General features: G+C 40.5%; 1 protein-coding gene and 1 pseudogene across 1 annotated transcript; both read right to left on the bottom strand.

Moving 5' to 3' along the window:
• Positions 1–25,022: 25,022 nt before the first annotated feature.
• Positions 25,023–25,680, bottom strand: LOC117508912 (annotated as a pseudogene).
• A 30,319-nt stretch (positions 25,681–55,999) lies between these two features.
• On the bottom strand, positions 56,000–103,814 carry LOC117508168 (SPRY domain-containing SOCS box protein 4-like). The gene is made up of 2 exons (XM_034167837.1): positions 102,780–103,814; positions 56,000–56,660 (listed from the first exon to the last, which is right to left on the bottom strand). The coding sequence occupies exons 1-2, from the start codon at positions 103,486–103,488 to the stop codon at positions 56,533–56,535; spliced, it is 837 nt and encodes a 278-aa protein (XP_034023728.1). The 5' UTR covers positions 103,489–103,814; the 3' UTR covers positions 56,000–56,532.
• Between the last annotated feature and the right edge of the window lie 29,257 nt (positions 103,815–133,071).

Here is a 133,071-nt window from a genome sequence, read left to right as displayed (position 1 = left end):
ACAGCTCACAGAGAGCAACACGGCAATGATAAATCATTGCAAAACAAGTTTAGTTTCATTGAATGTCAAATTTAGACAATCAGAGAGGGGTAGAAAAGGAAATCAATTTATTTGATAGTCTCTGTTCTGGAATCACGATCCTTTAGAAAAGCCAATGAATAAGAAAAATAACACAAGTGATCAACCCATGCACAGTATATGGTTGCAACTATTTATACCAGCCACATACAAAATAAAAAATTAGTACATACACAATTCAGTTTGTGAATGGTAAATTAAAATAATAATATAGTGGTGTGTGTGTGTGTGTGTGTGTGTGTGTGTGTGTGTGTGTGTGTGTGTGTGTGTGTGTGTGTGTGTGTGTGTGTGTGTGTGTGTGTGTGTGTGTGTGTGAGACTGAGAGAGAGAGAGAGAATGGAAATCAAATGTTAATGATAAGAAATGAGTTCTGTGACCTTGGCTGCTTTGTTTAATTCTGTCTCGATGTATTTTGGATTTCCAGTTCACTGTATCAATTAGCAGCTATCCATGAGGTACACATGTTGTCACTGTGCATTCTTACTTTCTAAGTTCCAGTTCATGTGCGGGAAAGAACATATTCATTGTTCTTGTGCATACACACTGTTGAGAAACAAGGTCCCAAGTTCTGGATCAATCCCAACACAAACTGAGTTGGACATGGAACAGTATAGGGTCCTTTGGTATCTGTTTACAGTTTTGAACCCTTGATCTAATTGCCAGGGTCAAATTAAATGAATGCATCATGCACATTCCTCCTCAGAAAAGTGTCCTCATTTGTACTTTCATCATGACAAAAAAGAGAAAAGGGCAGGTGCAGTTTTAAGCCTGTAAATCTTTGGTCTGTTTATGGATGTGTTGACTTTTGGGATTAAAGACCAGTCTGGTGCATGCTTTATGCAGATGACATGGTGTTCTTCAGCACAGGAGGAGATGGAGAAGAGAAGAAGCTAAAAGAATTGGCAAGATCTTTCACAAACAGGAATGAAAAATACAAATAAGATAGAATGTATAAGTTGAGTGCACATCAGCATTCAGATGTCTGCTTGCAGGGACAGTTACTGAAAGAATGTTTAAATATTCAAAGTGGATGCAGAAAGGACCCAGAGAGTGCAGTCTGGGTGTAACAACTCAAAGAGCCAATTGGGACTGTTGTGTGACCAAAGAGGCAGGATGGTTTGTTTGTCTAAATGTAGCCCTGCGGCAGACTGGCGTCCTGTCCTGGGTGTACCCCGCCTCACACTCTGACTGCTGGGATAGGCTCCAGCCTCCCACGATCCTTAATTGGAGTAAGCAGTTGAAGATGAGTGAGTGAGTGTGCCCAAAGAATTACAATTAATTAGAGTTGCACAACCCACCACTCAGTGTGGGCCTGAGATATGGGCTGTGAAACAAAATTGGTGAAATTAGAAAGCTTGAATGAAGGAATGAGAGGTACAACAAAAACAGGGCAAAGTATCAAAGCAGGTACAGGAAAGTAGGATCAAGGAGGTTTATACATCGTGACATGAGATCAGACAATGAGGATGTCAATCAAAGAGTCATGAGAAGGTGGATGATAGTGTAAAGGAAGACCTGGAGGAAAAGGAGTTAAGTGGTGAGGAAGGTTGTGTGGACAAAGTCCTTCAGACACATCAGCCCCAGGAACAGGTGTAAAACGATGTAGAGAATGAAGTAGAAATTGATCTGCTTGGATAACTGAATGACATTTTGTGACTCTTGTACTTGATGTTTCTTCTTTGAAATGGTGTCCATGAACATGAAGACAATCAGGGCCATGGCACGGTCAAACATTTGACCCCAGCAACCTTGACCTTGACCCAAATGATTGATCTGGCTGACCATGCCAGGGCAATTCTGGAACACACCTCAATGTGTGCCAGATTTGTCCCAAATCAAGTTGAAAAATCGTGTGCCCTATGCGAAAATTTATTTGTTGAGAAGAAATTTGGGAGCAACCTTCACTGTCATATCAAATTTCAGAGAAATCAGGAAATGGATATGTGAGGCAAATTTAACCTCACCTAGGCAATTCCAGAACCCACCTGCATACATGTGTGTCACATTTGGTGCAAACCAGAGTGAAAAACAAAATTTTGACTTTTGACTCCAATGATTAACGTTTGCAAATCAAACCATTTAAGGGCAATTCTGGGGTCAACGTACATGTACACAGCAAGTTCAAAGCAAATATCCCAAATGACTCAAAAGTAGTGGAACAAACAGGCATTTCTCAAATTATAGAACTGTCACGATTGGGATTTTGTTATGTTCTGTGTGTTAATTTTGTTGTTTATTTTCTGCTTGGGGTTTGTGTTGCTGCTTTCTCTTGTTTGTCTCTTGCCTGGTGCTGAGCGGTTCCCTCTGTCTTTCCACACCCACGCTCTGGATCTTTCCCTAAGACCTGTTCCTCATCTTATGCTCATTATCTCTTGTATTTAAGCCTCTCTCTGTTCCCTTTCTTCTCTGCCACATCATTGTGCTTTGTCGCCTTCACTTCTAGCCTTTCTTCAGAGTCCTTGTTTTGATTGCCCTGCCGTGTTTTTGATCTACCTACCTGTTTTCTTGACATCGCTTTTGGCCTGATGTTTTTGTTACTGTTGCTGATCTTTAATTGCTACCTTCTGTACCAAAACCTGCTTGTGACCACAGTAAAGCCTTTTGAAGTTCAAACTCCGGTGTCTGTGCTCAGCGTTTGTGTCCAGCCATTTAGTGTCTGATACGTATGATGTTACGGTTTCATTTAAAGCACATGAATTTCATGATGAAAGTACCTTTATTAACTTTATTGCTGCAACAGTGACTGTAAATCCGGTCAGACTGCGAGAATGATTGAACGACACAAAACCTAATGTCTATTATCATGAACACCTGCACAATTTAAACAGTTAAAGGTCAGTACCCCTCATGTCTTTAAACAGATGCCAAAGGCTGCCTGTCACATTCACATCCTGACCGGACGTCAAAAGTGTTGCCATGTGGACGCTTTGGGATAAGAACCCTTTGAAATTACAAAGGTCTAGAACAACACAACAGAACACGCATTCGTGTTCGGACAAAGTGCTGCGATTGGCGATCAGTGTCATCACTGCAGTGTGAAATCACAGTCGAGTTACTCGAATGCACAGCGACACATTAACCACAACAAACCCATGACTTTGAATAGAAAGCAACCTAACAGAAGAATTTTAAATGAAGGAGTATCACATAAATTCTGGGGCAGCGCTGTAAATCACACTTCATTAGGCAGTGCGAGTGTTAGCAAGGTGCAGAGTTGCCTGGAGTGATGCTGAGTTGAAAAGACGGAGAGGTGAAAGCATTTGGTGGTTATCTCATAATCAGAAAACCCGCTCAAGCATTTCTTCACCTTAAAATGAAAGGGCATTAAACTCTGGCCATCATCATTACGAGTTCAATCTGCGTGGAGCGTTTTTCACCCACAATCGAGGAGGCCCCGGACATGTGCAGACAGCAAAGTCTGTCACTGATAAATCGAAGGGTTTGTTTTAAAGTCAGAAGCACCAGAAAAGCTTTTTCGCTCCTTTGGCAGCCATTGTGTGGGCGTGGCTTGAGAGGATCTACTATATGTGTTTACTGTATCTGTATGTTCATGTTTAATATCATCTGTGACACCTGGTCTTGTGATGTCACCTCGCTTCTTGCACCCCACCCCCCCACCCCCATTTCCCTCTAACCTTTGGTGGATTTTGCATCGGCCTGAGCCCTAACGTTGTCCTGACACTTGTTTTAGATGAGGCAGATGGAAAAATTAAAATGGAAATCTTGTACAATGTGTAAAATGTTTTTAGCTTTTCTTTTGGTTCTGGACTTTTTGGTCTGTTTTCTTTTGGAGTGGTCACTACAGCACTTTCTGTAAATCGGCCAATTAAAATCTTGTTTTGGAATCGAGCCGTGACTCTTGTTTTTGTGTCTGATGTTGAATTTGTGTGTGATTTTAAAGGCATATCGGTCACTCTGGAGACAAGAGTGCAAAATATTTTATCAATCGCAACTTTATTTTTGATTGTTTTGAAAGTTTACAGTTGCACAGAAATCACATGTGCATCATCAAGAGCAGCGAAAACCTCAGCATTGAAAATTTGAGAAACAGACAAACCTGCTGTTCCTTTGCATCATGCATGTGATGATAAGAATTAGCAAGGGGTGGTGGCCAAGAGGTTAATACGCACTGGTTTCAGTTTGGAAGGTTCCCAGTTCAAACCCCGCCCCTGCCACATTTCTCCATGTAATGTGGAGTTGTGTCAGGAAGGGCAAACGGCATAAAACTTGTGCCAAATCAATATGCATATCCACCTTCGATCTGCTGTGGTGACCCCTAGTGGGGGAAAACAAAACAAAGGCAGCAATGGAAGGGACTTATTATGTGATGATGAGAATATTTTCTGCAACAAACACAAGATGTGCAGGCAGCAGACAGGTGTACGGTTTGTTACCATGGTTGTGGAATTAAAGATGACATTTAATTGGAATTATTTTGCAAAATATAAATAACTATAATCAAACAAAATTACTGTGAAAAATGTGTAATCACATTTACACTGTTAAGGATTATTTTATTACATTTTGATTATTAAAAGATGGTACTTGAAAAATTATGAAAACTTTTCCAGTAATCATGCAAATAAATGAGTGGGAAAAGGAGTGAGGGACTCCTTTTTAGGAGCAAGAGCAGTTCCCTGCCAAAAGGAACCAATTAAATTTGGGGCTGCATATGATTCCCCGCCGTCTGACCTTCTTCAACATTGTAAGACAGGGCATTTGACATGTTCATAAATGTCTCAGGAAATATCATGAATCTTTATGAAAAACATGAGGAATATTAATCGTGATATCTAAGAATGTGTAGGATTTTGTAGTGAGTTGACCTGAATAAAATAACTGACCGTAAAAAAGACGGTGAGAAAGTTTTATCATAGATGAACAGAGGGATGTCTGAATACTTTTCTTCTTTAAATAAGTAAATAAATAAAAATAAGCTTTCCACCACACAAAACTATGTAATGAGATAGTTCTGCATTTATAATTCAGTTTTAGTTGTTGTTTATACAGTGAGGAAAATAAGTATTTGAACACCCTGCGGTTTTGCAAGTTCTCCCACTTAGAAAACATGGAGGGGTCTGAAATTTTCATCTTAGGTGCATGTCCACTGTGAGAGACATAATCTAAAAAAATAAATAAATAAATAAAATAAAATCTGGAAATCACAATGTATGATTTTTTTTTTTAATTTATTTGTATGTTACTGCTGCAAATAAGTTTTTGATCCCCTACCAACCAGCAAGAATTCTGGCTCTCACAGACCTGTTAATTTTTCTTTAAGAAGCCCTCTTATTCTGCACTCTTTACCTGTATTAATTACACCTGTTTGAACTTGTTACCTGTATAAAAAACACATGTTCACACACTCAATCAATCACACTCCACCATAGCCAAGACCAAAGAGCTGTCTAAGGACACCAGGGGCAAAACTGTAGACCTGCACAAGGCTGGGATGGACTACAGGACAACAGGCAAGCAGCTTGGTAGAAGACAACTGTTATGATTATTTATTAGAAAGTGGAAGAAACACAAGATGACTGTCAATCTCCCTCAGTCTGGGATTCCATGCAAGATCTCACTTTGTGGGGTAAGGATGATTCTAAGAAAGCTCAGAACTACACAGGAGGACCTGGTCAGTGACCTGAAGAGAGCTGGGACCACAGTCACAAAGATTACATTAGTAACACATGATGCTGTCATGGTTTAAAATCCTGCAGGGCAGCAAGGTCCCCCTGCTCAAGCCAGTACATGTCCAGGCCCGTTTGAAGTTCACCATTGACCATCTGGATGATGGTCAATGGGATGATGGGAGAAGGTCACGTGGTCAGATGAGACCAGAATAGGGTTTTTTTTGGAATCAACTCCACTTACCATGTTTAGAGGATGAGAACAACCCCAAGAAAACCATCCCAACTGTGATGCATGGGGTGGAAACATCATACTCTGGGGGTGCTCTTCTGCAAAGGGGACAGGACGACTGCACCGTAAATCTAAAGAAGATCTTATGGAAGAGTGCACCAAAATCCCTGCTGCAGTGTGTGAAAACCTGGTGAAAAACTACAGGAAATGTTTGACCTCTGTAATTGCAAACAAAGGCTCCTGTACCAAATATTAACAGTGATTTTCACAGGTGTTCAAATACTTATTTGCAGCAGTAACATACAAACAAATTATAAAAAAAAAAAAAAAAAAAAATCATACATTGTGATTCCGGATTTTTTTTTTTTTTTTTTTTTAGATTATGTCTCTCACAGTGGACATGCACCTAAGATGAAAATTTCAGACCCCTCCATGATTTCTAAGTGGGAAACTTGCAAAACTGCAGGGTGTTCAAATACTTATTTTCCTCACTGTATATATATATATATATATATATATATATATATATATATATATATATATATATATATATATATATATATATGTATAAAACATTTGGGCTGCATCGCATTCATGTGTCTTTTGACCAAAACAAATGCACTTAGAAAAACACATAACATTTTTTAATATGAAAAATGTTATGTTTCATTTTATAATCATGGGATTTTACTATTTGTTTCCTGTACACAGACTTGTTACCACGTCCAGAATAATGCAACTGTACTTATTTATACATAACTAAGAGTTCAGAGCTGAGACATAATTAATAAAATGTCTCCACCTAGTGGTGGTAGCTGCACTGTATTATTCTTGTTGCGAGGTTATTTTCACATTTTACATGAAGAATAAATACATTTAAAAAATACACCTTTGATTTAATTACTCCATTAAAAATCTCAAGAAGTACAGTAAAAGTACAACATATATAATGGACCACGGCTTCTGTTACCTTTATTGATTGGTTATTGAAATATATCAATAAAAGGTGATGAAGTGACATGTAAATGTTAAGTCAGTTTATTGAATGTTTATTTCACAATTCGTCTTTGTGGTTGAAAGTCGCAGATGATGACAGATTATAAACAAATACCAAATATTCAATTCAATTCCAATTACTTATGGCATCTGAATGTGAACAGCTGCTGATAAAAGTGACTGAATAATGTGATAGTCTTTGTTAAACTTGTTTGCAGTGCAAACACATCTTGAAATGGAGGCAAAATTACAAAAATAAATTGACTGCCCAAATACTTACGGGCTTGACTGGAAATATTTGAATAAATTGAGTTTGATTCTTTGGTCTGTCCTTGACAAAGAGTAGAAGAAGCATTTAAAGAGACACAAAATGAACTCAAGCAAACCTGCTGAGAAACTTCAGTGGAATCTGAAATCATTACTGCAGCACTTCATCATACGTTTTTAGACGAGAGCAGGATTCATGGCAGTTATCTGCTGGAGGTGAATTACAGCTTTTGAAAGATTATATTCTGCAACACATGCCAGACATAAAAAAAATGTCAATGTAAAAAAAAAAAAAAAAAAAAAGGATTATCTATCTAGCTAGCTAGATAGCTAGATAGCTAGATGGATGCACGATAGCTAGCTAGCTAGCTATCGTGCATCCAGAAAGTATTCACAGTGCTTCACTGGTGACCCTGAACCATCCCTTAGTTATGGTGCTATAGACGTAGACTGCTGGGGGGTTCCCATGATGTTTGGGTTTTTCCGTAATTATTGTATGGCCTTGCCTTGCAATGTGAAGCACCTTGGGGCGACTGTTTGTTGTGATTTGGTGCTATATAAATAAAATTGATTTGATTTGATTTGATTGTTAAATTATTTCCTTTTGCATTTATAATAAACATTTGTATTTAGTGTTTGTTTTTCTGTTTGAAATAAGATATAAATAATCTACCAGACTTCAAAAAATATACAAGTTTCCATGTTATTTTATTTGTCTAAAAATAAATGTCTGAGGTTCCTTATGTTAAACAAGAAATTATCTAATCTGAAATAACAGATGATTTTAATACAGATGAAAGGTTTCTAAAGAACCATTTATTGATTTATTTACCTGTTTTAATTACAAGTGTTCTAAACTTTTTTTTTAACAGTAATCAGAAATTTTGAGGTAACAATGATTTCCAATGATTTTTCTTCAGAAAACTGCTCTATAAATGAGCAGTCCTGTCACACGTTAATGTTTTGTACAGATCAGTGGTTTCTGCACCAATCGGATCGGTCCAATCCATTTTGTAGAGATCAGTGGTTTCTGCCACGAGTCTTCCGTGTTTTGGCCCGACGCGTCGTTCCTATTGGACAATGCAAAGGTACATCACAGCTTAGAGTGTCGAAAGTTGGCGCACCTCATCTCGACAGAACACCGGCTTTGTGGTATGCAGATCACTTCACCGAGCATCTATACATTCAAATAATAATTAAAAAAATACTGTCATCACTCTTCACTCTTAGTCAGTCTCTTACAACGGTGCAGCGTAAATACACAAGCTTTCCGGGGGGGGGGGGGGGATCCCGCCCCCTGTGATTTTTTTTTTTTCTGGTGCCGGAAGCAAAATGGAAGCAAAAGCACACAAGCGGAAAAAGGTTTTTGTGTCTCCAAAGTGTGTGTGTGAGTGAGAGAGAGAGAGAGAGAGAGTGAGGTAATGTGTAAGCACTGCTAGGATTCACACAGCAGCAAATTAAGGAGCTGAAGTCTGTAGCTGTTGCATTTAAAGATTAACAAAAGTAAAGCACAGTTAATTAAGATAAAAGAAACGATTCCAACCTTGTATCAGTAGAAGAGCGGAAAGAAGTCCAGGTGCCGAGGACTCAATCCATTCACAGGGGCAGGAATGGCCGCCTGCTCTTCCTGCAATCTGATTGGCCACCCTGTATGCTTCTCCATTGTCATTGGCTGTTGGTCATGTCAATCATTGTGCTCGATGTAAGTCTCCGTTGTGTGATCAAACAGAAACAAAACTGAAACCTAGAATAAGACTGCGCCGTGTATGAAACACTACAGAACTTTTATTTTGACACAAATTCAGGAAGTGGCTCTGCAGCTGCGCCGATTAAATGCTGTAGCTTCACCGATCATGGACTTTCCTCGTGTTGACAGCAGCGCGTGGTTCAAGAACACTGTATATTTCCATAAGCTCTATAAATATCGGAGGGCCGGCCCACGCACGTCTAAACGTGCAGCGGCCCACCGGGCAAATGCCCAAAATCACAGATTACCAGTCCGAGCCTGGGTGCAGATATGATGTGCAGAGCGGTGCCAACTCAGACAAGCGTTGGGGTAGGCTGCCTGTGGTCGTCTTCTTTGGTGATGACGTCCAGCTACCACCAGTAATGGACAGCCCAGTGTATTGCTGTACATCAAAATCACCTGCTGCTATTCATGGAGCTCTAGTGTGGCAGAGTTTTACACATGCCATTATTCTTGATAAGATTGTAAGACAATCTGACACAGAATCAGAATTCAGATATGTTCTATGCTCATTAAGAGAATACAAACTTAATAGTGACCATGGTCAATGGCTATAACAGTTCCAGTGGCAGTCACTAAAGACAAAATATGGTCAAAGTTTATTAAACCATATTGATGACAAAGGTGTTTTTTCTTTCCCACACATGACAAAGAATGGTTGCACAACAAAAAGAAACTCCTTGAATGTAATCAACATAACCCCATTAAATCAAATCAAATCAATTTTATTTATATAGCGCCAAATCACAACAACAGTTGCCCTAAGGCGCTTTATATTGCAAGGCAAAAGCCATACAATAATCACTGAAAAACGGTCAAAACGACCCCCTATGAGCAAGCACTTGGTGACAGTGGGAAGGAAAAACTCCCTTTTAACAGGAAGAAACCTCCAGCAGAACCAGGCTCAGGGAGGGGCAGTCTTCTGCTGGGACTGGTTGGGGCTGAGGGGAGAGAATCAGGAAAAAGACATGCTGTGGAAGACAGCAGAGATCAATCACTAATGATTAAATGCAGAGTGGTGCATACAGAGCAAAAAGAGAAAGAAACACTCAGTGCATCATGGGAACCCCCCAGCAGTCTAAGTCTATAGCAGCATAACTAAGGGATGGTTCAGGGTCACCTGAACCATCCCTAACGATAAGCTTTAGCAAAAAGGAAAGTTTTAAGCCTAATCTTAAAAGTAGAGAGGGTGTCTGTCTCCCTGATCCAAATTGGGAGCTGGTTCCACAGGAGAGGAGCCTGAAAGCTGAAGGCTCTGCCTCCCATTCTACTCTTAAAAACCCTAGGAACTACAAGTAAGCCTGCATTCTGAGAGCGAAGCGCTCTATTGGGGTCTAACCATTTTTCCCCACTCGACGACACACCCGCCGAGGATCAAACTCTGGTTATTGGCGACTCTGTTTTGCGAAATGTGAAGTTAGCGACACCAGCAACCATAGTCAATTGTCTTCCGGGGGCCAGAGCAGGCGACATTGAAGGAAATTTGAAACTGCTGGCTAAGGCTAAGCGTAAATTTGGTAAGATTGTAATTCACGTCGGCAGTAATGACACCCGGTTACGCCAATCGGAGGTCACTAAAATTAACATTAATCGGTGTGTAACTTTGCAAAAACAATGTCGGACTCTGTAGTTTTCTCTGGGCGGGAGTGACATGTTTAGCCGCATGTTCTCCTTGAATTGCTGGCTGTCTGAGTGGTGTCCAAAAAATGAGGTGGGCTTCACAGATAATTGGCAAAGCTTCTGGGGAAAACCTGGTCTTGTTAGGAGAGACAGCATCCATCCCACTTTGGATGGAGCAGCTCTCATTTCTAGAAATCTGGCCAATTTTCTTAAATCCTCCAAACCGTGACTATCCAGGGTTGGGACCAGGAAGCAGAGTTGTAGTCTTACACACCTCTCTGCAGCTTCTCTCCCCCTGCCATCCCCTCATTACCCCATCCCCGTAGAGACGGTGCCTGCTCCCAGACCACCAATAACCATCAAAAATCTATTTAAGCATAAAAATTCAAAAAGAAAAAATAATATAGCACCTTCAACTGCACCACAGACTAAAACAGTTACATGTGGTCTATTAAACATTAGGTCTCTCTCTTCTAAGTCCCTGTTGGTAAATGATATAATAATTGATCAACATATTGATTTATTCTGCCTTACAGAAACCTGGTTACAGCAGGATGAATATGTTAGTTTAAATGAGTCAACACCCCTGAGTCACACTAACTGTCAGAATGCTCGTAGCACGGGCTGGGGCGGAGGATTAGCAGCAATCTTCCATTCCATCTTATTAATTAATGAAAAACCCAGACAGAGCTTTAATTCATTTGAAAGCTTGACTCTTAGTCTTGTCCATCCAAATTGGAAGTCCCAAAAACCAGTTTTATTTGTTATTATCTATCGTCCACCTGGTCGTTACTGTGAGTTTCTCTGTGAATTTTCAGACCTTTTGTCTGACTTAGTGCTTAGCTCAGATAAGATAATTATAGTGGGCGATTTTAACATCCACACAGATGCTGAGAATGACAGCCTTAACACTGCATTTAATCTATTATTAGACTCTATTGGCTTTGCTCAAAAGGTAAATGAGTCCACCCACCACTTTAATCATATCTTAGATCTTGTTCTGACTTATGGTATGGAAATAGAAGACTTAACAGTATTCCCTGAAAACTCCCTTCTGTCTGATCATTTCTTAATAACATTTACATTTACTCTGATGGACTACCCAGCAGTGGGGAATAAGTTTCATTACACTAGAAGTCTTTCAGAAAGCGCTGTAACTAGGTTTAAGGATATGATTCCTTCTTTATGTTCTCTAATGCCATATACCAACACAGTGCAGAGTAGCTACCTAAACTCTGTAAGTGAGATAGAGTATCTCGTCAATAGTTTTACATCCTCATTGAAGACAACTTTGGATGCTGTAGCTCCTCTAAAAAAGAGAGCTTTAAATCAGAAGTGCCTGACTCCGTGGTATAACTCACAAACTCGTAGCTTAAAGCAGATAACCCGTAAGTTGGAGAGGAAATGGCGTCTCACTAATTTCGAAGATCTTCACTTAGCCTGGAAAAAGAGTCTGTTGCTCTATAAAAAAGCCCTCCGTAAAGCTAGGACATCTTTCTACTCATCACTAATTGAAGAAAATAAGAACAACCCCAGGTTTCTTTTCAGCACTGTAGCCAGGCTGACAAAGAGTCAGAGCTCTATTAAGCTGAGTATTCCATTAACTTTAACTAGTAATGACTTCATGACTTTCTTTGCTAATAAAATTTTAACTATTAGAGAAAAAATTACTCATAACCATCCCAAAGACGTATCGTTATCTTTGGCTGCTTTCAGTGATGCCAGTATTTGGTTAGACTCTTTCTCTCCGATTGTTCTGTCTGAGTTATTTTCATTAGTTACTTCATCCAAACCATCAACATGTTTATTAGACCCCATTCCTACCAGGCTGCTCAAGGAAGCCCTACCATTATTTAATGCTTCGATCTTAAATATGATCAATCTATCTTTGTTAGTTGGTTATGTACCACAGGCTTTTAAGGTGGCAGTAATTAAACCATTACTTAAAAAGCCATCACTTGACCCAGCTATCTTAGCTAATTATAGGCCAATCTCCAACCTTCCTTTTCTCTCAAAAATTCTTGAAAGGGTAGTTGTAAAACAGCTAACTGATCATCTGCAGAGGAATGGTCTATTTGAAGAGTTTCAGTCAGGTTTTAGAATTCATCATAGTACAGAAACAGCATTAGTGAAGGTTACAAATGATCTTCTTATGGCCTCGGACAGTGGACTCATCTCTGTGCTTGTTCTGTTAGACCTCAGTGCTGCTTTTGATACTGTTGACCATAAAATTTTATTACAGAGATTAGAGCATGCCATAGGTATTAAAGGCACTGCGCTGCGGTGGTTTGAATCATATTTGTCTAATAGATTATAATTTGTTCATGTAAATGGGGAATCTTCTTCACAGACTAAAGTTAATTATGGAGTTCCACAAGGTTCTGTGCTAGGACCAATTTTATTCACTTTATACATGCTTCCCTTAGGCAGTATTATTAGACGGTATTGCTTAAATTTTCATTGTTACGCAGATGATACCCAGCTTTATCTATCCATGAAGCCAGAGGACACACACCAATTAGCTAAACTGCAGGATTGTCTTACAGACATAAAGACATGGATGACCTCTAATTTCCTGCTTTTAAACTCAGATAAAACTGATGTTATTGTACTTGGCCCCACAAATCTTAGAAACATGGTGTCTAACCAGATCCTTACTCTGGATGGCATTACCCTGACCTCTAGTAATACTGTGAGAAATCTTGGAGTAATTTTTGATCAGGATATGTCATTCAAAGCGCATATTAAACAAATATGTAGGACTGCTTTTTTGCATTTACGCAATATCTCTAAAATCAGAAAGGTCTTGTCTCAGAGTGATGCTGAAAAACTAATTCATGCATTTATTTCCGCTAGGCTGGACTATTGTAATTCATTATTATCAGGTTGTCCTAAAAGTTCCCTAAAAAGCCTTCAGTTAATTCAAAATGCTGCAGCTAGAGTACTGACGGGGACTAGAAGGAGAGAGCATATCTCACCCATATTGGCCTCTCTTCATTGGCTTCCTGTTAATTCTAGAATAGAATTTAAAATTCTTCTTCTTACTTATAAGGTTTTGAATAATCAGGTCCCATCTTATCTTAGGGACCTCGTAGTACCATATCACCCCAATAGAGCGCTTCGCTCTCAGACTGCAGGCTTACTTGTAGTTCCTAGGGTTTGTAAGAGTAGAATGGGAGGCAGAGCCTTCAGCTTTCAGGCTCCTCTCCTGTGGAACCAGCTCCCAATTCAGATCAGGGAGACAGACACCCTCTCTACTTTTAAGATTAGGCTTAAAACTTTCCTTTTTGCTAAAGCTTATAGTTAGGGCTGGATCAGGTGACCCTGAACCATCCCTTAGTTATGCTGCTATAGACGTAGACTGCTGGGGGGTTCCCATGATGCACTGTTTCTTTCTCTTTTTGCTCTGTATGCACCACTCTGCATTTAATCATTAGTGATCGATCTCTGCTCCCCTCCACAGCATGTCTTTTTCCTGGTTCTCTCCCTCAGCCCCAACCAGTCCCAGCAGAAGACTGCCCCTCCCTGAGCCTGGTTCTGCTGGAGGTTTCTTCCTGTTAAAAGGGAGTTTTTCCTTCCCACTGTAGCCAAGTGCTTGCTCACAGGGGGTCGTTTTGACCGTTGGGGTTTTACATAATTATTGTATGGCCTTGCCTTACAATATAAAGCGCCTTGGGGCAACTGTTTGTTGTGACTTGGCGCTATATAAAAAAAAATTGATTGATTGATTGATATGGTACTAAGAGGTCCCTAAGATAAGATGGGACCTGATTATTCAAAACCTTATAAGTAAGAAGAAGAATTTTAAATTCTATTCTAGAATTAACAGGACGCCAATGAAGAGAGGCCAATATGGGTGAAATATGCTCTCTCCTTCTAGTCCCCGTCAGTACTCTAGCTGCAGCATTTTGAATTAACTGAAGGCTTTTCAGGGAACTTTTAGGCCAACCTGATAATAACGAATTACAATAGTCCAGCCTAGAGGAAATAAATGCATGAATTAGTTTTTCAGCATCACTCTGAGACAAGACAAGTCATTTTAGAGATATTGCGCAAATGTAAAAAAGCAGTCCTACATATTTGCTTAATATGCGCATTGAAGGACATATCCTGATCAAAAATGACTTCAAGATTTCTCACAGTATTACTAGAGGTCAGGGTAATGCCATCCAGAGTAAGTATCTGGTTAGACACCATGTTTCTAAGATTTGTGGGGTCAAGTACAATAACTTCAGTTTTATCTGAAATGATGTTTTACCAAATTAGTTTCCATTTCAAATGGTCGCCATGCTCACACATGTCCAACAGATAAGGCAGGGGGACTCCAGCCTGTTGTGTACCTCTGCAGTGCTGCAAAGGTTGCTCTCACCATGAACCTCTCACTTCAATATGGTTTGTACAACGGAGCCACCGGAACTGTCATTGACATTATTTACAGTGATGGAGCAAGGCCCCCAGATTCCTTGCCATATGGTTAAGTTTCCAAAGTACTCTGGCCCACCATTTCTTGAAGGTCAACCACAATTAGTTCCCATCATACCAACTGAAAGACGATTGGAATGTCCCTGTCACAACTGTAAAAGGAAACAAATCCCTTTATCTTGCTTGGGCAGGGACAATCCATCATTGCCAAGGCCTTACAATAGGCACTGGTGAGACAATTCGTTATATTGTTATAGACCCAGAAACAACTGCATTTGATTTAAGGAATCCTGGGGCATTGTTTGTTGCCCTTTCAAGGGCAAAATCATCTGGCACTGACACCACTGATCCAGATTTTGCCTTCCACCTGCACATTATTGTGAACCAGGGTAGGCTCTGCCACATTGTAAAGTCCCCAAGCAAAATTGCTCGAGACCAAGAAATAGCTAGGATCTTCAACATACAACTGCACACAAGGGAACAATATCTAATCAGCCAAAGTCATATATAAACCTCATTACATCACTCCTCCATTCACAAACCAACAAACATAATTCGATATCTTGCATTTTTTGTACATCTACCCTGAGATGGAAGGCAAAATCAGGGCTCCTGGTTTCAGTACCAGGAGCTTTATGACTCTTGGTTACACATTTCTGCAACAATTTTTATTTTTCATTATTATACAGGAAAAAAAAAGTCTTAAGAAACCATATGACCCTTGAGTTAGGTGCTTTTCCCAGAAAAAAAGTCTGAAGGACCTAAATGACATAGTTAAATGGTGAGGAGCTTTTCCAGACATGTGAGAGTCAAATAAAGAAAAATGCTTAAAAAGGCAGGGGATCTGGGGGGCAGAGCCCCCCTCCCCCCAGAAGCCTAAAAGTTTTTTTTTTTCTATTTTTATTTATATTGCGCCAAATCACAACAGAGTTGCCTCAAAGTGCTTCACACAGGCGAGGTCTAACCTTACCAACTCCCAGAGCAACAGTGGTAAGGAAAAACTCCCTCTGAGGAAGAAACCTCAAGCAGACCAGACTCAAAGGGGTGACCCTCTGCTTGGGCCATGCTATAAACATAAATTACAGAACAATTCATGGACAAATATACAAGAAATGCTATTGGCGCACAGGACAGGAGGATCACCAACACGAATACAACTCCCATCTCTGGATGGAGCTGCACCTTAAACAGAGAGAAAAAACAGAATCAGGCATCAGAAAGCCAAAAAATAGTGTATAATTTGCCAGCATTAAAATCTGATCTCACTGGGACAGGAAGCCAGTGAAGGGATGCCAAAATGGGTGTAATGTGGTTGTACTTTCTGCTTCGTGTCAAAAGTCTGGCTGCAGCATTTTGAACCAATTGGAGACCCCTAATGCTAGACTGCGGTAAACCAGAAAATAGAACATTGCAGTAGTCCAATCTAGAAGGGATAAATGCATGGATCAGGGTCTCAGCATCAGCCATAGACAGGATGGGACAAATCTTCGTGATATTTCGCAGGTGGAAGAAAGCAGTCCTAGTAATATTTCTAATGTGGAGGCCAAAGGACAATGAAGGATCAAAAATTACCCCAAGGTTCCTCACTTTTTCAGTGTGATGTATGACACCCGAGCCGAGGCTGAGCATTAACTGGTCAAATTGATGCCGATCTCTCACTGGACCAAGAACTATCATTTCAGTCTTCAGTGTTTAAAAGTAGGACATTTCTAGACATCCAACTTCCCACTGCTGCAAGGCAATCTTCTAAGGATTTTATGTGAACGAGATTACCAGCAGTTATCGGCATGTATAACTGAGTGTCATCTGCATAGCAGTGAAAGGTAATCCCAAAACGCCGCAATATGTGCCCAAGGGGTGCTATATAAAGGGAGAAAAGCAGGGGGCCTAAGACAGACCCCTGTGGAACCCCAAATTTCATGTCACTAAGGTCAGAGGTAGTGTTACTGTACAAAACACAGTGAGAACGATTGGTCAAGTATGACATCAGCCATGCAAGGGCACTCCCAGTAATCCCAAAATGATTTTCCAGCCTATCAAGTAGAATATGATGATCCACTGTATCAAATGCAGCACTGAGATCTAACAGCAAACAGAACCATTTTTTTTATGTTTTTGCCATGCTAATGCTCCCCTTAAGATTTTACTCAAAGTAAAGTCTGAAGGACCTAAATGGCATATTTAGATGATGATGAGCTTTTCCAGGCATGTGAGAGGCAAATAAAGAAAAATGCTTAAAAAGGCAGGGGGTCTGTGGGGGCGGAGGCCCCCCCCCCCAGAAGCTGAAAGGTTTTTGCCATGCTAATGCTCCCCTGAAGCATTACTCAAAATAAAGTCTGAAGAACCTAAATGACATTTTGACATGCTGACAAGCTTTGCTCGTTCATGTCCGTGACATATGGATATTATTACAGGAACACAGTAAATATTGTGAGGTTTGAATAATGTGAGCATTTATGTCCATAATGGCAGGGGTTGGTTGTGGGGTATGTACAGGGGGTTAGACTACATCATTTGGTCAATGATGTGCATTTTCTTGTTCGTAATAACTGTTTCCATATTTGTAAGGAGGTAATAACACCGCAACGTTTAATTTTGCAGAATAGTACCAAGGCATTGTTCCCGGAATGTCCGGCCTTTGGAGTGTTGTGAACGCGTCGTAACACCTTGTCCAGGTGTGTGAGACACCCTCAGCCAGGTGTCCGTTCTGTCCACTGAGTCCGCCTGGCAAACATCGGTGTCGGTAAAACAAAACACCAGGAGCAAAACACACCAGTTGTTTTGCTGTTGGCTGCACAAAAAAAGTGCTTTTTTTTTTCATTTATTTAATTTATTTCTTTAACCCCGCATATCTGAGGATCTGAAGATCAAGTGGATTCATTTTATTTTTGATAGTAAAGTACCCACAACAACTCCTAAAAGTGTGTGTGTGGTGGGGGTTGTTTATTTATTTATTCATCCATTCATTTTTTGTGAGAAACCTGTTTAAAAGGAGTGTAATATGTGAGCTTTAAAACTGCTCCTTTCAGAGGAGATGACACTGAGATGATTAACCATTTGAACAGATTGGATGAGATTAGAACAGACTTAAGTCTGAAAGTGGAACTATGTTCTCTTAAACCATGACATCACGTTTCACTGAGGTACTAGTTTTTGTGACGTGTATTGAAATGTAATGTTTATGCAGCCGGTCTGCTCTGTGTCAGCCTGATCCCGTCAGATCTCAGAAGCTAAGCAGTGCGGGATCTGGTTAGTACTTGGATGGGAGACCTCTTTAGAACACCAGCGGCTGTGTGTGTTTCTCCAGGTAACACTGGAGTTGCGTCAGGAAGGGCATCCGGCGTAAAACTTGTGCCAACTACCAATGCGGATCTGGTTGTATCTGCTGTGTCGACCCCGAACACAAAACGGGAGCAGCCGAATGAACAAAAACAACACTGAAATGTAATGTTTATTCATCTGTGTGTCTCAGTGTTCAAACTCGACGTTAGATATGTGAACGAGGTTTTGTTTTGTAAACGTCATTCGTGTGTCAATGTCATGACCTGTTGTCAGGTGCTTAATCAGGCCAGTGGCCACTGATAAGATGCACCTTTACAGCATCAATTTATAGGGAACCTCAGGTCAGGGTGCAGTAACACATGAACTGAAACTGCCTGTTTGTTTAGTTTTACAGCACTGTAGCAAAAAGTAAGTCCCTTCGGCTGCTCCCTTGTTTGCACTCGGGGTCGCCACAGCAAATCCAAGATGGATCTGCATGTTGAATTGGCACAGGTTTTACGCCGGATGCCCTTCCTGACGCAACTCCACATTACATGGAGAAATGTGGCAGGGGTGGGATTTGAACCTGGAGCCTTCTGAACTGAAACCAAGCGCATTAACCACTTGGCCACCACCCACAGACTTGTGGTTTGATATTTTGTCTGTGTGCAAATCATCTTAATGTAAGGCACAGCTCAGCCCTGTTCATACCTTATTTATTTTATTTTTATTTGGAGGCCACACTTATCTGGTGGAACTAAGATGTCCAGTTTTTTTTTTTTTTGTTTGTTTGTTTGTTTTTTGTTGTTTTTTTTTTAGAGAGTCAGGGCCTCACAAACACCTTCCTACACAGAGCAGGAGACTGAAGCCAATACTGGCTTTCAGGGTTGTCCCAGCATGCATTGTATGTGGTGTGGTTAGTAGTGCCTGTTTTCACATGAAAATGCATTTAAAACAAAGACTTGGGGGATGGGAAAAATATATCACTATAATCTTGATGTCAGTGTCCTCTATGAATTTAATTAAGTCCAACTTGCAAATTATACTGAAGAGAAAACTGTTTAATCACAAAGTATGAATTGTTTTGTGTACATCTTAATATTCTACAAGAATGAATGAATGAATGAATTTATTCAGCACACACAGTCCAAAACAACAACAAAAAACTTACAACGAAGAAAGAAAATGGATTAACAATGCATCCATGTACCTGAAAGGTTACAGGCAGAAGCAAAGCTTATTAACGCCTACCCCTTTAAAGAAAAATAAAATTATCTGGTCCAAAAACCCATCTATTCCCACTCCCATTTTCAACCACTTCAATCTCTTCCTTTTAAAGGACACAATCCCAGTGCTACCAAACAAATTTACATTTACAATTGGCAACACACAAAACTCATCCTTCTTCAACAGATACATATCTTGAAAACATCATGTCTTTATATTGATCTTTAAACTGATTGACATCATTTGAGTTCATCTGTCAGGTTATTCAATATTCTAGGGCCACACATGGCGTCCGAACGCCAGCAATTTTAAAATGATACAAGCCCCGTAAATTATATTTTCCCTCTCTCTCAGTAAAAAAAATCTTGTTTATTTTATTTTATTTTTCACTTTTCACTAACAAAATCATATCGTGAAGTTTTAATATTTGAGATTTAATGAACAGTGGGTTGGTGTGGTCTCGATAACCTGCATTATGAATTGTTCTTAATGCTCTTTTTTGAAGAATGAATAATGGTTACACTGTAGTTTTATAATTGTTGCCCCAAACTTCAGCACAGTAAGTCAGGTAGGGTGCAACCAATGAACAATACAAAGTATGTAGTGCTCTGCAATCGAGAACATGCTTTGCTTTATTTAATATTGCAATACTCTTTGATACCTTCTTTTGAACATGTCGAATATGAGCTTTCCATTACATTTTTTTCATCAATAATGACACCTAAAAACGTATTTTCTTTGACACACTCTACGTTTACCCTTGTATATTTAACGGAATTTGTATGTCTTTATTGTAATTCCCAAATAACATTATTTTAGTTTTGACAAATTTAGTGATAATTTATTAATATCAAACCATCTCTTTAACTTTATCATTTCAGTTCCTAAATCAGATAATAATTGTTGCAGATTTTCTCCTGAGCAAAACAGGTTTGTGTCATCTACAAAGAGAACTTCTTTAAACAGATCTGAAACTTTACATAACTCATTGATGTATAAAATAAACAATTTTGGTCCCAACACAGAACCCTGTGGAAGCCCAAAAATGATGTCCAGACATGAAGAACAGTAGTCCTCGAGTTTAACAAACTGCTTCCGGTTTTGTAAGTAACTTTTAATCCAACTCAGAGCCACCCCTCTGATCCCATACAGTTCCATATTTTGAAATAATATATTGTGATCAGTTATGTCAAAAGCCTTTCTTAGGTCAATAAATAAACCTAATACTTTGGTCCACATGTTTATTGATCTCTTCTATTGAATCGAGCAATGCCAGTGCAGTGGACCTTTTCACTCTAAAACCATATTGCCTTTCATCAAGCAAGTTGTGTCGTTCTATAAATTTATCCAGTCTGCTGTTGTAAAGTTTTTCCAAGATCTTAGAAAATTGTGACAATAGAGACACAGGCCTGTAGTTAGTAAAAAGATGCTTGCTACCAAATTGAAATAAAGGTAGCACTTTTGCCACTTTCATACCATTAGGAACAATTCCAGTTTGAAATGATTTGTTAAAAATAAATGAAAATTCAGTAATGTATATCTTATATATTATATTCCAATTCTAAGGTGGAACTATGCTAGTATACTAAGGTATATCTAAATATCTAAAAAGGAAGAGTAAAATAACCAGGGATGGTAGGTTGAAAAGCTTTTTTATCCCATGGGAACTCTCCCTATCCACCCAAGAAAAAAGGATATATATAATAATAAATAATAAGACATAAGAAAGATAAGACATCATATGACAATGGTTTTGCAATTTCAGTAATTATTTGCTTTACTAAGGACATATGTACCTCATTATGAGCCGTTGACTTTTTACTTTTACGTACATGTACTAACTACACTAATAATTTCCCTTTCATCTACTGGGCTAAGAAACATTGTGTGCGGATTCCTGGCGATTAATTGTTGATTTTCCCATGGGCTGTGTGGAATGTCAGCTGCCAGATCTGGCCCAACATTAGCAAAAAATTTATTGAAACTATTCACTACTTGGCTCATGTTATATTCATCTTTGTTGTTACAAGTAAACCATGTTGGGTAGTTATTTGATTTGTGTTTATTTGCTATAATACTAGTCAGTATTTTCCATGTTTCCTTTATGTTGTTTTTATTATCATTTAGTATTTTTTCAAAGTATGATTTTTTTACAGTTCCACGTAATAGTTGTTAATTTTTATAGTCCTTATATTTAATCTCTGCCTCTCTTGATTTACTTTTAATGAATTCTCTGTATAGCATATTTTTCTTCTTACAAGCCTTTTGAAGACCTTTTGTTATGTTGTTGTGTTAACTTTATATTTATTATTTTTATTATACTGTATAATTGGAGTTCTTCAATCAAATTACTGATTGAACAAGTAGGGTTAATAAATGGAATTGTTTTGACTGTGTTGAATGTTCACATGTTACTCCGTAACGTGATAACTAAGCATGACTAATGGTGCAAACTATTTCTTTTTAAACCCTATCAACTAAACCAAAAATTTGTATCACTTTTTAGCAAAATTGGAGCAACATTAAATTTTGACCTCTGTACAAACTGAAACTGTTTTGTCAACATTTTTGCTGTTTTTTTTTACCCCATAACTCCATAACATTCAGTCATAGATGGTCCAAAAGATACCTTTTTGGAATCTTTATGATCAGACAAACAATATGGCACATTTTTCAATGTGATTGAAACATTTTTTCATTTTGACCCGTGTCATTCTTCATTCATACTTGTAGGTCATGAGAGGTTGGTTCCAAGATGCCTCCACATCTGAAAATAAACTTCAGTTAATTCACGCGTATGTGTGCCAAATTTCATCAAAAATGTGCACAGTTATTTTTCTTATCTGCTGCACTACCCTTTTTTACCGAACATATAATGTGCAGCTCAACCCTTCAGTATGTACTATGGTTATGGTTAGATACTGTGGAATAATCTTACCACATGCATTATGGAAATTAGGGGCAGGTTGTGTTAACTGCAGGTTAAAATGAGTGTCAGTTTCTCTTTTTCCAAGGTCAACGTTGCCATTTTGTATTGTCTGTTGCATAAAAAAAAAACAGCCACCCAGTAACATTTACTGTATTTCTTCAGGTGTGTGATGCTCTTTTTCATACACAGTACTTTGTAGATGTTTAGCAGCAAAGGGGCTGCTGAATTTGTGTCAGAGTGTATGATCTGACAGCCTTCCAGTCTAAACCAGCCTTGACTAATCTGCATGTTTCCAGAACGTTCTTGCCGACTGCATGTTGAATATCAGTGTTGTCATTTTGCCGTCTGTATTTCACACTGGATGGCAAACTAAAGCAGTAGTTCTGTTCTATTCTAGTCACACTAGGTGGCGACAGGGTCATCCTGTGAGAAAGATCTGAAATTTCCGTGGAATTCATAACACCAGTATTTAATTTGTCATCATTCAGGTTTCTTTATCTGCACAAGACAATATTCATCCCAAAAATATTTACATTATTTATATTAAACTGAAAAAAGGAACATTATACAGAACATTGAAAAGATGTAAAATAACAAAATCACAGGCAGAGGTCTGAAGTTATATACATACATACATATACAAAGTTATATACAAATTGATTTTAAAATTGGTTGGTTAAGTCCAAAATGGTCACATGATCCCAGGGTTGTTGTGGTCACTGGTGTCCCAGGAAGTCAGTCATGGGCCGTGGCAGTGGGAGCCTGTCGATACAATGGTCAAGTCAAGAGTTAAGAACACTGATAATCAGTGCTCAGCAGATTTAGTCTTTTAAATGTTTTAGGGATGAGAACCAAAAGCTCTGTATGTCCATGAAACACATGAAGGATCAAAAAGATGCATTAATCCATTAATTAGTGGAATGAAGGGACAATACAGACACAACGGCAAAGTACAACCAATACGTCTGTTTTCACTTCTCTGGGAGTAAGCAACAGAACAATACTCAAAGTAGGAGTTGAGAAAGGAGCAAAAAGAATGTGAAAAGTCAAGACTAAGTACACAAAAAGTAATAAATAAAGAAATAAATAAAATAAAACAACATCAATAAAAATGAATCCGCTAGGAGTATTCAAAAGGAAGCTCTGGGAATCAAATAGCTGTCTTTGTGATGTTCAAACACCAAAGTGTTTGAACATCACACACAGTGTCTGTATTAAATGTGTGCAAAAAGACAACATTAATGTCAGATTGTAATTATTTTCCTGAATGCACATCTTCACATGGAGTGCCACCACTGTGTGACATTTCATTGGAATATAAATGTTTAAGGGGAACGGCGTTTACAAGACTCGTGGACAGTTGGACATACGTGGTCATTCATCTACACTCGCTCCATTTATGGTTTGCAGGTTCTTATAACTGCAAAGATTGTGCTACTACTCCAAATCATTATGAACACAACTACAACATCATGGAGCAGGTGGCACTTTAAGCCAGGAGTTGGACTACCAATATACAGAGTGGGGTTCTATTCCAGGTGTGTGCTTCAGGATACTCGTCTGTGTCCTCGAACAAGGTGCTTCATTGTTCGAGTCCACTTAAGTGTATAGGGGACCTGTCTTGACTGGGGAAGTAAACTGCAATGGACTGGAGTCCCATCAAGTGGTAGTGTTAGGCCATTATTTCAGGAAGGTGGCGATATCTATCTGTGGTACAAATTTGGTGAGAATCCGTGAAGTAGGTTTTTTTTATGTAATTCTTCAGAGCCTATATGAAGTGAAATCTTGATCCAGAATCTGGATCGGGATCACCTCCAAAATTTAATGCAGTCTTCCATGGCCTAATATCTATCTGTAGTGAAAATTTTGTCAAAATCTGTGCCATAGTTTTGACGTAATCCTGCTAACAGACATACAGACAAATAAATAAACGCCAATGATTTTATTACATCCTTGACGGACGTAACAACTTAAGGACCTTGCTCAAGGGCACCTTAGTGATTTTCCTGTGTGTATTCTTGTGACCAGAGGATCATAAATTCAATTCCTCAATTGTAGTTTCATGTTATGTGCTTCAGCTGCAGCTAGTAATCAGTGAGTATACGTAGGTGGCTGCATGCTTATCAAAAATTGAACAGAATGGTGTCAGATCAGTGCCAAAAACACACTTGCGTAAAAAATGTGATCAGGCATATTATATTATTTCACACGCGTAGATATTAACTATGCATGTGAAAATGATCTCTGCACACACGAGGAAACCTCCTCAAGTGAGGGAAAAGGACCTGCGAGAGAGGATCAGTGCTCAAAGTTGATTTCTGCTCACACGCAGGGAATTTCTACTCTCTCCCTCGAAACGTATGGCACTATTGGGGTTGGGTTTTGGCATTATGGGGGAGGGAACCAGGTTGGCACTGCCTCTGCTGTGACTGGCTGTTTCTGAAGAGCAAGGTTTGATTGACAGACTTCAATGAGCCAGTATTTGTGCTTGCTAATAAACAGCTGTGTCAACCTAAAAATTCAAAAACCAATAGTAAAATTTGCACACTAGACGTAATTGTTGGACATTAGGTCATCGCATACAATGTTAACTTCAAGGGTGTGTGTGTCTGCGTATTACATACTATCCAATCCATTGACGTAGCGGAGAGTAACTTGCCAGTTCCCCCGCACAGTACTGAGAATAGGGAACAGCTTCTTTCCCTGACGTCCCCTGAAAAGTACTCCCAGGTATTGTCCGTTGATCATGAAGTTCCTTCATCCATGTTCAGGATGACTGTGATAGTCTCTAGTAGCACAAAAGAGTCATTTGCTTCCAGAAAACTGGGGTACTTTTTGGCGAAGAGCCACGGTGGTTGATGGCATCGTGATAGAGTTGGTGCCGCCCAAGATCCCAACCCCAGGAGTTTGCAAAATACCCCACCAGAGCTGAATATCCGTCACACTGGAGAGGAGCTTCATGTGTGGCCGCACCAACAACAGCATGAGTTCCTCATTGTCGTACTGGCCAGTGAATGTCCCAGACGTGCAAGCCCTTTGTGTAGCCCACCTTACCATGTATGCAATCGGTGCTCTGTGCCGCAGGGCGTCGGTGGAAGGTGAGCTCATCCTCCTGAACAGAGATGTTATGGGACCGGTCACGGCGATTCCAGGTGTGGAAAAGCTGGCTCTTGTGGGTGACTGGTGGCATATTCAGCAAGACAGCTAAGCTGTGCGGCCAACAGAACTCTGTCCTGTATGAAGATTTCTTGTGTTTAAAATTCTTCTGGCCCATGTTTCTCGAGGTGCTAAGGAATGGCAGAGAGGGAAACGGATGGACAAAGACTCCTGAAATAAAGAAAATCCACAAAAAGACCATATAAAATACCAATCACTCTTGCTCAGATATTAGTTTAGTGAGCAGATACAGCAGTAAATGCTGGAAACAAGCTAGCATGTAACAATCATTGTTAGATACAGTGCTGTGAAGTTAGTGGACCCTAGAGTTTTTAAGCCCCAGTAACACGGCACTAATGAAGGACACGTTTAACCTTCATTCAGCTTCATTCCTGCAGCTTCCGCTTCATCAGAATGTTCAAACTGTTGACAAATTTGAACAAATACCACCAACAATTTCAGTTTGTCCATATTTTGTTTTGCTTTTGTTCTTGACAGTTTCGTTTCGTTTGCTTAGTTTTCGTAATGCTAGCGTTTTGTTTGACTTTTGCCCAATTTCGTTCAACCTTTCAAGTCCCACATATTGAGCGAAAGTTGACGAACACAATGATATCTGAAAGAATTAACAACTAAAGATTTGACGAGCTGAATGAAACATCCTTGTATCGCTAATGAATTGTTCACTTTTGGGACGAACAAATATTGTTCTTATACAGAAACAATAACGTTAACATTTTATCACCTACTTTAACTACTTATGCACGTTTCAAACATTTTTTGGCTGGCCTGTGTGCTCATCTTCGGGAGTAGCCTTCATCTGACATGGACAGTTCCTCATGGACTCGTCAAAGGTACTCATCAGGACAAGTACTATCACAGATAAAGTGTACAACAACATACAGATGTGCAGCTAGAACTCAGAATGTGAAGACAAACAAAACTTGTTGTGAAGACAAACAAAAACTCTCACCTGCTAAGACAAACATAATCTCACACCTGCAAGTACTGCAGAAATGAGGACAAGGCTGGCTACGCTTGATTTTATACAGGCTTTCCGTCATCATGATCATGAATGTTTAGTTTTGATTTTGTTTAAAGTGTCAAAGTCAATGTTCACTTTGTTTTCTTTCATTAGTTTTGGTTTTGTTTCTTTTGTTCAACCCTTCACTGAAATCTTCGCAGACACTGTCAACAAATTTCGTTTTAAGTTCTGTTTCATTTCACTTGATTCACAGGCTTTTTCAGTGTTGGGAAAAGTACAGGGTCTTTTGTCCATCTTTTCTCAATGACTTTTGACTTTTTATCCTTCATCCAAGTGTCACCGTTGCTGTGTGACCAAGGCATTCATTATGTTTTAAATTTTTTAAGACATCAAAAACAAAACAAAAAATCTGGCTTTTTCAAGGTATCAAGGTGTCTTTATTAGCCCCTCGGGGCTAATTTGTTGTGCAGCCAGCAGTAGAACACATTCATACATACATAAATATAACATGATCTTAAATATGGCATGAAAACTCACCAAACAGTAAACATAATAACACAACATAAAATAATAAGAAAACCTAGTTAAAAACCACTCATATGATAGTGATTAAAAATCTATTGTTTTATATTCTAATATTTATTTATCTAATAATTAGTGCATCTAATTGTTCTTGCTTGCCTCTACTGGTGGTTGGCTCTCACTGCGGTATTGTATCACTTCCTGTTCCGGAGCACAGCGGTGTTTTTCTGTATCTGTTAGCTGTTTAATCTGCGCAGTTAGATCAATCAATCAATCAATCAATCAACTTTTTTCTTATATAGCGCCAAATCACAACAAACAGTTGCCCCAAGGCGCTCTATATTGTAAGGCAAGGCCATACAATAATTATGAAAAACCCCAACGGTCAAAACGACCCCCTATGAGCAAGCACTTGGCTACAGTGGGAAGGAAAAACTCCCTTTTAACAGGAAGAAACCTCCAGCAGAACCAGGCTCAGGGAGGGGCAGTCTTCTGCTGAGACTGGTTGGGGCTGAGGGAAAGAACCAGGAAAAAGACATGCTGTGAAGGAGGGCAGAGATCGATCACTAATGATTAAATGCAGAGTGATGCATACGGAGCAAAAAGAGAAAGAAACAGTGCATCATGGGAACCCACCCACAGTCTACGTCTAAAGCAGCATAACCAAGGGATGGTCCAGGGTCACCTGATCCAGCCCTAACTATAAGCCTTAGCGAAAAGGAAAGTTTTAAGCCTAATCTTAAAAGTAGAGAGGGTATCTGTCTCCCTGATCTGAATTGGGAGCTGGTTCCACAGGAGAGGAGCCTGAAAGCTGAAGGCTCTGCCTCTCATTCTACTCTTACAAACCCTAGGAACTACAAGTAAGCCTGCAGTCTGAGAGCGAAGCGCTCTATTGGGGTGATATGGTACTACGAGGTCCCTAAGATAAGATGGGACCTGATTATTCAAAACCTTATAAGTAAGAAGAAGAATTTTAAATTCTATTCTAGAATTAACAGGAAGCCAATGAAGAGAGGCCAATATGGGTGAGATATGCGCTCTCCTTCTAGTCCCCGTCAGTACTCTAGCTGCAGCATTTTGAATTAACTGAAGGCTTTTTAGGGAACTTTTAGGACAACCTGATAATAATGAATTACAATAGTCCAGCCTAGAGGAAATAAATGCATGAATTAGTTTTTCAGCATCACTCTGAGACAAGACCTTTCTGATTTTAGAGATATTGCGTAAATGCAACAAAGCAGTCCTACATATTTGTTTAATATGCGCTTTGAATGACATATCCTGATCAAAAATGACTCCAAGATTTCTCACAGTATTACTAGAGGTCAGGGTAATGCCATCCAGAGTAAGGATCTGGTTAGACACCATGTTTCTAAGATTTGTGGGGCCAAGTACAATAACTTCAGTTTTATCTGAGTTTAAAAGCAGGAAATTAGAGGTCATCCATGTCTTTATGTCTGTAAGACAATCCTGCAGTTTAGCTAATTGGTGTGTGTCCTCTGGCTTCATGGATAGATAAAGCTGGGTATCATCTGCGTAACAATGAAAATTTAAGCAATACCGTCTAATAATACTGCCTAAGGGAAGCATGTATAAAGTGAATAAAATTGGTCCTAGCACAGAACCTTGTGGAACTCCATAATTAACTTTAGTCTGTGAAGAAGATTCCCCATTTACATGAACAAATTGTAATCTATTAGACAAATATGATTCAAACCACCGCAGCGCAGTGCCTTTAATACCTATGGCATGCTCTAATCTCTGTAATAAAATTTTATGGTCAACAGTATCAAAAGCAGCACTGAGGTCTAACAGAACAAGCACAGAGATGAGTCCACTGTCTGAGGCCATAAGAAGATCATTTGTAACCTTCACTAATGCTGTTTCTGTACTATGATGAATTCTAAAACCTGACTGAAACTCTTCAAATAGACCATTCCTCTGCAGATGATCAGTTAGCTGTTTTACAACTACCCTTTCAAGAATTTTTGAGAGAAAAGGAAGGTTGGAGATTGGCCTATAATTAGCTAAGATAGCTGGGTCAAGTGATGGCTTTTTAAGTAATGGTTTAATTACTGCCACCTTAAAAGCCTGTGGTACATAGCCAACTAACAAAGATAGATTGATCATATTTAAGATCGAAGCATTAAATAATGGTAGGGCTTCCTTGAGCAGCCTGGTAGGAATGGGGTCTAATAAACATGTTGATGGTTTGGATGAAGTAACTAATGAGAATAACTCAGACAGAACAATCGGAGAGAAAGAGTCTAACCAAATACCGGCATCACTGAAAGCAGCCAAAGATAACGATACGTCTTTGGGATGGTTATGAGTAATTTTTTCTCTAATAGTTAAAATTTTGTTAGCAAAGAAAGTCATGAAGTCATTACTAGTTAAAGTTAATGGAATACTCAGCTCAATAGAGCTCTGACTCTTTGTCAGCCTGGCTACAGTGCTGAAAAGAAACCTGGGGTTGTTCTTATTTTCTTCAATTAGTGATGAGTAGAAAGATGTCCTAGCTTTGCGGAGGGCTTTTTTATAGAGCAACAGACTCTTTTTCCAGGCTAAGTGAAGATCTTCTAAATTAGTGAGACGCCATTTCCTCTCCAACTTACGGGTTATCTGCTTTAAGCTACGAGTTTGTGAGTTATACCACGGAGTCAGACACTTCTGATTTAAAGCTCTCTTTTTCAGAGGAGCTACAGCATCCAAAGTTGTCTTCAATGAGGATGTAAAACTATTGACGAGATACTCTATCTCCCTTACAGAGTTTAGGTAGCTACTCTGCACTGTGTTGGTATATGGCATTAGAGAACATAAAGAAGGAATCATATCCTTAAACCTAGTTACAGCGCTTTCTGAAAGACTTCTAGTGTAATGAAACTTATTCCCCACTGCTGGGTAGTCCATCAGAGTAAATGTAAATGTTATTAAGAAATGATCAGACAGAAGGGAGTTTTCAGGGAATACTGTTAAGTCTTCTATTTCCATACCATAAGTCAGAACAAGATCTAAGATATGATTAAAGTGGTGGGTGGACTCATTTACTTTTTGAGCAAAGCCAATAGAGTCTAATAATAGATTAAATGCAGTGTTGAGGCTGTCATTCTCAGCATCTGTGTGGATGTTAAAATCGCCCACTATAATTATCTTATCTGAGCTAAGCACTAAGTCAGACAAAAGGTCTGAAAATTCACAGAGAAACTCACAGTAACGACCAGGTGGACGATAGATAATAACAAATAAAACTGGTTTTTGGAACTTCCAATTTGGATGGACAAGACTAAGAGACAAGCTTTCAAATGAATTAAAGCTCTGTCTGGGTTTTGGATTAATTAATAAGCTGGAATGGAAGATTGCTGCTAATCCTCCACCCCGGCCCGTGCTACGAGCATTCTGACAGTTAGTGTGACTCGGGGGTGTTGACTCATTTAAACTAACATATTCATCCTGCTGTAACCAGGTTTCTGTTAGGCAGAATAAATCAATATGTTGATCAATTATTATATCATTTACCAACAGGGACTTAGAAGAGAGAGACCTAATGTTTAATAGACCACATTTAACTGTTTTAGTCTGTGGTGCAGTTGAAGGTGCTATATTATTTTTTCTTTTTGAATTTTTATGCTTAAATAGATTTTTGCTGGTTATTGGTAGTCTGGGAGCAGGCACCGTCTCTACGGGGATGGGGTAATGAGGGGATGGCAGGGGGAGAGAAGCTGCAGAGAGGTGTGTAAGACTACAACTCTGCTTCCTGGTCCCAACCCTGGATAGTCACGGTTTGGAGGATTTAAGAAAATTGGCCAGATTTCTAGAAATGAGAGCTGCTCCATCCAAAGTGGGATGGATGCCGTCTCTCCTAACAAGACCAGGTTTTCCCCAGAAGCTTTGCCAATTATCTATGAAGCCCACCTCATTTTTTGGACACCACTCAGACAGCCAGCAATTCAAGGAGAACATGCGGCTAAACATGTCACTCCCGGTCCGATTTGGGAGGGGCCCAGAGAAAACTACAGAGTCCGACATTGTTTTTGCAAAGTTACACACCGATTTAATGTTAATTTTAGTGACCTCCGATTGGCGTAACCGGGTGTCATTACTGCCGACGTGAATTACAATCTTACCAAATTTACGCTTAGCCTTAGCCAGCAGTTTCAAATTTCCTTCAATGTCACCTGCTCTGGCCCCCGGAAGACAATTGACTATGGTTGCTGGTGTCGCTAACTTCACATTTCTCAAAACAGAGTCGCCAATAACCAGAGTTTGATCCTCGGCGGGTGTGTTGTCGAGTGGGGAAAAACGGTTAGAGATGTGAACGGGTTGGCGGTGTACACGGGGCTTCTGTTTAGGGCTACGCTTCCTCCTCACAGTCACCCAGTCGGCCTGCTTTCCCGGCTGCTCGGGATCTGCCAGGGGGGAACTAACGGCGGCTAAGCTACCTTGGTCCGCACCGACTACAGGGGCCTTGCTAGCTGTAGAATTTTCCACGGTGCGGAGCCGAGTCTCCAATTCGCCCAGCCTGGCCTCCAAAGCTACGAATAAGCTACACTTATTACAAGTACCATTACTGCTAAAGGAGGCCGAGGAATAACTAAACATTTCACACCCAGAGCAGAAAAGTGCGGGAGAGACAGGAGAAGCCGCCATGCTAAATTGGCTAAGAGCTAGTAGCTACGCTAAGCTAGCGGATTCCTAAAAACACGCAAAGTGAATAATGTGTAAATAATTTAGAGGTGATTCAGCAGAAGGAGTGCTTTAGTTAAGGCACGTAAAGATTACACTGGGAAACAAATCGTAATCTAGATAACTAGATCAATCTAACTGCGCAGATTAAACAGCTAACAGATACAGCAAAACACCGCTGTGCTCCGGAACAGGAAGTGATACAATACCGCAGTGAGAGCCAACCACCAGTAGAGGCCTCTAATTTCCTGCTTTTAAACTCAGATAAAACTGAAGTTATTGTACTTGGCCCCACAAATCTTAGAAACATGGTGTCTAACCAGATCCTTACTCTGGATGGCATTACCCTGACCTCTAGTAATACTGTGAGAAATCTTGGAGTCATTTTTGATCAGGATATGTCATTCAAAGCGCATATTAAACAAATATGTAGGACTACTTTTTTGCATTTACGCAATATCTCTAAAATCAGAAAGGTCTTGTCTCAGAGTGATGCTGAAAAACTAATTCATGCATTTATTTCCTCTAGGCTGGACTATTGTAATTCATTATTATCAGGTTGTCCTAAAAGTTCCCTAAAAAGCCTTCAGTTAATTCAAAATGCTGCAGCTAGAGTACTGACGGGGACTAGAAGGAGAGAGCATATCTCACCCATATTGGCCTCTCTTCATTGGCTTCCTGTTAATTCTAGAATAGAATTTAAAATTCTTCTTCTTACTTATAAGGTTTTGAATAATCAGGTCCCATCTTATCTTAGGGACCTCGTAGTACCATATCTCCCCAATAGAGCGCTTCGCTCTCTGACTGCAGGCTTACTTGTAGTTCCTAGGGTTTGTAAGAGTAGAATGGGAGGCAGAGCCTTCAGCTTTCAGGCTCCTCTCCTGTGGAACCAGCTCCCAATTCAGATCAGGGAGACAGACACCCTCTCTACTTTTAAGATTAGGCTTAAAACTTTCCTTTTTGCTAAAGCTTATAGTTAAGGCTGGATCAGGTGACCCTGAACCATCCCTTAGTTATGCTGCTATAGACGTAGACTGCTGGGGGGTTCCCATGATGCACTGTTTCTTTCTCTTTTTGCTCTGTATGCACCACTCTGCATTTAATCATTAGTGATCGATCTCTGCTCCCCTCCACAGCATGTCTTTTTCCTGGTTCTCTCCCTCAGCCCCAACCAGTCCCAGCAGAAGACTGCCCCTCCCTGAGCCTGGTTCTGCTGGAGGTTTCTTCCTGTTAAAAGGGAGTTTTGCCTTCCCACTGTAGCCAAGTGCTTGCTCACAGGGGGTCGTTTTGACCGTTGGGGTTTTACATCATTATTGTATGGCCTTGCCTTACAATATAAAGCGCCTTGGGGCAACTGTTTGTTGTGATTTGGCGCTATATAAAAAAAATTGATTGATTGATTGATATTAAAATTTCTAAAATTATGCCCTTACAATTCATAGTGAAATGTAATGTCTACATCATTAATTCATTTTTTAACCAGGAAAATCCCTTTGTGATTAAGCTTTTTTTGTAAAGGGAGACCTGGCCAAGATAGGCAGCAGCAAATACAAAAGCACAGTTACACAATTACACGGACACAAATAAAAGACAAATAAAAAGATTTAAAAAAAAACATTAAAATTACAAGCATATTATTAAAAAACAAATGCATGTTGTGGAGCTGGCCTAAAGTACTCTCAAATTGGATTTGAATTTGAATTGAACGCCCGCTAGTGGATGAACAATCAACTGCTCATAACTCCTTCATGCTTTACCTGATTGACTAGAAACTTCACATGTATAATGAGGGTCAGCCCCTTACCACACCTTGCCCCTCTGTTTGTACACTGAGCGCCCCTTAGTGGATGAACTATCAACATGTCATAACTCCTCCTTGCATTGTTTGATTTGCTTGAAATTTGAACTGTGTGATGAGTGGTTGCCCCTGTACTCACATGCCCACATCTGGTCACAATGGGACGCGCTGGCCTCGGTAGGTGGTTGCGTGGAACGAGGGCCCGTATACGACTGCTTGCAGTCCTAGTTTGAATTGAATTTTGAATTTATTATACACCCATGCATAAAAGAAATTCACTCATATACAAACAGCCAAACTCATAACAAAAAAATCAAAGGTGAAAAGAAATATAAGAAAATAAACAAAATACATGGTGCCTAAAGGCATAGGCAGAAGCAACACTTATTAAGACCTACACCGCTGTATGAAGTCAAATCAAACCAGGCATATATGCCTGATCATAGACATTTATATCCAAACGCAATCTGAGCAACAACAGCACATAGCTACAGATAAAAGAAGTCAAATACATCTCCAGACAGCTCACAAAACAAACTAAAATACACACACACACACACACACAGACAAAAACAAAGGTTCCAGTATAACCGCACCTTCATATAACACAACTCAACTACATTCATCTAATACATATCTAGAAAATACCATTTCTTTGTATAAATATTTGAACCGGTTGATATCTGGACATCGCTTAAGTTTCTCCGGTAAATTACTGCATTTTTTTTTGGGGGGGGGGGCACAAATGGAGACACAAAAGCACCTCCTAGTCGTCCTAGCGCCAGCAATTTGAAAATAATACGAACCCCTTACGTTCCTTCTCTCTGCGTAAAATATTCTTGAATTCTGAAAAGTAATTGTTTTTATTGGATTTAAAAGCGCTCAGTGAAATTTAACTTCCACTCCAAATTGCAACGTAAGCAAAGCGTGCAGAGTGGACAAAAGCCATTTTACATCCAGTCTTCTTCAGACAAATCAGGGGACAGATACATGAACTGAATATATCTTGGACATTATTTACATCAATTATGAAGAAATTCAAACGGTATGGCACTCTATGGTAAATCTGTGTGGAGCAGACAGTTCTCAAAAACTAAGGGAGCAAGAATAAGATGACTGAGGAAAGCCACCAAGACACACAGACAACCCAGAAGTAGTTACAGACTTCTGTGGCTGCAAGTGGAGAAATCATGCATAGTGCAAGTTTTTAATTTTGCATAATCAGTTATACAGCTTCATGATGTCCAGGAATGCTCTGAAACTTGCAATGACTCACAACTAATTACCATGGGAAAACAGAGAGGAATTTTGAAATTTGAAATCATGCAGGATGGCGCAGTAGCATTTTGTGTCATTGCTGAGGGAGAGTCCTGGCACTATGAGACTGTACTACAGTGCAGTCTCATTTGAATATTGCATGATAATGCAGGATTTGACCTCTTATGGGGACAACCACTCCCATTGCGCAACATATACACAGCAAAACTTCACACAGGAAAATGGTGTACTGTTTTGTTTTGTCTGCAGTCACCCAAGCAGTCGCGAAAAGTCCAGTTTGCTTTGGGTCCTAGTGGAGAAGGGAAGACAAGGCAAATGTGGGAGGTCATGTCCGTAAGTGTTAGCTTACACAGCTAACCAGAGTAGCTGCAGTCTCTCGCCTGCACAACCGCCTCGACACGTTTGAGCTCCGGGTCATAAACAAACTGAAACACATGTCCACTTTGCACCGCATCATCACTTTTTCTTTACATTTTCACTTTGTTTGTCTGTAATTTGCCCAAAAACTCAGAGAAAGTGCTATGTTTCTGTCCCAGGAAGTAGAGAAAATTACATCATATGCGTCATATTTTACACCTTTAGTGCCCGCCCTCAAACGAGACTGAGCTGCCCAATTGATATGGTTTAAAAACGTGAAAGTACTTATACATATACACACACAAACACAAAGAATTTCTGGATTGATTATAATAAAAAATAAATAAATAAATAAAAAACAAGTTGGGGTTCAGGCCCAGGTTTACACAAAAGAAACAGCAATGGCCCAAGGACTGAACCCTGGGGCACCCCACATGTAATCGCCAAGAATTCAGAATTTGTCCCACCAATGTGGACACACTGATACCTATTGTGTTAAGTAGCTCGTTACCCAAACGTGCCAATCCCCTGATACCATACTTCTGTAATTTGTCCAATAGCAAAGTATGATCTACAGTATCAAATGCTTTCTGTAAATAAAAAAATCCTACAATATTGCCTATTCTCAATCACAAATTTGTTCAACAAAACCCATTGCAGCCACGACTTTTTCTAAAACCATATTGCTGCTCACCAAGGATATGATGTTTTTCTAAGAAATCATTTAACCTCATTACAAATACCTTTTCCAAAATTTTAGAAAAATGTTGTAAGAGGGAGATTGGCCTATAATTTGAAAAACACATTTGTTACCAGATTTTAACAATGCTATCACTAGCTATTTTCATTTTGAAAGGAAATTTCCCAGTCATTAATGACAAATTACAGATATGCATTAAAGGCTTAAAAATATAATCAATAATATTTTTAACCAAAAACATATCAAAATTGTCACTATCAGTTGATTTAATTCCTTTAGGGCCCCTTCACACATAACACGAAAGACGCAGAAACCGGAAGAAAATCCACAAACCAAACATGAAATGGGGAACCACGAACCATCGTGTGAGTGCACGAACACAGTGCGAGCAGCTGGAACATGTCGCACCCCATTGCGCCGCTGATGTGGAGAAAAATAAAATTATAAACAGCTGTATAATTACTGAATATCACTGGGTTGATATAAATAATAAATAAAAGGGGACGCAATACAGAACCCTGCAGTTAAATAACCCTGATTAATAAAAAAAATGGCACTCATGGGATTCGAACCTACAATTTACAAAAGCTCTGATTACCAAACAGAAACTTTACCACTGCACTGCAATCACAGTCTTATAACAAGAGCGTAAAATGGCTAAAATCAACAAGGAGATAAATGTATTTTTTTTTAAAGAGAAAAAGGCACCATAATAACTGACAAAACTGCATTTGTTATGGCATAATTTGGTGATACGTGACTAAAAGTGGCGTATTTGTGGCGCTGTTGGCTTGTCATGTTGTCATAATCCTGTGGTGTGCGTGTTCTGCCAGACATGTGTGACATTCAGATTGCCTGCTGCGTGATCTGACATTCTGTTTGACATGCAGCAGTTTGCTGAGGTGCATTGTGCGGCCGCTGCAGCCTGGCTGTGTGCGCTCAGACATGGCTGTCCGGCCGCCATGTGATCATGTCTGTAAATACATATCAGCATGTCATGCAAGTGTGCTCTCCCCCCGCACACCACATGTGTTGGCAGGAGCAGGGGGGAACACGCATGCCATGTGGGGGCACCGTGACGCACATGTGCGATACACATTCACGCTACATGTGTTGCTTCTTGCAACGCCACACTCATAGGGGCACTTAGAAAAATTTCACATCCAGCTCAAAAGTGATCGTCTGCTCACTGCTTTCGTGCTGACAGCACGAATGGCCACACATTTTCTAAGTGTCAAGGGAGCAGTGTTGGATGTTCGTGTGTGTCACCTGGAATTTGGCCGACACCTGCCACAAGAGGGATCGAATGGGTTCCCACAGGGCACTCTCTGTTTTTCAGCCACTGGTGTACGCGGATAATTGTAGCGACAGGTGTACAAGGCATTAGAGGCAGCTCTGATTTTTCATGAATGGCATGCAATTCCTCCTTCGTGTGCTAGTTTGCTTCAAACGTGTTTATGTGTGAAGGGGCCCTTAAGTTTATGAACTATGTCAATAAACTCTTTTTCATCCGTTCCTTCAATGAAAATTGAATCCAGAACTGTTTTGTTGTGCTTTAATCCAAAGAGCACATTTTAGAAGATGCAACTGAATTTGCTAAATTTTTACCCACGTTAACAAAATAACGATTAAAATGATCTGCTATAGCTTTCTTTTCTTTAACAATTGTGTCAGTATTTGTGTAAAAATAAGCAAGATATTCTTTAACAACTTTTTTCTTATGATTTCATTTAAAATCTTCCAAGTACTCGTTATATTCATTTTATTTTTTCCCAATAAATCACTATAGTACTGTCTTTTACAAGATCGCATAATGTTAGTTTGTTTTTATGTCTTATATCTTCACTCAGCTTCATTTGTTCCATTTTAGAAACTGCTTGTACAAACGTTTTTTTTCTTTTTACATGCATTCTGAAGTCCCTTAATGATCCAAGGTTTGTCAATACGAGGTCTGTTAGAAAAGTATCTGACCTCATTATTTTTTTCAAAAACCATATGGATTTGAATCACGTGTGATTGTATCAGACAAGCTTGAACCCTTGTGCGCATGCGTGAGTTTTGTCATGCCTGTCAGTTGCTTCATTCGCCTGTGAGCAGGCTTTGAGTGAGGTGTGGTCTACCCCTCTCGTCTATTTTTTATTACGAATAAATGTCTGAACGATTTGGATCTTTGCTGCATCAATTTTTTTCCAGAAACTGTAAGAGACCTCCAGGTGGACACCGTTCGAAAAATTAATATGGCTTTCAGGGACGGTTTTATGGGGATTAAACAGATTACGGAGTGTTACTGCCCCTTTAAGGACGGTCCACAACTGCTGAGAGCGCAGCGTGCTCCCAGCGCTGATGGACAGGCTGACACCCTGCACAAACAACCAGATCATTTCCAACGTGAAAGCTTTGTTGATCCGGGACCTCGTCTGATTTTCACAATAAGGCAGAAGATGTGGACATCAGCACTTTTTCTGGCACATTCCACCGTTACAGGAGTTTTTTTTTCATGGAAAAAGAAGCCGAGGGATGCGCCAGGGAGCCGTTCATTACGTGGGACAAAACCACCTCGGTGTTGGTCTCACAGGACGGCTTAAAGGTGGATTTCAGACGGATTCCGGTTGCTTTCCAGTCGTGTGAATATCCGATTGTGATTGTGCATGAGCTGGACATGCCAGAACATGTCCTGTGAGGCTTCATCACGGCGTTTCTTTTCGCCATGCAGCTCTGCTGCGACGCGCGGAATTGCTTCACCTTTGTTCCTCTTTCCATGACAAAAACTCCTGTAACAGTGAAATGTGCCGTTCATTTCTAAACTGGACGCTGTCTTAATCCGGTATGTCCTCTGACTAACACAGGAATTGTGAAAAGACGTGGACATCAGCACTTTTTCCGGCACATTAAGACAGACGTGAGGAGGAGTTCGGCACGTTGTGGTGCAGCCGCTCGGTGCAAAGAAACGCCGTGATGAAGCCTCACAGGACATGTTGGGGCTTGTCCAGCTCAAGCTCAATTTCTCGGATATTCACACGACAGAAAAGCAACCAGAATCCGTCTGAAAGCCGTCCTGAGAGACCAACACCGAGGTGGTTTTGTGCCGCGTCAAGAGCCGCACGGTGGCGCGTCCCTCGGCTTCTTTTTCCATGAAAAAAAAACCTCCTGTAACGGTGGAATGTGCCGGTAAAAGTGCTGATGTCCACGTCTTTCACAATTCCTGTGCTAGTGAGAGGACATACTGGATCAAGACAGCATCCAGTTTAAAAATGAACGGCACATTTCACTGTTACAGAGTTTTTGTCATGTAAAGAGGAACAAAGGCGGAGGAATTCCGCGTGTCGCGGCGGAGCTGCATGGCGAAAAGAAACGCCGTGATGAAGCCTCACAGGACATGTTCTGGCATGTCCAGCTCATGCACAATCACAATCGGATATTCACATGACTGGAAAGCAACCAGAATCCGTCTGAAATCCAACGTTAAGCCGTCCTGTGAGACCAACACCGAGGTGGTTTTGTCCCACGTAATGAACGGCTCCGTGGCGCGTCCCTCGGCTTCTTTTTCCATAAAAAAAAAACTCCTGTAACGGTGGAATGTGCCGGAAAAAGTGCTGATGTCCACATCTTCTGCCTTTTTGTGAAAATCAGACGAGGTCCCGGATCAACAAAGCTTTCATGTTGGAAATGATATGGTTGTTTGTGCGGGGTGTCAGCCTGTCCATCGGCGCTGGGAGCGTGCTGCGCTCTCAGCAGTTGTGGGCCGTCCTTAAAGGGGCAGTAACACCCCGTAATCTGTTTAATCCCCATAAAATCGTCCCTGAAAGCCATATTAATTTTTCGAACGGTGTCCACCTGGAGGTCTCACAGTTTCTGGAAAAAAATTGATGCAGCAAAGATCCAAATCGTTCAGACATTTATTTGCAATAAAAAATAGACGAGAGGGGTAGACCACACCTCACTCAAAGCCTGCTCACAGGCGAATGAAGCAACCGACAGGCATGAAAAAACTCATGCATGCGCACAAGGGTTCAAGCTTGTCTGACGCAATCACACGTGATTCAAATCCATATGGTTTTTGAAAAAAATAATAAGTTCGGATACTTTTCTAACAGACCTCATATTTTGCCTATTTCCAACTTTTGACACAAAATTTAAATGTGTATCATATAACATGGAAATACGTAATAAAAATGAATTTCATAAGATTGATCAACATCCTCAATGTCACTCCAGTTTTGATGTAATAAATCCATTCTAAGATTTTCGATAGTTTCCTTTGTTATTTTCCTTGTGAAGTCTGTAATGTTACTATGGTCAATTTTATCAACTAATAAATTGAAAGCAACAAAAACAGGAAATGCACAAATTTCTGTTTGTGCATTTGGTTGCACAAACAGAAATTTTCAGGAAAAAGTAACTACTGTTCATGAGTAAGTTGAATTTGAGAATTGTTTTAGCAGCCTTTAGCCTGATTATGCTGCGCTGGTTGTGGAGTTTAGTCCTAATGTCAGCATCCCAGTACCACTAATAGTGGACTATGCTGAAGGCAGCTGCAATAATCAAATTTTAAATTTTCTTGGTAATAATGAACCCTAAGTAGCATCAATAACATGTTTAATTCTAATGTGGAAACTTCTGAAATATATATCTATATACATAAAGGGCTATGTCTGTCTGTCTGGGATAAACTCCCAAACTATAATATGTAACCCTATAAACTATATATACACTGAGGAAAATAAGTATTTGAACACCCTGCGATTTTGCAAGTTCTCCCACTTAGAAATCATGGAGGGGTCTGAAATTTTCATCTTAAGTGCATGTCCACTGTGAGAGACATAATCTAAAAAAATAATCCAGAAATCACAATGTATGATTTTTTTTTTTTATAATTTATTTGTATATTACTGCTGCAAATAAGTATTTGAACACCTGTGAAAATCAATGTTAATATTTAGTACAGTAGCCTTTGTTTGCAATTACTGAGGTCAAATGTTTCCTGTAGTTTTTCACCAGGTTTGCACAAACTGCAGCAGGGATTTTGGTCCACTCCTCCAGATCTTCTCCAAATCTTTCAGGTTTGGAGTTTCAGCTCCCTCCAAAGATTTTCTATTGAGTTCAGGTCTGGAGACTGGCCAGGCCACTCCAGGACCTTGAAATGCTTCTTATGGAGCCTCTCCTTAGTTGACCTGGCTGTGTGTTTGGGGTCATTGTCATGCTGGAAGACCCAGCCATGACCCATCTTCAATGCTCTTACTGAGGGAAGGAGGTTGTTTGCCAAAATCTCGCAATACATGACCCCATCCATCCTCCCTTCAATACGGTGCAGTCATCCTGTCCCCTTTGCAGAAGAGCACCCCCAGAGTATGATGTTTCCACCTCCATGCTTCAAGGTTGGGATGGTTTTCTTGGGGTTGTTCTCATCCTCTGAACATGGTAAGTGGCACTGATTCCAAAAAGATCTATTCTGATCTCATCTGACCACATGACTTTCTCCCATGCCTCCTCTGGATCATCCAGATGATCACTGGTGAACTTCAAATGGGCCTGGACATGTGCTGGCTTGAGCAGGGGGACCTTGCTGCTCTGCAGGATTTTAAACCATGACAGCATCATGTGTTACTAATGTAATCTTTGTGACTGTGGTCCCAGCTCTCTTAAGGTCATTGACCAGGTCCTCCTATGTAGTTCTGAGCTTTCTCAGAATCATCCTTACACCACAAAGTGAGATCTTGCATGGAATCCCAGACCGAGGGAGATTGACAGTCATCTTGTGTTTCTTCCACTTTCTAATAAATAATCATAACAGTTGTTGTCTTCTACCAAGCTGCTTGCCTGTTGTCCTGTAGTCCATCCCAGCCTTGTGCAGGTCTACAGTTTTGTCCCTGGTGTCCTTAGACAGCTCTTTGGTCTTGGCTATGGTGAACAGGTTGGAGTGTGATTGATTGTGTGAACAGGTGTCTTTTATACAGGTAACAAGTTCAAACAGGTGCAATTAATACAGGTAAAAAGTGCAGAATAAGAGGGCTTCTTAAAGAAAAATTAACAGGTCTGTGAGAGGCAGAATTCTTGTTAGTTGGTAGGTGTTCAAATACTTAGCTGCTCCATCCAAAGTGGGATGGATGCTGTCTCTCCTAACAAGACCAGGTTTTCCCTAGAAGCTTTGCCAATTATCTATGAAGCCCACCTCATTTTTTGGACACCACTCAGACAGCCAGCAATTCAAGGAGAACATGCGGCTAAACATGTCACTTCCGGTCCGACTGGGGTGGGGCCCAGAGAAAACTACAGAGTCCGACATTGTTTTTGCAAAGTTACACACTGATTCAATGTTAATTTTAGTGACCTCCGAATGCCGTAACCGGGTGTCATTACTGCTGACGTGAACTACAATCTTACCAAATTTATGCTTAGCCTTAGCCAGCAGTTTCAAATTTTCTTCAATGTCACCTGCTCTGGCCCCCGGAAGACAATTGACTATGGTTGCTGGTGTCGCTAACTTCACATTTCTCAAAACAGAGTCGCCAATAACCAGAGTTTGATCCTCGGCGGGTGTGTCGCCAAGTGGGGAAAAACGGTTAGAGATGTGAACGGGTTGGTGGTGTACAGGGGGCTTCTGTTTAGAACTATGCTTCTTCCTCACAGTCACCCAGCTGGCCTGCTTTCCCGGCTGCTCGGGATCTGCTGGGGGACAGCTAATGGCGGCTAAGCTAGTTGGTCCGCACCAACTACAGGGGCCTGGCTAGCTGTAGGATTTTCCAAGGTGCGGAGCTGAATCTCCAATTTGCCCAGCCTGGCCTCCAAAGCTACGAATAAGCTACACTTATTACAAGTACCATTACTGCTAAAGGAGGCCGAGGAATAACTAAACATTTCACACCCAGTGCAGAAAAGTGTGGGAGAGACAGGAGAAGCCACCATGCTAAACCGGCTAAGAGCGAGTAGATGCACTAAGCTAGCGGATTCCTAAAAACACTCAAAGTGAATAATGTGTAAATAATTTAGAGGTGATTCAGCAGAGGGAGTGCGTTAGTTAAGGCACATGAAGATAACACTGTGAAACAAATCGTTATCTAGTTATCTAGATCAATCTAACTACGCAGATTAAACAGCTAACAGATACAGCAGAACACCGCTGTGCTCCGGAACAGGAAGTGATACAATACTGCAGTGAGAGCCAACCACCAGTAGAGGCAAGCAAGCAACAATACGACACAATAATTAAGCATTTGTTTCTCCTCATTGAATAAACTTATTAGAAAATAAAATACTTCTGTAGTTCATGCAGTTTGTCTTTATAAATACATTTGCTGAAGATCTAAAGGTTTAATCCTCTGGGGCCGACGCCGTCGTATACGACGGCTGAGACCAAGCTTTACTGCATTACAAATAACTTTTTAATGATATGAGATAGAAACTTACTTTTTTTGCTGAAAAGTTAACTCCGCGGACTTTCGAGCCACCGTCCGCCATCTTTGTACTCCTCATAGAAGCTGTGTGATGATGTGAGTGTCCAATTGGAATTGGTTCACCGTCAGATGGTTTTCCAAAATCCAATTGTAGGGCAGATTCACCTCATGTGACACACCAAAGATGGTTTTTAGGAGTGATGTGTTACTATTGGCCCGTTTGAATAACCCCCTGGCTGCTCCAATGCGCCCTGTGCCATTACGCACAGCGAAAGTGAAAGTGAGCAGACGGAGAGACTCTTATACAATCTCATGTGCTAAAACAGTGTGTGAGTATCATGATTGCTCGACTAGTTTTCCTGTGAATGTTACTGGATAAGCCTGTGGCAAGCTCTCTCACTCTGATGTAAAGCACTGTTTACCATATCAATGGAGCAAGGGGGGAGGGGCCACTCCTCAAACTGAATGAGCCTTGAGGTGTGAATGTTGCTTTCAGAGCAGGAGAGAACAAACACACAGTCAACTTCATAGTAGAAGTTTGTGATGTGGCCTTTGTGTAATAACAGACAGAAATTGCTTTGAGATGAAGACAAACAAAACGCATAGACCATTTTGTATATATTGTTCAAAATGTGCATTTGTGTTTATTGTTTGAACCTTTTTGTTGTACATTCTTCCACACAATAGCCCAAATTACCTTTATAAAGTGTCAGAACAGTTGTTTATTATAGTTTGCTGTGTGTTTTGAAAAATGTGTGTTGAAAATTATTTTCCGCTTTACTTTTTCCTTTCTTATTTCTGATTGTAAACTTTTATTATACTTATAAAACACAACTATAGCATATATTTTCAAAGTACAGGTTGTCCTGAAAAAAGAGACATAAAACTTGATTGTGGGATGCAGGGAGAGCTGTTAACAGCAATAATAAAACATTTATGCCAGGAGAGTGAACTGTCCAAAAAATGCCCTCGGACCCCAGAGGGTTATCCACTGAATCTGAAACATGACAGTAGATGCGTGAAATGACATGGAATAAGTCTTTTTGCCAAAGGATATTCCATGTGACGTCAGTGACCCTATGGCCTTGGCCGAGGTTTGCGCTCTCCGAGTACTTCGAGTTTTGTTATAAATTTGATTGCAACACAAAGTCTGCATGAAGGACTTCAAATGTGTTTGTCTTTTAACCAAGTATTTCCACTTAGTTTGGGGAGTCCACCTCTTATAGTTCTACTGGACAAACTTCAGCCCATTAACTATTATAAGACATCAGCATTACAAAAACAAATGTTGGGCAATTGTTTTGATTAAAATGATTGGCATTTGGCTTATGTCTAAAACAGGTTAACCCGGGCAGCGCCGGGTACCCCAGCTAGTACAGTAGTGTTCAGAATAATAGTAGTGCTATGTGACAAAAAAGATTAATCCAGGTTTTGAGTATATTTCTTATTGTTACATGGGAAACAAGGTACCAGTAGATTCAGTAGATTCTCACAAATCCAACAAGACCAAGCATTCATGATATGCACACTCTTAAGGCTATGAAATTGGGTTATTAGTAAAAAAAAAAAAGAAAAAGAAAAGGGGGTGTTCACAATAATAGTAGTGTGGCATTCAGTCAGTGAGTTTGTCAATTTTGTGGAACAAACAGGTGTGAATCAGGTGTCCCCTATTTAAGGATGAAGCCAGCACCTGTTGAACATGCTTTTCTCTTTGAAAGCCTGAGGAAAATGGGACGTTCAAGACATTGTTCAGAAGAACAGCTAGTTTGATTAAAAAGTTGATTGGAGAGGGGAAAAGTTATATGCAGGTGCAAAAAATTATAGGCTGTTCATCTACAATGATCTCCAATGCTTTAAAATTGACAAAAAAAAAAAAGAGATGCGTAGAAGAAAACGGAAAACAACCATCAAAATGGATAGAACAATAACCAGAATGGCAAAGGCTCACCCATTGATCAGCTCCAGGATGATCAAGACAGTCTGGAGCAGTGGCGGCTGGCCCATAGGGGGCGCTCGGGCGCTGCCCTCCTAGATGTGGAGGGGAAAAGTCATAATATATATATTTAAAAAGTATTATCAATGTCAGTTTTACTTAATAGTATGTGCCTACATGTAATATGAATGATTAAAACAACACTTCCTCCAACTGACTCTCATTCAACAGTGCATTTCCACCGACAGAAGCAGAGAACGTATCATTCCTCGTCTTGGGCGGTCATTCAAAGCGCCCTTGAAGTGCAGCGAAATAACCAATTGTATGTAGTTGCTAGGGAAAATTAATAAATATTTGGCAACTCAACATTGCCAAAATTAATGGCTTTGGGGCACTGGAATTTTAGCCCTTGCTACAAAAATGCGGGAACGTTAGATTACAGTCAGTGATATACGTGACGCAGCAGCTGCTGCTGTCAGTCAGTCAGGAAGAGATGATGGTGATGACGTTTGGGTTATATTTATTTATTTTTATTTTGTCTCTGTGTGTTTTGCTGGAGTAAGTTGAAGAACTCTTCGGAGGTTTAAAACGGGACAAAACTAATCAAATCAATCAATCAATCAATTTTATTTATATAGCGCCAAATCACAACAAACAGTTGCCCCAAGGCACTTTATATTGTAAGGCAAGCCCATACAATAATTACATAAAAACCCCAATGGTCAAAACAACCCCCTGTGAGCAAGCACTTGGCGACAGTGGGAAGGAAAAACTCCCTTTTAACAGGAAGAAACCTCCAGCAGAACCAGGCTCAGGGAGGGGCAGTCTTCTGCTGGGACTGGTTGGGGCTGAGGGAGAGAACCAGGAAAAAGACATGCTGTGGAGGGGAGCAGAGATCAATCACTAATGATTAAATGCAGAGTGGTACATACAGAGCAAAAAGAGAAAGAAACACTCAGTGCATCATGGGAACCCCCCAGCAGTCTCTATTGGGGTGATATGGTACTATGAGGTCCCTAAGATAAGATGGGACCTGATTATTCAAAACCTTATAAGTAAGAAGAAGAATTTTAAATTCTATTCTAGAATTAACAGGAAGCCAATGAAGCCAATGAATGGGTGAGATATGCTCTCTCCTTCTAGTCCCCGTTAGTACTCTAGCTGCAGCATTTTGAATTAACTGAAGGCTTTTCAGGGAACTTTTAGGACAACCTGATAATAATGAATTACAATAGTCAAGCCTAGAGGAAATAAATGCATGAATTAGTTTTTCAGCATCACTCTGAGACAAGACCTTTCTAATTTTAGAGATATTGCGTAAATGCAAAAAAGCAGTCCTACATATTTATTTAATATGCGCTTTGAATATATAGGCTTAAAACTTTCCTTTTTGCTAAAGCTTATAGTTAGGGCTGGATCGGGTGACCCTGAACCATCCCTTAGTTATGCTGCTATAGACTTAGACTGCTGGGGGGTTCCCATGATGCACTTCTCTTTTTGCTCTGTATGCACCACTCTGCATTTAATCATTAGTGATTGATCTCTGCTCCCCTCCACAGCATGTCTTTTTCCTGGTTCTCTCCCTCAGCCCCAACCAGTCCCAGCAGAAGACTGCCCCTCCCTGAGCCTGGTTCTGCTAGAGGTTTCTTCCTGTTAAAAGGGAGTTTTTCCTTCCCACTGTCGCCAAGTGCTTGCTCACAGGGGGTCGTTTTGACCATTGGGGTTTTTCCGTAATTATTGTATGGCCTTGCCTTACAATATAAAGCGCCTTGGGGCAACTGTTTGTTGTGATTTGGCGCTATATAAATAAAATTGATTGAAATTGATTGATATCCTGATCAAAAATGACTCCAAGATTTCTCACAGTATTACTAGAGGTCAGGGTAATGCCATCCAGAGTAAGGATCTGGTTAGACACCATGATTCTAAGATTTGTGGGGCCAAGTACAATAACTTCAGTTTTATCTGAGTTTAAAAGCAGGAAATTAGAGGTCATCCATGTCTTTATGTCTGTAAGACAATCCTGCAGTTTAGCTAATTGGTGTGTCCCCTCTGGCTTCATGGATAGATAAAGCTGGGTATCATCTGCATAACAATGAAAATTTAAGCAATGCCGTCTAATAATACTGCCTAAGGGAAGCATGTATAAAGTGAATAAAATTGGTCCTAGCACAGAACCTTGTGGAACTCCATAATTAACCTTAGTCTGTGAAGAAGATTCCCCATTTACATGAACAAATTGTAATCTATTAGATAAATATGATTCAAACCACCGCAGCGCAGTGCCTTTAATACCTATGGCATGCTCTAATCTCTGTAATAAAATGTTATGGTCAACAGTATCAAAAGCAGCACTGAGGTCTAACAGAACAAGCACAGAGATGAGTCCACTGTCTGAGGCCATAAGATCATTTGTAACCTTCACTAATGCTGTTTCTGTACTATGATGAATTCTAAAACCTGACTGAAACTCTTCAAATAGACCATTCCTCTGCAGATGATCAGTTAGCTGTTTTACAACTACCCTTTCAAGAATTTTTGAGAGAAAAGGAAGGTTGGAGATTGGCCTATAATTAGCTAAGATAGCTGGGTCAAGTGATGGCTTTTTAAGTAATGGTTTAATTACTGCCACCTTAAAAGCCTGTGGTACATAGCCAAGTAATAAAGATAGATTGATCATATTTAAGATCGAAGCATTAAATAATGGTAGGGCTTCCTTGAGCAGCCTGGTAGGAATGGGGTCTAATAGACATGTTGATGGTTTGGATGAAGTAACTAATGAAAATAACTCAACAATCAGAGAGAAAGAGTCTAACCAAATACCGGCATCACTGAAAGCAGCCAAACATAACGATACGTCTTTGGGATGGTTATGAGTAATTTTTTCTCTAATAGTTAAAATTTTATTAGCAAAGAAAGTCATGAAGTCATTACTAGTTAAAGTTAAAGGAATACTCGGCTCAATAGAGCTCTGACTCTTTGTCAGCCTGGCTACAGTGCTGAAAAGAAACCTGGCGTTGTTCTTATTTTCTTCAATTAGTGATGAGTAGTAAGATGTCCTAGCTTTACGGAGGGCTTTTTTATAGAGCAACAGACTCTTTTTCCAGGCTAAGTGAAGATCTTCTAAATTAGTGAGACGCCATTTCCTCTCCAACTTATGGGTTATCTGCTTTAAGCTGCGAGTTTGTGAGTTATACCACGGAGTCAGGCACTTCTGATTTAAAGCTCTCTTTTTCAGAGGAGCTACAACATCCAAAGTTGTCTTCAATGAGGATGTAAAACTACTGACGAGATACTCTATCTCACTTACAGAGTTTAGGTAGCTACTCTGCACTGTGTTGGTATATGGCATTAGAGAACATAAAGAAGGAATCATATCCTTAAACCTAGTTACAGCGCTTTCTGAAAGACTTCTAGTGTAATGAAACTTATTCCCCACTGCTGGGTAGTCCATCAGAGTAAATGTAAATGTTATTAAGAAATGATCAGACAGAAGGGAGTTTTCAGGGAATACTGTTAAGTCTTCAATTTCCATACCATAAGTCAGAACAAGATCTAAGATATGATTAAAGTGGTGGGTGGACTCATTTACATTTTGAGCAAAGCCAACTGAGTCTAATAATAGATTAAATGCAGTGTTGAGGCTGTCATTCTCAGCATCTGTGTGGATGTTAAAATCGCCCACTATAATTATCTTATCTGAGCTAAGCACTAAGTCAGACAAAAGGTCTGAAAATTCACAGAGAAACTCACAGTAACGACCAGGTGGACGATAGATAACAACAAATAAAACTGGTTTTTGGGACTTCCAATTTGGATGGACAAGACTAAGAGTCAAGCTTTCAAATGAATTAAAGCTCTGTCTGGGTTTTTGATTAATTAATAAGCTGGAATGGAAGATTGCTGCTAATCCTCCTCCTCGGCCCGTGCTACGAGTGTTCTGGCAGTTAGTGTGACTCGGGGGTGTTGACTCATTTAAACTAACATATTCATCCTGCTGTAACCAGGTTTCTGTAAGGCAGAATAAATCAATATGTTGATTAATTATTATATCATTTACCAACAGGGACTTAGAAGAGAGAGACCTAATGTTTAATAGACCACATTTAACTGTTTTAGTCTGTGGTGCAGTTGAAGGTGCTATATATTTTTTCTTTTTGAATTTTTATCAATCAATCAATCAATCAATTTTTTTATATAGCGCCAAATCACAACAAACAGTTGCCCCAAGGCGCTTTATATTGTAAGGCAAGGCCATACAATAATTATGTAAAACCCCAACGGTCAAAATGACCCCCTGTGAGCAAGCACTTGGCTACAGTGGGAAGGAAAAACTCCCTTTTAACAGGAAGAAACCTCCAGCAGAACCAGGCTCAGGGAGGGGCAGTCTTCTGCTGGGACTGGTTGGGGCTGAGGGAGAGAACCAGGAAAAAGACATGCTGTGGAGGGCAGCAGAGATCGATCACTAATGATTAAATGCAGAGTGGTGCATACAGAGCAAAAAGAGAAAGAAACAGTGCATCATGGGAACCCCCCAGCAGTCTACGTTTATAGCAGCATAACTAAGGGATGGTTCAGGGTCACCTGATCCAGCCCTAACTATAAGCTTTAGCAAAAAGGAAAGTTTTAAGCCTAATCTTAAAAGTAGAGAGGGTGTCTGTCTCCCAGATCTGAATTGGGAGCTAGTTCCACAGGAGAGGAGCCTGAAAGCTGAAGGCTCTGCCTCCCATTCTACTCTTACAAACCCTAGGAACTACAAGTAAGCCTGCAGTCTGAGAGCGAAGCGCTCTATTGGGGTGATATGGTACTACGAGGTCCCTAAGATAAGATGGGACCTGATTATTCAAAACCGTATAAGTAAGAAGAAGAATTTTAAATTCTGTTCTAGAATTAACAGGAAGCCAATGAAGAGAGGCCAATATGGGTGAGATATGCTCTCTCCCTCTAGTCCCTGTCAGTACTCTAGCTGCAGCATTTTGAATTAACTGAAGGCTTTTCAGGGAACTTTTAGGACACCCTGATAATAATGAATTACAATAGTCCAGCCTAGAAGAAATAAATGCATGAATTAGTTTTTCAGCATCACTCTGAGACAAGACCTTTCTAATTTTAGAGATATTGCGCAAATGCAAAAAAGCAGTCCTACATATTTGCTTAATATGCGCATTGAAGGACATATCCTGATCAGAAATGACTCCAAGATTTCTCACAGTATTACTGGAGGTCAGGGTAATGCCATCCAGAGTAAGGATCTGGTTAGACATCATGTTTCTAAGATTTGTGGGGCCAAGTACAATAACTTCAGTTTTATCTGAATTTAAAAGCAGGAAATTAGAGGTCATCCATGTCTTTATGTCTGAAAGACATTCCTGCAGTTTAACTAATTGGTGTGTGTCCTCTGGCTTCATGGATAGATATAGCTGGGTATCATCTGCATAACAATGAAAATTTAAGCAATGCTTTCTAATAATACTGCCTAAGAGAAGCATGTATAAAGTGAATAAAATCAGTCCTAGCACAGAACCTTGTGGAACTCCATAATTAACCTTAGTCCGTAAAGAAGACTCCCCATTTACATGAACAAATTGTAATCTATTAGATAAATATGATTCAAACCACTGCAGCGCAGTGCCTTTAATACCTATGGCATGCTCTAATCTCTGTAATAAAATTTTATGGTCAACAGTATCAAAAGCTGCACTGAGGTCTAACAGGACAAGCAGAGATGAGTCCACTGTCCGAGGCCATAAGAAGATCATTTGTAACCTTCACTAATGCTGTTTCTGTACTATTGTATGATGAATTCTGAAACCTGACTGAAACTCTTCAAATAGACCATTCCTCTGCAGATGATCAGTTAGCTGTTTTACAACTACCCTTTCAAGAATTTGTGAGAGAAAAGGAAGGTTGGGGATTGGCCTATAATTAGCTAAGATAGCTGGATCAAGTGATGGCTTTTTAAGTAATGGTTTAATTACTGCCACCTTAAAGGCCTGTGGTACATAGCCAACTAATAAAGATAGTTGATCATATTTAAGATCGAAGCATTAATTAACGGTAGGGCTTCCTTGAGCAGCCTGGTAGGAATGGGGTCTAATAGACATGTCTTCAGTTAATTCAGAATGCTGCAGCTAGAGTAGTGACCGCGACTAGGAGAGAGCATATCTCACCCATATTGGCCTCTCTTCATTGGCTTCCTGTTAATTCTAGAATTTAAAATTATTCTTCTTCTTCTTCCTGTTAAAAGGGAGTTTTTCCTTCCCACTGTGGCCAAGTGCTTGCTCATAGGGGGTCGTTTTGACCGTTGGGGTTTTTCATAATTATTGTATGGCCTTGCCTTGCAATGTGGAGCGCCTTGGGGCAACTGTTTGTTGTGATTTGGCGCTATATAAGAAAAAAGTTGATTGATTGATTGATTCTTACTTATAAGGTTTTCAATAATCAGGTCCCATCTTATCTTAGGGACCTCATAGTACCATATCACCCCAATAGAGTGCTTTGCTCTCAGACTGCAGGCTTACTTGTAGTTCCTAGGGTTTGTAAGAGTAGAATGGGAGGCAGAGCCTTCAGCTTTCAGGCTCCTCTCCTCTGGAACCAGCTCCCAATTTAGATCAGGGAGACAGACACCCTCTCTACTTTTAAGATTAGGCTTAAAACTTTCCTTTTTGCTAAAGCTTATAGTTAGGGCTGGATCAGGTGACCCTGAACCATCCCTTAGTTATGCTGCTAAACATCATACTCTGGGGGTGCTCTTCTGCAAAGGAGACAGGACGACTGCACCGTATTGAAGGGAGAATGGATGGGGTCATGTATTGCGAGATTTTGGCAAACAACCTCCTTCCCTCAGTAAGAGCATTGAAGATGGGTCATGGCTGGGTCTTCCAGTATGACAATGACCTCAAACACACAGCCAGGGCAACTAAGGAGGGGCTCCCTAAGAAGCATTTTAAGGTCCTGGAGTGGCCTGGCCAGTCTCCAGACCTGAACTCAATAGAAAATCTTTGGAGGGAGCCGAAACTCCAAACCTGAAAGATCTAGAGATCTGTATGGAGGAGTGGACCAAAATCCCTGCTGCAGTGTGTGAAAACTTGGTGGAAAAACTACAGGAAATGTTTGACGTCTGTAAATGTAAACAAAGGCTACAGTACCAAATATTAACATTGATTTTCACAGGTGTTGAAATACTTATTTGCAGCAGTAACATACAAATAAATTACAAAAAAAAAAAAAAAAATCGTACATTGTGATTTCCAGATTTTTTTTTTTTTTTTTTTTTTAAGATATCTCTCACAGTGGACATGCATCTAAGATGAAAATTTCAGATCCCTCCATGATTTCTAAGTGGAAGAACTTGCAAAATCACAGGGTGTTCAAATACTTATTTTCCTCACTGTAATTATGTCTCACGAGCAGTTCACTGACTAATTAACATGCTGACTGATCATTTGGCAGTAATTCAGGCTGAAGTTAGTAGATTTAATCAATGGTGAATCCACACAACATAATGGCTGAAGTCCACAAAGTTTATCCAGACTGATTAGCTGACCTGTGTGTGGTCAGCCAAATGCAAACTTAACCACATGATCCACATGAGTGACCTTTATACCAAATTTGAGGAGCTTGTGTACATCACTTGTTTTGCACACAACTGAATGACAAAGTGTGTCTCAACTTAACTGGTAGTGTACATCAGATTTGCAGTGAGCGTGACCTGGACAGAATACTGAAGCCACCGTTTTGCCGTACTAACCCTAACCCATGTCAGCGTCTCAACGTGCATGTGCCTCGTGCACCTAATCATGATCACGAACAAGATTAGGAATTTCTACCCAACAGAGATCAGAAAAAGGAAAGCAACATTTTCAAGTGTGTTCAGAAAACAGTTTTATTGTAGAAATAAATAAATACATAAATCCCAAGCCATCAGCATAAAAACAAACTTTTCTCTTTTTTTCCATCATGAAATAAGAAAATTAAGACATTTTGATGGATGCACTGGGTGTCCTGGAGTATTATGTCTCAAAGAACACAGAAAGCGAGATCACGTTTAAGAGTTTATTTTCATTCACATTTCAAAGATTCTGATGGTTGTACATTCTTCTGATAGCTGTGATAACTTTACCTGCCCAAAAGCCAAAGATAATCCATATAAAAATACTGGACACTAAAATCACTCTGAGAAGAACAGAATTTTGAAAAAAGCAAATATATAATAAAACCCCAATTTTATGAAAACAAAAAATACAGAAAAGTACCATTAAAAAAACAAACAAATCTAGATCATGCACAACCTGTTGTGTTGTGAATGATAGAAAAAGCAAACCCAGAGGTGCCAAACTTCACTGATGCCTTATCCTAATGATGGAATGTAGACAACATTTTTGAGAATATACTAAGCATACAGTATATTCTTCAGTAAAAAGTTTTAGTTTTTGAAATAAGGCCAGTGTTTATCATCAGTAAGTATTCAAAAATCATTACAATACAGAAATAAGTTAAATTTTGCAGGAAAAAAGTTTTGAAATTATGAATATACATTCACTGCTTGTACTTTTTTTCTTAATCAGAAAACCTGGACTGACTGACAAAGAGAGAGAGAGAGAAAAAAAAGAAATAAAAGCCATATAAAATAATCATAGTCCCAATACTTTATTCATCCAGATTATAAAATCCTCAAGTCAAGTCAGAATTATGGGACTCTGAAGATTAACATTAAACCTTAAACATAAGAAAATGTAAAATGTGAACAAAGCCTTGTTTTGTATCATATGATCCCTTTTTAAAAGATCTTACTGTGAGCAAGAATACTTTCATTTTCAAATCTGCTCCTTGAAAGTTAAAATCTAGATAAAAATATAAATAATAATAAAAACATGTATCATTCAAGCTTCTGGAGCCTCGGAGTGCTGCTGGCAGTGAACACCCCTAAATTTACCTACACCCCACCCTACAAAAATTCATGATTTGGATTTATTTCAATCACTAACCAGTGGAACAAATTAACTGTTGGTCTTTCAGCTGCCACAATTTTCTTTCAGGGGCACCACAGTGGAATCAGAGCTCCACATTGGGAACTGGCACAAGTTTTACGCCAGACGCACTTCAGTTTTACTCAGATACACACAGCACTATCTATAAAAGTGTCAGCAATGTGAAAAATCAGTATGTATTCCAGACATGTTCAACACACTTGTACTCATGTACACTCCTGCCACTCTAAAATTCAGCCAGTGAGATTAAAGAAGCTTCACAGTGGTAAACCACATGCACCACTGCGGACAGCTCCAGAACTGCTATATTTCCTTGTTTAAACACCTGGTCTTGAATAGGGGCCTGCCTCATTTAATGGCAGGGTTAAAACTTCATCTGGAAAAAAATAAAATAAAATAAATAAATAAATAAATAAATGCCTGCCTGCCTTAAATAAGCTTCGGACATTATGTGCATTACAAAGATTACATTTGGTTGAGTCACTTTTTTTCCGCTGTCCGCTGCAAAGTGGGACCTTAAAATCCTAAAGCCTGATTTATGCTTCTACAACTTCGTAACTCTGTGGCCACGCAATGACGTTGACGTGCGCACAACCCATTAATTTGAACGTCAATGTAGTTTTTCAGCTCAGTGTTGTAAAGTTGGTCATATTTGTGGATTTTTCTGCCAAACTTTCCTCTGTTTGATCCATGATCGAAATGTAACTGATGTACGTACTGCAAAAACTTTAAAAATATGATGGGAGATGAAGGAGTGAAATCAGAAAAGTGACCAATCACAGCCCTTGTGGTCGGCGCCATTTGGAAGGTGCACATCAGGCTACGTGGAGGGTTCGCAGACATGCAAAGGGCTTCGATCTAAAGCAGTTGTTTTTGGTTCGCTACACCCAGGGATATGTGTGTGAAATTAAACACCATATTACAGCGCAGGCAGCAAGCAGAATTTTGTTAATAATCACCTGCCTTGACTAAAGGCCTGACTCGTTTAGGCGCCGGGTCTGAACATGATTTGAAAAAAAATAAGCGCTGGGGCTTTTAATATGTTTATGTTCTAATATGTTTCGTTGCAGCAAAAGTCTCATGACTGCAGTGACTCTGCACTCATCTCTGTGTGACCATTACGACTTAAAATAATTTAAATCCTCTCCCTCCCAACTCTTCTGTACTTTGCTGCACAGTGAAACCGTCTGATAAGACCGATGATTAAGTTGTGCACATATCATTCATCACAGAACCTACTGTGGACAAACTGTCCACAGTAGGTGGACAAAATTACCTACCAATTCCCATTTAAGTCAAAATGGCAGCCTTGCTACTGTCAAGACATGAAGTTTGTAAAATGTGTTAAAAAAAAAAAAACAACAAAAAAAGATTATAATTTTGCCTGGGCTGAAGGGGATTAAGTATGGCTGAGTGGGGGTTGGCTAGAGATACTGAAATCACAGAAAATCTTTGGTGTGGGTGGATGGGTTATTTTTTGCAGCAGGCTCGGCTGACGTCAGAGCTGATTCATGCATCTCAACTGCACCGTAAAGACACATCAGTATATGATCTTTATCAATGTGCGCATTAAATCCCATTCTGCTGAGTTAATCCCCACCACCCCGGTAAATAATGCATTCCCGTGGCTATGAGATTACGTCATGCAGTTTTGACTAAGCAGCCACAAACATGAATAAATATTCATATCATAACTGTGTGAGATATTGTACATTTTGTGTTGAAAGTAAGTCCCTTCAGCTGCTCTTGTTTTTACTTTGGGTCGCCACAGTAAGGATCTGCATGTGAGGATCTGCATGTTGATTTGGCACAAGTTTTACAATGGATGTCCTTCCTGACGCAACTCCACATTACATAGAGAGATGTGGCAGCGGTGGGGTTTGAACCAGGAACCTTCCCCACTGAAACTAAGCACACAAACCACTTGCAAGTGTGTTAAAATTGTAATGATTACAGCAAAGGAGAGCTCCACAGAGACTCCAGAGGAACAAAATTGAGCAGGGTAGACTGTTGCTCAAACTGTACGGTGTTTAAGGCCTCACCAGCACTGATGACACATTTGGAATACATAGATGTATTTGGAATATGTTATAATGTATTATTACCTTAATTCTGAAACCGAACATCTGTTCAAGGTGGAAAAAGGCAGAGGAAACAATATGCTGAACAACAAAACAAAAATCTACTAAATGATGAAAACCAAATCCCTGGCAGCACCTTCTTCAACATCTGTGGTCAGTGTCATGGTCATCAACAGATGTCTGCTGGTTCAGTTGTTTTGGAAACTTGTTACCACAGTGACAAACATGCCTCCTGCTGTCGCAGCATGCTCACCGTCACTGGTACTGGAGGTAGTTCTTCAGAGTCTGTGGCAGGGGAAGTGTGTTGATGTGATGGATGCGTTCTTTACCCAACGCCAGCCGAGCTACACGCCGGCACAAATCCATGAGGGGGAGGGGCTCCGCTGTAAACAACAAAAAAGATAATTAACACAGAACCAATGCTGACAACTTTGCATCCACGATAACAGTTCAGATAACTGTAAAGGTGATTTATTGTATTTTATGGCACAAATTCCACCTGTTAAAAATGCCTCTTGAAGAAGGAAATGTAATGTAATAATAATGTAAAAATGTAATAAAAAGTACAGTACAAGAATGTACAAAGAAAAAAATTAAAGAACTGATATACAGAAAAAAATCTTATCCTTGTCATTTATTATTTTATTGTTAGTTTATTTTATGTAGCAATTTGGATTCCTTGGAAAATTCTATATAAATAGTCATATTAACAACAATTGTTGATTGATTTTTTTTTTCAGTGTACAAGTCATAGGACCTTCACAACTAGTAAAGGGGGGGGGGGGGCACCCTGACTTCTACTCAGGAAAATACAATACACTTGAAGACATAAAAAAAAAAAAATTAAATCTGATACTTGTCATGGCTTTTATGCACCTGTTTAAAATAAAAACTCCACAGTCTGAATTATTCCAGCTGCTTGAAGTGTGATGTATGAACTTAGACAAGCAGGTCATCCACAAATTACTGTTTTGCAGCAGCAGCACCCATGAGACAAAAAGGCAAATAATGTTTCCATTTTCACTACTGCCAAAGTTATTTTGTGACTGACAAAACTAACTTGCAGTTAAAATATCCAGTTCACCAATATTGCTTGTAGTCTCTTGCAAAAGAAGCAGTGCCAAAGCAAAGCATTATTAACCGAAACATCCTGCATCGTGGAATAAAGTTATCCTCATGAAAGTGCAACTTTAATCTTTTCATTCCTGCTTAATGTAAAGTGACTGATGCGAGCGACTGAGATGTCATCTCTCAGACAGAATTAGTCATCTGCAGATTTGTCTTTCAGTTTTATAGCAAATAACACAAAGGTGCCAAGACACACCCAAAACCCAGACTCCTGTAGTCTGGATGTCTCTCAGTCTTACAGTTTGAACTAAGCCTTCCATCTAGATCCTACTTGTAGAAATTTCCAGTCAGACTGTATGATGAGTAACGTTTGTGCAACTACTTGCAATTCTCAACATCGTGTTGAATTCCTTTGCAGTTATCTATGAAGTGACCTTTGGAACAGCAGACAAGAGAAATAATGAAATCCAGTTAGAAAAGAGTTGGCATGGTGTAAAGAATAAAGAGTGTAAATGGTTTGGCTGCCACATTAATCAAAAGCACTACTGGATGTGTGACTGTTTTAAAGCCCAACAACTGAAGCAACAAGGCAGGCGGAGGAGAAAACAGACTGACAGTAACATGAAAAAGGGAGAAACACTCACAAAAAGGAGAAGAGTCAAACCAGAGTATATTTGTTGAGACTTTTGTCCTCCACATGAATTCAAGTAAGAATGGGGTCGGCTGAACATTCTTGCTTCAGTGGGTCCTGTTGTTTGCTCCCGGTGTACACGTATGTGGAAGGACTTCAGATATGCACACCTGCTGCTACGACCACATCCCTCCTCAACAAAGCGCCTCTCAAACTTTTTGTTGTAAACGAGAAGACTTGAGGCTCCCGGTGTATGTAGGACTTCTGAAGTACGATGGAACCTAAAGAGGGGCGTACATCATGTTGGCCCCCACAGCATAGCCACTGAAGAAATGCAGTTGCCATGGAAACCAGCTTTCAGAAATGACGTATGTGCGAGGCACGTGTGTGCATTTAAAACCAGGCAGCATTTCAGCCGTGTTGCTGCATAATCTGTCCCCATCATTTCTGTTTCATGGAAGTCCCTTCAGCAGCTCCCTTGTTTCGCACTCGGGGTCGCCACAGCAAATCCAAGGTGTATCTGCATGTTGAATTGGCACAAGTTTTACACCGGATGCCCTTCCTGATGCAACTCCATATTGCATGGAGAAATGCTGCAGGGGTGAGGTTCGAACCGGGAACCTTTCGCACTGAAACCAAGTGCACTAACCACCACCCCTTTCTGTTTCATAATGACTTTTATTCCACAGTCTTGGATCTTTTGTGGCTGCATCCAGTTTGGCTGTTCATGTGTACACTTGCCAAACACGTAACCACCTCAGCAGCTACAGGCGTCCCACCAAAAGTGCTTCTCTCAATAAAAACTAACCTCAACAGCATGACAAAATAAAAATATGCACGTCAAAACAATGAAACCCCTCCCTGGATTGCCACCTTATCACGATGGAGGGTTTGTGTGCTCCAGTTTTCTTGAGAGTTAATTCTCCTGGTCGGGCCATCCTTGGAAAATACAAATAAATGGCAATTCAACAGACTCTACATGATTGACACAATAAAGGACAGAGTCACCTTGGCCAGATTGGGGGAAACTGGGGCTTCTTCCTAGAGCCAGGTTGGGGGGGGGGGGGGGGGGGTTGAGCCTACAGGGGAGCACATGGTGGTTGTGTCTACATTTGTGGGGCTAATAAACAACATTGTGTCACCTCCATGTGGGCTCAACTCTTGCCAGGACAGTGTAAAGGGTGTGGTGCACTGTTTTACGGGCAGTGGACAGGAGCAAATGCCCACACGGACTGGCACTCTTATGATACCTGACTCTTTGAACATCACCTCTTTGCTGGGGAAAGAGCCTGAGATTGTGCAGAAGGTTGAGCAATAACTAGAAATATTTGGGCTCCATGCACAGCATGGACTCTGGAACCAAGCACCTAGAGAAAGGCTGGACTCTTTCTCTGGAGTGTCCAGGGTGAGAGGAACCGGGCAAGATGGCAAGATGTAGGGATACTCACAAGTCCCTGCCTGAATGCCATTATTTTGGAGTTTTCCCTGGTGATCTAGAGGGCTGCCTCAATGTGACTTCATGTTAAAGAAAGGAATCAGACTGTTTGTGTATGTGCACTAAACAGCAGTTCAGAATATCCAGCCTTCTTGGAGACTCTTCGTGGGGTCCTGGAAAGGGTTGCTGCTGGAGACTCCTGAGTTCTACTGGGGAAATTCATGCTTATGTGAGCTATGATTAAGTCAGATTGGGGACGTTGCTCCCAATCACTCCCCTCCAAGTTTCAGAGTGCTGTATTGTTGCTGGACTTGACACACTTGGCACCAAAGCAACCAAGGTCAAAGGTCGATGATTGAGTTTGTAATTGGGTCAGACTTGCACACTCTGGTGAAGAAGGGGTAGAGTTGTCAACTGATCACCACCTGGTGATGAGTTGGGTCACATGGCAGGGTAAGACAGATACTGAAGTCCTAAATGCATTGTAAGGGTTTTCTGTGAACATTTGTTGGAAGATCACTGAATAGGTCTTGGACATCATTCACATCAGTCTTAATACAAACAGTATGGTACTGTATGATCAATCTGTAAAGAAGAGGCAGTTCTCAAAAACAGAGTGACCATTTCAAGAAGGAGAAGAGTAAAGAAACTTGCCAAGACACCCAGACAACAAATTGTGCATCATGCAACTTTTAACTGTTACATCACCAGTTATACAGCTTTGTGGTGGAGTGGCACCAAAAAAGATTTTATTAAAAAAAAAAAAAAAAAAAATTCTGCATGTTAGAAGGCAAGTGAGAGATGTAACCCTCCATTTGATCAGTTTTGTTGTATGATGTCCTTCTCTGCCTCACTCCAATATGAAGATGTGACAGCTGATTAAACAGTCATTGTGGCAGACTGAACAGATGATGAACTCTACATCAAGAACCTGTTTCTCTCAAGCACGGTGAGATATCAGCAGCATTGATACAACACCCTTTTATCAAAGAGTGAGAGGCTATTCACTTCTTGATGTGATTGTGAAAAGGTGCATCTATCTACGTATCTCTCTCTCTCTCACACACACAGACACAGACACAGACACACACACACACACACACACACACACACACACACACACACACACACACACACACACACACACACCACACACACACACACACACACACAACACACACACAAATTCCAACACTTAGTTCCAGTACTTTGAACACTTAAGGGAAGGTGATGGTGTAGTGGTTAAGGCATTGGGCTCGAGACCATAAGATCCTTGGTTCAAATCCCAGCCTGACTGGAAAAATCACTAACGCCCCTTGGGCAAGGTCTTTAATCCCTTAAGGCGGGCTTACACTGTGTGAGTTTTGGCCCTTTTTCAGCCGATTTTTCATTCTTGCGAGAATTTTTGGATCACGCCGAGGTTCAGCTTAATCATGCGTCCTGCATTGTGCAGTCTACATGGAGTAACGAGCTGTGTTTAACATCTCATGACCACCTGAACATATATGCGCGCGCGCGCACACACACACACACACACACACACACACACACACACACACACACACACACACACACACACACACACACACACACACACACAACAGGATTTACGACAGATAAGGGAGTAAGTTGCTACACGTTGCACAGCTGTATGACTCCGTATGAAACAGAGTTTATTTATACAACAGTGTAAGTAGCAACACCTGTTATGAATGTTTATGTTTTCTTTTTTTACCGTCCTCTCATGAATCATGTTGCTGTCTGCTGGGTGTGCGCGCGTGCATATACGTTCCATCTCCCCCACCTGATTTCACTCACTGTGCGCACTGATAGGCATGAAATAATAAATTTTTTTAAAGAAAAAAAAAAGCTTCCGACGTGTGGTTTTTGAATGTACAATGTGAGCAGTCAGATCGCATCAGAGCATCGGGCCGTACAGTGTGAGAACATGAATCGTGTGCTCTGAACTTTTAACCCCTGCGGTTTTGTCGCACAGTTTGAGCTGGAACCAAGTACGACGACTGAAAATATCGTACAGTGTCTGCCCAGCCTTAGTTGCTCCCGATGTGTAGTGAGTGCCTTGTAAGGCAGCACCCTCACAATGGGGTGAATGTGAGGCATTATTTATAAAGCGCTTTGAGCGTCTGATGCAGATGGAAAAGCGCTATATATATGCAGTCCATTTAATTAGCTTAAGTTACAACACACAATTCAATACAAAATTATTCTTGTCTGGAAAACAATTGTTTGCTTTTGAGTTTGACTGTTCAAATACTTTGGCACAGTCCTCTTATGAACGCACCAAATATGATGACAAAAATCTACTGAGGGCACTTTGAGCTGTACTAGTCACTTTACAGGGCCTTTTCCACTACACAAAACTAGCACTACTTGGCTCAACTCTACTTCGTTTGGTTCTAGGTGCGTCTTTTTCTATTACAAATAGAACCTCCTCAACGTGGGCGGGGTCACCAGAGCAAACTGCTGTGACATTGATTTATACGAGACACAAACATAAACAATGGCGCACTCCGTGTGTTTGCTGCTCTGTGAGTTTTTAACAGAAAGTTGCAGGCGGCGAGACAAAACATGCTTGAAAAGTACAGAAGACTTTGGGAAGTCACACAAGAATTTGAAGCCGAAGAGGATACAAGCAGCTGAGACACGATGTATGACAGTAAGCTAATCGTTAGCTTCCTAGGTAGCTCGTAAAAAGTCCAGCCTACAATGTTGGAATAACTGCAGGCTGTCGCTATTAAGTATTAAAATTCAAAATAAAGCGTTAATTTAGACTAATTATTGACAGCACCTATAATGCCTTCAGCCACACTTTGCTCCATTTTGTTTTCAGGTCAGTGACTTGGTCTGTAAATAAAGACTTGTTTCTGAGAGCAATAACTGAGTTAGATGTAAATACGTTTTATACCCAAGTAACTTGCTTTAGTAACTTATTGTTAAATCTGAAATGTGCCTTTACTGACGCTCAAGCACAAAATGATGGTTCTGTTTTAATGACCGTGAATTAATGTCATCACTGAACTCGAACAGGCTTTAAATCTATTAAAAACGTTTGATTCATGTTTTTCACCCAGATTTTAACCCTAATGGAAAAGCAAAAACAAGTAGAGTTGAGCCAAGTAGTGCTAGTTCTGTGTTGTGGAAAAGGGCCTTATGTGAATATGTTCCAGAGGATCTGAAAGCTGAGTCAGTGTTAAGCTGTTCTTAAAGTGAAAACTATTTTCTCTGGTATATGCCAAATGGGCTGTTATGAAAGATTTCACCAATTTATTCCTACTTCACTCGTGCCTGTGCACAAACACCTCCTGCAGGCAGAAAGCTTTTTTGATAACTGTATTTGAACAGAGGCTTTCTTTCCACAGAGATTTTTGGTGGATTTTCAAAAACCTGAAGCAAAACCTGCAGAAGATACTTATGCATTAACATCAATTAAGAGTTAAATTATGCAAACACATTTTTCTGAATTAAATTTAGTCATCTACTGAGAAATATATATCTGGAAGGGCAAAAGGAGGGAGATTAGAAATTCTGAATATGAATCCTAGATGAGGAAATTGCCACATGTCGTACATTCATGAAAAGCAAAAATAAATAAATAAATATATATATATATATATATATATATATATATATATATACATACGAGGTCTGTATATATATATATATATGTATATATATATATATGTATATATATACATACGAGGTCTGTATATATATATATATATATATATATATATATATATATATATATATATATATATATATATATATATACACATATATATATATATATATATATATATATATATATATATATATATATATATATATATATATACATACGAGGTCTGTGATGAAAAAAGCGGTCCTTTTTATTTTTTTCACAAAATAAATGGATTTGATTCATATGTTTTTACGTCAGACATGCTTGAACCCTCGTGCGCATGCGTGAGTTTTTTCACGCGTCGGTGACGTCATTCACCTGTGGGCAGGCCTTGAGTGAGGAGTGCTCCACCCCGCCCGTCGGAATCTCTTTGTCTGAATAGCCGCTGCGGACGGCACGCGTTGCTTTATCAACATTTTTTCTGGACCTGTGAGGGATATCCGAGTGGACACTATTGGAGAAATTAAGCTGGTTTTCGGTGAAAAGTTTAACGGCTGATGAGAGATTATGGGGTGTTTCCGTTGCTGTAAGGACTACCCACGGAGCGGGACGTCGCGCAGTGTTTCCAGGCGCCGTCGTCGGCCTGTTTCGACCTGAAAACATCCTAATTTAAGGCTTAATTCACCCAGGACGTCGTGAGAGAACAGAGAAGACTCAGAAGAGGCCGGCATGAGGACTTTATGCGGACATTCCACTGTTTAAGGACATTTTGTAATGAAAGACGTGCGTGCAAATTCATCGAGTCGTTTCCGTGACGACTCGGTGAATCTGTGTGCGCCGCGACAGGAAAAACACCACCGTGTTGAAAACCATTTGTAAAATTCAGGCGGCTTTTGATGGGTTTCAACAAGTGAGTAACTGAGAAATTGTTTAACAGCTTGGGCATGTTCCAACTTGCCCGTTAAGGTTTCCAACACGGAGGTGTTTTTCCTGTCGCGACCCCCCGCGGTCGGGTCCAGCCCGACATGCGACTCTGCCCGCACGTTCTTTCATTACAAAATGTCCGTTAACAATGGAATGTCCGAATAATATCCTCATGCCGACTTCTTCTGCAAGTTCTCTGTTCTCTGACGACTTCCTGGATCAACAGAGCCTGAAATGTGGAAGTTTTCAACTTGAAACGGCGAGACGCTGCCGCCTCAAAGCGCAGATCGCCGTCAGGTGCCGTGGGCCATTCTTAAAGCGACACTACCAGACCAAAATCTCTCATCAACCGTTAAAATTTTTACCGAAAAGCAGCTGAATTTATCGAATGGTGTCCACTCAGTTGTGCCTTACAGTTTAGAAAAAATTTTGATCAAACAAAGCAGCAGTATCTGAGCCATTCCTAAACAATGAAAAAATCGACGAGAGGGTGGGCCACTCCTCACTCAAAGACTGCCCACAGGCGAATGACGTAACCGACAGGCGTGCAGATAAATTCGAATATTATCTCTGGCACATTTACAACTACTAGTAAAACAAATTTAATAGCTTCTAATAATATTAAAAATAACAACAGACCCAACCAATAAGACCATACTTTTTTCTTTCAACAGTCTGTCCCTGCTGGAAGCTCTACAGCGCTCCGAGCACAGACAGAGGAACCCCAAGACCCAAACAATGAGACCACACTTTTTTCTTTCAACATTCGGCCCCTGCTGGAAGCTCTTGTTTATTATAGCCCTCCCAGTACAGAGGCACTCTGAGAGCATCCGTAAAACCAGCCCTGTATCAATTATAAAGGTCCGGTCATGCGGAGGTCTTGAAAAATAAAGTCATATTGACTTATGGTTTTGATTTATAAATAACATTAATACCGATAGAATAACTCCATTAATGTCAATTCTGTCATTTGTACAAAGTTAAAATATACACTGAAAAAAGTGAAACAGTACACTTCATTCAAAGTACTTATTTACATTGGTCTTATGGAAAATTGTGGTTTCCAGTTTAAATCTGCTGGAATCACTTTACAAAATCATAAACATACATTGTGAGAAACTAAAAAAAATTAGCTGTAACAAATTACAATTTTTTTAAGTTGATCCAAAGTAGCATTTTTTTCAGTGTAACATATATCTTTTAATGTTGAATAATGCACTAATTCTGGGGTTTTGTAACAAAGAGACAGATCGCAAAGGATTCTGGGTAAAGGTGCCTGCTAAACACTGATTGGTTCAGTCATTCATTATGTAAACCAACACGTTAATGTGATGTCTGTTGTGTGTTGGTGTTTAAATGTGCTTTTGTAAAATATTCAATTTTTTATTTGTAAAAACAGGCATTTTTACAGAGCTCTGGAAGTGTCATGTCAAATTTTTTGCATTCTTTTTTTTCATTTTTTTGTATATTCTCTCTTTACAACATTCATTTGATGTTGTAAAACATACTTTACACTGTGCGAGATGATTCCTCATGCAGGAATTTTTTGGACCAAGTTTCAGGTTAATCGTGCGTCCTGCATCGTGTAGTGTTCATGGAGTATCAAGTTGCGGTCAACATCTGACGACCACCTCCTGATCGCTGATCGTATGGTCGAATGAGAATCAAACCTGTTTGATATATTATTGTGGTCGGCCGTCGTGAGGTTATCCTGCTGCTGAAAGCTACAAGCAGCATCCAACCGTTCGCACTGTACCTGCGCAAACACTGCAGAGCTGTCTTGTAATAATGTTATTATTATTATTATGCAGTTGTTTTGTTTTTAAACTTCATTTGTAAAAAAAAGCCATTTGCAATGCAAAAATTTGATTTGACAATCATCTTTCTTTAATATTTATTTCATTCATTTAAAAGAAAAAAACCCCCAGAAAAAACAGAAATAAAGCATCACAATCACCAGAATGAAAAGGAGCAGAGAGAAGAACAAGTCTTACATCTGACATAACCGGGGTCAAAATAAATAGAACACTGCCATGAACACTACTCATGCCAGTAGCTGCTAGATGGCAGTAGAGGCTTTCAAAACAAATTCTAGATAATCCTGTCTGTTCACATTTAAAATGCGTGGAATTTAACAAACACAACTAAAAAAATCAACATCTATAACGCAGAGAATATATACAAGAGAGTTTTAGGCACTAGAGTTAATGCTGTTGTCCTTGGAGCCTGAACAGAGTGTCTGAAATGCATTTATCCTGTCGTGATGTACTGAGATTACATCATCCTACCCATAATGCACTGCGGGGCAGAGCATGTGCTCACAAAACCTTAAAAATTAACACATTACTTTAAAACTAAAACATATATCTGATAATTTTACTTTATACAACTTCAGACATGACAGTAATTTTAAATAACTTGTCCAAAATTAGTTTGGTTAAAATTTGAACCATAAGTTAAAGATGTATGCCTCTGGATGACTTGGGTCATATTACCAGCATATCAGTATGGTGTTAAAGGAAATGATTTTTTTTCTTTTTGGGGCTGTTTTTCCTTTGTCTGCAGAGGATTGAGATGCTTTTTATACAAGCAGTTCTCTTCTGTTTGCAAAGGTTGTAACTGTGCATCTAGTACAAAACTTTTAGCAGGTGGGTGCTGAACTAATTTTAAAAGTGCTTGTTGCTGTTCAGCTTTGTTTATTGGTTTAAAAGTTATTGGACAAAAATTCATCGGAAGATAATTAGTCTGATGATGGTCTTTAAAGTTATCTTAAAAGATAATCCGATAATGAAAACGTTATCTTCGATAATTATCTGTTATATTATCAGAACTGTGCCCACCACTGTGTATGTATGTATGTATGTATATATATATATATATATATATATATATATATATATACACACATACTTTTTTTTATAAAACTAAAACTGTATGCCTTTGGAATCTTTCTGTGCATCCCCTATTCTTGAACACTTTAAGTCCTGGGAAAACTGTATCCAGTACCATTTGCAGGCAGAAATAAGGTATTAGGTGGCAGCATTACCTTCTCTAAATGAGCTCTAAATGCTACATTTCCTGGCAGATGAAGAAATTTCATGTGTCCACATGTACATACATTTTCAGCCTCAAGTGAAAAGGTGATGACAAGAAAGGGATTCTGAATAAAACAGAAGCTGCTTCTCTCCAAGGCCGAAATTGTCAATTTCTGAAATTTGCAGTCAGTTTTAATATGAGCTCAACATGACAATAAACACCCCTCTGACCCTGAATTTGTGTGATTGCTGGAAAATTTCCAGCTTCCTCTTGAAAGGCTGGATAGCTGCTACAAAATCACACAGAGATGTTCCTGCCCTATCATTTTAACCTGAGGTCACTTAGGTGCAGTGTGATGTCATGTCAACCAGAAAGGCCATAATATCTACTTTTCTCTCACCTTAAAACTGAGCAAACTGTCTGGCCTTATGACCCTTCTGTGGTGCCGAGAGCATTACTACTGTATTTCGCAAAAGCTGCTCAAACCTCTGCCTTTCTGCAGCCATCTAACAGTGCGGAGCAGCAGCAGCTCACTCAAGTCTGAAATGTTGAAGCAGGCGATGCTGACGTGATGGGCGATGCCTCCGAGGAGACAGATTAAGCTTCATGACTGTATTCATAAGCTCTTCATACTCAGAGTGGAGCACAGAAGGCACTGATGGATCATACAGTGATATGAGACAGGTCTGGGTTGTCCCATATTCTTCGAGTGACTGCGCCTTTGTCTCTTCCCATCATGGCGAGAGCGCCGTGGTGGTGAAGGTCAATAAATTTCAGGGTCATCTCTCTGCGTTGACATTTCTCTTATCCCATTATAAATCTTGGCATCTGGTTGTGTTTTAAGTCTGTGACACTAAAGGTCCACTGAAACTTTCATCTCCACATGATAAAAAATCAGACACTCACCAAAATGTGCATTCTAAAGTGCAACATTAAGGCAGTGACTGCACATCTAGTGATCATAAATTTCAACACTGCTTGCAGCTGTGTAGCTCAAGAGATTTAACTTTTTCTTCTTTTGCAGTTCATGTCTTTTTCCAACTACTGGACAAGAGGAACCAAGCAGTCAAATGACTCACTGATTTCAAATGCAGCTCTTTTCAACCAAACGTGCAGTGCTGTGACATGTCAATCATCTGTGTCCAATCAGATTTCAGGGGAGTCCAGTGCTACTCTGGCCTCCACTCTAGCTCCAGGAAGTGCTCAAACATTTGACATTTCCTGTTTCACTGTATACTCAAAATTTGGCACATTCCTGTTTTAGCGTGAACGTGCCCTGAGATCTCGTCTGTCAATCCAGGAACGTGTCAATCCACTGTTTGACATTTCCTGTTTCACTGTGGACTCAAATTTGGCACTTCCTGTTTGGGACTTCACGTGTACCATGAGCAAGCTTCACGCTGCTGCACGTTGCTTTGCATATTATATTTTAGCTTATAACATACCTATGCAGTGACTGCTTGCCACCACAGAAGAATTTTAAATGTCAAATTCAATTCAAATGTATGCTTTAGGACTTGTTATATTATCTTTTATTTTTTATTTTTTAAACACATCACAGCTGGTTGGTGGGCATCTCTTTTCTTTCTGCCAATTTCTTTCTCCTCTTGGTTTGACTTGAGAACTTGTTTGCAATTATTCATCATAGTGTTGGCCAATATGATCTTTTTCAATAGATTTAACATCTGACTAGAATATTAATAGTCATTAGAATGTGAATGTGTTCAGTGACTTTTCTCACCCATCCACATAACACAGTGTTCTGGTGGAAATTGGTGGATGGAAAAAAGACGAGACAATTGTTTCCTCACTTCAACAAGCCAGACGGGTGTTGATTTTGTCTCAAACGGGTTCAAAAACTCACTGACTTCAAACCCAGCTTCGTCAACAGGGCCCGGACCATCACAAACACAGAAGTCCAGACGCAAAAACTTCAGAGAGACCACGTCTTCTAATCAGAATCAGACAACCACCCATGAATGGGAGCGGTACAGAACACCTCAGCGCATTCGGTAAACTCACAACAGGAAACACTAACCAATAAGAATACCTAAGAATGAACTAATAAGCTGCCACAGCAGCGACTTCTGCACCGGAGCGTCGATGCACCTGGGGCGTAAAGGACCCCAGTAAGGAAAGGCGAAGTCGCCCCAGGGAGGATGGTTAGCCTTGTGGGTCTGTCCAGGTCGAGGTGACTGACTTGACGCGATCCACCGAAATGGTTTCGGCTTTACTGCACATGTTGACCACAAAGTTGTTTTTTTATTTTAAAAGTCTCCATTCTATTTTCATTATGAAACGTCATTCATTATATTAATTGTAGTGTTCTTACCACTGATTACAACAGAGAAAATAAATTCCAAATTCCATAGTGAAAAGCATATGGAGCAGGGAGCTGATGTCTCAAACCACAAGTGTCCAATTACTTCATTAGAGCTGGGTCGCTTTGATTTCTGACCAATCACGGCTCGTGTAAGTAGTTTGTCCCCTTCGGTTTAACTCAAGATATCTCCTCATGGAATTCTTTGGTTTACACCAGTTTTGTTAAAAAAAAAAAATAAAAAAAAAATGGAATGACAGAATATTAATTATGATGGAAAACAGTCATAAAATGGATGACCGCACCGTATTGAAGGGAGGCTGGATGTGGTTATGTATCATAAGATTTTGGAAAACAACCTCCTTCCCTCAGTAAGAACATTGAAGATGGGTCGTGACCCAAAACACACAGCCAGGGGCAACTAAGGAGTGGCTCTGTAAGAAGCATTTCATGGTCCTGGAGTGGCCGAGCCAGTCTCCACCCTGAACCCAATAGAAAATCGTTAAGGGAGCTGAAAAACCAAAACCTGAAAGATTTGGAGAAGATATGTATGAAGGAGTGGACCCAAATCCCTGCTGCAGTGTGCAAACTTCGTCAAGACTACAGGAATCTTCTGACCTCTGTAATTGCAGACAAAGGTTTCTGTACCAATATTAAGGTCTGTTTTTCTACTGTATCAAATACTTATTTCATGCAATAAAATGCAAATTAATTATTGAAAAATCATACAATGTGAATTTTCAGATTTTTTTTTAGATCGTATCTCTCACAAGTTGAAGAGTACCTACGATAGAAAATTACAGACCTCTCCATTCTTTGTAGGTGGGAAAACCTGGACAAAATGGACAGTGTATCAAATACTTATTTGCCTCACGGTACTTGTCTGTTATGCTTCCTGCGCTACAAAGAGACAGAGAGCTACAAAACAAACAGTCTGCCTGCCAGAGGTTTGGAAACTTTCTGCCCAATGTGCCTGTAGGCATGGGAGGGACGTACAGCTAGATTAGATTAGACAGAACATTACTGATCCCTTGGGAAGACTCCCTCAGGGAAATTGAGGTTCCAGCATCATTGTATAGCAGCACACAGGGTATAAAAACAAAGTAAAAAAAGAAAAACAGTTTGCAAATATAAATACCAAACATACTGATCAATACTGGTTTACTGGCTACTACTGTTCCTCTCATTCCTGTCCTCTGTCTTCCTGTTACTCCTCCTCCCCCTGAGTGAGGAGTTGTACAGTCTGCTGGGCTGAGGGACAAAGGTGTTTTTCAGTCTGTTGGTTCTGCACTTGAGGAAGTAGTCTGGAGTAGTCTGTTGCTGAAGAGGCTCCTCTGGTTGCTGATGACTGCGTGCAGAGGGTGACTGGCATCATCCATAATGTCCAGGAGTTTGTCCAGTGTTCTATTCTCTCCCACCATCACCAGAGAGTCCAGCTTCATGCCAACCACAGAGGCAGCCGCCTGATCAGTTTGTCCAGCCTGACATGTCCGTCTTGGATTGCTGCTAAGTAAAGTCAGACCTTTTTTTCAGTAAAGGCTCTCTCACTGTCTGCATGATCCTCAGGTGCCGCTTAAACTCAGTAACTCCTGTTTCACATCAGACAGCTGCACTGTTGAAAGCAAAGTGTTATTTACATACATTAAAGAAACAATCAGCGTGATGTTTTTTCAGATTCTTAAGTCTGCTGCTGTGTAGTATGGAGCTAAATCAAGGCCGAAAGTGTTGTAATCTGAAAAAAAAAAGATTTAAAAAAATTTTGAACACTGAAAATTCAATGTTTGTTCTTGAATTTTAGAATCATTTAAAAAGTATTATCAAAATAAAAATACGAGGTCTGTTAGAAAAGTTTGACCTGTTTATTTTTTCAAAAACCATATGGATTTGATCACTGTGAATTCTGCGCGTTGCGGTGGAGCTGCATGGCGCAAAGCAACGCCGTGATGAAGCCTTCCAGGACATGTTCGGGCATGTCCAGCTCATGCACAATCACAATCGATAATCACGACTGAAAAGCACCGGAAATCCATCTGAAATCCACCTGAAAGCCGTCCTGTGAGACCAACACAGAGGTGGTTTTGTGCCGCATAATGAACGGCTCCGTAGCGCATCCCTCCGCTTTTCTTTCCATGAAAAAAACTCCTGTAACAGTGGAATGTGCCGAAAGAGTGCTGATGTCCACGACTTCTGCCTCTTTGTGAAAGTCAGACGACGTCCCGGATCAACAAAGCCTTCACGTTGGAAATGATCTGGTTGTTTCAGTGGGGTCTGAGCCTGTCGATCGGCGCTGGGAGCGCGCCACGCTCTCAGCAGTTGTGGGCCGTCCTTAAAGCGGCAGTAACACTCCTTAATCTGTATAATCCCCATAAAATCGTCCCTGCAAACCATATTAATTTTACGAACAGTGTCCACCTGGAGGTCTCTCAGTTTCTGGAAAAAAATTGATGCAGCAAAGCTCCAAATCGTTCAGACATTTATTCGCAATAATAATAAAAAAAAAAAAAAGACGACGAGAGGGGTGGACCAGTGCTCACACAAAGCCTGCTCACAGGCGAATGACGCAACCGACAGGCGTGAAAAAACTCACGCATGCGCACGAAGGTTCAAGCTTGTCTGATGCAATCACACGTGATTCAAATCCATATGGTTTTTGAAAAAAATAAAAAAGGTCGGATACTTTTCTAACAGACCTCGTAAGTAAGATATATATTTTTCAGTTTAAATACATTTTTGATTCATATTTCTTTTTTTCACCTTCAGATCTTTTTTCACTTTTAGATCTTATTTTTTCAGTTTCAAACTTTTGGACCGGTTCTGGCGTGGGAGGCCGTGGTTTCAATTGAGAGAGGCATGGAATTCTGAGTAACAGCAGAGCAATCAGTCCTCACATGATGTTGCTTTCAGGAAACATGGGTACTTGTATAGATAATGACTCTGCTCCTGTCTCCATCTTTGATTACTACGCGGCTGGTGCGTGAAAGAAAATAGAGAGAATGAAAGCTTATTACGAGGCTTTAAACCCTCGAGAAAAAGCTGTTTGTGACAGATGTGTAGCAGTTGGTTCAGTGGATCCGTATGTTGTACCGGATAGTTAATTTAATAATGATGCAACCGAGCTGACCGCCCGTAAATCCAAATCCAAAGCCGCCCGGCAGAGCGCTCCAGCTACCGGCGGTGTGAAGAAGCCCTACCATTACAGGCCCGGAACCATGGCGCTGAGAAAGATCCGCCGCTACCAGAAATCCATCGATCAGCCTCGCCGGCCTCCTGCAGAGCATCACAGCGGAGCTCTGAAAGCGGAGGTCAGTCTTGAAGTCCTGAGCGATTTCTCTCACCAGGTGCTGGAAGGGCAGCTTGTGGATCAGCAGCTCGGTTGATTTCTGGTAGCGGCAGATCTCTCAGTGCCACAGTGCCGGACCTGTAACGGCGAGGCTTCTTCACACCGCCGATAGCTGGAGCGCTCTTCCGGGCGGCTTTGGATTTACGAGCGGTCTGTTTGGTTCTGTCCATATTAAAGCTTTCTTCAGATCTGCTGATCCAGGTCTCTGTGTGTGTCACTTAGAAAGCTCGTAACACTCCACTGCAGCCTGTAAAATGAGCGACCTGCCTCATTTTCACGCAGCGATGCTGCGCCTGCGTTCACGGTCTTATGTGGATTTGGGACACCGTTTTTTTTAGGTATAGGTGTACAATTTACAATCTTGCATATTTTCCAGTTTTTAAACATCAAAAATGACCAAGAGTGGTCCAGAATTACTTGTAATAGACATCTTTAGCATCACTTTATTTACAGGTATCCAGACAAGGTGTTGTCATTATCTCTCAAAGTACCCATGTTTCCTGAAAGCAACATCATGTGATGACTGACTGCTCTGCTGTCACGCTCAATTCCACGCCCCTCTCAATCGAAGCCACGCCCTCCCACACCAGAACGGGGCCAAAAGTTTGAAACTGAAAAAATAAGATCTGAAAGTGAAAAAAAGTTCTGAAGGTGAAAAAAGAAATGAATGATGAAAATAAATTTGATCAAAATAATTAGAGCTGAATCAAAAATGTATTTAAACTAAAAAAAAAAAATATATATCTTATTTTTATTTTGATAATACTTTTTAAATTATTCTAAAATTCAAGAACATTGAATTTTCAGTTTCAAAATGTATTTTTTCCAGTCTTTTATTTTCAGATTACAAAACTTTAATTTTCAGTTTCAAAATTTATTTTTTCAATCTTTATTTTCAGATTACAAAACTTTTGGCCTTGATTTAGCTCCATAGTGTAGCAGCTGCAGCAGGAATGCAAATAGAAGGCAGGCCACATTGGCCTGCCTTCTATTTGTTTGGAAAAGCTTGTGGTTTTTCTATAAATATCAAACAAATAAACTGGCTATATTTACAGTTGTGTTCAAAATCAACTTCAACTTTTTTTCTTATATAGCGCCAAATCACAACAAACAGTTGCCCCAAGGCGCTCCACATTGCAAGGCAAGGCCATACAATAATTATGAAAAACCCCAAAGGTCAAAACGACCCCCTATGAGCAAGCACTTGGCCACAGTGGGAAGGAAAAACTCCCTTTTAACAGGAAGAAACCTCCAGCAGAACCAGGCTCAGGGAGGGGCAGTCTTCTGCTGAGACTGGTTGGGGCTGAGGGAAAGAACCAGGAAAAAGAGATCGATCACTAATAATTAAATGCAGAGTGATGCATACGGAGCAAAAAGAGAAAGAAACAGTGCATCATGGGAACCCCCCCACAGTCTACGTCCAAAGCAACATAACCAAGGGATGGTCCAGGGTCACCCGATCCAGCCCTAACTATAAGCCTTAGCGAAAAGGAAAGTTTTAAGCCTAATCTTAAAAGTAGAGAGGGTATCTGTCTCCCTGATCTGAATTGGGAGCTGGTTCCACAGGAGAGGAGCCTGAAAGCTGAAGGCTCTGCCTCCCATTCTACTCTTACAAACCCTAGGAACTACAAGTAAGCCCGCAGTCTGAGAGCGAAGCGCTCTAATGGGGTAATATGGTACTACGAGGTCCCTAAGATAAGATGGGACCTGATTATTCAAAACCTTATAAGTAAGAAGAAGAATTTTAAATTCTATTCTAGCATTAACAGGAAGCCAATGAAGGGAGGCCAACACGGGTGAGATATGCTCTCTCCTGCTAGTCCCCGTCAGTACTCTAGCTGCAGCATTCTGAACCAACTGAAGGCTTTTTAGGGAACTTTTAGGACAACCTGATAATAATGAATTACAATAGTCCAGCCTAGAGGAAATAAATGCATGAATTAGTTTTTCAGCATCACTCTGAGACAAGACCTTTCTGATTTTAGAGATATTGCGTAAATGCAAAAAGGCAGTCCTACATATTTGTTTAATATGCGCTTTGAATGACATATCCTGATCAAAAATAACTCCAAGATTTCTCACAGTATTACTAGAGATCAGGGAAATGCCATCCAGAGTAACGATCTGGTTAGACACCATGCTTCTAAGATTTGTGGGGCCAAGTACAATAACTTCAGTTTTATCTGAGTTTAAAAGCAGGAAATTAGAGGTCATCCATGTCTTTATGTCTGTAAGACAATCCTGCAGTTTAGCTAATTGGTGTGTATCCTCTGGCTTCATGGATAGATAAAGCTGGGTATCATCTGCGTAACAATGAAAATTTAAGCAATATCGTCTAATAATACTGCCCAAGGGAAGCATGTATAAAGTGAATAAAATTGGTCCTAGCACAGAACCTTGTGGAACTCCATAATTAACTTTAGTCTGTGAAGAAGATTCCCCATTTACATGAACAAACTGTAATCTATTAGACAAATATGATTCAAACCACCGCAGCGCATGCCTTTAATACCTATGACATGCTCTAATCTCTGTAATAAATTTATGGTCAACAGTATCAAAGCAGCACTGAGTCCCAACAGACAAGCACAGAGATAAGTCCACTGTCCGAAGCCATAAGAAGATCATTTGTAACTTCACTAATGCTGTTTCTGTACTATGATGAATTCTAAAACCTGACTGAAACTCTTCAAATAGACCCATTCCTTGCAGGTGATCAGTTAGCTGTTTTACAACTACCCTCTCAAGAATCTTTGAGAGAGAAAGGAAGGTTGGAGATTGGCCTATAATTAGCTAAGATAGCTGGGTCAAGTGATGGCTTTTTAAGTAATGGTTTAATTACTGCCACCATTAAAGGCCTGTGGTACATAACCAACTAACAAAGATAGATTGATCATATTTAAGATTGAAGCATTAAATAATGGTAGGACTTCCTTGAGCAGCCTGGCAGGAATGGGGTCTAATAAGCATGTTGATGGTTTGGATGAAGTAACTATGAAAATAACTCAGACAGAACAATCGAGAGAAGAGTCTAACCCATACCGGCATCACTGAAAGCAGCAAAGATAACGATACATCTTTGGATGGTTATGAGTAATTTTTTTTCTAATAGTCAAAATTTTGTTAGCAAAGAAAGTCATGAAGTCATTACTAGTTAAATGTTATGGAATACTCAGCTCAATAGAGATCTGACTCTTGTTCAGCCTGGCTACAGTGCTGAAAAGAAACCTGGGGTTGTTCTTATTTTCTTCAATTAGTGATGAGTAAAAGATGTCCTAGCTCACGAAGGGCTGTCTTATCGAGCAACAAACTGCTTTTTCCAGGCTAAGTGAAGATCTTCTAAATTAGGTGAGACGCCATTTCCTCTCCAACTTACGGGTTATCTGCTTTAAGCTACGAGTTTGTGAGTTATACCACGGAAGTCGAACACTTCTGATTTAAAGCTCTCTTTTTCAGAGGAGCTACAGCATCCAAAGTTGTCTTCAATGAGGATGTAAAACTACTGACGAGATACTCCTATCTCACTTACAGAGTTTAGGTAGCTACTCTGCACTGGGTTGGTATATGGCATTAGAGAACATAAAGAAGGAATCATATCCTTAAACCTAGTTACAGCGCTTTCTGAAAGACTTCTAGTGTAATGAAACTTATTCCCACTGCAGGGTAGTCCCATCAGGGTAAATGTAAATGTTATTAAAAAATGATCAGACAAAAGGGAGTTTTCAGGGGAATACTGTTAAGGTCTTCTATTTCCATACCATAAGTCAGAACAAGATCTAAAATATGATTAAAGTGGTGGGTGGACTCATTTACTTTTTGAGCAAAGCCGATAGAGTCTATAATAGATTAAATGCAGTGTTGAGGCTGTCATTCTCAGCATCTGTGTGGATGTTAAAATCGCCCACTATAATTATCTTATCTGAGCTAAGCACTAAGTCAGACAAAAGGTCTGAAAATTCACAGAGAAACTCACAGTAACGACCAGGTGGACGATAGATAATAACAAATAAAACTGTTTTTTGGGACGTCCAATTTGGATGGACAAGACTAAGAGACAAGCTTTCAAATGAATTAAAGCTCTGTCTAGGTTTTTGATTAATTAATAAGCTGGAATGGAAGATTGCTGCTAATCCTCCGCCCCGGCCCGTGCTACGAGCATTCTGACAGTTAGTGTGACTCGGGGGTGTTGACTCATTTAAACTAACATATTCATCCTGCTGTAACCAAGTTTCTGTTAGGCAGAATAAATCAATACGTTGATCAATTATTATATCATTTACCAACAGGGACTTAGAAGAAAGAGACCTAATGTTTAATAGACCACATTTAACTGTTTTAGTCTGTGGTGCAATTGAAGGTGCTATATTATTTTTTCTTTTGAAATCTCAAAATCTTTATAAACAGGTTTAATTCAGGGTAGGGGTGGTGGATAAATGGTTAGTGTGTTTGGTTTCAGTGCATAAGGTTGCTGGTTCAAACCCCACGTCTGCCTAGTTCTCCATGTAATGTGGAGTCAGGGAAAGGCATCTGGCATAAAACGTCTGCTAAGTCAACAAGCAGATCCACCTCAGATTTGCTGTGGCAACCCCGAATGAAAACAAGTCTTCATCTGCTGCATAATCCACATCAGGTTCTATAGTCACGAAATTCACAAACGTCAGGAACATGACTAATTCCTGAACACTGCAGCTGGAGACTGACTCGCAGTCAAAGCTGCTGGGTTCTTCTGTACTTATATAATTTATATACATTAAAAAACAACAAGGTGTGCTGTCAGGTGACAGTTTGTTCAGCCAAACAAGCCATTAGGAAAAGTTTGCATACACACGTGTGTGCACAATGAAATCCAAACTGAATGTGCACAAGTATGAGTCACGTCTAAAAAGGGTCACATAAGATGCAGTGAGTAATAAAAGGCTTTTAACAAAGGAAAATGATGTGGACAGACTGAAAAGAGGAGCAGCTGAAACACCGCCGTGTAGGTTGGCTCTCACTGCAGTATTGTATCACTTCCTGTTCCGGAGCACAGCGGTGTTTTGCTGTATCTGTTAGCCGTTTAATCTGCGCAGTTAGATTGATCTAGTTACCTAGATAACGATTTGTTTCACAGTGTAATCTTCACGTGCCTTAACTAAAGCACTCCCTCTGCTGAATCACCTAAATTATTTACACGTTATTCACTTTGCGTGTTTTTAGGAATCCGCTAGCTTAGCGCAGCTACTAGCTCTTAGCCGGTTTAGCATGGCAGCTTCTCCTGTCTCTCCCGCACTTTTCTGCTCTGGGTGTGAAATGTTTAGTTATTCCTCAGCCTCCTTTAGTAGTAATGGTACTTGTAATAAGTGTAGCTTATTCGTAGCTTTGGAGGCCAGGCTGGGCGAATTGGAGACTCGGCTCCGCACCGTGGAAAATTCTACAGCTAGCCAGGCCCCTGTAGTCGGTGCGGACCAAGGTAGCTTAGCCGCCGTTAGTTTCCCTCTGGCAGATCCCGAGCAGCCGGGAAAGCAGGCCGACTGGGTGACTGTGAGGAAGAAGCGTAGCCCTAAACAGAAGCCCCATGTACACCGCCAACCCGTTCACATTTCTAACCGTTTTTCCCCACTCGGCGACACACCCAGCGAGGATCAAACTCTGGTTATTGGCGACTCTGTTTTGAGAAATGTGAAGTTAGCGACACCAGCAACCATAGTCAATTATCTTCCGGGGGCCAGAGCAGGCGACATTGAAGGAAATTTGAAACTGCTGGCTAAGGCCAAGTGTAAATTTGGTAAGATTGTAATTCACGTCGGCAGTAATGACACCCGGTTACGCCAATCGGAGGTCACTAAAATTAACATTGAATCGGTGTGTAACTTTGTAAAAACAATGTCGGACTCTGTAGTTTTCTCTGGGCCCCTCCCCAGTCGGACCGGGAGTGACATGTTTAGCCGCATGTTCTCCTTGAATTGCTGACTGTCTGAGTGGTGTTCAAAAAATGAGGTGGGCTTCATAGATAATTGGCAAAGCTTCTGGGGAAAACCTGGTCTTGTTAGGAGAGACGGCATCCATCCCACTTTGGATGGAGCAGCTCTCATTTCTAGAAATCTGGCCAATTTTCTTAAATCCTCCAAACCGTGACTATCCAGGGTTGGGACCAGGAAGCAGAGTTGTAGTCTTACACACCTCTCTGCAGCTTCTCTCCCCCTGCCATCCCCTCATTACCCCATCCCTGTAGAGACGGTGCCTGCTCCCAGACTACCAATAACCAGCAAAAATCTATTTAAGCATAAAAATTCAAAAATAAAAAATATAGCACCTTCAACTGCACCACAGACTAAAACAGTTAAATGTGGTCTGTTAAACATTAGGTCTCTCTCTTCTAAGTCCCTGTTAGTAAATTATATAATAATTGATCAACATATTGATTTATTCTGCCTTACAGAAACCTGGTTACAGCAGGATGAACATGTTAGTTTAAATGAGTCAACACCCCCGAGTCACACTAACTGCCAGAACACTTGTAGCATGGGCCGAGGCGGAGGATTAGCAGCAATCTTCCATTCCAGCTTATTAATTAATCAAAAACCCAGACAGAGCTTTAATTCATTTGAAAGCTTGACTCTTAGTCTTGTCCATCCAAATTGGAAGTCCCAAAAACCAGTTTTATTTGTTGTTATCTATCGTCCTCCTGGTCGTTACTGTGAGTTTCTCTGTGAATTTTCAGAACTTTTGTCTAACTTAGTGCTTAGCTCAGATAAGATAATTATAGTGGGCGATTTTAACATCCACACAGATGCTGAGAATGACAGCCTCAACACTGCATTTAATCTATTATTAGACTCAATTGGCTTTGCTCAAAATGTAAATGAGTCCACCCACCACTTTAATCATATCTTAGATCTTGTTTTGACTTATGGTATGGAAATTGAAGACTTAACAGTATTCCCTGAAAACTCCCTTCTGTCTGATCATTTCTTAATAACATTTACTCTGATGGACTACCCAGCAGTGGGGAATAAGTTTCATTACACTAGAAGTCTTTCAGAAAGCGCTGTAACTAGGTTTAAGGATATGTTTCCTTCTTATGTTCCCTAATGCCATATACCAACACAGTGCAGAGTAGCTACCTAAACTCTGTAAGTGAGATAGAGTATCTCGTCAGTAGTTTTACATCCTCATTGAAGACAACTTTGGATGCTGTAGCTCCTCTGAAAAAGAGAGCTTTAAATCAGAAGTGCCTGACTCTGTGGTATAACTCACAAACTCGCAGCTTAAAGCAGATAACCCGTAAGTTGGAGAGGAAATGGCGTCTCACTAATTTAGAAGATCTTCACTTAGCCTGGAAAAAGAATCTGTTGCTCTATTAAAAAGCCCTCCATAAAGCTAGGACATCTTACTACTCATCACTAATTGAAGAAAATAAGAACAACCCCAGGTTTCTTTTCAGCACTGTAGCCAGGCTGACAGAGTCAGAGCTCTATTGAGCCGAGTATTCCTTTAACTTTAGCTAGTAATGACTTCATGACTTTCTTTGCTAATAAAATTTTAACTATTAGAGAAAAAATTACTCATAACCATCCCAAAGACATATCGTTATCTTTGGCTGCTTTCAGTGATGCCGGTATTTGGTTAGACTCTTTCTCTCCAATTGTTCTGAGTTATTTTCATTAGTTACTTCATCCAAACCATCAACATGTCTACTGGACCCCATTCCTACCAGGCTGCTCAAGGAAGCCCTACCATTATTTAATGCTTCGATCTTAAATATGATCAATCTATCTTTATTAGTTGGCTATGTACCACAGGCTTTTAAGGTGGCAGTAATTAAACCATTACTTAAAAAGCCATCACTTGACCCAGCTATCTTAGCTAATTATAGGCCAATCTCCAACCTTCCTTTTCTCTCAAAAATTCTTGAAAGGGTAGTTGTAAAACAGCTAACTGATCATCTGCAGAGGAATGGTCTATTTGAAGAGTTTCAGTCAGGTTTTAGAATTCATCATAGTACAGAAACAGCATTAGTGAAGGTTACAAATGATCTTCTTATGGCCTCAGACAGTGGACTCATCTCTGTGCTTGTTCTGTTAGACCTCAGTGCTGCTTTTGATACTGTTGACCATAAAATTTTATTACAGAGATTAGAGCATGCCATAGGTATTAAAGGCACTGTGCTGCGGTGGTTTGAATCATATTTATCTAATAGATTACAATTTGTTCATGTAAATGAGGAATCTTCTTTACAGACAGACTAAGGTTAATTATGGAGTTCCACAAGGTTCTGTGCTAGGACCAATTTTATTCACTTTATACATGCTTCCCTTAGGCAGTATTATTAGACGGCATTGCTTAAATTTTCATTGTTACGCAGATGATACCCAGCTTTATCTATCCATGAAGCCAGAGGACACACACCAAATAGCTAAACTGCAGGATTGTCTTACAGACATAAAGACATGGATGACCTCTAATTTCCTGCTTTTAAACTCAGATAAAACTGAAGTTATTGTACTTGGCCCCACAAATCTTAGAAACATGGTGTCTAACCAGATCCTTACTCTGGATGGCATTACCCTGACCTCTAGCAATACTGTGAGAAATCTTGGAGTCATTTTTGATCAGGATATGTCATTCAAAGCGCATATTAAACAAATATGTAAGACTGCTTTTTTGCATTTACGCAATATCTCTAAAATTAGAAAGGTCTTGTCTCAGAGTGATGCTGAAAAACTAATTCATGCATTTATTTCCTCTACGCTGGACTATTGTAATTCATTATTATCAGGTTGTCCTAAAAGTTCCCTGAAAAGCCTTCAGTTAATTCAAAATGCTGCAGCTAGAGTACTGACGGGGACTAGAAGGAGAGAGCATATCTCACCCATATTGGCCTCTCTTCATTGGCTTCCTGTTAATTCTAGAATAGAATTTAAAATTCTTCTTCTTACTTATAAGGTTTTGAATAATCAGGTCCCTTCTTATCTTAGGGACCTCATAGTACCATATCACCCCAATAGAGCGCTTCGCTCTCAGACTGCAGGCTTACTTGTAGTTCCTAGGGTTTGTAAGAGTAGAATGGGAAGCAGAGCCTTCAGCTTTCAGGCCCCTCTCCTGTGGAACCAGCTCCCAATTCAGATCAGGGAGACAGACACCCTCTCTACTTTTAAGATTAGGCTTAAAACTTTCCTTTTTGCTAAAGCTTATAGTTAGGGCTGGATCAGGTGACCCTGAACCATCCCTTAGTTATGCTGCTATAGACTTAGACTGCTGGGGGGTTCCCATAATGCACTGAGTGTTTCTTTCTCTTTTTGCTCTGTATGCACCACTCTGCATTTAATCATTAGTGATTGATCTCTGCTCCCCTCCACAGCATGTCTTTTTCCTGGTTCTCTCCCTCAGCCCCAACCAGTCCCAGCAGAAGACTGCCCCTCCCTGAGCCTGGTTCTGCTGGAGGTTTCTTCCTGTTAAAAGGGAGTTTTTCCTTCCCACTGTCGCCAAGTGCTTGCTCACAGGGGGTCGTTTTGACCTTTGGGATTTTTACGTAATTATTGTATGGCCTTGCCTTACAATATAAAGTGCCTTGGGGCAACTGTTTGTTGTGATTTGGCGCTATATAAATAAAATTGAATTGAATTAAATACATGCATGCAAGACTCCTGCGAGTGATGCACATGCGTGCTCAATGCACCATGTTGTGTGTTTTAGGTGTGAGGCGTCATCTGAGAATTCTGGAGGTGATTATACAGATCAGTTTGGGCTTGTGAGAGTTTTTAATTGCCCCCCCCGTCACCCCGCTGCTCAGAGGGGAACAGAAGGTGTCATCATAGATCTCATGTAAGCTCACAGGGAGAGCTTTATGCAAGAGAAAATTTTGAAATGTTCAAAATTTCTGCCATGCATGAATTTTGTGCCGCTGTTCGTGGACATTGCACAACCTATTTGCAAACAGTGCGTGTCAATGCGTGCCAGCACGGGGCTCAAATGTATGCAAGTGTCAAGATGACTTAAAACTAATCTCAGGCAATGACTATAATGCGTGACAGGAATGAAGGATCCAGGAAGACTGAGTCAGTGTGTCCAAGACAGAAAAAAGAGAAAAGGAACAGCATCTGTGGACTAGATGTAGGCTTAGTGACGTCTATGAACAACACGTTTTAATTTAACAATGCATCAGTGTCCCTCTGTGCCCTGTGCACAAATGGTTAGTTTATAATGTTGGTAAATTTGTTTTCTGTAGGATTTAAAATGAAGAGATCTGTACACAAAAAGTCCAACACCAATTTGTGAGCTATAATTTGATATTAATATTGTGCAGTTTTCTAAAAGCACAACCAGTTTTGTAGATCATGAGTGTGTTGGATTAAACGTCTTGATACATTCTTCTAACCATTCACGCCTGAAAACCCTCAGCACTTCAAATGTAATTCCAAAGTAGGAAAATAAGTAAGATGAATATGGAGCAAAGCTGCTTTTTCCGTCCATCAATTCCATCTCTGTACATGCTCCCGCATTTGTCTTTTTGTGTTGTCAGATTGTTTGACAGGTTTACACAACACTCAAGTTGAGTGCTGCTGTGGATGTGTTTGATGCCTCGACAGACTGCAGACTGGCAGGCACACATACCTACTTAACACTTATCTGAGAATAAAGTGGAGGGAGGGGAAGTAAAGTCTGAGACGACGCGTCGCTTTGTCTGTCCTCACCGAGGTGTGACGGCCAATATGCATCCGTGAGAGAAAGCTGTGCCACAGTTCACCCACAGCCCATCAAAGTAAAATACTTTTATACACTTGTGTGCTACATGCACACTGAGCCATTAGAAGACAGATGACCCAGTTACGAGGTCTGTCAATAAAGTATAGGTCCTTTTTATTTTTTTCAAAAACTATATGGATTTCATTCATATGTTTTTACGTCAGACATGCTTGAACCCTCGTGCGCATGCGTGAGTTTTTCCACGCCTGTCGGTGACGTCATTCGCCTGTGAGCACTCCTTGTGGGAGGAGTCGTCCAGCCCCTCGTCAGAATTCCTTTGTCTGGGAAGTTGCTGAGAGACTGGCGCTTTGTTTGATCAAAATTTCTTCTAAACCTGTGAGGCACATCGAAGTGGACACGGTTCGAAAAATTAAGCTGGTTTTCGGTGAAAATTTTAATGGCTGATGAGAGATTTTGAGGTGATACCGTCGCTTTAAGGACTTCCCACGGTGCGAGACGTCGCGCAGCGCTCCCAGGTGCCGTCGTCAGCCTGTTTCAAGCTGAAAACCTCCACATTTCAGGCTCTATTGATCCAGGACGTCGTGAGAGAACAGAGAAATTTCAGAAGAGGTCGGTTTCAGCATTTTATCCGGATATTCCACTGTTAATGGAGATTTTTTTTAATGAAAGACGTGCGGACGGGTCCGCGCGTCGGGACGCAGCCGGCGCGGTGCGGCGGCACAGGAAAAACACCTCCGTGTTGATAACCATTTGTAAAATCCAGGCGGCTTTTGATGGCTTTCAGTGGAGTGAGTATATGAGAAATTGTTTAATAGCTGGACATGTTCCAACTTGTCCTTAAGGCTTCCAACGGAGGTGTTTTTCCTGTGGCGGAGCGTCGCAGCGGCTGCGAGCCGACGCTGCAATCCGTCCGCACGTCTTTCATTAAAAAAAAAAAATCTCCTTTAACAGTGGAATATCCGGATAAAATGCTGAAACCGACTTCTTCTGAAACTTCTGTTCTCTCACGACGTCCTGGATCAATAGAGCCTGAAATGTGGAGGTTTTCAGCTTGAAACAGGCTGACGACGGCGCCTGAGAGCGCTGCGCGACGTCTCGCACCGTGGGAAGTCCTTAAAGTGACAGTATCACCTCAAAATCTCTCAGCCGTTAAAATTTTCACCGAAAACCAACTTAGTTTTTCGAACCGTGTTCACTTCGATGTGTCTCATAGGTTTAGAAAAAATTTTGATCAAACAAAGCGCCAGTCTCTCAGCAACTTCTCAGACAAAGGAATTCCGACGAGGGGCTGGACGACTCCTCCCACAAGGAGTGCTCACAGGCGAATGACGTCACCGACAGGCGTGGAAAAACTCACGCATGCGCACGAGGGTTCAAGCATGTCTGACGTAAAAACATATGAATGAAATCCATATAGTTTTTGAAAAAAATAAAAAGGACCTATACTTTATTGACAGACCTCGTATGTTACACTTAGAAATGAGGATCAAAATGATTCCAATTTGCTGGCATTTCAGTTCCAATTTACTGGTCTTTTAACTCTGTCCTGTCTCACCACATTTCCTTCATTATATGTACTATAGCTAGATAACAGACAGAGGCCCAATAACCAGCTTCCAGCTCAGCCCATGTAATAGATTACAATAAATGGAATATGGATGCCCGACCTAGTTTAATGTCAGCAGGGGAGAAGATCTGGCCCTACCTTGAGGGCTGCACACACGAACAGATCAAAAGTAAAAAGAAAAAAAGAGAGAAGAGTGGAATATGCTTGGGGAAAGACAGAATTAGGTCAATGATGAACTAGATAAGTAAATTGGAGCAACTGCAAAAAAAAAAAAAAATCTAAAGAGAAATGTAGGAAAGTGAAGTACTACTTTGTCAAAGTGGAAACAGAAGTGGCCTTTTGAGTGGGAATTAGTTGGTCAATTAAACACAAGGTCATCTGAATTCCTGCAACTGACAACACTACCCAACCTCTTAAGGTGTACTGATACGAGCATGCCTGTGGCTCGCGCAATAGCACGAACATTGTCCTGTGTTCACAGCTTGACACCATTCTTTGTTCTACCGGCTGTCATGTGCTCTGCACTGGATGCTGCAGATATAAAATAATTATTTTGTGGCAATTAATCTTTTTTTTCTGCAAATTGGCCATTGAAAATGGCTCTAATCACTTCCTGAATCACAGAGGAGGCTGCAGCCGGAGCCGTACGCACGCCTAACAAGCTGCCGAAAGCATTTTGAGCCGTCGAAAAAGGTAATTATTTGTCTTGTTTACACTGTCGTGGCTTGATAAAACAGTTGCGTGTTCTTTCCTTCTTGTCTGTAGCTGTTAAAGTATGTTTATAACAGACTGAACTTCTTGTTATAATCCTTCAGACGAGCTGCGCTCTGATGCGATCCGCTGACGTCACCACTCGCTCTGTTCATTTCTTGTTTACTCCACTTGATGAGCTGCACGTAGTGTTGGAGATTAGATCGTGCCACACGACATTTGTGTGTGAAAGATTTTTTTTGAACATTTCAAAATTCTCTGTGTGCAATACCACACACCGGTGTTCCTCTGGCGTCCTGTTTGCACCAGTTAAAGATGAGTTTACTCTCCAGCACAACACAGGTCATGATGTGTCGTGAAGCAAAGACGTGCTCGTGTCAGTGCACCTTTACACCACCAAGGTAACAAAGTTCCAGACATATGTTCCACAGGGATAAACATTTGTCAAATAAATTTAAATTTCTGGGGGAAACCCAAAGTAATAATGACCCTAAGCAGTGTCACCAAGCAATCTTTAAGTTGCTCAAGCTACAATGTCAAGTTGTAAGCTTCATCATAATCACTGAAGTTCTTTTAGCATTACTGCATACCACTGTTTCAAAGACTGACGTAAATCAAATTTCTTCAATACCCCTAGTGCCGATGTCAAGCAGACGTTTAATGACAGTCATGTCAAACTCATGGAACTTGGAAATACTGAAGCTTGCGATTTACATCAGAATTGCAATTCTTATCCTCAACTACTGTATTCACAATTTATTCCAAACTTTCAAAAACAGATTTTTAAAATGATCAAGTCATTGAGTCTGTTTCTCCACTGCTGTAAATGCAAAGTGGCTGTCGAGTGTCGTCCTCCACTTCCATACATCAGGTTGCGCCACATTAGAAAGTTAGCTTGGCTCATTAGCATGAAGCAGCACCAAATTCAACCTGCTCCATCAATTTTACAAGCAAGTGTTTGGGCGCACTGTGGATTTTATAATATCCCAGGTAAGAAGGAGCTTTGTATGACCAATTCAATATGCTAACTGTGCAAAATGAAGGCCAATCATTTCAGAAACCAAGTGTCTACATAGGGAGAATAGCACTACAGACCCTGCATTTCAGAAACACAGCAAATGCTCGAGCGCATTTATCACGTAGTTACCCAGAGTTGACAAAAAGTCTAATGCCACGTTCACACCGGGTGCGACCAGACGCCACAAATTCGCGGAGGTCGCGTGGCGACGGACGCGCCACCATCGCCCGGTGTGTCGCTCTACTTTCGCTGCAAAAATTCGTCCCAGTGCATCATCAAATAGGAGGAGCTTCCATTCTGCTCGCCGGCTCAGTCAGTCAGTCAAGTTAACATGACGGACCTTGATCACACCACTTAAGTGGATCACATGGAGCGAGTTGTGGAAAACTCCCAAATCGGGGAGTATGATCATTTGCTGCAGGAGCTGCGTTTGGATGACGGCCGCTTTCAGCGGTCCTTCCGCTTCTGCAGGACCCAGTTTGAGGACCTCCTGTCCCGTTCACACGCACATATGTAAACAATAAAAAAAACAAAAAACAAAACAAAAAACTCCTCACTCTTCCCCCAAAAACTCTGTCATAATTGTGTTTAGAAACCAGTCACTATTTGTTTTATTATACATCTGTGTAGTTAATAAGTAAAATAATCTCCATGGACAATTCGCTCGCGTGCGCACGTAAAAAAACATTAAAAAAGACTCCGCTCCCCCTGCTGTGGGGCTGCTGCTCGCTCCAAAACCTTTGTCATAATTGTAAAATAAAGGACAAAAGAGACATAAGTCCTGCTCACAGGCTGGCTACCAGAGACGGGACATGTTCACATCTTCAAACTCCATATTACATATTCAGTCCCTGATTAGTCATCGCAGCGCGACAAGACAAAAAAGTTCAGATTTTTCAACTTGAGGAGAAGGGAAACGAGACGAGACGTGATGCAACGCAGTATCACGCCACAAACGCGGCACTCGCTCAGAATCGCTTCACTCGTGTTGCTTCATTTGCGTCCATCGCGTTGCGCACAATTTTAGTAAATTTAAAAACCACACTATAGAAAGGTCAGATATTTTAATCAGCTATTTTAGAAAAATTTTATATATTATAAACTGATTACCTATAAACTAAATTGTTTGATTTGTAGCAGCATCTCCTAAAACCTTTAGTTTATCTTTTAATAGTGGTGTTGTGTGTACTGGAAATATTTTACGTAGGGTATGACATTATTCCCAGTCACAATTCATGACTTCCAAGATAAATGGAACACAGCAAAAGAGCAGAGAACAAGAGTCAAAGTAGGAGCTGCAGAAGGACCAAAAATGAATGAGAAAGACAAAAATCACTGAGAACTGTTCAAAAGTAAGCTCTGGGAATAAAGTAACAGAGCTGTCTCCTACAACACGCAGATGCTTCTGTTCTTCTGCACATTACATCAACAACTGCCTTTGTGCCTGGGTCACAGTGACATCCTGTGTGTATTCCTCCAGAAGACAAGCTCTCTGAACACAAAGTATTATCACACACACAATATCTGAACTAAACGTACATGTGTGCAGGGGCGTAGGTTTGCATATGGACCATAGGGACAAGTCACAACCAATATTTTGGGATGGCAAAATAGTCCCTACCAATATTTAGAATTTTTTTTATATAACAAAATCATTCACTATTTTTTTGCGAACTCGATACTATAATTTTAGTCGTCACGTTTTGTGTTTTCGACGTGCCAGAGTGACAGGGTTACCCATGTTGCAATTTCATTAGCTCACGTTCTTCTCACATGGACGTAAACAAAGCGCATCTCGTGGCAGGCAGTGCTTAATTTGTAAAGTGGGAGGTCCCAGAGCGCAGAGGATGGGTGGCTCTGGTGCAGTGTTGCCAGATGTACGATAATTATCGTATTTGTACGATAGTTTTGCCCTCTGTACGATGTACGATCAATAAATGTACGATCAATAATGGGAAAAAATCCAATATGTACGATAATTTCAGTTGGTTGCCCAAACATGCATCTCTCTCTGACACCCAAGAATCATTTTGCAGGTGTTGCACTCAGGCGGCATCAAATGCTGGCTTTGGGCGACCGGGACAGTCATTTGAAAGCCCGCCCCCTCTCCATACAAAGTAATGAGTTCCCATCCAATCTCTGCCGTGACAGGAAGATTCCCCAACCAACATCTTTTTTTTTTCGAAACTTTATTTCAACAAATGCAATAACAAACGAACAAAACACAAGAGCAAAGAGATATACAAGAAGAATAAAAAAAAGTTAAAGTTCCTTATGGAGGTGTCAACATTTTTTTCTGTGTTCAACAAAATCTGCACAAGTGGCCATGGCATCGGATGACGACAGCAACCTCGAGGTTGAATTCGACTCTTTCTAGTCTGGTAATTAACACGTTTGTGTCCCTTCACAGAAAAAAAAAAAAAATCTTTCTAGTCTGGTAGTGCATTTGCTTGTGTATTTGCGTTCTTTTTGTGCCATAGTTTCCCCATTACTATAATTACTGTTTAAAAATGTGACATAAAATTCTTTGTAAATTAAAAAAAACCCCACTAAAATAGCTACGTTGTATGCGTTTTGTTTGTGTACGATAATTTCTCCCAAAATACGATAATTTTGAGGTTTTGGTACGATAGTTTCATATTTCATATCTGGCAACACTGCTCCGGTGCAGAAAAACAAGAAGGGCGGGGGGCTTGCGAACAATGCTGTGCGCCACACTTAAAATAAACTGCACACCCACACAAACACGCACGCACACCTTCACAAATGACACTAACACCCTGCCTTTTCCTCAAAAATTACTACATTTATGTTTGCTGTCTGTACTTTTCTGTCACTTTTGCGCTCTTTTTCATACTTTTCCCTCGTTTCAAAAGTCACCGAACGCACTTTACCATAATATATGCAACATATAGCATACTGTTGGAAACCACGGGTTCTTGGCTTGCTGTCAGTGTTGAAATTTTTCAGCGTGAGGGCTTACATGAGAACTTACGGTAATGAGAATCAGCGGCGCACTAGTGTGAAACTTCTGTGTTTTTCCTCTGCGTTATGACATCACAGGCTTACGTTTACCGTAATACACCCTATATATCATTGTAAAGCCCTTTTTTTTGTTGGCAAGTTAGGTTGCCAGATACCTACAACTGCATTATTGATGAAGAGAATAGATTATACATCTTGGTTGCAAAAACGTTTTGTTTTTTTTGTTAGCTCCACAAGTATTTTTTTTGTTGTCTTGTTCTCTCAGGTGTAGGCCTATAGAATAGATTTGTGATTTTGGGTTTGTTATTTAAGCTATTTCTTTGTCTGCCTACACACTTAATAATGTAAATAAAGTGTTAAATTATTCAGCATTATGTCGTCATATGTTATGTATTATGCTGTACTTGTGCATCTAATGGTATGAGTGGGTTAGGGGGTGGTGGTGGTGGTGGGCAGGGGGGCGGTATTGTCCCTACCAAAGCTGAGACCAAACCTACGCCCTTGCATGTGTGTACAACCCCAGTTCCAATGAAGTTGGGACGTTGTGTAAAATGTAAATAAAAACAGAATTCAATGATTTGAAAATCCGCTTCAACATATATTCAATTAAATACACCACAAAGACAAGATATTTAATGTTCAAACTGATAGACTTTGTTGTTTTTGTGCAAATACGAGGTCTATTAGAAAAGTATCTGACCTTATTTTTTTCAAAAACCATATGGATTTGAATCACGTGTGATTGCGTCAGACAAGCTTGAACCTTCGTGCGCATGCGTGAGTTTTTTCACGCCTGTCGGTTGCGTCATTCGCCTGTGAATAGGCTTTGAGTGAGGAGTGGTCCACCCCTCGTCATGTTTTTCATTGTTTAGGAATGGCTCAGACTGCCACTTTGCTTGATCAAAATTTTTTCAGAAACGGTGAGGGACATCAAAGTGGACACCATTCGAGAAATTCAGATGGTTTTTGGTGAGACATTTATGGGCTTCAAAGAGATTACAGAGTGTTACTGTTGCTTTAAGGACGGCCCAGAGCGACTGGTGGTGCGCCGCACTCCGAAGCCACCATCGACAGGCTGAGCGACCATTTAATTTCTAAACGGATGGCTGTATGGATCCGTGACCATCATGTGCAATTTCTCTGGTTATCACAAGAGCTGGACATCAACCATTTTCCGGCAGATTTCACTTTTAACAAGAGATTTTGTCATGGAAAGCCGACCGGAGGCTTCGCGCGACACGATGGATTCGCTACTGGAGCGAGACAAAACCACCTCCGTTTTGGTCTCACAGGACGGCTTTGAGATGGCGTTCAGACAGCTGTCGGTGGTTTTTCCATTGAGTGATTATCCGAGAAATTGTGGATGTGCCTGGACATGCCAGAACATGTCCCGTGAGGCTTCATCACGGCGTTGCTTTGCGCCATGCGGCACCCCGCAACGTGCAGAATTCCTCTGCACGTCTGTCTCAATGTGCCGAAAAAGTGCTGACGTCCATGTCTTTTCACAATTCCTGTGCTAGCCAGATGACATCCCGGATAAATCACAGCGTCCAGTTTGGAAATGAACGGCACATTCCACTGTTACAGGAGTTTTTGTCATGGAAAGAGGAGCGGAGGCTTCGCGCATTGCGGCGGTGCCGCATGGCGCAAAGCAACACCGTGATGAAGCCTCATGGGCCTCTTGTGATAACCAGAGAAATGGCACACGATGGTCACAGATCCAGACAGCCATCCGTTTAGAAATGAAATGGTCGTTCAGCCTGTCGATGGCGGCTTCGGAGCACGGCGCGCCCCACAGCCGCTGGGGGCCGTCCTTAAATCGACAGTAACACTCCTTATTCTCTACCAAGCCTGTAACATTTTCACCGAAAGCCAGATAAATTTTTCTAATGGTTTCCAGCTGCCAGTCTTTAACAGTTTCTGAAAAACGTCTGATGGAAAAAAAGCCCAAATCATTCCGCCATTTCCTGGCGATGAAACAACGACGAGGGGACTGGACCACTACTCAAAGCCTGCTCACAGGCAAATGACGCAACCGACAGGCGTGAAAAAACTCACGCATGCGCATGAAGGTTGAAGCATGTCTGATGCAATCACACGTGATTCAAATCCATATGGTTTTTGAAAAAAAAAAAAATAAGGTTGGATACTTTTCCAATAGACCTCGTATTTGGTCATTTTGAAATGGATGCCTAACACATTTCATTTGGGACAGGCAAAAAAGACTGGGAAAGTTGATGAATGGTCAAAAAACACCTAATTGGAAACAGGTGAGTGTCATGATTGGGTATAAAAGGAGCATCCCCAAAAGGCTCAGTTGTTCAGAAGCAAAGATGGGTTGAGGATCACCACTTTGTTAACAACTGCAAAAAAAAAAAAAAAAAAAGTCCAACAGTTTAAGAACAATGTTTCTCAACGTTCAATTGCAAGGAATTTAGGGATTCCATCATCTACAGTCCATAATATAATCAGAAGATTCAGAGAAACTGGAGAACTTTCTACACGTAAGCGGCAAGGCCGAAAACCAACATTGAATGCCTGTGACCTTTGATCCCTCAGGTGGCACTGCATTAAAAACCCACATTGTGTAAAGGATCTTACTGCATGGGCTCAGGAACACTTCAGAAAACCATTGTCAGTTAACACAGTCCATCGCTACATCTACAAGTGCAAATTAAAACTACCATGCAAAATGAAAGCCATACATCAACAACATCTAGAAATGCCACCGACTTCTCTTGGCCCGAACTCATTTGAAATGGACAGAGGCAAAGTGGAAAAGTGTGCCGTGGTCTGATGAGTGCACATTTCAATTTTTTTTTTTTGGAAATCATGGACGTTGTGTGCTCCGGACAAAAGGGGAAAAAGACCATCCAGACTGTTGCCAGCGCAAAGTTCAAAAGCCACCATCTGTGATGGTATGGGGTGTGTTAGTGTCCATGGCATGGGCACATTACACATCTGTGATGGCACCATCAATGGTGAAAGGTACATCCAGGTTTTGGAGCAACACATGCTGCCATCCAAGCAACGTCTTTTTCAGGGACGTCCCTGCTTATATCAGCAAGACAATGCCAAGCCACATTCTGCACGTGTTACAACAGTGTAGCTTCGTAGTAAAAGAGTGCGGGTACTAGAATGGCCTGCCTGCAGTCCAGACCTGTCACTCATTGAAAATGTGTGGCTCATTATGAAGCGCAAAATACGACAACAGAGGCCCCGGACTGTTGGACAACTGAAGTTGTACATCAAGCAAGAATGAGAAAGAATTCCACCTACAAAGCTTCAACAATTAGTGTCCTCAGTTCCCAAACGCTTGCGTTATTTTGTTTTTCATGATTCCATAATTTTTTCCTCAGAATTGAGTGATTCCATATTTTTTTCCCTCTGCTTGGTCTAAAAAAGTAACCGTTACTGACTGCCACAATTTTTTTTTCCAGATTTCTTATAGTGTTTCTTAAAGCCAGAAAGTTTCCATTTGAATTGACTTTAGTTTTGTTTCATGTCTGTGATCTGCTTTTTTTCTACAAAATTAAACAACTGAATGAACATCCTCCGAGGCCGGTGATTCCATAATTTTTTCCAGGGGTTGTATATAAGGTAAACTTAAGGGCCCCTTCACACATGGTATGAATAAGTACAACTCAGGGCAACTCACAGCGAAACAGCTTGTACGAGCGAACCACAAAAACATCTGGCAGGCGTGGACAATCCGACAATCAGTCCGACAGTTCATGCATGCGGTTCATGTGTAACCACATCGTGCAAAAACTACAAATAAAAACACATGCTGCGACGTTTTCGTGCATGCAGGAACACAGTGCGAGCACCTGCAGCATCAATAACCACACCGCACAGCTGCTGTGAAAATATAGTGTCTCAAAAAATATACAACATTTAAAAACACTCGGTTTGACCCTTAAATGCTACAAACTTAATCACTTATGTTTCGTTTTTACTTGCAGAGACCCTGAAGTTTATGTTGATGCCAAACATCGATGCACTGAAGGAAAACATCTGCCGAGAAATCCGAAACATTCCTCAGGACACTTTCCCCAAAGCATTTGCAGGCTGTAATTGGCCAACGCGGGGCCTACATTGAACATCTTAAGAGACTGAAAATGCAGGGCCAATATTGACATTGGTATGGTACTTTCCAGCCATAAATTTATTTCCTAGACATATGCTTTCACCATTTTCTTTGCTGATAAAATGTTGCATAATTTTTGGGACACCTGAGATATTACACACACACACACACACACACACACACACGTGTTCAGAATAATAGTGCTATGTGACTAAAAAGATGAATCCAGGTTTTGAGTATATTTCTTATTGACCAAGCATTCATGATATGCACACTCTTAAGGCTATGAAATTTGCCTATTAGTAAAAAACAAAGTAGAAAAGGGGGTGTTCACAATAATAGTAGCATCTGCTACTACTCAAAACTATTATGTTCAAACTGCTTTTTTTAGCAATCCTGTGAATCACTAAACTAGTATTTAGTTGTATAACCACAGTTTTTCATGATTTCTTCACATCTGCAAGGCATTAATTTTGTTGGTTTGGAACCAAGATTTTGCTTGTTTACTAGTGTGCTTGGGGTCTTTGTCTTGTTGAAACACCTATTTCAAGGGCATGTCCTCTTCAGCATAAGGCAACATGACCCCTTCAAGTATTTTGACATATCCAAACTGATCCATGATACCGGGTATGCGATATATAGGCCCAACACCATAGTAGGAGAAACATGCCCATATCATGATGCTTGCCCCACCATGCTTCAATGTCTTCACTGTGAACTGTGGCTTGAATTCAGAGTTTGGGGGTCAGCTCACAAACTGTCTGCGGCTCTTGGACCCAAAAAGAACTATTTTACTCATCAGTCCACAAAATATTCCTCCATTTCTCTTTAGGCCAGTTGATGTGTTCTTTGGCAAATTGTAACCTCTTCTGCATGTCTTAGTTAACAGAGGGACTTTGCGGGGGATTCTTGCAAATAAATTAGCTTCACACAGGCGTCTGTCACAGCACTTACAGGTAACTCCAGACTGTCTTTGTTCATCCTGGAGCTAAAAAAAACAAAACAAAAAAAAAACAAAACAAAAAGCATGCAAAATTGCACTTAAAAAAAAAAAAAAACAGCGAAACTGCGAGGCCGCAAAAGGTGAACTGCATTATAGCGAGGGACCACTATTTTCTTTATATATATATATATATATATATTTATATATATATATTTATATATAGTCTGTCCATAAAGTATCGTACCTTTTTATTTATTTATTTTTTAAACTATATGGAATTGATTCATATGTTTTCACGTCAGACAAGCTTGAACCCTTGTGCGCATGCGTGAGTTTTTCCACGCCTGTTGGTGATGTCATTCGCCTGTGAGCACGCCTTGTGGAAGGAGTGGTCCCGCCCCGTCGTCGGATTTTCATTGTCTGGAAAGGACGGAATGATTTGGGGTTTTTTTTCCCCATCAGCATTTTTTCAGAAGCTGTTAGAGACTGGCACCTGGAAACTATTCGAAAAATTTATCTGGCTTTCAGTGAAAATTTTACGGGCTTCACAGAGAATAAGGTCTGTTAGTACAGCTTTATGGATCCCTTTAAGGACGCTCAGCGCACCGCGCTCCGACCACACGGCACAAGCCACTGGACCATTTCTGAGCCGATGGCTCTGTGGATACGAGACCGTCGTGTGCTCTTTCTCTGGTTATCACAAAAGCTGGACATCAGCCATTTTCCGGCAGATTTCACTTTTAACGAGATTTTGTCATGGAAAGCCGCGCGGAGGCTTTGCGCGTCACGACCGACTCGCTTTGGAAGCGAGACAAAGGAACACCTCCGTTTCGGCGTGTCAGAGGACAAGTTTAGACATGTCTATCTCGGCTTTCAATGCTTACCAGTCCAGTAAGTATCAGTGAAATTGTGGAGAGCTGGACATGTCCAAACTTGTCCTCTGACACGCCGAAACGGAGGTGATCCTTTGTCTCGCTTCCAAAGCGAATCGGTCGTGACGCGCGAAGCCTCCACACGGCTTTCCATGACAAAATCTCTTGTTAAAAGTGAAATCTGCCAGAAAATGGCTGATATCCAGCTCTTGTGATAACCAGAGAAAGAGCACACGACGGTCTCGTATCCACAGAGCCATCAGCTCAGAAACGGTCCAGTGGCTTGTGCCGTGTCGTCGCAGCTCGGAGCGCGGCGCGCTGAGCGTCCTTAAAGGGGTCCAAAAAAACTGTACTAACAGACCTTATTCTCTGTGAAGCCTGTAAAATTTTCACCGAAAGCCAGATAAATTTTTCGAATAGTTTCCAGGTGCCAGTCTCTAACAGCTTCTGAAAAAATTCTGATGGAAAAAAAACCCCAAATCAGTCCGTTATTTCCAGACAATGAAAAGCTGACGACGGGGCGGGACCACTCCTTCCACAAGGCATGCTCACAGGCAAATGACGTCACCGACAGGCGTGGACAAACTCACGCATGCGCACAAGGGTTCAAGGTTGTCTGACATGAAAACATATGAATCAAATCCATATAGTTTAAAAAAAAAAATAAATAAAGAGGTACGATACTTTATGGACAGACCTCATTATATATATATATATATATATATATATATATATATATATATATAAATATAAATGCCACCCACAGGATTCGAACCTGCACTTTCCGAAAGCTCTGATTGCCAGCCAGAAACTTTACTATTGAGCTACCATCGCTGCCCTGTGAAAAGTGCGGGAGAATACCTGATATCAAGAAGGACATTGACATATTAAAAAATAAAGAAAAAAAAAACACCATATAAAAACACTGCATTTTATTGAATCCCTCTTATCAAACGGACAATACAAATATGATCCATCTGTTTCTCTGTAGATGACCCATGGTCACAAATGTGCAGTCATGAAATGACAAATGAGAAGCAGGGCGCTCTTATGTCCACATCTACCAGCAACATGTCCAGCCGGCCCCGCACGCATGTCCTGCCCAACACGTGTGTCTTGTGGACTGTGCGCCACAGGACAGACACCGCGTCATATGGAAGAGAGCTCACGTGAGTCACGTGACATTCAGATCGCCACTGCGTGTTATGATCTGACGGTCTGTTTCACCTGGGATAGCCTGTCAATGTGTGCGCCATGCGCACGCTCGCTGCAGCCCATTGCAACAGCGATATATGTTTTTATGTATGTCCATGTGAGGACAGCAAGCAGACATACGCACATCACAGTGGGCAGTTGTTAGTTCATGTCTGTCCAAACTGTGTTCCCCAGCCGTGACATCCAGGACCACACATCTCTACAGTCACCCCTGTGGGCAGCCACACCCCATGTCAGTTCAGCACAGTTCAGTCACTGTGTGTTTGCAAAGCCACACTCGTGGGGACACTTACACAGATTTCACATTCAGCTCAACAGTTTTCGTGCCAATAGTGCAAATGAGCGGTGTTAGATGTTCATGTGTGTCAACTAGAATTTGGCCGACACCTGCTGCGAGAGGGTTTGATGGGCTCTCACAGGGCACACTGTCTTTCAACCACTGGTGTGCACAAATAGTTGTAGCAACAGGTGAACAAGGCGGAGGCAGCTACGATTTTTGCTTCATGCGCAATTCGACCAAATTCGTACTGTGTGTGAAGGGGCCCTAAGTGACTGCACAGATATACAGGACTGGGCATGAAGGGCCAAGACTCTTTTTAAAAAAAAAAAAAAAAAAAAAAAAAAAAAAAAAAAAAATCTTAGAATTCCTTGAATTCTTAGACATTTCTTAGAATTTTCCCTTGTAAGATGAAAGATGTCTGCAAAGCACCTTAGGCCTTAAGAGAGCTCCTAAGGTTCCAAACTGGTAAGAGTAGCGAGGAGGACGTTTAAGAAGCCTAAGAGTGTCTTAAGCAGAGAAGATGTCAGAAAAGCCAGAGGAAGGAGGGATATTCTCTGTATGTAGGATGGCAATGAGTCAGTAACATGCTACTCGCTTGATCAATGTAATTATGTTAAATTACTGTCTTAATGTATTTAGAAATTGTTTAGGCTCTTGTGATCATATACACAATGTTTATCATTTTTATTATTATTGGTATTATTAATGTTATTTTCTTTTATCATTGCATCTATTTTGTCATTTGATTTTAAATGTGTCAGGGTTTGAGTTTGTTTGGTTATCCATTTTTATTTTTCTCTGGCCTGTTATTTTTCTTATTCATTGGTTTTTATATGTTTATTCTCTTGCTGGGTTTGTCTGTCTCTTGGTGGTGGGTGTTTCCCTCTCTCTGGCCACACCCTTGTTCTGGTGCTTTCCATGCACACCTATTCTTGATTTGCTGCTCATCACCTGGAGTTATATAAGCTCACTGGGTGTATTAGTCCTTCACCAGATTGTTGTACCTTGTGCCACTTTCCAGCTCTGTTCCTGCATCCCTTTGTCCTACCTGCCTCAGTGTGTACCTGATCTCCTGCCTGTTGCATCGACCATGTCTTAAGCCTGATGATTGTGCACTGCTACTTGTTCTGGACTGCTTACTCGTGTACCAACCTCTGTAAACCTTCCAAGTACAACTTTTTTACAACCAGAACTGTTGAGCCGTGCATTTGTGTCCTACAATTCATGACCAACCAGCCTGATAAAATGGACCACAATGGAAGTAAGTGTTTTCACTTTCTTGTATCGTGCATGTATTTTTAATGTATTTACAATTACAGTATGTACTCACAATGAACGCTGTGTAACAATTCTTTTAATTTTTCCGAGTTTCATCATCATAAAGTTACGATTATACGTCTTAATGCAGTTCAGGTTATATGGTCGGTTGATTTCACTGTCATTCCTGACTGCGTCATATCTAGTAACAGGGTTAACCCCGCCTCCTCATAAAGATAGGGGCTTCTGGCCCCTCCTTGCTCAGAGTTACTCTCAGACACCTGCTGGCTCACTCTTAGCCTAAAATTTCCTGGCAAGGAATTTAGCCTAAGTTAGGAACTCTGTGTGAGGGCTTTGAGTTGCTTCGTGGATATGGGCCCTGGTCATTGGTATTCATGCAGGTTGAGTCAGGTCATCTAGATGTGTTGAATTTCTTGAAGACATTTCTCTTCATCCAAAAAAGCTTTTCTGTAAACTGGTATTCCAGTAATGCCAAGGCCAAAAAAAAACAAAAAAACAAAAAAAACAGTTCCTAGTAGCTTGGGCACAGGTGCAAAGTCCTGGTGGAAAAGGAAATCAGGATTTCCGTGAAGGTTGTCAGAAGATGGAAGCCTGAGGTGCTCTAAAATCTTCTGGTTGGCAGCTGCGTCAACTTTGTGATAATTTGGGGTGCAATGTTATCTGCTGGTGTTGGTCCACTGTTTCATCAAGTCCCAGACTGCACAAACATCACATGGCACACACAGCAGGATTTGGATTACAAATATATAGGTTCAATTCCAGTTGTGTGCTTCAGAAACTGACTCTGCATTGTCCCACTCCACCCAGCTGTAAATTGTAGGGCTGCAACTACGATTATTTTAGTAACTGAGTATTCTATCAATTATTCTGGTGAGTAATCGGATTAAAAATTAATTTAATTTCATTAATTTACTCAAACTTAATTTAACAGTAATACCTGACAGAGCAAATAAGTCAGTTTAATGACCAAGCAATTCAACTCCCCTTAAAATAAACATTTTTATTGGCAGACTTTGGTGGCATAACTTAACTGGTAGCTGCTTCTTTAAAGAAAGAAAAGGAGTCTATTTAAGTGGCACTGGCATATTCTGGATTCATTTTAAAGATGACAAAAAAAGATGATCAAAAACTTAAAACGTAAAAGAAGTTTCTGTGGGAAGTATTTTAGACATAGGATGAGCAGGTTCGGTGAATTGGAAACTTTATCATTGTCCAGGTCTGACCCTTATTTGCTTCACTTAACAGGATCGAGGTAATAAGCACTGACCGATGGGCCTCAGGTCTTGTACAGGATTTATGTCTCGTAACATAAGACGACTGCAATATTTCAGAGTTAAAAACAAAAAGCAAAACTCCTCACTAAAATGTGCATGTACATTTAAACAGTAAAACATATGGTAAATTGACTACATTTTAACAGTGCTCTTCCATCTGATTCAGATGCGCAAACAGGGTTTTGTTCTTGTGTATCTGACAGAGCATCACAGGGTTCAATTTAGTGACATCCGTGTATATGTGTGTGTTAAAAAATAAATTGATAAATAACCCTATGAATATAAGGACCGCATCCTTATATTCATAGGGTTATTTTTTTATTTTTTACATCCCTGTAGCATCTTGGGATACAGAATTTCTTTGCAAGTATGGGCAGGTTATCAACAAAGTCAGCACACTTCTCCTGACATGAATACTAACTTTGATCTTGTTCAAACAACCAGCATCTGTATAAAATCTGAAATGTGCATTTGTTGAGCTCAACTGTGTCATGAAGCAGCGCTTCAAATCACCTCATTCCAACTCAGTCAGTGAAAGCAAGACACCACCAAGTTTTCAATGGCAGAGTTGTTGCAATTTGGTGCTATATAAATAATAAAAAATGAAAGCTAGCCAAAGGGAAAAAAAAAAGTTTGCGCTGTGTTAGATATAATGATATTAAACGGTGTTATTTCAGTGTTAATTGTCGAAGTAAAGCCATTCACTGAAAGCTTTGATACATGTGTCATACTAATGCCTTCTGGCTGCTCCATGTGGCATCACAACAAAATAGAATCTTTGTCATTTTACATATACATACAATTAAATTTTTCCTCTGCATTTAACCCATCCTAATAACATTTAGACACAAACCAACCACTAGGAGCAGTGGGCAGCCACAGTCCGGCGCCAACAGTGCACAGTCATATTGACATCTACTGGACAAATCATTTATAGCACAGTATTATATATAATTAAAAGTAATTTTGTTTGGCATTTCCACTAATCAAGGTTTTTCACTTGACTAAATCTATACTGAACAACTCCAAGTCAACAAGCACTTTAACTGCTGTAGGCTTTTTACTTTATCTATTGAACAGAGCTCAGCTGAAAAGGCCACTTTAAATTTTGAAACAAAATGCATTGTGACAATTTCTCAACTCAAAACCTGTCAAATTACATTACAACAATGCCTCACATTCACACAATGTCTGGATACTAAAAGGCAACTGCACAATGAGAGCAACATGGAATAAGGACCATTCTCAAGGGCACCTTTTGATTTTCCCCATCTGTGCCTATGTGACCAGATGATCACAGGTTCAGTTTCCCGATCACTGTTTTACATTACAGGCTACAGCTAGTAATAAACAGCTTTAGTTGGGTGGTTGGAGTTGGTGGGTTCCAACGCAAGGTTAGGGTTCCTAGGCATGCAACCCCTAACTATAACCGCTAAAGCTTTGATAAAGAGGAGGTTAAAAAGTACTTCTGTACTTCTGCTTTGCCTTTATCAAATCCATCACCCCCAACACTAAGAAAGAGTATGTTAACTTTAATCCTCAATAACAATGGAATACAAGATAGACTACAGCAAAACGGTTGAGTTACAGTAGAGGAGAATGAGTGCCCAGTGACTGAGTGAAAAACCTGAATGAAATGACCACAAGAGGGGGCCTTTTCCACAACCGACCCCAGACTTTCTATAGGAAATCTGAACTATAAATAAAAAGGCCCATGTTGATAGCAAGGTTACAGAGTCTGTTAGGTACAGAGGAACATATTTTGGGACCCAGCATATTTAGAGGAAAGGGATTGTGGATCTGATGGCTGAAAACACCACTTGTCTAATGGGCTATACTTTCTGTATGGTAAACACAAAACCAACATCTAATGTGCTACACTGAATGCTGAAAGCGATGTAACAGAATATATTAAGTTCTTTCAGCTTTGAGTCACCACAGCAGATCAGATGTAGATCTGCATGTTGGTTTGGCTCAAGTTTTACACCAGATGATGCCTTTGCTGATGCAACTCTACAAGACATGGAGAATGGGCACAGGTGGGTCTCAACCAGGAACTTTCTGTTTTGGAAGTAAGTGCTCTGTAGACATGGGCCGATAACTGGTTTCACAGCATACCGCAGTATGAAAAAGCCACGGTATCAAAACCACTAAAATTTTCCGTTATACCGTCCCTACGGTATAAGCGGGTTTGAGAATTCTTGACAGGCAGAGCGGAGGCGGCTACTGCCGCCCTTCCCCCTGGCATGCACCTCTGTCTCTGTAGGCAGCTAACGTTAGCTAGCTCTGCATCATGGCTGAAGGAGGCAAAGCCTGCACTGAACTTTTCCCTCCGTCTAAAAGGACCAAGTCAGCGTTTGTTTCATTTTCTGCGGAATAGCCCTTCAAGCCAAAAATGGTGGCAACAAAGCACCGTAGCTATGGCCTGTGTCGGCGCGGAGCGATTCAAGATACCCGCAAAGGATTACATGGAAGGAGTAAACTTTATCCCATCTTTGAAACCACTGAGAAGTACAAGCGGTGGACTCGAGCTGTGCTTGTGGGCAACCAAATTTCTCCCACAAACATGTCAAGAAGGACAAATACATCTATTCCAAGCACTTTGTTGGTGAAGCTTGGCCAATATTGAGCATCCGGGTTCTGGACCTTATTCCAACCACGTTTCTCCCTAAACAAGTCAGTCATGTTTCCCACGGGGCAGATGCTACATATCTAAAAGACTGACTATTATTTTGGTATTTCCTCTAAAGTTATCAGTGGTATAGTGCTCATAGCGGTAGACATTGCATCAATTAGTGAGCCTGAATCACACACGCTTCATATGTAAATAGCTATAATGTTGTTAAAGCACATTTTAAAGCTAAACATAATAGCGTGAAACCGTGGTATTTTTGCCCAAGGTTATCATACCGTCCAAATCTCATACCAGCCCATGCTTAGTGCATGGTCCACTTTTCCACCATGCAATGTAAGAGAACCCTGACCTCAAAAGGGGAACAAATGAAGATGAACTTTTTAAACCCTCCTCATTGACTGTGTCAAGCTTCAATGAGCCAGTAATGTGCTCATCGATAAACAGCTGTGTCAACTCAAATGAAAAACCAAAGCGTAAAAATTGCACACTAGACGTAATGCTTGTACGGCAGTTCAACATGCATGTCAACTTCACGAGTGTGTGTGTCTCTCTCTCTCAAGTGTGTTACTTACGATCCAGTCCATTGATGTAGCATAAAGAAACTTCACAGTGCCCCCACACAGCACTGACAATGGGAAATAACCGTTTGCCCTTTAGCCCCTTAAAAGCTACTCCTAGATACTGTTCATTTATCATAAAGCTCAGCGTCCCCTCATCCATGTTCAGGATTACTGTCAGAGTTTCTGGAAGCACAAATGATTCATCTGGCTCCAGAAAACAAGGGTACATGGGAGCTGAAGTGGAATCATGATGGTTGTTGCTGCCATGATATAGTCTTTTCTGACCTAGATCCCAGCCCCAGGACTCTGAGTCAGAGCCCACTAGAGCTGTGTAGCCTACAGAATGTAAAGGTGCTTCAGATGTGGCCACACCAACAACAGCATGAGTTCCTCTTTGTCGAATTGGCCAGTGAATCTTCCAGACGTGGAGCCCCCTTGTGTAGCCCACCTTGCCACGAATGCAGTCCGTGCTCTGTGCCACAGGGTGGCGGTGGAATGTCAGCTTATCATCCTCCTTAACAAAGATGTTTAGAGACCGGTCATCAGGATTCCAGGCATGGCGAAGCTGGCCCTCAGGGCTAACTGCCGGCATGTCCATGAGTAAATCTAGTCTGGGGGGCCGAGACAAATCGGGGCCCCACAGTTCCCTGTGCAGCGGCCCAAATGATGACTCACCACGTACATCCACTGATTTGATACTGCTAGAAATCTTCTGGCCCATGATTATCTGTGTCCTGGGGAGGGTCAGAAAAGTGGGAAATGGATTGGCCCACAGCAGCAGCAGGTTCTGACGTTACCTCATGGGAGCAGTGAGAGGTTCCTGTGCGCAAAGATGTTGTTGCACAGCCACTCCCACCTAACAGTAGTGATCACACTCCTGAAACATAGAAAAACCATAAGAACCATGTTAAATCTACAATATCCCGGTATCACTCATTCCTCATACGTTTATATGTAGTCCTTTAGTGAGCGGATATGACAGTAAATGCAGAACACAACCTTTCATCAATTCATATTTTGTTAAATTAACCCCATAATAGAAAATATCACATAACTAACAAATGTTAAATTATTGCTGTGTAAAGGTGTGACAATTAACAGATATGAATCAAAAGTAGACCTGAAATATTGACACACAGATCCCTGATTTCATTTAAATGCACTATAAAACCTGTCAATAGATGTGGTTTAAAAATGGATACGCTTGTGTTGGAAAACCTAATGTCTAATTGTGACATGAAGCCTTGCAGATTTAAAATATTGGGGAAAAAAACACCACAAACCTTCAATCAATCAACATGTGCATTTTGTCAGGTAATTGTAACATTCAGTATTTAAGATGTGTGGAAAAACTATATCAACTGAAATGGTATTCAGAAATAATCATGTTTTTTTTTTTTCAAAAAGACTAAAATGTATTTACTGAAATGAGAAAAATAGAGTTCTCTTTTGACTAAAACTAACAGACTTTTAGTCACCTAAAACTTGACAAAAAGTGGTATGTGAACGACTTACGACAAAAACTAATAAAGACATTTGGCAGAAGACTAAGAAATTAAAAACAGTCAACAAAATTAACACGTCTTCAACCTTTTGTAAATGCCCAAGGCCAGTGTGAACTTTTTGGCCAGGTGTGCAGTGATGTACCCTTTTCTTTTTCAAGCCTTTGCTGGATGTAGTTCAGATATATCAGATATAACTTCAGATATATTAAGAAAGCAACAATACCCAACTGGCAGAATTACCATAATTGCCTGCTTTACAGCCTCTTGATCTCACTAGGGATGTCCTGATCCAGATTTTTTTGGCTTCCGATCCAATAGTTTAAATGTTTAGTCTTGCTAACAAACAGCTTCTGAGTTATTTTGCTTGTATCAAGTACATCAGGGCCTGCACAAGTTCAAGACTTGGAAGAAATTATTTTAAATTTTGAGAACATTTATTGTATGGATCTCAAAACCTGAGCTACAATTTGCCAGAAGGCATAGGCGTAGGAGGTGGGGAACACCAAATTTGCCCGAATTTCAGAAACCCCCATGACTCTTTAAATTACCATATATTTATATTGGTGACCAAATAGCCGTTTGATTGTTTACATTAATTGCAAAAATAAGTCTGACAACATTTTAGGTCATTCTATTCTGTATTCAGAGTCTACATGCATACACAAATTGCCATGAGTGTGTATAAAACAGACCTCCCTCAAGACCAACACATGAAAGAAACTTGTTACAAAATTGTTCACAATTGTTCACACATTGGATAGTTAGCTATTTATACAATAGATATCAGTGTGTACATATTGGTGGGGCAAAATCTGAACTCATGAAAATTACTTGTGGGGTGCCCCAGGGTTCAGTTCTGGGGCCATTGTTGTTTCTTCTGTATATTAATGACATATGTTTGGTTTCCAAGTCCGTCAGTTGTATTTTGTTTGCTGATGATACGATGATACATGTTTTGTAGTGGGGATCACTTGGGACAGGACATGGAGAAGGAACTACAGACGTTTAAACAACGGTTTGATTCAAACAAATTATTGCTCCACTTTGGTAAGACAAAGTGTATTATATTTGGAAACAAGTCCAGGATTTCCTGCAGGAATTTATTATTAAATGATACTGAAATTGAAACTGATACTAAATTTCTTGGTGTTATTGATGATAAACTGAGCTGGAAAATGCATATTAATTTTGTTAAATCCAAAATGTCAAAAGCCATTGCAATTCTGCATAAAGCACAAGATTTAATTTCCCAACACTCATTAACAATTCAATTTCAATTTTCAATTTATTTTCATTTATATAGTGCCAAATCACAGAGTTGCCTCAAAGCGCTTCACACTGGTAAGGTCTAACCTTACCAACCCCCAAAGCAACAGAGGTAAGGAAAAACTCCCTCTGAGGAAGAAACCTCAAGCAGACCAGACTCAAATGGGGTGACCCTCTGCTTGGGCCATGCTACAAAACATAAATTACAGAACAATTCACGGACGAATATACAAGAAATGCAATTGGCGCACAGGACAGGAGGATCGCCAGCACACAAACAACTCCCATCTCTGGATGGAGCTGCACCTTAAACAGAGAGAAAAAACAGAATCAGGCATCAGAAAGTATAGACAAAGCATGACAGTAAACTAATCATTAGCTTCCTAAGTAGCTCGTAAATAAGAAATAACTGTAGGCTGTCGCTATTAAGTATTAAAATTGTGGCTATCAAAATAAAGCGTTAATTTAGATTTAATTACAGCACCTATCACGCCTTCAGTCACACTTTGCTCCATTTTGTTTTGACGTCAGTGACTTGGTCTGGAAATAAAGATGCGTTTCTGAGAGCAATAAACGTGTTAATGTTAATACTTTTTATACCAAAGTAACTTGCTTTAATAACTTACTGTTAAATCTCAAATGTGGGAGTTTGTGCGTTTACTGACGTTCATGTACAAAATGTTGATTCGGTTTTAATGACTGTTAACGTCGTCACTGAACTTGAACAGGCTTAAAACCCATTTGTTTTTATTCGAGATTTTAATGTTGAGTGGACAAATTTAAAAGAAATCTAATAAGATGATTAAAGGAGTCATATTGTGCAGAAAGAATCAGCCTCCAAACTCCCACAATTCTGTTTTTATATATTCTTTAAAATATAGCCTTTTATTGTCATTGTACACATACATACAATGAAATTTGTCTGCATTTAACCCATCCAAATTAGTTAGACAGTTCTCCCAATAGATCAATTTTCAGCTTGTTTAATACCTGCTTGATGTGTAACAGAAAAAACCCTGATCCTATTTTTTTTTACCTGATTATTAAATGCCCCAAACAGAGATCTGAGTTTTTAAATATACCTGCAATTAAACGATTTAGATTAACCAATCAAACCATGTAATCAATTACATTATTTTTTTAATAACTTGACAGCACTAATTAAAATATGTATGCTCTGTGTGTGTGTGTGTGTTTCAGACGGTTTTCTCAGAGTCACTGCTGCAAAAGTTCATGCCACGGAATGGGACCCCTTTGTCATCATTTGCCTACATGTTATACACCGGTTATGTTTCACAGTGCATTTTGAATACATTTTTGTACTTTTTGCTAAAATGTCTCAACTTTTGTGTAACATCAGTTTGATTTGTAAAAGTTACCAAGGTTTACTGATTTAAAGGCTAACAGTTTGAAAAGCCGTTTAAGCATAATCCAGTAGTACATTTAGTTTTACATTTAATGGGGTCATAAATGTAAATTGAAGTAAACAAACAGTAAAACTGGCTGTTCGAAATTCCTTGATGTAATGGTGCTATCACTGAAGTGACTAAACCTTTTTGTTTGTTAAATACCATTTGGTAAAATCTCAGTTTAGACATGGTTATTCCAGCATCTGTGTAAAGATTCAGCCAGGTGTAGTGTGCAGTGTCTTCTGGAGTGAGAAATCCCAAATTAAAAATTCTTAGCAATGAACCTTCATTGCACCAAAACATCAATGACAAAATGTTTTTTAATGTTGACTCAGCCTGAAATGACAAATTATGATACAATCACCCAAGTCAAATTGTTTACTGCAACTAAAACAAGAGCAAATTAAAAAAAAAAAAAAAAAAAAGCAACACAAACTATACAAAAGTTACATGTGTCTATAGTCCTGGGGTGTGGGTGCAGGTCACACGCCCCGGTCACGCATCGTGCCACGTGACCAGAAAAAAAAAAATACACACACACACACATATATATATATACATACATACATACACACACACACACACACACATATATATATATATATACATACATACACACACACACACACGAGGGCTGTCCATAAAGTATAGGTCCTTTTTATTTTTTTCAAAAACTATATGCGGCGGCACAGGAAAAACACTTCCGTGTTGATAACCATTTGTAAAATCCAGACGGCTTTTGATGGCTTTCAGGGGAGTGAGTATATGACAAATTGTTTAACAGCTGGACCTGTTCCAACTTGTCCTTAAGGCTTCCAACAGACGTGTTTTTCCTGTGGCGGAGCGTCGCGGCGGCTGCGAGCCGACGCGCGGACCCGTCCGCACGTCTTTCATTAAAAAAAATCTCCTTTAACAGTGGAATATCCGGATAAAATGCTGAAACCGACTTCTTCTGAAACTTCTCTGTTCTCTCACGATGTCCTGGATCAATAGAGCCTGAAATGTGGAGGATTTCAGCTTGAAACAGGCTGATGACGCCGCCTGAGAGCGCTGCGCGACGTCTCGCACCGTGGGAAGTCCTTAAAGCGACAGTATCACCTCAAAATCTCTCAGCCGTTAAAATTTTCACTGAAAACCAGCTTAATTTTTCGAACCATGTCTACTTCGATGTGTCTCACAGGTTTAGAAAAAACTTTGATGAAACAACGCGCCAGTCTCTCAGCAACTTCTCAGAATTCCGACGAGGGGCTGGACGACTCCTCCCACAAGGAGTGCTCACAGGCGAATGACGTCACTGACAGGCGTGGAAAAACTCACGCATGCGCACGAGGGTTCAAGCATGTCTGACATAAAAACATATGAATGAAATCCATATAGTTTTTGGAAAAAAATAAAAAGGACCTATACTTTATGGACAGACCTCGTGTACACATACACACACACACACACACATACATACACATATATATACACATTTTTTTTTTTTTCTTTTTCAGCTACAGTCTAGAAAGTGGTCAATAAAAGAGCTACTCCAGGACAGGGTAGCAACAGACTAAACAAGTGACAGTTTGTGCATGTCTAAGTCGATGAGTTGCTGCGTGACGCAAGGATGAGGAAAAGTCTGGCTCCAGTTCCCAGCTACAACAGGATAACAGCTGCTAGAAGGAGGGAAGCGAGTGAAAAAGCAAAAGGCAGAGAAAGAGGAGGGTTTATTGAGGAACACACTCCAAAGTCATTCCTCCATCACTATAAAACCATCACCTGTTCTCACCAATCCAGTGACTCTGCACAGCCAGAAAATTATTAAACACTCAAAAATTCTACAGTTACATTAATTTCACTTACAGCCACTGAAGAGGTGGGAAATGATAGTGTTGGTAAAAGAGGGAGACATTTTCAAACAAACCAGCAAGCAAGAGCTGTTTGGTCAAACGAACATGGTACTATTGTGGAGTACAGGATCACACAGAGAATGATAGGGCATATGAAGAACTTGATGTCTGCCGGGTACCCCCTGCTGTGCTTGGCCCCTGGGGACCCCCAAAAGAGGCAAAAAACAGCTCAATCAAACAGATAGGTACCACAAAAAATGTATTTCAGGGTAATTTACAAATCACACTGGGTAAAAATGGTTTATGCCAGACAATCTCTGGTACATTAAGCCCTCCAGACATTCTAAAAACTTTGGCTGGATCAAACATTATTGGTCCCACTTGAAACATAGTGCCCCTTCACACTGCGCACGAAGGAGGATTTTGGCGAGTCATGCAAATTCAAACTGCACTCGAATGCATCGTACAGCAGTCTGCACATCTGTGCAGCCACAGCACATGCACACCACATTCATGTTGTGTGTGCCAACACCATAGCACTCACAAAAATAATAAATAAAATGCACTCTGATTTAGGAACAGTGTACTAAGGACAGAGTCTTTCAAATGCACAAAATAGCATGTATTGTCCATTTAGCGCATCTGCCACCATGAACATGCAATTTCATGTTTGTCCACCTGAGTGTAAAACTAAACAAAGATAGGTGAGGTTACACATACAGCACAATTTATCAAGGACAAAATGAAATTTTAGCAAAAGCTGATTGCATCTTTGCACACTGTGGTTCATTGTGACCTTTGGGCATATTTAAAGAATTAATGGTTTATGTCATGCTCATTTCTGTAAGAATAAACATCTCCAAGTGTAACAGTTAGATCATCTCACTTATGATCACTCATGATATTGATGTGTTGCATTCTGTCACACAAACAACCACATCTTGGAGTATGTGTGGGATGATGCACAACTGTCCGTGCATACTCCCACTGGCAGAAGACAGCATAATTATTCATTAGATTACCTAAATGCAGTGGATAGAGCAATAATTAAATGTCTGAAATAAGATTATTTTTATATTAAATAGCCAGCATGTGAACACACTAAGTTATGTGGCAGAGTTTGTGTGTAACATTGCACAATGAGCATACAGTAGTGTTCAAAATAATATTAGTGCTATGTGATAAAAAGATTAATCCAGGTTTTGAGTATATTTCTTATTGTTACATGGGAAACAAGGTACCAGTAGATTCTCACAAATCCAACAAGACCAAGCATTCATGATATGCACACTCTTAAGGCTATGAAATTGGGCTATTAGTAAAAACAAAAGTAGAAAAGGGGGTGTTCACAATAATAGTAGCATCTGCTGTTGACGCTACAGACTCAAAACTATTATGTTCAAACTGCTTTTTTAGCAATCCTGTGAATCACTAAACTAGTATTTAGTTGTATAACCACAGTTTTTCATGATTTCTTCACTAATTAATTTTGTTGGTTTGGAACCAAGATTTTGCTCGTTTTGTAGTGTGCTTGGGGTCATTGTCTTGTTGAAACACCCATTTCAAGGTCATGTCCTCTTCAGCATAAGGCAACATGACCTCTTCAAGTATTTTGACATATCCAAACTGACCCTGAACCATCCCTTAGTTATGCTGCTATAGACGTAGACTGCTGGGGGGTTCCCATGATGCACTGTTTCTTTCTCTTTTTGCTCTGTATGCACCACTCTGCATTTAATCATTAGTGATCGATCTCTGCTCCCCTCCACAGCATGTCTTTTTCCTGGTTCTCTCCCTCAGCCCCAACCAGTCCCAGCAGAAGACTGCCCCTCCCTGAGCCTGGTTCTGCTGGAGGTTTCTTCCTGTTAAAAGGGAGTTTTTCCTTCCCACTGTAGCCAAGTGCTTGCTCACAGGGGGTCGTTTTGACCGTTGGGGTTTTACATAATTATTGTATGGCCTTGCCTTACAATATAAAGCGCCTTGGGGCAACTGTTTGTTGTGATTTGGCGCTATATAAAAAAATTGATTGATTGATTGATCCATGATACCTGGTATATAGGCCCAACACCATAGTAGGAGAAACATGCCCATATCATGATGCTTGCACCACCATGCTTCACTGTCTTCACTGAACTGTGGCTTGAATTCAGAGTTTGGGGGTCGTCTAACAAACTGTCTGCGGCCCTTGGACCCAAAAAAAACAATTTTACTCTCATCAGTCATCATGAATGCTTGGTCTTGTTGGATTTGTGAGAATCTACTAAATCTACTTGTACCTTGTTTCCCATGTAACAAGAAATATACTCAAAACCTGGATTAATCTTTTTAGTCACAAAGCACTACTATTATTCTGAATACTACTGTACCTGGAAGTAGCTTACTGAATTTCATTTTGTGCATGTGGCCATTAACACAAGCATCTTCCTCAATTATGGGGTGGCGTGTATTTATATTATATAAAATCTTAAAGAAAATGGCCACGGATGGCTCAACATACATACAAACAATACCTGTGTCAAGCAGTTTGACTATCTACACGTTTGATTATTTTATTTATTCTCCCTCCCCCATCAGGAAAACAAGTCCCCGGTGCCAACTTAGCCATCACCCTGTCATTTACTCATTGGGATTGATCTTTTCCTTTTTTCCCTTCTTTTCATTAAATGGTGAAATACTGATAATAAAAAAAATAAAAATAAACTGATGCATTTAATCAGACAGAATTTTTGTGACTTGCACAAATAAAATACAGAGTTATTGTCGTACATACAGTCACCATGTCTACGTTTTTAGCCCCAGTCTACAGTTTGTCTGTTCATGTTCTCGTCAACTGGCCCCACCCTCCCTGGATGTTCATTTCCAGTCCCAGGTTATGAAGCTGTAAATTTTATGAACGAGTTTTTCCAGCATTTTCTCCAGAGACCCATCCTTCCTCCTGTTTTCCCTCATAAATGGTAACACCCTCAAGGAATATTATGTCACTAAGAACAGAGGAGGGTGGAGAACAGATTTTCTTGACGGTGTTATGAAAAGGCTTAGGCAGGTTTGATTCCATTTTCAACATTCCAGTGGCAGATGAGTTTTTCCCAGACAGACAGTCATGAGAATAACTTTGCAGTGTTACTGTGTGGAAACATTTATTTAATTCAAATACTTCATGACATGAAGCTTCACTTAGCAGCTCATTGGAGACTCCTGACATCTACTGGTCAAATAACATGCCTATGTTACAAGATGGAGGCCACAACGGTGTGCTGGTGGAGTTTATCGGCTGATCTATTGATGATTGTGATGTTGTAGGCCCGTGGACTGAAGAGACACCACAGTGGATTAATTATGGGAGAAGCTTAAAGGCATCGACACAAAGAATTAGGGAGTAGGGCTGAGCAATACTGTACTATGATTTGTTTATCACAGCCAATAAAGAGATGATCATATGAACTGAGTTACAGTCTGAAACAAGTTGGCTAAACATCATGTGCACCAACATTATTCAACAAAATTTATGGCCATGTTTTACATATTTATAATTATACATGCAAACTGCCACTATACCATTGTTTCAAGCTCTCAGTGACCACCATAAAGGATCAAAATATGAGATGTCACCACACTTGGATACTCACAAGTCTGTGCAATGTTAAAGTCCATATAAATTTTAAGAGCCATCATCTCACCAAAAGTAAGGCACTATAATGAATAAACAGAAGTAGTACATCCAATAAGTTGTCTGAGACCTGTTGGTGCCTGTGCTCGTCTCCAGATTCTGTTGCATGTCTCCCTGGACAGGATGCCTGTCTGACACACATTACTTCCCCAACCAAGGCCAGCACCCGTTTACAGCTGGGGGAACTGAAACAATGGAGATGAACTGTGTTAGGACACAGACTGGTAGGATGAATAGGAACTAAACCCAGGCCTATAGATTGAGTGGCCAGCTCCTTATCGACTGAGCTACTCAATCTGTATGAAAGGAATAATAAAGGAACATGTGTTTCAAATAGACACTTCAACTAAGTCTGCTCAAGTTGCAGTTGCATCTTTTTGGTCCCAGTGCAGTATACAACCCCTGGCAAAAATGATGGAATCACTGGCCTCGGAGGATGTTCATTCAGTTGTTTAAATTTGTAGAAAAAAAAGCAGATCACAGACATGACACAAAACTAAAGTCATTTCAAATGGCAACTTTCTGGTTTTAAGAAACACTATAAGAAATCAGTAAAAAAAAAAAAAAATAGTGGCAGTCAGTAACGGTTACTTTTTTAGACCAAGCAGAGGGGGGGGGGGGGGGAAAAAAAAAAAAAAAAAAAAAAAAAAAAAAAAAAAAAAAAAATGGAATCACTTAATTCTGAGGAAAAAAAAAATTATGGAATCATGAAAAACAAAAGAACGCTCCAACACATCACTAGTATTTTGCTGCACCACCTCTGGCTTTTATAACAGCTTGCAGTCTGAGGCATGGACTTAATGAGTGACAAACAGTACTCTTCATCAATCTGGTTCCAACTTTCTCTGATTGCTGTTGCCAGATCAGCTTTGCAGGTTGGAGCCTTGTCATGGACCATTTTCTTCAACTTCCAAAGATTTTCAATTGGATTAAGATCCGGACTATTTGCAGGCCATGACACTGACCCTATGTCTTTTTGCAAGGAATGTTTTCACAGTTTTTGCTCTATGGCAAGATGCATTACCACTTTGAAAAATGATACCATCAACCCCAAACATCCTTTCAATTAATGGGATAAGAAAAGTGTCCAAAATATCAACGTAAACTTGTACATTTATTGAAGATGTAATGACAGCCATCTCCCCAGTGCCTTTACCTGACATGCAGCCCCATATCATCAATGACTGTGGAAATTTACATGTTCTCTTCAGGCAGTCATCTTTATAAATCTCAGTGGAACGGCACCAAACAAAAGTTCCAGCATCATCACCTTGCCCAATGCAGATTCGAGATTCATCACTGAATATGACTTTCATCCAGTCATCCACAGTCCACGATTGCTTTTCCTTAGCCCATTGTAGCCTTGTTTTTTTCTGTTTAGGTGTTAATGATGGCTTTCGTTTAGCTTTTCTGTATGTAAATCCCATTTCCTTTAGGCAGTTTCTTACGGTTTGGTCACAGACGTTGACTCCAGTTTCCTCCCATTCGTTCCTCATTTGTTTTGTTGTGCATTTTCGATTTTTGAGACATATTGCTTTAATTTTTCTGTCTTGACGCTTTGATGTCTTCCTTGGCTTACCAGTATGTTTGCCTTTAACAACCTTCCCATGTTTGTATTTGGTCCAGAGTTTAGACACAGCTGACTGTGAACAACCAACATCTTTTGCAACATTGCGTGATGATTTACCCTCTTTAAAGAGTTTGATAATCCTCCTTTGTTTCAATTGACATCTCTTGTGTTGGAGCCATGATTCATGTCAGTCCACTTGGTGCAACAGCTCTCCAAGGTGTGATCACTCCTTTTTAGATGCAGACTAACGAGCAGATCTGATCTGATGCAGGTGTTAGTTTTGGGGATGAACAGTTACAGGGTGATTCCATAATTTATTCCTCAGAATTGAGTGAGTCCATTTTTTTTCCCCCCTCTGCTTGGTCTAAAAAAGTAACCGTTACTGACTGCCACAATTTTTTTTCCTGATTTCTTATAGTGTTTCTTAAAGCCAGAAAGTTACCATTTGAAATGACTTTAGATTTGTGTCATGTCTGTGATCTGCTTTTTTTCTACAAAATTAAACTGAATAATTCCATAATTTTTGCCAGGGGTTGTATTGTACTGAGACGGGCCAAAAAGGGGATTGAATGCAACAGGGCTGAGCATGGAAATTTCGGCAAGACTGAATGCCCTCCTAAACTGAGTCCACACCTTCAATGCGGAGCGCACTACTGGATTCTTTATTTGTTTGGGTATTGGGTAGTTAGTTGGGGCACCAAGCAATGCAGAGCGTGACATGTTTTGAACTGAGTTCAGCTCAACTGTTAGCCATTCTGGGACATCCGATCGAAGGTTGTATTTATACCAAAAGGCGAGAGAGCGAATATTCACTGCCCAATAGTAGGAGCGCATATTTGGTAATCCCATGCCGCCGTCAATCTTCAAACGGAGGACAGCTTTGCTTACTCTGGGTTTCTTATTCTGCCAGATGTATGAAGAAATCGTCGAATCCAACAAGGTAAAAAAGGATTTGGGAACAAAAATAGGTAGCGATTGGAATAGGTATGTAAACTTAGGCAGTATGTTCATTTTTACAGAATTTATATGACCGGCTAGTGTCAATGAGAGGGGTGACCATTGTTGCAGAGACGTTCTCACCTGATTGTGGAGAGTTATGAAATTTTTGCGGAATAAGTCCTTAAATTTACGGGTGATCTCTAATCCTAAATAAGTAAACTGCCGTTTCTCAATTTTAAGGGGGATGCTGCTGTAATCAGCCACCAAGGCCTCATCATTTAATGGAAAAAGCTTTGTCTTGTGGATGTTAATTTTGTAGCCGGACATACGTCCAAATGCTTCAAACAGAGATAACGCCGCGGTCAGAGAGTTAATTGGGTCAGAGATATACAACAAGAGGTCGTCAGCGTAAAGAGACTTTATGCTCCACGCCACCCCTATTGATGCCTGGGATGTTAGTGCTGTTTCTAAGACTGCAAGTGGCTCTATCGCTAAATCAAATAGGATCGGGCTCAATGGACAACCCTGTTGTGTTCCACGGCTTAGTACGAACGGTTGGGCTGTTATGCCATTCGTCCGTACACTTGCCTTAGGTGCGGCATAGAGCAACTTAATCCAGCCTATAAACATGGGGCCAAAGCCAAATCTGCGTAGTGCTGAAAACAAATATTTCCACTCGACACGGTCGAATGCTTTCTCCGCATCAATAGAAACAATGCATTCCGGAATTTTATCTTGAGAGGGCGTATATAGCACGTCAAGAAGACGTCTGATATTAAAAAAAGCATGGCGGCTTTTAATAAAGCCGGTCTGATCGGTGGATATTATGAGGGAGGGCCTCTTCCAATCTGAGAGCTAGGACTTTCGCTAAAATTTTGGCATCTGTATTAAGGAGTGAGATAGGATGATAGGAGGCACAGTCAGTTGTGTCTTTTCCTTTCTTTGCAATAAATGATATGAAAGCCTCAGCTACTGCTGGTGGAAGTGAGCCACGTTGGTGTGACTCATGTAGGACCGTTGCAAATTGCGATGAGAGGGGTTTGGAAAACTGTTAGGACCCGGTGTCTTCCCAGACTGCATCCGAGAGATGGCTTGGGTTATTTCTGCTTGTGATATAGGAGCCTCTAGCTTCTCCATGAGGTCTACGGGAACAGAGGGAACAGGTAGTGAGTCAAGAAAAGTACTAATACTAGCCTCATCTCTGTCAAATTCAGAGGAATATAGACTGGAATAAAAATTTCTAAACGTAGTGTTGATCTCATTGGGGTTGGAAGTCATTTCCCCATTTTCAGAGCGGATGGCCGATGTGTTTGGCTCTGCGTCCCCTTAGCAAGTTAGCGAGTAGTTTCCCCGATTTCTCTCCGTGTTCATACAGTGTGCAATTGGTTTTCAGGAGAATGTTTTGCGTTTGGTAGGTTGTCAAGAGATCAAATCTGGTTTTGAGTTCAGTCTTTTTGTTATAAAGCTCAGGAGTTTGGTATTTTGCGTACTCCTGGTCAGTGTTGTGGATTTCAGATAGGAGGTCTGATTGGTCTTTCTGGGATTTTCTTTTCAAGTTTGCTGTATATGAGATCATTTGGCCTCTCAAATAGGCTTTGAGTGCTTCCCAGACAGAGTGCAGATATGCCAGGATTATTATTAGTTTCAAGAAATAGAGAGATCTGTTCCTCTATAAACTTGACAAAGCTATCTGAGAGTAGTGTAGAATTAAATCGCCAATGTCTTGAGGGGTTTGGGATTCCGGGGAAATTCATTAACATTGTCAGAGGAGCATGGTCGGAGATGACTATACTCTGATAGTCACATGAGCTGACTTGGGGAGCAATTTTGTCATCCACAAAAAGTGATCTATCCTGGTAAATGTATTGTGCACGGGGAGAAAAAGGAATATGCCCTATCATCAGGATGAAGATGGCGCCAAACTTCGGAGAGTCCGCCCTCTGACAAAAACGATTGTATGTACGAGGCTGACTTAGTCCTCATAGCTGGCTTGGAAGAGGAGCGATCTAGTACTGGGTCCATCGAGCAATTGAAGTCCCCGCCCATGATTAGGTAGCGTGAGTCTAACTCTGGAAGCTTGGAAAAAGTTTTTTCAAAGAAGGTAAAATCATCCACATTTGGAGCATAAATGTTAACTAGGACAACACTGGTATCAAAGAGTTTCCCAGAGACAATTAAGAACCTGCCATCTCTGTCAGCTATGATGTGAGTTGGTTCAAACAGTACATCCCTAGACATGAGAATGGCCACCCCCCTTGCCCTAGCCTGGAAGGTAGAATGAAAACACTGCCCTGTCCATTTGGAAAATAACAGAGTGCTCAGATGACTGGAGGTGAGTTTCCTGCAGAAACAATTTCTGCCTTTAATTGTTTGAGATGGGTTAGCACCTTTTTCCCTCTTAACTACATGGTTCAGACCCCTGACATTCCAGCTCACCAAATTAACTTGTCTAGCCATTACCATTTAAGTGAGTAAAGGAAAGGAAGAAAAACTATATATATATGCATATACATACACATATGCACATGCATGTACCGACACACAGAAGATAAGAAGAAATAGACAGGCCTGCACGTGTGCTTGCTGTAAGAAACAGAACCCTCTCCCCCCCTCCCAACCCTACCCATAACATCCAAAGAACAAACCTTCTTACCACTACCCAAAAAGCAGCTGACTCAAACTGCAGCTGCATACTTCTCCCATGCACTACTCCATGCATATACTTCCCTGTGTACCTACTCCTTCTCCCTGGATTGAAAGTTAATCAATATTTAACATGTTGAAGAGAATGCTAACGATAAGAAACCGTGATAGCCACTGGGGCTGTAAGCCGTATGTCTCCTGTGGCGCAACCTGCCCCGTAGACCTTGTCCAATGGCTTGCAGACAGAGAGGTCCAGAATTCAGTTGCCAGCTGAATAAGCATGATGAGGTGTCATAAATCAGACCAACATAAGCAGGAACATTGTTCTTGGTATACAGTAGACAAGTGCTACTACAAACGAGGTACTTAATAGGGGGGGGGGGGGGGGGGGAAGGGGGGGGAGGGTAATGGGAGCACCTGGCTGGGAGCCACGTAACGTGGCCAGTCCTTGGGGTTGAGTAGGCTGGTATGACCAAGGTGAAGAACCCTTAGAGTTATCATTATTAGTTTTTATTATAAAATAAATAAATAAAAAAAAATAAGGGTGGGGGTCAGTGGGAGCGCTCAGTTGGAAGCCACGTGACGTGTTCAGTTTTGATACAGGGTAGGTGAACACTGCCCAAATAAGACCTATTTAATGTAAAAAAATAAAAAAAAGGGGGGGGGGAGAGGGGTGATGTGAGCACCATGCTGGGAGCCACTTGACGTGGCCAGTCCTTGGAGTTAGATAGGCTGGTGCTACCAAGATGAAGACCCCTAATTAGAGTTATTATTATTAATTGTTTATTAATATTGATTTATTTATAATTAATATTTTTAATTATTATTTTATAATGATAAAAAAAAAAGGGGGGAAATATCGACGATAAAGGCACCCAACTGGAAACCACGTGTGCTGTCCGATATGCTGCGCAGTGGCGCTACAATTAGCTGTCGAATCGCACCATCTTTGGGTCAGAGCATCAGCGTAACATGTCGTGTCGAACGGGTGTCACACAGTTACCGTACATCACTGCGGATTTAGCGCTGTGACGCCAGAAAGTTCTCAGCATCCTTCAGAGGCGAGGCGTTTCCTCCCACCGTCTTTGAATGTGATTCTCAATTTGGCCAGGTACAGCAGCGATGGCTTGAAACCCCGCTGGTAAAGTGCCGACATCACCTCTCGGTATGCTGTGCGCTGCTCCATAATTTCCAGACAGTAGTCCTCAAAAATTGCCACCGGTTTCCCCTCGTAGAACAGCTTCCCTCTCTTTTTGCGGGCCTCCTGGACGATCAGTTTAAGCCTGTAGTTGTGAACTCGTGTAATCACCAGCCGTGGTTTGTCCCTGGAGCGCTTGGCAGTCGGCGCTCTGTGGGCTCGGTCTAATTCCGGAGGCGAGCTCAGAACCCCTTCGCCAAGGATTTCAAGCAGAAGCTTTGAAAAAAAGGCAGTGGGCTGCGTGCCCTCCGCAGACTCAGGCACTCCCGCTATCCATATGTTGTTGCGTCGGCTGCGGGATTCGAGGTCGATAGCCTTAGCCTTTAGCTTGTTGTAGCCCTGCTCCAGAGCACCGATCCTAGCCTCCATGTCCTCCAGCTTGTCACTAACTTGGTTCGCGTCGGCTTCGGTTCCAGGGAAGTCAGTCTCTGTCCGTGGTCGGAGATGGTTTGAACACAGTCTAGCTTAGTTTCAAGGGAGATCATGGCCATTTTAAACTCAGCGGAGAGGGCTGCTTTATGCTCCTCCAGTAGCTTAGCCAGGGCCGCCATGTTAGCACCTGCTGACTCGTCTTTTTTTTCCTGGCTGACTTCGACACCATTTGGACTTCGGGCAGTAGCAGATTGGTAGTAAAGGCCAACGCTGCTATGTAAGCACACAGTCCTTGTTAAATATAAATTTACAGCGAGATGTTGCGGGAGCGCGAGCGTCTACTCCATTCGTGACCCGGAAGTCCTCCTGCGTTCTTTTTTTTTTAATGTTTGAGTTGTTAAATCATGTACAGTTGAGAAATATTTGGCGCGTTTGCAGTGTGTATAATTTTGGTGGCATATTTAGTGTGTGGTGGTGGGATTTTTTTTTTTGTAAAAATGAGGCATCTTGTGTTTTTTTTTTGTTTTTTTTTTATAAATTGGAGCAAGACGGAGCGCACAGTGTGTCATCAGAGTCTGAACCAGACTGAGGATTTGATGACGAAGGAGATGATCCCCCATTTGTTCTGGACGAGGAACCAGAGCAGGCTGATCCAACGACAGACACACAGATCTCCACAGTGGGCCGGATCACGCGCTTCTGTTTGCAGCTGAGCTCCGTCCCAGCGCCGAGTCCTGGAACGCAGAGATGCAGACACACACTGCTCCAGCAGTGGCTCCAGGCACGTTTTGTTTAAAGCGTGGAGATCAGTGTTAGCTTTGGTTTCATTTTGTTCCTTTTTTTTGCGCTCTTGATTCGCAGGCAACCTACTCTCAATGATTTGTTTTTTTTGTTTTTTTTGTTTTTTTCCCTTCGTTCAGGAATCAAATGCTATGACCGGGTCTTTAAGAATGGTGTTGGAGATTTGCCCTTTAACTTGTTCTCATATTTGTGAAATCGAAATTGTGAATGTTGAAGCGCCTTGAGGCAACTCTGTTGTGATTTGGTGCTATACAACCCCTGGCAAAAATTATGGAATCACCGGCCTCGGAGGATGTTCATTCAGTTGTTTAATTTTGTAGAAAAGCAGATCAGACATGACAAAACTAAAGTCATTTCAAATGGCAACTTTCTGGCTTTAAGAAACACTATAAGAAATCAGGAAAAAAAATTGTGGCAGTAACGGTTACTTTTTTAGACTAAGCAGAGGGAAAAAATATGGAATCACTCAATTCTGAGGAAAAAAAAAAATTATGGAATCATGAAAAACAAAAGAACGCTCCAACACATCGCTAGTAGTTTGTTGCACCACCTCTGGCTTTTATAACAGCTTGCAGTCTCTGAGGCATGGACTTAATGAGTGCCAAACAGTACTCTTTATCAATCTGGCTCCAACTTTCTCTGATTGCTGTTGCCAGATCAACTTTGCAGGTTGGAGCCTTATCATGGACCATTTTCTTCAACTTCCAAAGATTTTCAATTGGATTAAGATTCAGACTATTTGCAGGCCATGACATTGACCCTATGTGTCTTTTTGCAAGGAATGTTTTCACAGTTTTTGCTCTATGGCAAGATGCATTATCTTGAAAAATGATATCATCCCCAAACATCCTCTCAATTGATGGGATAAGAAAAGTGTCCAAAATATCAACGTAAACTTGTGCATTTATTGATGATGTAATGACAGCCATGTCCCCAGTGCCTTTACCTGACATGCAGCCCCATATAATCAATGACTGGAAATTTACATGTTCTCTTCAGGCAGTCATCGTTATAAATCTCATTGGAACGGCACCAAACAAAAAGTTCCAGCATCGTCACCTTGCCCAATGCAGATTTAAGATTCATCACTGAATTGACTTTCATCCAGTCATCCACAGTCCACGATTGCTTTTCCTCAGCCCATTGTAACCTTGTTTTTTTTTTTCCTGTTTAGGTGTTAATGATGGCTTTCGTTTAGCTTTTCTGTATGTAAATCCCATTTCCTTTAGGCAGTTTCTTACAGTTCGGTCACAGACATTGACTCCAGTTTCCTCCCATTCATTCCTCATTTGTTTTGTTGTGCATTTTCGATTTTTGAGACATATTGCTTTGTTTTCTGTCTTGACGCTTTGATGTCTTCCTTGGTCTACCAGTATGTTTGCCTTTAACAACCTTCCCATGTTTGTATTTGGTCCAGAGTTTAGACACAGCTGACTGTGAGCAACCAACATCTTTTGCAACATTGCGTGATGATTTACCCTCTTTTAAGAGTTTGATAATCCTCTCCTTTGTTTCAATTGACATCTCTCGTGTTGGAGCCATGATTCATGTCAGTCCACTTGGTGCAACAGCTCTCCAAGGTGTGATCACTCCTTTTTAGATGCAGATGAGCAGATCTGATCTGATGCAGGTTAGTTTTGGGGATGAAAATTTACAGGGTGATTCCATAATTTATTCCTCAGAATTGCGCGATTCCATATTTTTTTCCCTCTGCTTGGTCTAAAAAAGTAACCGTTACTGACTGCCACAATTTTTTTTCCTGATTTCTTATAGTGTTTCTTAAAGCCAGAAAGTTGCCATTTGAAATGACTTTAGTTGTGTCATGTCTGATCTGCTTTTTTTCTACAAAATTAAACAACTGAATGAACAGCCTCCGAGGCCGGTGATTCCATAATTATTGCCAGGGGTTGTATAAATGAAAATAAGTTGAAAAAATTGAAATTGTTGGCGATGAGCACTCATGTTGAAATAAATCTACATTGTGAAGCAACCTTTACTTGCACTGAATTGGAAATATTTTAATGAGCTGTCTATGAAAAAATCAGGCGGGGGCATCCACATGACCCGACAGATTTTGATCAAATTTTCATCAATTACCCCTTCAAATAGATTGATTAGGCATGGTAAAGCTTTTTTTTCCCCCCTCATCAGGGAAAATTTTACTTGAGTTTTACTCGATTAAAAATTTGATGTCAAAACAGCCTGAAATCCTGTTACATTAAAATATGTAGTAAAAATGCTCAAATCTGAGGCAACACTTCCCATCTAGAAGCGTGTGGTTTGAAATACTGACCGACTATCTGGCATCATAAACCATCATCCAGATATCAAAGATTCATTGTCCGTCTGCCGGAACTTTTCCATATATTTCAGTTAAACTTTTCAAAATTCATATGTGGCCCTCCCAGGGTCAAATTCTGGAGGAGTAGGGAAACTGAAAAATGCTCATGAAATGAGCAATATTTGACATATCTCAGAAAATGAGATATTTTGTATGTTTTTGGGTTTGAGGAGTTCATTTATGGGATCATTTGTGTGATCCAAGGTCAAGGTCAATGTCTCATTTTCCTATATTTTCATCTATTTCAAACATTTTGCCACATCTCAGTCAAGGAAGTGTCTAAATATCATCCTATCATTAATATTTGAAGAGATACTATCATTAGCTTTAGACCTAATTTAAGCAGAATGCTAGCTCCAAAGCATGTGAAATATAGATTAATAAGAATTCTCTTCAAAGACAGTTATTCCCAAAGTATCACATTAAGGACATATATCTGTCATTGGTAGGATGATCTTAATATCATTCAAACATACAGCTAGGGCTGCAGCTATAGATTTTAGTAATCGATTATTCTGGCGATTAATCGAGTAATCAGATAAAAACTACTGCATTTTTAAAAAACATCAATAGTCCAGGTCTCTCCCTAAGTAATGGCACAATGTCAGTGTGCCAAAGTGTTGGCATTTTGCTGAAATGGCAATGGGATGTGGCTTTGTTTTGTTTTCTCCAGCTTGTAAAATGTAACCATTTAAGTTTTTTTTTAATAAAGGTTGATGGACTGGGTCCTTGTGTGATTTTTTTTTTTTTTTTAATCCCTCTTTCTCTGCAATTCAGCAGTTGCATTTCAGCTGGAGGTTGAACATGCAGCCTCACAGTCAGTTTTTTTTTAATTATTATTATTTTATTTAAGTTACCGTGTTTGTGAAGTGTTGTGTGTTGCCCAAAAAAGCAAAAATGAAAAAGTTAAGAGTGGACTTCTGCCGTTTGTCAGTGTAGCTGGGGACAGAGCTGTGGTCAGAGCCCCTCACACCGAGCAGAGAGAGACAGCAGCCGGCCACCGGGTCAATAGTCCCTCCAAACGTAGAGCAGACCGTGTGTTTTTTAAAAATAGATAAACACACTGCTTCGCTTTAAATGCACAGTTAGTCTATTTCAGATGAGCAGCATGGACCATCTTTCTCTTAAAAGGCTTTATTTTACTCTTTGTGTCACGTTGGAAAGCTGTAGCTATCGTTGCTAATTTGATGAGCTGTTATGCTCCAGTCTTCTGTTATTTTTTTTCTGCAGACGTTGCAGTGCCACACACAGGCCTGGCATATGTACTACAATGTTAAACAAAGCTTCGAGGCACAGAATTTGCCTCGAACATTTTCTGTAATCGAATTATTCAAGTTACTCGACTAATCGTTTCAGCCCTACATACAGCCATAACACCGTAGGCCGTTTGTATCCTATATCATAATTACTTATCTTTGAACATCAAGGTAAAGAGGCATTTCAAGGTCAAACTTATGTTGTCATCTTACAAAAAGTGTTATGGTATGATATCATTAATTGTAATAGTGTGGAGTTTGGGATGTGAATTTAACACCAGGTGTTCTGCTCATCACTCTGCTTTGACAGCAGGACTGTCATAATGCTCTATGTTAGAACTTTATAGTTATCTCACATGATATTTCAGCTTCAACATTACATAATATAATTAAAATTTTCAAAGTGTTGCATTTGTACCACGTTATTCCTCATCAAGACAGATACATACTTTTACACCAATACTGGTGAACCCAACTATTTTACTTACAGTTCTGAGTCGAGTACAGTTTCACTATACCAGCCCACAAAAGACAGTTACATTTTCACAGCTTTAAATGGTACTGAATGCATCTGTTATTCTAGACAGTGGTGGACAAATGATATCTTACGCTATACTAAAGCACCTGAAATAAGCTGTTGACATATGATTCACCTTAATGTGTCTGAGTGACCTTGACCTTTAAAGTTGTATAATTGCTGCAATATTAGACAAAAGGTTTAATACTTATGGTGTGATTCCTTCTTTGTTGTATTTGTAAAGGTTTAGCAGAATCACGCGCATGTGTATGTGATAATTTGGAAATGCTCACCTGGAACAGAGTTCTTGTTAGTTTACATTTGTTTACTTTTCAAGTAGGGATACTGTTTAATGGGGGTGGACAACAGACAGGAGCAGCACATCTGAACATATTTATTCTTTGCTTTGTTTTTCAAAATCTATGCGTGTCCTCTGGCTGTGTTAGCGCAGCAGCACACCTGCAAAGAGGTTTTTTTGTAAAGGCATTGCTCCCCCCACCCAGATACACGTAAAGTCTGAGGATTCTGAGCTTTAAAGCACGTATAAAACCTTACCTGTCAATCAAGATGAGCTTTCCATATAAATATGCAAGTTCTCCATTCTCCCTGCTCAATCTGTGCACCGTGCAAACCAGGGGCTTATCCAGACTAAATGATGACGGAATGGACCCCCCACAACACCCTCAGAGGAAAAGTACACTTTAGAATACATTTTTTGTGTTACAATGATAAAGACTTAATAACATTTTCAACAACTGAAATGTTTAGTCAGTATTACTCTGGGCCTAAGTGTTACTACAATTCTGCACCAAGAAGAATTGATGAGCAGTAAAAAAATAAATAAAATGTGTTTAACTTTTCTGCACAACTAAAATGGGATGTGAACCATTACCTAAGCAAAGGCATAACTGGATCTATTTGGGGTTCTAGCTTTAAAATCAAGTCAGTTAGGGAAGTCATAAATATGAAAATTATTAAGGCTCTTGGGGCTAGCAACTTTAACAAACAAACATGTAGGTCGTGATGTCAATTTTGTATAAGGTAAATGCAAAGAAAAGGTGAAAATGCGCAATAGAAAATACTAATACAACACACATTAACCAGTATAACTAAAGTATTTAAAAGCTGGGTTACACACAAACACCATACACTATCATTTATGAGTGTATTTAAATAATCCATCGATATTAAAGGGAGTCACAAAGCATGCATTTGTATTGAACTGTACAGTGCACAAGCAACAGAGGCACAGAAAGCACAGTACAGCTCTGCCCAGTATGATTATACAGATGTGTATTTGTTTCCATAAGTCACCCAACATTTCAATGGGTTACACTGCCCATGTCCACAGACTGTGTCCCTCTTGTCTCCCACCCTGTGCTGGAAGACAGGGTCAGCCTGCGCTGTGTGTGAGGCAATCAGAAAGAACAGTGAACCAGCATTTGAAGCAAGCAATGGCATTATTCCACAAAGAAACGTTAGTTTTCTTTCAAAATATGAACTGAAAACATATCCATCTGCTGTCCCCATATGAGATCAGTCTATTGCAATGCCAGACTAATGGTAAAAGTTAACAAATGTGTAAAATTTTGCTGATCAGATGGCCACCGAATAGCAACATTGCGTACAATGACTTCAAATTTGTATAGAGTGAGGTTTTAAAAGATGCAGTAATTTGCATAACTTTAAATGAACAAAAATATTGAAGACTATCTGGCTCAAGATGTAGCATGACATACAAACAAAAAAATAAAAACAAAATAATGTGCAGCACAGTGAATTCATCCAATGCAAGTGTAAAGAGATGCAATCAAATTCATAAACATTAAATGAAAAATAAATTTAATATTTTCACTTTATCTCACAGTGCTAAAGTGGATGATGGCAGCAAATGCTGTGTCCATCCAATATTAATATTTTTGACCTTTTAAACATTTAATGCATAATAATGTCAAATGGGATGAAATGTCATCCAGCGACTGATATTTTTTGACATGAAGACAGAAATAATCTGATTAGAAACAGAGTGATTTTGTTTACATTGGTAAACTTATTTCAAGCACAAAGAAGTAGTTCATCCACATGAATAAAATAGTATTTTCAATAAATATTTGAAGAATTTTCAAAAACTGAACTTGTACCAAACCTTAATGTTAAAACCAAGGTGTCAACTGAACTGTGATTTCTTTGCACTGCGGCATCCCTAATCAATATTGAGATGTGTATCACGTATCAGACATCCAATGTATAATGTGTAGTTGTCACACACTACAGGCAGCTTTTCACTATAATTTATTACCCAAGGCCATCAAATATGGCCATTGGGTATTGTGAAGGCTTTCCGTCTGTCCGTGCTCAGCATAAGTCTAGTCCCATTACTCCCAGAGTCTTCAAATTTACAGGAAACATTGTTGGGACACAGACCTTGGACAAGTTCAAAGATGGCTAACCTTGATATATATTTTAATAAGTTAAAAAATGACACTGTTTCAATATGTTCTGTGTTTTGAGTTGCAGGTGTGACAGCCATTGAGAATAGAGCTGCACTGTGACATCAGTGGTTGCCCTCTCCAAAACTGCTTCATTTTGTGTGTTTATATACACGTCTCTCATATATTATGTAAAAGCTAGGGAGAAATAAACACTTCTAAGATTGAAAATCAGCTGTTCTGACTACACACATTACCTTTGACTGCATGGGGTGTTATGATCCAGTCTGACGAATGTGCAGTGGTTCGATCAGCTGTTATGAGCACATGCAGCTGAGCGAACACGTGTTCCAGCCTCACGCACTCGCAGTGGTTCGAGCAGATGAGGGAGCCCAACGCCTTTCCTCTATCCAGGATATTAGGTCCATGAGTTGACCACACCATGGTGTGGTCAACTCATGCCCTGGCAATGAGTCAATGCTTTGGATTGTGTGGAGGTTGCGATCACGTGCTACGTGCCGTGACTCGGAGTGAGGTGTTGCACCATATGGGACTTATATTTCGTGGGGGACGAGGCATTTGTGAGCTGATGTTGGCAGCTCACAGCGATGCCAGGATGAGAGGGTTGTTACCACGGGCAGCAGCTCCTGCTGGTGTTCACCATGCACTGTGACACGCACCTGGAGCTGTTCCGAAGGTAAGTTTTATTTTTATTTATGTTGTGAAGGCCTGGTGGACCAGTTGCCCCTTCATTCCTCCTACAGAGGTAGATGATGTCCATCTGTCACATCCCACTCAACTGGTGCAATCAATGCAGCTTTTGAGTAAATTAATGCGGAAAAGCTAAATTCTACATCCACAGGAACATCTCAGAACCCCCAGATCATTCACAATGTGATTTTAGCTGCAAATGCATTGAAACTAACAGTTATCACTTTTAAGACAAGTCACCATGACATGAAATCATACTTATATCAATTAATCTGCAGATAACATGCATGCCGACCCGGGGTGGGCCCGTACAAATAAACCATGATCCATTCCACCATGAACATCAATGAACAAAGCTTGAATTATCCACAGTAAATATGTACAGGCATACAAACATGTTCAGCTGTTGCAAAAACAGATAGCATGCAATATGATGAGGTGGCAAGATGACCCACAGCACGAGACAACAGGATGACGGTAGTCTTTTCTTATCTCTATTCACTTCTAACCACCCGTTTCCTCCCACTGAGCCAACATGTAGTTCTGGTTATGTCAGAAAGGTGAGCCAAGATCGTAACAAAGTCGAGGTTATCCAAATGCCACAAAAGCACGGGGAAAATTCTTTACTCCCCACTACAGTGTTGAAGCATTCATAAAAATGACAAAATCCTTGTTTGCACTTCCTCAATGATAATGATTTTTAATTCATTTTTAAACTCTGCTTCAATACATGCTGTCATTCTGGCTGGCCTTTGCTCAATTTCTCTACTTGTGAAGCAGTAGGAATAGAGCTTGTACAGAGTGGCAGCTTACAAGAATCATCTCACTTTTCCAAATAATGTGGAGGAGTACAACATGTCTCTATCCAGCTGTCGGTCCATGCATCCTTTGTGAAAAAGCCCAAAAACAATTGGGTAGACTATACTTCCATGGGTAGAGTGGGCCACACAGATCACCTCCAGAATGAAATCCCAGATGCGTCACAGAATTAAAACTCAAATCGTTTCATCCTGGGCATGATGAAAGTTAGTCTTGGGATAGAAGCTATAACTATAATGCAATGCTAACATACCATTGGCTGTATGAGCATGTACCTTTTAATGGCGTTTGCAGGAGGCCGCGTGTGTGCGTATACAAGATATTAGATTTAATCAGAAACCCATAGGTTTCGGAGCGGATTCCACCATGTTGAATTAGCAGCTAGAGAGAGACCAGCCAGTGACATCACGGTGACTCTCTACTCTGACTGGCTGTCACCGCCCCACCCCAAAAAACAGTGGATTTGCATGATTCATAGCATTACTAGAAGCACTCAGAGAGCACAAACCTCCGCCAAGGCCATAGGGTCACTGACATCACATGGAATACCCTTTGGCAAAGAGACTTCTTACACGTCGTTTCACGCATCTACCGTCATGTTTCAGATTCGGTGGTTAAACCATTACATCTTCAGCAAATGTATTTATAAAGAGAAACTGCATGAACTACATGTTTTTTAAATTTCTAATAACTTTATTCAATGAGGAGAAACAAATGCTAAATTATTGTTGTGTCATAACTTCATTTTGTTCAGTCTTTGTGACCCATCTTCATGAAGTTAGATGCAAAAATGTTGAAATTGGCTCTATCCTGCAATGATAAAGAATCCTTAAAAAAAAAATTACTGGATCCGGATCATTACCAAAATTTAATGACTTCTAAGTTAGGCCACAATACACCCCTGGTAAAAAATTTAATTGAAATCTGTTGAGGATTTTTTGAGTAATCCTGCTAACAAACCAACAAACAAACAAACAACTGAAAACCTCCTTGGCAGAGGTAATAATAGGGAACAGAATGTGACCTTTTGACTTCTTAAAATAGGTCAAGGTGAGCCATCTTTGAACTTGTTCAAGGTCTGTATCCCAAAAATGTTCCCTGTGAATTTGAAGACCCTGGCAGTAATGGGACTGGACTTGAGCACAGAGACAGATGGATGCAAAGCAGCTGCAATACCCGATGGCCATATTTTAATGGTCTCGGGTTGGGGGGGGGGGGGGGAGAAAGTCACCAATGGTTTGGTGGCAGGAAACGTTTACATTTGAGGACAGTGTGACATCCCAGCAACCATGCACTCAAACAGCCAAACGCTTACAGTCAAACACTCTTCAACCTGAACCCACACTGATGGTCACAACAACACACAAACTTCCTAAGAGCCTATTCAGACTAGGATTGGCAATCCGTGTTTGAACATGTGGCAAGCATCAGGCTAGCTCAGGGATCATGACAAACTTCATCACCATGTTTGTGTGCCCACAACATCCTCTCCACTATAGTAACATTCAGTGCGGCTGTAATGGCGTGGACAGCAAACAATGTTTCTCTGTGGCACCTTCTCGTCAAGCAAACTGGGCAGGTGCATTGCCTTCCACGTGTCGCACACCCCCACATTCCCACAACTTTCAGCTTGAGCCAACTGAGTTTTGACAAGCATAGGATGAGCTGGATTTGAAAGACAGATCTAAATGCAATCTGGATCAATAGCAATCCAGACTGAATCCTGCTCCATTCAGATGAATGGAGCCTAAGAAATAAATTAAAACAAATACATTTTTAAAAATAAAATTTACTTGCCAAGAGTAGTGTTTCAGAGTGTTCCTTCCTGTATTCATAAATACAATAAAAAAAGCAACTCAATGCCATTCTTTTAGACTGTACATACAAACTACAAAATCAGAAAAGACACAAACTGCATTATTTTGTGAGATATTTAGCTTGAACAACTCAGTACCTTATCAGGGCACCTGCCTATGGTCAGAAATAACTTTGCATGCACTCTGCATAAGCCACAAGATCATTCTCATGACAAAGCTTTGCCGAGAGGAATGTTTGCATATCAAAAGTACCATGTCACTTTAGCAGCTCAATTATCTCAAGGTGGCATAGTTGACCTGAAAAAAATAAGTCATTAGCTACAGCCAAACATGGCAATTTAACTTAGATCATTAATGAATGAAATTCTCAACTCAAGCACTTGAGTGAATACAAATTTAAAAAAAAACAAAAAAAAAAAACATAACTGCTTTTCGGGGGTTAGATACTTTAAAAAGTCTGTTCTGTTTTCACACTGCTATGATCAAAGTATCTTCATTTGCAATGTCCCAGAAAAAGTCAGCCTCAAAGATGTATTAGTCTGCCCAAACCCAAGGAGAACGTACATAGTCAGGAAAAACATTCATAAATATAAACGCACATAAATAATATATATTAATTACGTAACAGCCAAGCCACTTCGATCATGCAATGACCGGGGAGAGCTGATTTGCCGTTTGGTATGCTTAAGTATTTTGTGTCAAGGATGAACACTGCAAAAATGGAAAGTTGATCGGTCAAATATTTTTTGAGAAATTAGCAATTTTACCTAGCCAATAAACAATGGATGCTGTGCTGCAATGGGAGCTCAGGGTTTTGAGGTTTTAAATGCCGTTATTGTGGTTTATCTTAGTTTAGCAGTGTTAGTGTTATTGATTTATTGTGTTTGTTTACTCAGTTTAGATAAGTCTCATGTTGCTATTACCATGAGTCACTTAAGTTTCATGTTGGTACAGTGAGTGAAATGTTTAGTGTTTGTAATGTCTTTAAGCACTGTCTGTCAAATTAAAACCACCTGCTTACAGCAGCTGTGCATGCGTGCATCTAAATCGTTTCTGGACTCACGTCATTCCAGTGGTAAGTCATTAAACCATGAGTGTGGTGAGTGATTTTAAGTTCAATGCAAGCACACACTATAATTGCAAATATGTTGAAAATACATGAATGACAAGAAAGTGAAAACACTTATTTCCATTGTGGTCCATTTAAAAATTAAATGGCAAAATAGAAGTAGAACTAAAATAATAATAGTGTATATCAGGGGTGCCCAACCTTTTTTTGAACAGATCTATTTTTAAAGTTGACAGTGTATCGAGATCTACCAAGCCATATTGAACCGCCATAGCATAGCCGCAATAAGTGAAGTGCACATCTCAGGCTGTGCGATGCTTATGGGGAGGCTAAATTGTTCGACTACTAACCCACAAGTTATGGCGGCAGAAAGCAGTGAGGAGTGCTGTGTTTTGGATCATTTCAACCGCTGGAAAGTTGACGATTTAAAGTGTTTTTGTAAGCTCCGCGGATTGCCTGTTATAACCAGCACTACATACAGCAGTGGACAGAAGCGGAAAGAAGAGCTGGCTGTGCTTGCGTGTGCTGCATTGTTACAGAAACTACCGTTAGTGCCGAAGAGAGGAGCCGCTGTCGAAACAGAACAGGCTCAATGGAAGCAAAATCAGTAAAGTGCCTGTCAAATTCTGACAAGATGCTCTGCACTTGCTCAGCATAACGTGCACTTTCAAGCTCCACACAGTCTTTTCCTTGATGCTTAAGTTCTGTATCCATGTGTGGAAAGTTCCACAGATCACACTGTTGCAACCTGCTCAATAGCAGGTGTAACTTGCTTTTAAATGTGTTCACGGAGCTGATCATGTTGAAGATGTGTTTGTCTGTACCCTGCAGATCTAGATTCAAGTTATTGAGCTCGGTCAGATCAGTAAGAAAGGCTAAATCCAACAGCCACTGACTGTCTCCTCCAGCTGTGCATATTCAGCACAAACTGACCGTTTCAGAAATTCTTTAATTTCAGGCAACAACTGAGAAAACCGTTCCAGAAATTTCCCTCAGCTGAGCCATTGGACACCTGTGTGCAGCAGCAGATCTGTGTGTTCTACACCTGTCTCCTCCAGCTGTGCACAAAATAATCGCCTCTGCAGACTCCTGGCTCAAACAGAACAAGCAATTTTGTTGGCCACATCCATAACATCTTCCATATTTAAAATCTTCCCACACACCCCTTGCTGGTGAATTATGCAATGGTAATTCAGGAAGTCTGGGAAAGATTCACACTGTTTGCACAATCTGATGAACCCAGCAGTATGTCCAACCATTGCTGGAACCCATCAGTGGTTATGGAAATGTGTTTGTAGCGCCTCATGTGCCCTTTCAAAGGCAAAATTGTTAGCAGCTCTTTTACATTCATGTTGTCAAAAACATTCTAATAAAAACACACAGCTGAGCCATGTCCACAGCATCAGTGGATTCATCAAATTGCAGAGAAAAACACTCACATGCCTCAATATCATTCCTCAGTTGCCGTTCCATATCCTCCGCCATTAACTCGCATGGTCATGTAACAGACTTTCCTGAGAGCTGCACATCCTGAATAGCAGACACAATCTCCTTCCGATTTTTAAAATCGGCAAAGAGCACATCTGCAGCCTCCATGAACACTTCTTTCACAATCTCACCATCCTTGAAAGATTTTTCTTTTTGCCAGAACACGGCTGACACGATAAGAAGATGTGGTTGCAGCCTTACTGGTGGTATTTGGCCGGGTGAAAACTGCCTGTTGTGCTGCAAGCTGGCTTTTCAATTCCTGCACTTTTCTGGTGCGAAGAGGTGATTTAGCCGGGAAGCTAGCATCATAGCTCTTGTGAATCTTCTTAAAATGCCGCTCCAAATTCCCTTTCTCCGGTAATGCCACGTTTGCATTGCAGATAAGGCAGATGGATTGGCCATTTGAATAAACAACAACAAAAAAAATCTTCCTCCCACTCTGGATGAAAATGGTAAGTTTTGGATCTTTTAGCCTCCGCCAATGTACGCTCGCCTCACTCTCCACTGTAGCTGGGCATGCCCGCGCTAGGTGTTCACAGGAAACATTTCTATACATATTTATTTTCATTGTTAGTTGGTTTTATGTCATATTTTGTCTCATCAGGTTCTTTTTGTCTCTCAAAAACTGTACTGCAGCATTATTAGTCATTATGGG

The sequence above is a fragment of the Thalassophryne amazonica genome, chromosome 4 (genome assembly GCF_902500255.1).
Source record: "Thalassophryne amazonica chromosome 4, fThaAma1.1, whole genome shotgun sequence".
In the NCBI taxonomy this organism is placed as follows: Eukaryota; Metazoa; Chordata; class Actinopteri; order Batrachoidiformes; family Batrachoididae; genus Thalassophryne; species Thalassophryne amazonica.
This window is presented reverse-complemented; position numbering and strand designations above follow the sequence as displayed.

What these genes read in the sequence shown, in the direction of transcription:
- LOC117508168 (XM_034167837.1), bottom strand. Translation starts at nt 103,488, where the DNA reads ATGGGCCAGAAGATTTCTAGCAGTATCAAATCAGTGGATGTACGTGGT. An exon ending in CTACATCAATGGACTGGATC is followed by an intron (nt 56,661 to 102,779) that starts GTAAGTAACACA and finishes TGTTGTTTACAG; the next exon opens with CGGAGCCCCTCCCCCTCATG.